The sequence below is a fragment of the Schistocerca nitens genome, chromosome 6, assembly GCF_023898315.1.
Source record: "Schistocerca nitens isolate TAMUIC-IGC-003100 chromosome 6, iqSchNite1.1, whole genome shotgun sequence".
Taxonomy (NCBI): Eukaryota; Metazoa; Arthropoda; class Insecta; order Orthoptera; family Acrididae; genus Schistocerca; species Schistocerca nitens.
In genome coordinates this window covers 340,180,001-340,324,179 of record NC_064619.1, presented here as the reverse complement: position 1 = coordinate 340,324,179, position 144,179 = coordinate 340,180,001, and the positions used below count along the sequence as shown (strand labels likewise).

The 144,179-nt window shown below is 39.7% G+C and overlaps 1 protein-coding gene across 2 annotated transcripts; it reads left to right on the top strand.

Moving 5' to 3' along the window:
- The first annotated feature begins 29,794 nt into the window (after positions 1 to 29,794).
- On the top strand, positions 29,795 to 125,676 carry LOC126262394 (heparin sulfate O-sulfotransferase). Of its 2 annotated transcripts, XM_049959004.1 has the most exons (8): positions 29,795 to 30,206; positions 30,285 to 30,514; positions 41,142 to 41,227; positions 62,471 to 62,609; positions 91,211 to 91,308; positions 91,512 to 91,669; positions 109,411 to 109,633; positions 120,691 to 125,676. In XM_049959004.1, exons 1-7 carry the CDS (start codon positions 30,077 to 30,079, stop codon positions 109,629 to 109,631), a joined length of 1,062 nt encoding a protein of 353 aa, XP_049814961.1. In that variant the 5' UTR covers positions 29,795 to 30,076; the 3' UTR covers positions 109,632 to 109,633; positions 120,691 to 125,676. The 2 variants fall into 2 exon arrangements, with proteins under 2 accessions (XP_049814961.1, XP_049814962.1); XM_049959005.1 differs by lacking the exons at positions 109,411 to 109,633; positions 120,691 to 125,676 and adding an exon at positions 92,770 to 92,897.
- The last annotated feature ends 18,503 nt before the right edge of the window (positions 125,677 to 144,179 follow it).

Below are 144,179 nucleotides of genomic sequence, written 5' to 3'. Positions count from 1 at the left end.
GGCCGGGTGGACGTACCGCCGAATTGCTCAACACGTGGGGCGTGAGGTCTCCACAGTACATCGATGTTGTCGCCAGTGGTCGGCGGAAGGTGCACGTGCCCGTCGACCTGGGACCGGACCGCAGCGACGCACGGATGCACGCCAAGACCGTAGGATCCTACGCAGTGCCGTAGGGGACCGCACCGCCACTTCCCAGCAAATTAGGGACACTGTTGCTCCTGGGGTATCGGCGAGGACCATTCGCAACCGTCTCCATGAAGCTGGGCTACGGTCCCGCACACCGTTAGGCCGTCTTCCGCTCACGCCCCAACATCGTGCAGCCCGCCTCCAGTGGTGTCGCGACAGGCGTGAATGGAGGGGCGAATGGAGACGTGTCGTCTTCAGCGATGAGAGTCGCTTCTGCCTTGGTGCCAATGATGGTCGTATGCGTGTTTGGCGCCGTGCAGGTGAGCGCCACAATCAGGACTGCATATGACCGAGGCACACAGGGCCAACACCCGGCATCATGGTGTGGGGAGCGATCTCCTACACTGGCCGTACACCACTGGTGATCGTCGAGGGGACACTGAATAGTGCACGGTACATCCAAACCGTCATCGAACCCATCGTTCTACCATTCCTAGACCGGCAAGGGAACTTGCTGTTCCAACAGGACAATGCACGTCCGCATGTATCCCGTGCCACCCAACGTGCTCGAGAAGGTGTAAGTCAACTACCCTGGCCAGCAAGATCTCCGGATCTGTCCCCCATTGAGCATGTTTGGGACTGGATGAAGCGTCGTCTCACGCGGTCTGCACGTCCAGCACGAACGCTGGTCCAACTGAGGCGCCAGGTGGAAATGGCATGGCAAGCCGTTCCACAGGACTACATCCAGCATCTCTACGATCGTCTCCATGGGAGAATAGCAGCCTGCATTGATGCGAAAGGTGGATATACACTGCACTAGTGCCGACATTGTGCATGCTCTGTTGCCTGTGTCTATGTGCCTGTGGTTCTGTCAGTGTGATCATGTGATGTATCTGACCCCAGGAATGTGTCAATAAAGTTTCCCCTTCCTGGGACAATGAATTCACGGTGTTCTTATTTCAATTCCCAGGAGTGTAGGAGAATAGGAGTGCAGGTAAGCTACTACAAAAGAACATAGTGAACGCAATATTGTGGCCAAGATAGATACGAAGTCCACGCCTACGACAGTAGTACAAGTTTATATGCCAACTAGCTCTGCAGATGATGAAGAAATTGATGAAATGTATGTTGAGATAAAACAAATTATTCAGGTAGTGAAAGGAGACGAAAATTTAATAGTCATGGGTGACTGGAATTCGACAGTAGGAAAAGAAAGAGAAGGAAACATAGTAGGTGAATATGGATTGGGGCTAAGAAATGAAACAGGAAGCCGCCTAGTAGAATTTTGCATAGGGCATAACTAAATCGTAGCTAACACTTGGTTCAAGAATCATGAAAGAAGGTTGTATATATGGAAGAACCCTGGAGATACTAGAAGGTTTCAGATAGATTATATAATGGTAAAACAGATATTTAGGAACCAGGTTTTAAATTGTAAGACATTTCCAGGGGCAGATGTGGACTCTGACCACAATCTATTGGTTATGAACTGTAGATTAAAACTGAATAAACTGCAAAAAGGTGGGAATTTAAGGAGATGGGACCTGCATTAACTGAAAGAAACAGAGGATGCACAGAGTTTCAGGGAGAGCATAAGGGAACAATTGACAGGAATGGGGGAAAGAAATACAGTAGAAGAAGAATGGGTAGCTTTGAGGGATGAAATAGTGAAGGCAGCAGATGATCAGGTAGGTAAAAAGACGACACCTAGTAGAAATCCTTCGGTAACAGAAGATATACTGAATTTAATGGATGAAAGGAGATAATACAAAAATGCAGTAAATGAAGCAGGCAAAATGGAATACAAACGTCTCAAAAATGAGATCGACAGTAAGTGCAAAATGGCTAAGCAGGGATGGCTAGAGAACAAATGTAAGGATTTAGAGGCTTATCTCACTAGGGGTAAGATAGATACTGCCTACAGGAAAATTAAGGAGACCTTCGGAGAAAAGAGAACCACTTGCATGAATATCAAGAGCTCAGATGGAAACCCAGTTCTAAGCAAAGAAGGGAAAGCTGAAAGGTGGAAGGAGTATATAATGGGTCTGTACAGGGGCAACGTTCTTGAGGACAATATTATGGAAATGGAAGAAGGTGTAGATGAAGATGAAATGGGAGATACGATACTGCGTGAAGAATTCGACAGAGCTCTGAAACACCTAAGTCGAAACAAGACCCCGGGAGTAGACAACATTCCATTAGAGCTACTGATAGCCTTGGGAGAGTTAGATGTATGAGACAGGCGAAATTCCCTCAGACTTCAAGAAGAATATAATAATTCCAATCCCAAAGAAAGCAAGTGTTGACATATGTGAAAATTACCGAACCATCAGTTTAATAAGTCACAGCTGGAAAATACTAAGGCGAATTCTTTACAGACGAATGGAAAAACTGGTAGAAGCCGACCTCGGGGGAATATCAGTTAGGATTCCGTAGAAATGTTGGAACATGTGAGGCAATACTGACCCTAAGACTTATCTTAGAAGCTAGATTAAGGAAAGGCAAACCTACGTTTCTAGCATTTGTAGATTTAGAGAAATCTTTTGAGAATGTTGACTGGAATACACTCTTTCAAATTCTGAAGGTGGCAGGAGTAAAATACAGGGAGCGAAAGACTATTTACAATTTGTACAGAAACCAGATGGCAGTTATAAGAGTCGAGAGATATCAAAGGGATGCAGTGGTTGGGAAGGGAGTGAGACAGGGTTGTAGCCTCTCCTTGATGCTATTCAATCTGTATATTGAGCAAGCAGTAAAGGAAACAAAAGAAAAGTTCGGAGTAGGTATTAAAATCCATGGAGAAGAAATAAAAACTTTGAGGTTCGCCGATGACATTGTAATTCTGTCAGAGACAGCGTAGGACTTGGAAGATCAGTTGAACGGAATGGATAGTGTCGTGAACATCAACAAAAGCAAAACGAGGATAATGGAATGTAGTCGAATTAAGTCGGGTGATGGTGAGGGAATTAGATTAGGAAATGAGATTCTTAAAGTAGTAAAGGAGTTTTGCTATTTGGGTAGCAAAATAACTGATGATCGTCGAAGTAGAGAGGATATCAAATGTAGACTGGCAATGGCAAGGAAGGCGTTTCTGAAGAAGAGAAATTTGTTAACATCGAGTATTGATTTAAGTGTCAGGAAGTCGTTTCTGAAAGCATTTGTATGGAGTGTCGGCTTGTATGGAAGTGAAACATGGACAATAAAAAGTTTAGACAAGAAGAGAATAGAAGCTTTCGAAATGTGGTGCTACAGAAGAATGCTGAAGATTAGATGGGTAGATCACATAACTAATGAGGAGGTACTGAATAGGATTGGGGAGAAGAGGAGTTTGTGGCACAACTTGACCAGAAGAAGGGATCGGTTGGTAGGACATGTTCTGAGGCATCAAGGGATCACCAATTTAGTATTGGAGGGCAGCGTGTGGGGTAAAAATCGTAGGGGGGAGACCAAGAGATGAATACACTAAGCAGATTCAGAAGGATGTAGGTTGCAGTAGGTACTGGGAGATGAAGAAGCTTGCACAGGATAGAGTAGCATGGAGAGCTGCATCAAACCAGTCTCAGGACTGAAGACCACAACAACAACAACAACAATAACAAATTCTTGCTGGTATGGTTTTTCTAATAATCTCTAAGTGGGGGATGATAGAATAGTGTAAGAAGTTGGGGGGAATTCAGTGCAGGAAAATTTTATTACAGAAGAACACAACTTGACAAAAAGAAGGGACCGGTTAGTAGGACATGTTCTGAGGCATCAAGGGATCACTAATTTAGCATTGGAGGGCAGCGTGGAGGGTAAAAATCGTAGAAAGCGATCAAGAGATGAATACACTAATCAGATTCAGAAGGATGTAGGCTGCAGTAGGTACTGGGAGATGTAGAAGCTTGCACAGGATAGAGTAGCATGGAGAGCTGCATCAAACCAGTCTCAGGACTGAAGACCACAACAAAAACAACAATTCGACACAGGAGTGATTTCAGAGCTAAACTTTGTACCAATGTAACACATACTACAGTCGATTACTGGATCGATTGTTGCAAACAGTCAACCAAGAAACATTGTAAAGTATAGATCTCAATAATTTTTTGAACTTCTTTGACTTTCATCAGTTAAGAGTGATTTCAGTTAAGTTGTCTTATTTAATCTTTTAATCACAATAAATGTTTTACAGATCATTGGGAGGTGTTTTTCCTTTTTAATATTAAAAGAATATTTATTGAACATTTTATAAAAATGACAAAAAATGAATCATTCTATTACATCTGTTTGCCAATAAAAAATGTCTTTATTTCACTTCACAAATTCTTCTTGAGATTTTTTCCTATTTAGTAGCCATCACAAGCATGTCACAGAAGCTTTCTAGCAGTACAACGTTCTTTAATGTTGCGATGGTATACATAATGATTAATAAAGTTGTTCATGTAAATATGTGTAACAATGCTTATCTATTATTTGTCCAACTGCTATTTTGCAAATATAGTGTTGGAGGAAAGTAAATCATTGGTCATACCTAAGCTAACCATCCAGTTCTTGTATGTTCAGAATTACTTTTACCTCTAATTTCGATTTCAGAATTGTGCACACATAAGTAAATTACCCTACTATGTGCGCTTGTAAAAGTTTCTTTGTAGCGTTGATGTACCTAAGTGATATTCCGAATTGGAAAGTGTATTCAAGCAGTAAATCCCTATGGGTGCGTTACATGTAGGGACAATAGTTAATTTTGTCCTGAACCTTGCATTTACACGTCGATAAATTCGATAAATTGGTATGTGTCAGGAAATTTGAAATAGTCATGACCATAATGTTCAGCATATCGACAATGGCGTCAGCATGGCAGAATATCAGAAATGGAACAGCTAGTTGGGGAAGACGTAATAGTAAGTAATGATAAAGAACTAGAGTATTTTGATGAAACAGAAAACTATAACAAGCTAAATTAAGAAGCAGGTGCTCTTACAGACGTACTATTGGATCGGGAGGGCAAATATCTAGGTCAAAGTGAATTGAAAACTTAAGTAAGGGATCAAGAGTATGAAATTAATGTAAAAAAAGAATCCAAAATAACTCAAAGCAATGAAATTAGTGAAATAGTGAAAGAAATATTAGCAGTGAACTGTAAGTTATGTGCACAGACGTCTGAAATGCACTCGTTGATCCATTTGTCGAGTGTGAAAATCTAATAATTGAGCAACAACTTATAATCTTTATTAAGCAGTAAGATGGAAGTTTCATGTGTTGAGGTAGGTACACTGAGTAAAAGTATGAAAAATAAAGGTAAATGTTGGGCTCACTAGAGTACAAAGCTAATCTCGAAATAAAAGCTGTAGATGAACAACTTAAAGCATGTAAATTCGAAGTTTGCACAATTCTTGCTCAGTCACTGAATAAACTTTAGCTAGTGGAATGTAATACTATTGAAAATGTTCGGAATTTCGAATGGTGACTAAGAAAGAGATGGACAACAAAGTGTAAGAGGTTAAAGCAGATGTTTGTAGAAGAAAGAGATCATTGGAGGCTTCCAGTGTTGGGTACTTTCTGAACCAAAAGTTTCAGAGGTAGAAAAAGTTGAAAGCCATTATTCCTAAATTATCCAAGAAATTAGAGATTTTAGAAAACTCTCGTCCAGTAACCAAAAATTTTCCATTTAGAAGAGCATGACACAGGAGACATACGAAATTGGGTGAGCACAGTTGTCGTAGGATGTAACACTTCGAAAAATTCTTAGAAAAAGTTTCAGAAAACTATTGGTCACAGAGTCGGGAGTTGGAACTGTACAGCGAATTTTTAGATTCACCTCCATACAGATCTGGCAATAATAGAACGATGAAAATATATTGTTCATATCTGTATTCGAGGGGTTTTCAATAAGTAATGCTACAAAATTTTTCCGTCCCAATTTCGGTTGACGAAATGCGGAGTTTGTTATAGTACATCGTGGAATATTCCTGCTCCAGGCCCTATAGTTTCGTGAAGTTCGGATACATGATGGTGCTATAGGTAGCCTTCAAAATGGCATTTGTAATGGAGGTACATTGCAAGCAGAGAGCTGTCATTTATTTTCTTTTGGAGGAAAACCATGGCATCGCAGATATTCATAGGCACCTGCATAATGTCTACGGAAACTTGGAAGTGAACAAAAGCACGATGAGTCGTTGGGCGAGGTGTCTGTCATCATCGCAACAAAGCAGTGCAAACCTCTCCAACCTCCCTTCTGCCAGCTGACCACACACAGATGTGGCTCCTACAATGTTGAAACGCGCAGACACTGTCATTCGAGGTGACTGACAGACCACAATCAAATATCTCACTGCACATCTCTGTTGAACAGCGAAGCACTCTGACACACTCGTCCACCAGTTGGGATACTCAAATATGTGTGCGTGCTAGTTTCCTCGCCACCTATCAGAAGACCATAAAGGGCAATAAAGGACCATCTGTGAGGAATTTCTTGAGCATTATGAGGCTGATGGTGATAATTTTTTGTCGAACATCATTACAGGCCATGCAACATGGGTTCATCACATCAAACAGGAAACAAACTGACAATCCATGGAGTGGTGCCACACTACCTCTCCTCTCAATAAAACGTTCAGAGTCACACCTTCCGTTGCAAAGTCATGGCGACGGACTTCCAGGACTCTGTAGGGGTTATTCTCTTTCATGTCCTCCCTCATGGTTCAACGATCAACTCGGAAGTGTACTACGCAACCGTCAGGAAATTGAAGAAACGACTTCAGTGTGTTCGTCGGCACAAAAATGCCAACGAATTTCTGCTTCTCCGTGACAAGGCAATGCCTCACAAATTTTTCCTCATCTATCCTATAGCCAGGATATCGCACCTTCCGACTTCCATCTGTTTGGCCCAATGAAGGAAGCACTCTGCAGGAAGCAATTCGTAGATGAAGGGGAGGTCAGTGATGCACCAAGACGTTGACTCCAATGCTGTCCGGTCGAGGGGTACCATGTGGGCATACAAGCACTCCCAGTAATGGAGCATAAGGCCGTCGTACTGAACGGAGATTGTGTCGAAAAATAGGTTTTTGCAGCCACAAGAGTGGGGAATAATATGGTGTATTGGAATCCCGAATAAAACCAATCTACTTTCAGAAAAAATGAGTTGTGTTACTTATTGAACGTCCCTCGTCGAAAATTACAGCATATTAACATCCCAGTCTGTGACTGGTATTCTTAATGGCTATGCATACAAAATTACCATGGGGTGTAATGATGGGGATTATAATTTGGAAATATTTTTGAAGAAAATTGGGGAAGCAGACAGCTGGGATCGAGGTAGAAATTTTCTTGGTAATCTTTGATGACATATTTAAAGGAATCTCGATAAAGAACAGATGGAGGAAGAAGAGATATCATGCCATGTAGGGGACAAATAGACAGTTTCAAGATGCCTGTGATGAGGAAAACACCACCCCACAACAGTCAGAAGACTAACTGGAGTGGATTGTGAACACCATCTGAAATGATTGAGTGCAGTGAAGAAAAAAGAAGTTTTAGTATGAAGATAGTAAATCTCCAAAAAAAGAAAGACAAAAATATAAAAATAAACACATTCTGCTCTGTTGGCAGAGGTTACTAATTTAATGAAAGGGATAATCTACAAAAGAATATTGAAAGGGAGAACAGACTGGTCTATAGCTTAGAAGTGGGTAAAATGTAATGGATTACAATCTAGATGAAATAAATATTGAATATGACGTAAATGTTATTAATATTCCCTTGATGTATTCCCTTGCACATATAAGGAGTGTATGGAAGAGATGGATAGGTTAGAAGATATTCTTAGGGAACATTCAGGAGAAAAAGGACACACACACACATTGTAGTGAGGAAACCGAATCCAGTGAGTTTGGGGGACAACAGGAAAATTATACTGAAGAGAAATGTGAGGAGGACAATCAAGCAGGAAGTTGTGTTCACACTGGTGAAGAAAATTGAAGACGGAATACAGTCAATACAGAAAGCTTCAACCTAAAATGATGAGCAGAAAAATGTGATCAATGTACTCTGGGCTACATAGAGAGCAGATCCATTGCGAGCGAAAAGTTGTCAGTGCAAAGAACCTGTGAAGAAGTAGGAAAGGAGAGATGAATCAAAAAAGGACAAGTTAAAAATAAGTTTTAGAGAAATGTAAATACCACTGAGAAAATTAATATACTGCCAAAAAAATGTACAACATCCCCACGGACTGTGTTCAGTGGCACCATGGTATAATATGTGCATACTGGGGGATTTTAATGTTAATGAATCATTTGTCACGATTATTGGCGATCAGATGGCGCTCATGAGGCCTGGCTCTGCACCCTCTGTTTTGATTCTGTGGCCGATTTAGAGGTGAACAAGTCAGCCATTTGAATGGGGTGGCATTGGATTTCAGGTCTAAAGGAAGCTGGGTAGACATATCGACAGATTGCTGCACCCTCTGTTTTGATTCTGTGGCCGATTTAGAGGTGAACAAGTCAGCCATTTGCATGGGGTGGCATTGGATTTCAGGTCTAAAGGAAGCTGGGTAGACATATCGACAGATTGCTGCACAGTGTTTGGGGCACAGTGTATTGGTGATGGGCCGCTGCTTTCAGCAGTGGTCTGTGGAACTTTCCCACACCTGCGTACCAGCTTCAGGACGTCCACATAGTGCAAACGCATGTCAAGCTCGACACATTATGTGAGCAGCAGTAGCCAACGGAACATCATCCAGAGACAAAATCTCGGCACCAGTTGCACATGCTATGTCATCAGGGACCAATAGGAATCATCTGATAGCAGCAGGATTACGATCATTTGTGCCTCTGGTCAGCCTATGACTGACACCATCACACCACAAAGCAAAGCTGCTCTTTTATCGAGAATGAGTTGAAGAGTGGAATGGTGCTCTATTGGCTTCAGTGATGACAGCCAGTTCTGTCTGCATGTGAGTGATGGACGTACATGTACATGTCATAGATCTGGTGAGCTGCCTATTTCAGAGTGCATTTGCCCATGCTACACAGGTCACATCCCAGACATTCATAGCGTTGGGCGCCATCAGTTACAACTGGTAGTCACATTTGGTGTTTCTGCAGGTGAAAGTAACCAGCCTGCTACATTGAACAAATTTCATCTCCATGATGTTGTCATTCCTTTCTACATGAAGGTGATATGGTTTTTCAGCAGAACAGTGCACGTCCACATCTACAGCTGGTGCAAAACAACACTCTCTTCATCGTGCAGAACTGCTGTGGGCAGCAAGATTACCAGATCTCTCGCCAATTGGACATGTATGGGACATGATAAGGTGGGAACTTACTGATTCTTCTGGACTTGCAATAAATGTTGCTGAACTGAAAAAAAAAGCCACAAGATACTTGAGATAATCTATAGCATGATACTTTCAGCACCTATGTGATTATTTCGTTTGAGAATACATGTCTGCGTTGCCACCAAATGGGGATACACTGTGGTCTGATGCAACTGCATGGGCATCCTTTACTGTGCCGTGTTTCATTTGGCCTCCATTTGTTATCATATATTCCTACAATGCTGAACTACTTGTCCCCTCATTTGACAATAAAATGACTTTGTCCTTGAGGATATTACTTTTTTTCTGGCAGTGTAGTTTAATGAAATCTGGTTAGGTAGCAGAGGTAGCTCATCAGGATTTATTTTCGGAAGAAGAAATATGTCAGAAGGATCGATGTATGATAAAGATAAACACTGATGCCTTAAAGTAAATGGTTTTGTTGGACACAGGAAATGAGCTCACAACACTACCAGAAACACTGTGTGAATATTTAAAGAAAAGTAATAAAAGCATAGAGGTGCCTGTATCTCAAGTAATTATAGTCCATGCCAAAATAAAATCAAGCAAAATGATAAAAAGGCAAGTTCACTTGGCATCTGAGACTGAGATATGAAGCAGAGTATGAACTTCTAATCACACCTGACTTATGTTAAAATATAATTTTAAAGGTGGACTTTATGAATAAATTTAATACAAAAATTTGTTGTCAGAAGGGTATGACCACATTTCTATGGAATGGGGCTGAAGTACCATCAGGGTAATGAGTGAGGATAATGGGATAGGACATATAAGGGTAACTATGATACCATTAGTTTATGTATAAGAAAGTTATGGAAACTGTACAGATCCAAATGTTGAAAAGAAGGAACTGTTAATGAGGAAGTACATGAAATTTAAGGTACAAGTGAAAGTTAAATTGCAGAGTTGTGTAATAGATTACTTTTGACAATGACAAAGTATTTTTTGATGAATAAGGGGAGTGAAAAATTTGACTTATTGACTGAACACAAACCAGTATACTCCAATTTTGTTAGACCATATTCAGTACCTTTGGCTAGAAGGAAGGCTGTGGTCCAAAGTTGGTTCACACAAAAGAGTGAGGTATTGCTAAAAGGAGCAACAGGAAATACAACGACCCCTTAGTAGTTGTGGGTAAGATGGATGGAGGAGAATGGATGGTAATAGACGCTAGGAAGTTGAACACTACAGTGCAGAGGGATGTGGTAAACCAGAAAGCATAGAATATCTGATACCAGAGTTTGATAGTGAAAATTTATGACTACTCTTAGCCTAGGATCAGGTTACTGGAAAATATCATTGCCTTATGAGCCATTAAATTGGGTTGGTTGGTTGATTTGGGGTAAGGGACAAACAGCAAGATCATCACTCCAATCAGATTAGGGAAGTATGGGGCAGGAAGTCGGTCATGCCCTTTCAAAGGAGTCATTTCAGCATTTGCCTGAAGCGTTTTAGGGAAATGATGGTAAACCTAAATCAGGGTAGCCGGATATGAGTTTGAACCGTTGTCCTCGCGAATGCAAATCCAGTGTGCTAACTGCTGTGCCACATTGGTTGGTCATGTAAATTTGTTGCATTTTTGTTTGCAGGAGAAAAGTATCAACATTGTATTCTTCCTTTTAAGACATTTTAATGCCAGTTTTCATTAGAGCATTGGAGTTAGTTCTGGGGAGGAAGAGAACTTAAAACTTAATTTGTATGAACATAACAGTACAGTAGCAGCCAAAAATTGGGAGAGGCATTTGAAAACTCTTGTAAGAACTATTTCATTCACTGTAGAAAGGTGAGACGACTTTTAAACTGAAAATATTAGTATTTATTAGGACAGAACTAAAATTTCTAGGATGCATCATGACAGCTGAAGGAACTAAAAATAGTTTAGAAAAGAACAAACCCATTAAAGAATTTGTTGCTTCCAGAAGTAAAAAACTAACAATATCCTTTGGACTGTGTGACTTTTATAGAAAAATGACTCCAACCAATCACTTAATAAACCTGTACAGAACAAACTGTTAAGTAAGAACAAGACTTGTGTTTGGACTCTAGAATATCAAGAGATTTCTGATAACTTGATAGCGCCCTTAAGTAAGAATAGGATCATAAATTATCCTGTTTTTAGCCAACTTTTATAAATGAACACTGACAGCACTGCATATGGATCAGATGCCACCCCTTACAATTGGTAGAGAATAAGAAGGGGTAAAGGTACAAAATAATATCGTTTGCAAATAGGACATTAAATAAATGTGAAAAAATTTATAGTATTTTAAAAAAAGAGAAATTTGTTACAGTCCATGACTTCAAAAAAATCCATTATTTTCTTTTGGACATAAGTTAATTAGTTTCATGGACCATAAAGGCCCATATAAACGACCAAATAATTTGTCAAACTTAACTATATTCGCCAAACATTTGACCATGTACAGTGTTGTTTGATGTGTTTGTCAAGCTTAGGACACGTCTGAAGTATTTGTGAGAAATTTTGATCGACCCTATATTTGACAAGATGGAGGACATCATATGTGTCAGTTTTTTGCTGCATGTGTTCAGTGGAAATTGTTCTATTACAATTTATCTCACTGTACTGAGAGTTTCCACAACTAAGGAAACTACAGTCAAGGATAAAAACGAAATATCACTGGTGATTGCCAAAATGATAGTGATGTCAAATATTTCCTAGGCATATATTACGAGAAATGGATTAAGAAGAAAATCAGTATCCTACACATAACACATAGGCAGGAGTGCCATGAAAACAAATTGAAATTCTCTTGTTCCCCCATGGAGAATGTGGACTATATGTTTCTACATTGTGGTATTTTAATGAATTGTCATTAGAGGACCACGTAGAAGAGAATAAAGTTTCACATACTTGTGTCTTCTTTTTTGGTATGAGGATGAAGTAACTCTAAACAAGTCATTAAAAGTTTCACTGTCCATCCAAAGAAAGATGATGTAATCATTAGGTTCTGAGTGTAATATTTCCTTTAACAGGTTTTCATGTGCATATTTATTTCTCATTTTAAACTATTCCCTGGATCAGCATCTTATTTAAAAACTGTGCCAAAATCAATGTTAGAACTGCTTTATCTGCATTTGTTGCCATTCCAACTAAAGTCAAAATACACACAGCATATATGAAAATCTTCTTCAAAAAGTAAGATTAAATTGACAAACTTTTTTAGTATGTGTGCAGGCTTGTTTGACGTATCCATGGCTAGATAAGAGCGAATTTGACAAACAAGTTTGCTCTTTTACAAGAGACTGAACAACTTATCAAAGATTTTGATGTCCATTTGAAGAACATTCGTGTAATCATCGGATGCTGAGAGTAATATTTCCTTTGGCAGAGTTTAATGGCTAAATTTTTTATTTTAAGCAATTCCTTGTACCTTTGTCATCTATTTATCCTCTTTTTCTGTAAACACAGTGCCAAAGTTAATCTCATAACTACTTTGTCTGCCTGTGTGGCCATTCTCATTACTGTAAAAATACTCATAAATACAAGCAGCATATGCTTCAAAGTGAGGTTAAACTAGCAAATTTTTGTTTGTGTGTGTACAGGTTTGTTTCAGAAATCTGTGGCTAGACGAGGACGGATTTGACAGACATGTTTGCTTGTTTACAGTGGCCTTAAGGCTTTGTCTTGTTTCACTAAATATAGACTGATTCACAGTAGATTGATGTGTTAGGTACTTTATTTACAGTAATTCAGTTTTGACTTTAAGTATACATTTGGGACACAAAATGTAGTGCCACACTCATTGTCTAGACTACCTGTGGGAATGTTTTGTAGAAAAGAAATGTCTGAAGAGAAGGAAATAAAGAATATACGTAAAAAACTGAGCAAAGAACAAAATAATGATGAATGCTTAAAACCAGTGAAGAGCAACTGTGAAAAACAAGGGTAATGAATTACTTAAGTATGACTGGTTTCTTTTCTTTTTTTGAAGGAATACTGTTTATGCTAAGACAGGAAGATTGAGATGAGTAGTATGTTTGCCAGCCAGAAAAACGTATAGAAGTGCTCATGCATGAGAAAACTAATGTAAGTTGATACTTTCAATAATATTGGTAGAAAGGTTATGTAAGTAGTAAATCTCAATGGTCACATTACACTCCTAGCTTACAGGTTGCAACATTACACATTTGAAGTGCATTGTGAGTAAACAATTCTTATGTTGTAACTCTTCAGGCTTTCACGGCAGGATCTTGACATGTGGAGTAACCAGGTCTACTGCCGGATGTTTGTGTCGCTCTGGCACAATATTTCGGCCACATAACTCGTTGCCTTCTTCAGTCGGGCGCGGACGTCCGAGGGAGCACCGGGGATAGAAACAACACCTTACAAGCAGCGCCAAGCGGGCGCGGACTACGAACGGAACGCCACATGCGGGTCCGGCCCCAGACAACTGCCACGACCACAGATGGTGGACGAGCCGGGCGCGGACGTCCGAGGGAGCACCAGGGAGGGGTAAAAACCTCAGGAGCAGCACCTGGCGGGCGCGGACCGCGAACGGAACACCCGACTCAGGACAGGCCTCAGAGAGCTGCCACAGATGGCGCCCAAGTCGGGCGTGGACGTCCGAGGGAACACCAGGGAAGAGACAACACATTACAAGCAGTGCCAGGCGGGCGCGGACGACAAAGAGAGCACCCAGCGCCCTCTGGGCATAAATACTGGACAAGATCATCCAACATGGCAGCCTCAGGTAGCACCTAAAGAAGGCAACGAGTTACGTGGCCGAAATATTGTGCCAGAGCGACACAAACATCTGGCAGTAGACCCGATTACTCCACATGTCAAGATCTCGCCGGGAAAGCCTGAAGAGTTACGGGGAGGAGATGTACCTTAATATCAAGAAGCTGGATAAGCTTCGACAGAGGAAGGGAAGGATGCTGAGTTCTCTCAGTTTCCTTCTGAGATACCGAGAGGGGGATGTAGCTCCTGTCTTCACCAGGTTCAAGCATCATGTTAACACCAGAATGGCGAACAGAATCAAACACCAAGCCAGCCTCGCGCTGGTAAGAGAAAGAGTGCGTGACATGCGCCACCGCCTAGATGTCACGTCCAGGGATTTGCTGTATCTCCACCTTTCCATAGCAGCCACCCTGACCCGTGAAGACTGGGACCAGATTGATGGTGCCTCCTGGTCCTTGGCGGAATGCACCATGAGGAAATCAACAGCATGTCAACAGGCCAAGTTTGAGCGCCTTAACAAGAAGGTACAACAGGATGGGGACACACAGACAGTTGTCAACCTGAGCAACAAGCAGCTCGATGAGGCCACCTCAAAAGCACTCAGCAAGGGCCTCAACTTTGCAGTGACTCCCAGAAGCGTACCTGTTGCAGCCTTCATCAGTTCGGTTGAGCAAGTGGTCAACACGCTACCTTCCAACATGTCTGAAGAGATCCGCAGGGAGACCTGCAGGGCACTCACCAGGACGAAGCCCCCCAAATCCAACATCTCAAGCCAGGAGTGGGTGGCACTCAGGCAGCTATGGGAGGATGACAGCATTGTAGTTCTGCCAGCTGATAAGGGTAACTCCACGGTCATCTTAAACAAGTTGGAGTATGACAGGAAGGTGCAACAACTTCTGGAATACACTCCTTACAAACCACTAGGTGGTGACCCCACTGACAAGGTGGACAAGAATACCCGGAAGTTCTTGAAGCAGACAGGTCTACTTGAACAGGTCACCAAGAAGCTTTATCCCAAAGCACCTGTACCACCAAGACTCTATGGGCTCCCCAAGGTCCATAAAGAGGGGGTCCCTCTTCGATTTACTGTCAGTAACATCGGCGCAGCGACATACCTCACTGCACAATACCTGAAGAAGATATTGGCACCATATGTGGGCAAATGTGCACACCACATTCAGAACTCGGAGGACTTCCTACAACGGCTAAGGCAGCTACACATCGTGGACTCTGATATCATGGTCAGTTTCGATGTGGTGTCGCTCTTCACACAAGTGCCACTCACCGATTCACTCAATATCATTGGAGAGAAGTTCGATGGTGCCCTGCTCGACCTTTTCAAGCAAGTACTGACCTCAACATATGTTCTTTATGGGGGTCAATTTTATGAGCAAACGGGAGGAGTGGCAATGGGCAGCCCTTTATCACCAGTGGTAGCCAACCTTTTCATGGAAAGGTATGAAGAGGAGGCACTTGCATCAGCCACTTACCAACCCAAGTGCTTTCTTAGGTATGTTGATGGCACTTTTGTCATTTGGCCCCATGGTAGGGAGAAGCTTTTTGGAACATCTAAATTCACGCCACCCAAGTATAAAATTTACTATGGAGCTAGAGAAGGATGGACAACTCCCATTCCTGGATGTCCTGGTCAAGAGGAAGGCAGATGGCACTTTTGGGCACAGTGTGTATCGTAAGCCCACCCACACTGACTTATATCTTCAAGCCAGTAGCTGCCACCACCCGGCACAGAAGAATGGAGTCTTGAAAACATTAGTTCACAGGACTCAAGCTCTGTCAGATACGGAAAGTCTGGCCACAGAGATAGAACATCTACAGCTGGTGTTCAGCAGAAATGGATACTCCTCCACAGACATCCAAAGGGCACTTCGTACTACCAGTCAACCACAGGGTACACAAGAGGAGCCAGAGGAGGCGAAGAAGGTGGCCTACCAGCCATATGCTGGACCTATTTCTGCAAAGATCAGCAGAATTCTTTCAAAATATGATATAAAGAGTATCTTCTGTCCACCCTCCAAAATTGGGGCCATGCTAGGGAGTGTGAAGGACGACCTGGGGCTACGTAAACAGGGCATTTACAACATCCTGTGCCAGTGTGGAAAGTCATACATTGGCCAGACAACCAGGACGGTGGACGTCAGGTGCAAAGAACACCAGAGGCACACCAGACTCGGACAGGCAACAAAATCTGTCATAGCGGAGCACTGTCTGGAGCTCAGTCACTCAATGGACTATAACAACACCAAAATTGTGACACAGACGCCAAGATTTTGGGACAGTGTCTTAAAGGAGGCCATCGAGATCAAGGTCACAGACAACATAATAAACCGAGACAGCGGTTACCAGCTCAGCTCGGCGTTAAGTCCGGCTCTGGAGCTTATCAGGGCTCAACGAAATGAACCAACAAACTCCTCAAGAAGTAGTAAAACTGCAGGAGGAACGCCAGGCGGGTGCGGACCGCGAACGCAACTCCCGACGCAGGACGGGCCCCTGACAGCCGCCACAACCGTAGATGATGGACGAGCCGAGCGCAGACGACTGTCGGAGCACCAAGGAAGTGCCAACACCGCAGGATCAGCGCCAGGCGGGCGCGGACCGCGAATGGAGCACCCAACAAAGGACAGGCCTCAGAGAGCTGCCACAGATGGAGACCAAGTCGGGCGCGGACGTCCGAGGGAGCACCGGGGATAGAAACAACACCTTACAAGCAGCGCCAGGCGGGCGCGGACCGCGAACAGAGGCCCCGACGCGAGATTGGCCTCAGACATCTACCACAACTGCAGATGGTGGACTAGGCGGGCGCGGTTTTCCGTCGGAGCACCAGGGAAGTGCCAACACCTCGGGAGCAGCGCCAAGCGGGCGCGGACCATGAACGGAACGCCACATGCGGGTCTGGCCCCAGACAACTGCCACGACCACAGATGGTGGACGAGCCGGGCGCGGACGTCCGTGGGAGCACCAGGGAGGGGTAAAAACCTCAGGAGCAGCACCTGGCGGGCGCGGACCGCGAACGGAACACCCGACACAGGACAGGCCTCAGGGAGTTGCCACAGATGGCGCCCAAGTCGGGCGCGGACGTCCGAGGGAACACCGGGGAAGAGACAACACATTACAAGCAGCGCCAGGTGGGCGCGGACGACAAAGAGAGCAGCCAGCGCCCTCTGGGCATAAATACTGGACAAGATCCTCCAACACGGCAGTCTCAGGTAGCACCTGAAGAAGGCAACGAGTTATGTGGCCGAAATATTGTGCCAGAGCGACACAAACATCCAGCAGTAGACCTGATTACTCCACATGTCAATTCTTATGTTGTCAAAGCCCTAACAGATACTATAGCCATGAAGATGAATCTAAGTTGTAGTAATTCGACATTTTTTAAAGGGAACTCACATACAAAACTGTTGTTTCTAACGCCATAATTACATCGTAGTATGCAATATTTAGACACAAATGTTTAATGAACTCTATCCCAATATAAAAATTCGAGAATGATCTAAACAAATTTAAAAGCCAAATGTTAATCTAGAATGTTCCAGAATAAAAGCACAAGAGAAATCTATTAGCAGTATACAGTTATCCAGTTTTCTCATTTAGAGGGTATGTTGTCTAAGGCTACTTGTCAGTAATATATGTTGCAGACTTTTAGCTGGGACAACAATCGAGAGCCTCAACAATAGTCATAAAATAATATTGCCATGGATTCTTGTATTCTTGAGGAAAGTAATATTGCTTTCAACTATTATATAATAATGGAGACTTTTTTTCCAATTCAGCCATAATGTTGTTGCTTCAAAGAATTATATTGGCAAACCCTTAACACTTCCATTTGCAAATGAATACAGGTATTCGAAAGATACGCAAAAAGTTAAAACAAAAAACAACTAAGTGGAAACATGTCAGTTGAGGAATGACCAATCACTGTGAATAACCTCAATGTTTCCCTACAAGTTGGAACTGTGTTACTTGAGAACGAAATGATTATGGAATGTGGCAAAGATGCATGTGCTTCAAAGACTATAAAAACTAGTGCATTAGCTCGTTTACATCATCGGCATCATCTGACTAGAGTACAGTAACATTTGGTATCCCACAAGGTTTTGTCCTATGTCCCTTACATTTCCTTATGTTTTTGTTATTGATCTAACTGTCTAGAAACCCCAAAAAGGCACAGTTCACTTTATTTGCTGATGTCTCATCATGCTGACTGACAAACTTCTTCCACACCCCAACAATACTGTAAACAGCAACATCCAGCACTACTTTTGAAAATGTTCTAGACTGGTTTCAATCAAATGGTCTGTCTTTCTCAATGTCAAGACACAATTGATACATATTTGCACAGAATTCAAAATAAAAGATTATCTGATGTTAAAATGTAAAAGTAAAGACATATTAAGAGTAGATTATGCCTAAATCATGGAACTTAACATTGATAGAAATCTCATCTGGATGATATGCATAAGGGCACAATGGCCAGGGTGGGTGTAGTGGCGATTTGAATTTGCGAGTCCATACAGTACTGCAGTTGTGCAATAACTGCATAAAGGTGTCACCTGACACCCCCCGAGTCACATATGGTCATCTAAAGGGGTCAGGATATCGCATTGTCTTGCAATCATGTTTTTAGAATTCTTGTGATCTAAGGTAAATTCTGACTTCACATAATTATTACAAATTTACACTACAAGATAGTTTTTTGTGACATAACTATGTTGAAAGAGGAGTTGCTTAGCAAAAAAATTCTCATATCAACAATTGCTTCATAGGAGGCCATTGCCAACTATGAACAAGTTCTGTGGAATGGTATCTCAGCTGGCACTCTGGCCAGCTAGTGGTCAATATACCTGTCATTAATTAAAAGTTTTTCCTTCCATTTTTACTGTTATTTATGGGATCAAATATTGACTGTGACTATGATAAACAACAAATAATCATGAATATTGATAATTTTACTAATTAAAAATAAATATAATAATTACTGAATAACAATAAATAGTGATCGTTATAAAATAACAAAAATAATTTATTTTTATGTACAATGATGATGTACATAAATAATCACAAAGGAGACAGTCACTTGTAGAATCTGTATGACATGGAGAGAGCAGTATACACAGTGTCAGATGGTAAAGATTTCAAATTTGCTGCAACCACCCTCACCCATCAGTTTCAAAGAATACAGTGAAGGGAAGATCTGCGAAGAAAAATCTATGTACTGCTGACAGAAAGAAGGTATATGGATTTTTTCAGAAGTTTTTACCTCAAAACACGAAAAAAATTACTGTTACCTCTTATTGTTGGAGAGAAGATTTTTACCATGGCAGTTAATAAGGATCTATCTTGTGTAGCATTTGAACTGACTGATAAGGGTATTCTTCCTCATGACTCTGATAAGGAGACCTGACTGGTTGGAAGGTCATTGACTGCTGGTTTCCAGGAAAGCTTTCCATCATGGGGGGTGAGATCAAGTAACCAGGATATGCAATGTAGGCCAATGAACAGTGCACAGCTATTTGTGCAAAAACGGTGCCTAAAATTTTGTAAAGCACTTCACCTTTTCTCTGCAGTGGTAATGAATTTTCCTTTAAAAACGGTAATAATATGATGTAATTTTTTACTCTCTGCATTTACTTTGTGCTGTAAATAATTTTCTTTGTCTCAATACATTTTTGAAGGTTAAAACTGATTTTCTCAATTTAATTAGACCTGTTTTTGTGTATATCAGAAGCAATATTGAATACAAAATCAATCCTTGTGATACACTTCGTCTGACTACTTCAAATACTGAGCGCCTATCGTTATGTAATTCACATGTAACTGAAACACGTTATTGTACTGTCTATTCCGCGTAAGTGTAGCGTATTTTGGAGTAAGAATTTTATTCTTTGCTGATTTAATACTGTTTCTTCTGTTGGTGATCGAAAAAATAAATATTTTTAAATACACGTGGGTTTCATTTATTGTCTACAGAATTCGTGATCCCAAGAAAAAATAACAATTTAAGTCGCAATAACGATTTTTCGCGTCACATTCGTTAAACATGGAAGGAGCAAACTGCTTTAGACAAACCATTGGTGACGATATCTAGTATCTGCAAATCTTCAACAAGAGACTGAAGTTTTAGAGCTTTGGACGATGAGAAATGATAGCAAGATAGACAAGACGAGTTGACGAGTTCCAACAGCTACAGCTGTGCCTCGAGCATACACGCGCGCCAGAGATAGCGAGATTTTTCGCTTGCTTGTTCGTTCACATCAAACACACTGCGACTACAATTACACGCGCCATCGTTAACGCCCACACAACTGGACATATGGTTTGCGATCTTGGAGTACATTTTCGCACAACAAGGATCACAGAAGAATGTGAACAATTAATGCTGGCGATTATTGATGATGATATTTTCCAATGTAATTTTACACCCATCTCACCAACAAGCATACCTCACCTGCTACTGATGGGAAAAGCTTTCGCAATTTTAAAGTTGTGTTTGATCACTTAAGCACCTAACTTGAAAAAAAATCTTCATTTTCTTTGTGTGCTTTGCCTGTTTAATTTTTTTGTTGTTCCAGATAGTATTCAATTTGTTACTAGAGAAGATTATCTTCTTGAAAGTATATACATTTTAATGCTCTGGTGACTTAGCTTAGAGTTTTATAGCACAGTTTATAATAAGATTTAATCCTGTCTTCGTTTTTGTTCCTCGATGTCAAGTAGAGTAGTAGGTCAGAAATCAAACCCACAGATATTTTGAGACATTTTTTTGTTAGCTTACAGTCGGAAGTAACAACTCTACATAAAAACAAAGAATAAACATCCAACTCACAAAATCAGTTACTCTTCCAAGGAATAAATAATGCACTTCACTGGTCAATCTCTTGTTCCCACACAGCTCCACCCTTGAAGTGCAGATTGCCTGGGATGTAAGAGTACTTGAATTTTTGTCGTCCAGCTCTAGTACAGACGACCGGTTGTTGTGTCGGTGCGAGCACAGGTGTGATTGGTTGTTCTGTAGTCCTCTGGCATCTTGGTGTTATCTCTTCAGTTTGACTAGGTGTATACCTCACTTGACCCTCAGTCATCCTGAACTGGAGGAATGTTTTTGTGCATTGGCGTTGGTAATATCCACGCTGGTTTCATTCTTTCAATAGAAACCCTGACAGTTTTTCCATTTTGCGAGATGTCTATATTATGGGCATCATGTCACAGTACTTGGTAGGACCCAGCGTAAGGAGGTTGTAGAGGAGCTTGCATGGCGTCTGTGCACAAAATAACATACGAGCAATCTGCCAATCTCTGCAGACGAAGACCAGATGTTCACCATGGCAAGATGCTAGTAGCCCTCTCATCCTTGCCCTGTGGTTACGAATGCGCTGTACCAGCAGTGGTAGCTCCATTTGTGGTGGTAGGGTGCCGTTTTGAGATAATCTGTCAGAATTCTCAATGGTTCTCCGTAAACCAACTCTGCCACTGATGTGCCTACATCCACCTTATACGCAGTCCATAAACCTAGACGTACTAGTGGCAGCGGTTCTGTCCAACTCTCTCACTGACACTTGAGGGCCTTCTTCAGTGTTCTATGCCACTTTTCCACCACTCCGTTGCTCGCCGGGTGATAACGGGTTGTGTGGTGACCCTGGAATCCACACAGTCTAGCCAGTTCTTTAAACAGATTAGATTCGAATTGTCGACCCTGATCTGTCGTAATATGTAGAGGGCATACGAAACATGCTACCCAATATGTAACAAATGCCTTTGCCATTGTCTTGGCTGCTACATCTCTCACTGGTACAGCCTCTGCCCAACTAGTGCAGCTATCCACTGCCATGAGCAAGTATTAGCAACCCTCTGAGGGTGAAAGTGGATCCATTAAGTTGAGGTGAACGTGACTAAACCTCGCTGGCGAACCTGCAAAATTTCCGACCTTTGCATCAAAATGTCGTCCTACTTTACAACATTGACACTGAAGGCACGAGTGACTCCAATTGGGCGTGCTAAGCTGTGGACACTGTCAAAAGGCACTTTGCGGAATCACTGCATAATGCAGGACCGTGGCCTCTGTTGTGATACGTCGCACCATATTTTGATCTTGCTTCTTGGTAATTCTATTTGTTGTATTCGCAATCCTGTGTGCCGATCTCTTAGTAAGTCTTACAACTCTTGATCCCTCTCTTGTGCTGTGGCGTGGTCGTCGTAATTCAAGACCTTACTAAGCTGCATACTCTCGAAAAATAACCGGCGACTTTGCTCCCTGCACCTCTAATATGTCGTACAGCCATAGTGAACTGGCTGGTGAACTCTAAGTGTCGGAACTGTCGTGGCGAACATTTGTCGTTGATTGTGCGAAGGCTGACACAACAGGTTTGTGGTCCATGAAAATTGTCATTGGTCGGGCTTCAATGTAAGGACGAAAATTTCTCACACTTTCATATAACGCCGATAACTCCCTATCATAAGCACGCCATTTTGTCTGTCTGTGCTGTAGCTTCTTTGACAAAGAAAAGAAGAAAACACAAAGACATCCAATGTCCATTCTCTTCTTGGTATCATGATGCTCCAATCGCTACCATGCTGGCACCTGGGACAGGGTGGCAACCAACACTGCCGGTTCCAGGCAGGCTTGTAACTGGCTGAAAGCGTTACTCATTTCTACTGTCCAATTAGTGCACTTTACAGCATGGGTGTCGAAAGGTCCGCAGTACCAGCAGATATTATCGGCAGTAGTTTGGCCTGGGGTGGTGTCTGACAGCTGTGGGTTGGATGAACGACGCGACCGTGTTTTCGTATCGGAGTCCGTCCATAACTCCAAGTTCTGCAACTTTTTCCATTGTGTTTCATAACTCTTGGAGTTCCCCATCGATGTCCGATGATTATCTATAAGATGCAGCGGCACAATTCGTAATCGGCTCCTCCAAACACCACGATGTGTGTGTGTGTCACCTTTTGTTATGATGCAACTATTTGTCCCTGCTACGCATGTCACAGTAGTTGACTATAATGTGGCATATGCTCTATCAGCTACTTGCAGTAATTTAACCAGCGTTAGTCCTTCATACGCTACTAATGTCAATTGTACTTGAAACGGAACCTGTTGTCGCCAGATATGTAGCAGCAACTCATTACATAGTACGCTACAGTCCGCTATCGCTCGCAAATGTCTCCAGACTTTCGACGGGTTTCTGTCTCCATATTTCTCCTGGTAAAGCACTTGTGAAAGCCTCTGCTCAGGTAACTTCGTGCAGCGAGTGATTAGTGCAGTCTTCAGCACGAGGTACGCTTGTTGATGAGGTGGGTGTAGAATCACATCGGAAACTACTATCGTCGCTCTCTGCTTCAAATTGCTAACTGCCAGCATAAATTGTTCACAGTATTCTGTGATCCGCTGTTGTACGAGAATGTTTTCCAAGATCGCAAACCATATGTCCGGTTGTGAGGGCTTAAATGGATGTTGTCGCAATTGTAGGAGGGGCGCACTTGATACTAGCGAACAGGCACCCAGAAAATATCTGGCGCGGTTCTGCAATCGTGGCGCAGCCGTTATCACTGGTGTTTGTGATCTCATCTTGCCCATCTTGCTCCCATTTCTCAGCATCGGCAATTGTAAAACTTCAATCTCTTGTTGAAGCTGCCGGCTGTCGTCACCAGTAGTTTGTAAAAAATTATTTGTGCCTTCCATGCTTAACAGATATAATCCGAAAAATGTTATTGCGACTTAAGCCATTATTGTTTTCATGGTAATCAGTTATACAGGTCAGAAAACAAACCCACATGTACTTCGAGTCATTTTTTTCTTTGTTAGCTTACTGCATAAGTAACAGCTCTGCATGAAAATGAAGAATAAACACCCAACTCTCAAAATCAGTTGCTCTTCCAAGGAATAAACAATGCACTTCACTGGTCAGTCTCTTATTCCCTAAGAGTCTTCTCTTAGTGTTGTACAATATTTTGTTGCACTACATTGTATTTTATTCGTCTCATAACATATATTTTATAGATCATCTCATCATGTTGCACAGGAGTTATGTTAATTTTTATTTTGTGATATACATAGTTATTTAAGTCTCTGACAGTATTTTTACAAGCGCAGTTTTATGTTGAACAAAATATTATCATTACATTGTTTTTCTTATGATATACCAATACATAGAGTCTAAATTCTTCAGACATTAATTTATAAATACAGTGTTATATACAGCACTATGAAATTAAATCGTCAGACCGTTCAACTGATCATTTCATCACTCATAAATTCCTCCACTGAGTAATTGCATTTTTCGACTATAGTGTGTAGTTTTCTCTTCAGTGAACCTATTTTCAAGCTCATTACATCTCTACTCTTGAGTTTGTTGAAGATTTTCATTCCCTTGTACTAGGGTGTCTGATACTGGTGTATTAAATGGTGTTTTGAAAACATGAAGTTTTCCTTGCATCTAGCGTTGTACATATGTTTGAAATGGTTTTCTTCAGTAAGCTCAGGATTAATGTGTAAAAAGATGATACTCTCAAATATGTACAATACAGGGACAGGTCACATTTTTAGGTTCTTGAATAATGAGTGTCAGGATATACTTGGAGGGCAGCATACATTTTCTTATGATTATTTTTTGAAGTAGCAGAATTTGTGACCTTCGACTTGAATTTTCCCCAAAAATTAAACCATACCTAACAACTGTGGTACACCATTCCCCTACGAGTTATGTCTGTTTTCCCAGAGAGTATGTCCATCGCTAAATCAAGGCTGTTTAATTTAGTTGCAAAATAATCTATGTGTGCTTGGCAACTTAGATTTTTGTCCAAGTATAGTCTCAGGAATTTAATGGACTGAGCTTCTTCCATAACTTGATTTTTATGTATGGTACCAACGTTACTAGTTTTTATTTTTTGTTTTTAAATTCTGTAAACAGAATTTTTGAAATGTTATGTTTAGAACAATTTTGTTGAAACTATGCATCTGGGTTGTTCAGTGTGTTTATGACACTATAAAGAATTTTTCGTTTTTCAATAAGTGCTGAACTATCATCAGAAAACATGATTGGTTGGGCATTGATATTGAGAGGTAAATAATTTGCGTAAAAGAGAAACAACATTGGCTCTAATATTGATCCATGGGAAACTCCTTGTGAAACTGTATTCCACAAAGATGCATAATTTATGGTGCTAAATGTTATCAGTACCCCTTGCTTCATGCTTGTCAGATAAAATACCAGTCACTGCAGGACAGTTTGCCCAGTGCCATATCTGTTTATTTTATGAAGCAGCTGGAGTGATTCACAGAATCGAATGCTTTTGTAAGGTTTCAGAAGATATCTGCCACTTCATAGATTTTGGCCAGTCATGAGCTGCTTTTTTATCAACAATTCATTAATAAGTTCATAGTACTTTTTCCTTTTCAGAATCAATATTGTTTTTGGGGACAACCTCATGTTTTGTGGTAACATGTGTTACATTGACTGAAGCTATATTTTCAGATATTTTGGATAAGGTGAGACACTATAGATGCAATGCTAATTTCCCATATTCTCTGTTGATCTCTTTTGTGTGTACTGAAGTATGTCAGGGAAGTTGGCTTGTTTAAATGATTGATTGATAATTAAAGATGGAGGGTGTGCTATTTTATCACAGGCAAATTTAATTATTTTGGTGATATTTGATCCTACCTTACAGCATTTTTTTCGAAAACAAGTTATAATTTTTCACAGCCTCGGTTGAACCTTTACTATCTGTAAGAAGCGTAGGGAGTCCCTATTCTGATCCAGGTCAAAAAAGTGTATACTGTTTTCATAAGTGATCGCCACAACATTATAGTTTACTACATTTATGAGAAACTCATTGAAGCATTAAGATATTCAAAAGGGGTTCACAATAGTGTTGTTGTATTGTTTATTTTTAAATATCCTGGCAGTTAACTGTTGTACATATATACATACATACATACATACATTAATACTTGTTCTATAGATGGTGAATACAACATTTGGAATGTGTTGCTTTAATGTAAGTTCTCTTTACACGCCGGCCGGAGTGGCCGAGCGGTTCTGGGCGCTACAGTCTGGAACCGCGCGACCACTACGGTCGCAGGCTTGAATCCTGCCTCAGGCATGGATGTGTGTGATGTCCTTAGGTTAGTTAGGTTTAAGTAGTTCTAAGTTCTAGGGAACTGATGACCTCAGAAGTTAAGTCCCGTAGTGCTCAGCCATTTGAACCATCTCTTTACACTTTAGCTAATTTGGATTTAATAATGGGTCACAGTGCCTCAGACTTATTCATATGTCCTAAAATGAACTTATCATTTGACTTTATTGGCAGTTTTAACAATACTTTTAAATATAACTTCGTAATGTCTCACATATTTAATAAGGTCGGGGTTTTATTGTGTTTCAGCTCTTTATGTAGCTCTCTTTTTCTCTCACTAAATATTTTGTAGCATGGAGGAATTCAGTTCCGTTTACTTTTGAGATTATGGTGCCAGTTTTGGCTGGGAATGAGTCACTGAATACAGCTAGAAAACTCCTTAAAAACTATCATAGTTCTTAGTTCTTGGCACACTATTATCTAGGTCTCATCTTACGGCAGCTATCTTTTCAAGGAACAGGTTAAAGTTATTTTTGCAAGAGTTTCTTTTCATGTAATCTTCCTTAAAATTATTTATTATTATTTATTATTATTATTTATTCCTGGCAGCTGAATAAACAATGCAGAATAATCAGAAATTCATAAGCCTAAACAGACATTGTTTTCTCTGTCAAGCATGCAGTTTGTTGACATATTGTGTATCAGGCAGCTGTATCACCATTTTCTCTAGTGATTTAACAAAAATTTAGTTTAAAAGCAGAGTTCTCAACTAAGCCAATAAAACTTCCTGGCAGATTAAAACTGTGTGCCCGACCGAGACTCGAACTCGAGACCTTTGCCTTTCGCGGGCAAGTGCTCTACCAACTGAGCTACCGAAGCACGACTCACGCCTGGTACTCACAGCTTTCCTTCTGCCAGTACCTCGTCTCCTACCTTCCAAACTTTGCAAAACTTGCAGAACTAGAACTCCTGAAAGAAAGGATATTGCGGAGACATGGCTTAGCCACAGCCTGGGGGATGTTTCCAGAATGAGATTTTCACTCTGCAGCGGAGTGTGCGCTGATATGAAACTTCCTGGCAGATTAAAACTGTGTGCCCGACCGAGACTCGAACTCGGGACCTTTGCCTTTCGCGGGCAAGTGCTCTACCAACTGAGCTACCGAAGCACGACTCACGCCCGGTACTCACAGCTTTACTTCTGCCAGTACCTCGTCTCCTACCTGCCAAACTTTACAGAAGCTCTCCTGCGAACCTTGCAGAACTAGCACTCCTGAAAGAAAGGATATCGCAGAGACATGGCTTAGCCACAGCCTGGGGGATGTTTCCAGAATGAGATTTTCACTCTGCAGCGGAGTGTGCGCTGATATGAAACTTCCTGGCAGATTAAAACTGTATGCAAGGTTCGCAGGAGAGCTTCTGTAAAGTTTGGTGTTTAGTGTTTAACGTCCCGTCGACAACGAGGTCATTAGAGACAGAGCCTAAGCTCGGGTTAAGGAAAGATTGGGAAGGAAATCGGCCGTGCCCTTTCAAAGGAACCATCCCGGCATTTGCCTGAAACGATTTAGGGAAATCACGGTAAACCTAAATCAGGATGGCTGGAGACGGGATTGAACCGTCGTCCTCCCGAATGCGAGTCCAGTGTGCTAACCACTGCGCCACCTCGCTCGGTAGTAAAGTTTGGAAGGTAGGAGCCGGGGTACTGGCAGAAGTAAAGCTGTGAGTACCGGGCGTGAGCCGTGCTTCGGTAGCTCGGTTGGTAGAGCACTTGCCCGCGAAAGGCAAAGGTCTCGAGTTCGAGTCTCGGTCAGGCACACAGTTTTAATCTGCCAGGAAGTTTCATATCAGCGCACACTCCGCTGCAGAGTGAAAATCTCATTCTGGAAACATCCCCCAGGCTGTGGCTAAGCCATGTCTCCGCTATATCCTTTCTTTCAGGAGTGCTAGTTCTGCAAGTTTCGCAGGAGAGCTTCTGTAAAGTTTGGCAGGTAGGAGACGAGGTACTGGCAGAAGTAAAGCTGTGAGTACCGGGCGTGAGTCGTGCTTCGGTAGCTCAGTTGGTAGAGCACTTGCCCGTGAAAGGCAAAGGTCCCAAGTTCGAGTCTCGGTCGGGCACACAGTTTTAATCTGCCAGGAAGTGTCATATCAGCGCACACTCCGCTGCAGAGTGAAAATCTCATTCTAAGTCAATAAACTTTTTTGAGCTATGGTCATGACTTATCACATTTTCATTGAAATCATCTGCTGTTATTATATTTTTCTTCCTTTCTTTGTTAACATTATCTAGAAGACACTGGAGTTTGAATTAGAAATTTATATTTATTGCAGCTACTTCGAGGGATTCTTAAAATGATATGACTATTTTGTTCATCTCTTTTACTGCAACACAGCAGATTTCAAAAGAGTATTGCTCATTTAAGTACCAGTAATCAAAATCCATTTTTATTCAATATGTTAAGCAGGTATCCACAAGTATGCATCAGCCTCTGTGAGATCTCTCTCCGCTACAAAAGCTTCTTGCTACACTGAAACAATCTAATATATTTAAAACTTTTACAGAGTCACTGATCAGTGTTCAATTAGGCAGACAGCTTTGACAGTTTTGCTTTCATTGAGGATAAATTGCAATTTTGTTACTAGCTGCCTTCAAACAATTATATTCCAAAGCACTAAGTAATTTTTAAATTTTGTTTATCCTTCTTACCACAACTTTTCATAGGTTTCTCGCCTCTGTCTTTACTTCATACCAACTTCTACTAAAAAATCCTTCAGATGCCATGGTGATTAAATTCCTTTCATGTTAAGGAGGTAAATGGCTCCTATTGCTTCTTCTTTTGCTGCTTTTGTCGTTGCTGTTTCTTCGTCTGCTATTGCCGTTACTTCTTCCCTTGTTGCTTGTGTTTCTGATGATAAGGGCTCTGTTTCTGGGAATGGTGATGCCTGATGCTGCTGCCACTGGCGATTGTGGCCCTGCTGTTTTCACTGATAGTGTTGGTTCTGCTGTTGGTTGGGATGATGATGTTGCTTCTTCTGTTGTTGCTGCTGCTTCTCATGATAATGGTTTTGCTTCAGTCGATGCTCGTTTTGCTGCCACTGATGATGGCTCTGCTATACCAGCTGATGGCGATGGTTCTGTTCCTGATAATAATAGTGCTTCAGCTGTTTTTACTTGTCCTTTTGCTGTGTTCTGATGCCCTCAGTAATGAAGGTGCGTTTAATCTGCTTCCGTCGGTCAATTTCTTAAGAAAACAGTTTTCAAAGTAGCTTATGACTATACACTGTGTTTTTCATTTCCACCAGAGGTGCTGTGCGTTTCTTTCCAGTCTGTACTTCACAAGTCCCGTAACTGTGTGGAAACACAATATAACATTTCTGGGCTTCAGTAAATCAATAATTTTCACGCAGACAATAAGATTTTGGGTGAGCAACATTCCTTCTTGTGTGAACACATTTTACGGTGACGTCGCCTTTCGTTCCGTTGATTCAGTGTGAATCGACGTTGAAAGCAACTTGTCCGTGTAGGTCCAAAGATCTTAGTTTTTTTCAGTGCCTGGCATAGCAACTTCTGTGATTGTTTGTTTCTGGTCAGCTGTTTACTATTGTGTTGATATGATACAGACGTGGTGGTGTTTGTACTGCATACATGTTTTGGATCGAGAAGTGTCTGTGAAATATTATACGTGACAGCATCTTATGTGGAAAGCAAGAGCTTCAGTAAAGAAATGCGTAGACAGCTGTTTGAATGTAACTATCTCGTTCACCGACAGTGAAAATGTTGTGACACGTAATGAACGCGAACGAACATTATCGCGGCATTTACATGAAATACGTTTCGTTTGCGTTCAATGCAAAGGATGATACAGAGAGTTACTGTCGGAAGAGTGCTGTTATTTGGCGCTTTGCTGAGTTTTGTCATTTTTGTACTTCTTTTTGAGTCTCAGATTCTACAAGTAAGAGAGAGTACTAAGGATTTAGGTAAGAACAGTGGAATTATGGGCTTCGTACGGTAATTCTTTATGATGTAATAACTACATGTTACCTTAATCTTTACAGAATATCTTGTAGCAAGTCTTCACCAAAGAAATGTTGAGAATCATCGAATTTTCGACAATAGACCAGAAGAGTCAATGTTTACGGACATGGTCATTATTTATAACCGTGTGCCGAAAACAGCATCAACCAGTTTTGTTGGCGTAGCATACGAGCTTTGTAAACAAAATGGATTTCATGTTCTTCATATTAACATTACAGCTAATATGCATGTACTGACGTTGGCAAATCAGGTAAACATTATTTCCCATCTTTATGAATGTTGATAATACCAGTTCACTGAATTGATGAGCTGCAAGCAGTAGTGTGTGTGATGGATGTTGTACGGTATCCACTTAGCTGATATGTTTGGAATTTGTCTGCACAACTAATAGAGTTAGGTAGAATAATAAAATGTTCCTCATCTTTGTAACTTTCAATCTTTTGGGTGCCATTCTGACCACTCTGCCGTGATATATCTCATGTGTCACCCATGTACCGATAGTTTAATATTAACATAATGCAGCATTATTCCGGATGATCAGCCATCCAAAGATGTGGATGTAATTTACATTGAATTCTAGGGAAGTGGATTGGCCGATCACTGTTTGTCATGTATATTAAAGATTTAGTGGACAACATTAATTGCCGTCTCAGATTTGTCACAAAAATTGTAGTTATCTATGGCTAGAATGTGGTACTAGAGTCTCCTTGAAATCTTGGTTATGGTGACAGACTGATCTGTAGCATAGCCTCAGGTCTGGCCTATGTTGGAATCTGATACTTTGTTTAAGAGTGAATTCCAACTATAGATTATGGTAACAGAGTAATCTGTAGCAAAGCCTAATTTTTACGTGCATGCCATATTTAATGCATTTTTTGCCAATGAGTAATGCAAGTTTCATCATGAAAAAGATCAGAAAAATTGTATTACCTAATGGACAAGACTCCACCAAGCATTTTGATGCATATTGTCTATACATATTGTGTGCCAGTATCTGGGAGTAACAATGTATAGACATATTAATTTCAAGGGTTGTTTGGGTTCAGTTGTAGATAAAGCATTAACAAGGTTATATTTATGAGTAAAATACTGGGGAACTGTAGGTCATGAAAAAAAAAGAGATCGCCTCCGAAATACTTACACAATCCGCAGTGATGGCAGACAGCAAAGGACGGTGATGTGAATACTTACAGTCTTGTTTGGCTTGTGGGAAAGAGTAAAGGATATGCTGAAAATTCTCAACTGACAAAAGAAAGTGTCATATATCTTGTTAAAAAATCGCTTGTAAAAATTCAAGGTTTTCAGGGTTGAATCTATTGATTTTTCAGTTTCCCATGTATCACTCACATAGAAACAGTAAATTCGTCAAAATAAACCTTTGTTTGCATCTCTATTCACAGTTTGTTTGCATCGCTATTCACAGAAACTAGTGTTAACAAGTGAAGTAGTAGCTTTCTCATTTATCCAGAGAGAGAGAGAGGGGGGGGGGGGGGAGTTGAAGACACAATACTGACACAAAATGCAGTCTCAGACTTGAACCTTACAAACATTCCATTTTAATGACTCAGTGGATGCAACATTTGCTTTTGGCATATTGGCCAGTTTTCTCACTGTAACCCATTCCAGGTGTTGATGTTCGTCTATTGGTAATTGTTAGCTCTTCACTCACAGCCTGTTGTTGAGATCCCCATTATTTTGGAATGTGATTACCAGCTTGGGAATCATGTCTTGAATTTTAGTCCTCTCAGGACCATGTTTCGCATTGAATGCCCGTGCTATATGCCTGTGCTGTCTGCTTCCACCAGGAAGATTTTGTATGTGTTCTCAGCAAACTGCATGAGTAAATGTGCTGCAGATACTGTTCTGTGGTGTAACAAGTCTTTAGTATTACCAAAATAATGACCAGTATTTAACAGTCCAACTAGTGTGCATGGTGAGTGGAAGGCTGCGTGTGGTTGTGACCATTTACGTTCGGTGAACCATTAACCATTGGATAACCTTATTTGCAAGAGAGATCTTTCAAACAGAACATTGACAATTTAGATAAGCAGAAGTTTAAAACTTATTTCGCACTTAATAAATCCAACTTGAATAATCTTGAAATAAGTGGTTCTCAGTAATGTCTGTTAAATTTTAAGATTAATGAGGGGTGAAAATAAAATTAACTGGCACCAGAAAGGATCAAACCACAAACCCATATTTTAAAAAGTCAAAGGCAATTATAGCAGCACTGTGTGAATGACTGCTGGTATCAGTCACTTTATACTGCCACTCTAGTAATTCATAAGCAACGGGCTAGGCACATTTCCTGGGCTAGGCACTGTCCATATTCAGACCCACAGTATGCCACAGTCATCTTCTGCATCATTGCTGAGCAATGATTGCTATCCATTGTTGCCAGAAAAACACCCCACTTCTCAACAGTACACCGCAATCCACTTCCCGAGTTCTCACCAGTTCTCAAGCGCGATCTAACTGGAGGAGTAGCATAACAGACAGTTTAAAATCTGAGGTTGTGATGGAGAATGTGTGTGCCAAATAATGATATATTTTGGACAATGAGAATTGTGTGTTAATTTGTATTTGAACCTATGGAACAAGTGTAGCATTGAGTGTAAATATTTAGGAGTAAAGGAGACCACTCACCGAGTAGCAGATGTGCTGAGTAATCAAGAGGTCCACACAGAGGAGCATGAAAAATTATCAGGATTGCAGTTTTGTGTGTATACCGGGGGCAAGGAATGTTTCAGGTGGGATGGGTGAAGAGAAAAAGAGGTGGAAATCAGGAGGAGGAGTTGGGGATTGGTAGCTGGTGGCTTGGAGGGAGGCAGCAGGTGCAGAGGGTGGAATACAGGAGGTAAGTGTGGCAGCTGCACAGGCTAGGCATGTGACACACAGGTAGAGAGGCCAGTGAGGTATAGCACACAATGAAATTGATGTGGAGGTGTGGATGAGGAGGAGGTGACAGGACAGAGGGAGGGGAAGCTGTCAGGTAGACAGTGTAGGGACAGTGGGTTATTGGAGATAGATGCCAGGAGGATTATGGTAGTGAAGGACGCGTTGCAAGGCTAATTCCTATAATTCCCATCTTCATAGTTCAGGAAAGCTGATGTTGGAGGGAAGGATCCAGATGGCATGAATTGTGGATCAGCCATTGAACTGGTGACCTTGCCTGTGATAGAATAGGATAAACATGTGTCAGGACTGGTTTAGGATGTGCTGGGTGGGTGAATCAAGCTGGTCATGCAATTTAGTGAATCTGTGGGATGGTAGGTTTTATTACACGTTTTCTTAAAGATGTGTTTGTTTATTCACATGGCAAGGGCGTGTTAATTGCTGAAATGAGCAATCAGAAATAGCTCTAAGTGTATCATTCGCAGTTTGCAGTTCACTTGTCCATATCTCAGCTCACTGTAGCCGGAAAACAAATTTCTACTCACTACTTTGGGGCAGTGAGGAAAAGATGGCAAAAAAAATTAAAAGTTCACTGTTTATAGTATTTGTAGGAAAAATCTTTAATTTCACATGCATAACTTTCTCATAGATCAGATAAATATTAATAATGTCCTAGCAGCTGGCACAGTTCAGGATCTAAATCTCCTCAATACTCCATTAACAATAAAATCACTTTCTGTGACTTATTGTTTGAATAATTCAAAAGACATTTAAGTTCATGTAGAAGTGGAAGGTAATAATACTCCACTCACCAATCAGATTTAGAATATGGGTGGCATACATGAACTGCCAGGCTGACACAGATGAGGCATTTAACTACTTGCAGTTCACACAAAAGTTCAAATTCTACCAGTTCTGATAACATGTGATCTTAATGTTTCTGACGATCCTTCAAAAGATGTCTGTACATAGTCATTTGAGGCTCACTTTCACAGTTGCAGTTAGCAGCACAACACAATCCATCGCGAAACTTGGCACTGACTTATTCACTGATGGTGACACACACAGCTGACAAAAACCAATGAGTAAATGAATCCCTGAGGCAGCACTGGGATTGCTTATGTAACCTCACATAGCAGAACGAACCGTTCTAAACTGTCAGTGCATCTGACTCAGTGCTCTAAGAAAAAGCCCTCTCAGAACACTAAATTAGTAATAACTTCCTGAATTGGGATTATATTGACACTCTGATTTTTTCCTAGTGTAGGTTCCACGATTGACGAACATTTTATTTTTATATCTTGATAAATATTGTTGCAGTATTTTTTTAAACAGAACTTTAAAGAGAACTTTACCCTCTGAACTGTCCATTTGGTCTTCGCTGTTCCCCTTTTCAATTGTATCAATCTTCTTGAAACATGGTACATCATTGATTTGAAAAAGATTTCTGTTACATGTTAAGAACATCATCAGTGAATATATACACTACTGTAAATATCCTGAATGTGTTGAAAAAGTTCCTGTAGGGGGTGTGATTATTATGTCTGCATATCAGTGTCTGAACTCTCTGCAATATAAGAATAATGCATAGGCCCACTGTGCAAACCACCATACTGTGCCTGCTGTAAGGACCTTGTACCACTACTAGCCATTCCCTTTCCTGTTCCACTTGTAGATGGAGCGAGAGAAAACTGACTGACTGGATGCCTCCATATGAACCCAAATTTCTCTTGCCTTGTCTTTTCGATCCTGTCAACAAATGTGGAAAGGTCGTAAGATCATTGTGCAGTCAGCCACAAATTCTCTCAATTTTCTCAACAGTATTTTGTGAGAAGAATATTGTCTTCTTTCCAGTGACTCCCATTTGAGTTCATGGCACATTTCTATAATAACTCTTGTTGCTCTGATCTACTGGTAACAAATCTAGCAGTGTGTGTCTGAATTGCTTTGACATCTTCATTTAATCTGCCCTCCACAAACAGTTGAGCAGTACTCAAGAACAGGTCTCACTATGCTCCCTATATGCTGTCTCCTTTTTAGATGAGCTGCACCTTCCTAGAATTCTCGTAATAAACCAAAGTTTGCCAGTTGCCTCCCCTTCACCATCTTGCATCATTTTTGTCTAAATATTTAATCAACTTGATTGTGTGGAGCAGCACCCTGCTAATACTGTATTTGAACTTTACATTATTGTTTTTCGTATTTGTCTGCATTAACTTACATTTTTCTACATTTGAAACAAACTGCCACACCAAATATAAATTCTGCCTAAATCTGCCTGTAGATACTCAGTGACAACACTTCCCATAAACTACGATCTCATCAGCAAACAGTCACACATTGATGCCCACCTATCCGGCAGGTCGTTTACATATATAGAGGACAAGAGCACTCCCATCATGCTTCTTTGTCTTTCATGAATACTCACCATCCATGACATGTTTTCCAGTAATTTCTTTGGAATATTATTCCAGATGCAGCAAAAAATGTCAAAGCTAGTTACATACTCAATCTGTGAGCAATGCAGGAATGCCGTGTTGCTGCCCCAGGCTAGATCTCAGCAGAGATGGGACATGTCTTTGCCTTCATCTGACCTAATATTTGATATCACATGTGTATCTGCACCTTGTGGGCGATTCTGTCTGTATAGTGTAGTTTGTATTTATGTTGTTATTGATGAGTGTGAAATGAAAAGGAGAGAAAGGCTGAAACACATTACTGAGCAGCAAATAGTGTACTTCTCTCTAATAGCTCCAACGGTGCTACCAAGCTTGACATCCCTGTCTGATAATCAGGTCGTCAAAAGTAGTGTATACTCCCTCAGTCTATGAGTCACTACAGAGAAGAATGTAACTCAGATGATTAGCAAATGCATACTAAAAAGGGGAAGTAATTTATTCTCTATGTCACATAGTTATAGACTTCATCACTCAAAATATGGAAAGAGTCAGAAAGCTGTCATTCATATGGAGTACCATATAACTCAGCTTTTGATAACAAATATCTCTCTCAAAAGAAGTGTCACATAGTATTTAAAATCAAATTTGCAGAATAATAATTAAAAATAAACATCAGTTACTAGTGGTATCAAGGGCAATATTACACAGACAGATAGTTTTCAGTGAATGATGTTATGAGAGAATGAACACTTCATAAATTTAACTTCTTATGAAAAATGATAAGTCTTTGTTAGCGAAAAGTCCATGATCATCCAAATTGAACTAATCCAATTTGGGAAGCAAATTAGTGAAATTTGAGATGCAAAATGTTATACAACAAATATAAGTTACCCCTATCAGGGGAAAATGTGGAAAATTGCACGCAGGTGGGTGAGACACCTAATAATATCATGAGAAAGTGTGTGTGAATAAGAAATTTTAGTTCAACATTGTAATTAACCTTAAACTTCGACCTGACTTGAGTTACTTTTTATACTTAAATTATATAATTCGCATCTAAAGATAATTTTGCATATATTTGATTACCAAACCACTATTTTTCTGATAATATGGTTTTATTTTTTTATGACAATCCATTTAGCAACATCGATCTTGAAAAATGAAAATTAGTAACTACAGTTGTTAATGTAAATGAGTCAAAAACCACTTTACAGTGAAATTAATATTATGATGCTTTAGTTTTCATGTAAACAAAAATTTCTGTTTTCATTTTTAATTTTTCTTATTTTATCATTGATAACACTGTTTGACATGGGCTCTATTTCTGATATTAAAGTTTGTGCTTCTAGACCATTTTACCATGGGAAATTCAAATATGTAAACAAAATATCGTTGTCAGGGATACTTTTTATGTAATATGTATATATATGTATATTCACAATTTAAGGCATACACAGAGACTTTGTAGAGAAATACGGGTATGTTGCCGTATCCAATAGTGATAGAACGTGATAATTTCTTGTGCAACAGCAGGTGGGAAGAATCAGACATCATTAGGTTATCCCCCGCCATACCTATGTCATTAAGACCACCTGAAACATCTCATTAACTCGAATGGCAACAGCCGGTCGCTGGCTCGGCAGTTAAGCTTCACTCCTCCTAGGGGCAGGTGCATCGAGTTTACAACAGTGGTGTTAGCCGCAATTTGTGTCAGTCTTAACGAGTGGGTGTTTTGGCTGACAAGTAACTGTGTGTCATATTTCCAAGCACTGTTGAATCTTTTAGTTCCTGTGTATAAACTGATTGAGCCTGGTGCTGAAGGTAAAACGACTGCTTGTTTTTACACATCAGCGTTCCTCTAGTTCCCTACTATTAATTTAATACAGGTGTATTACCAGAGTGGTATTTTTAAATTTGCACAAATGCCACATCGTCGTGGATGTTCATATAAGCCGGACTACTTCTGCTACATCTGTGGGAAGTTCACTTTTGCCAGAAATAGGAAGAAAATTTCTTCAGTCATAAAGAAAGCATACAAACATTACTTTGGAGTAGAGGTGGGAGATCAAGATAAAGTATGGGCACCACATTTCTGTTGTGCTACATGTTACTGCAAACTAATTCAGTGGTGGAAAGGTTAAGAGAATGTGGCGTTGTTTGCTGTTCCCAAGGTGTGGAGGGAGCCTAAGGACCATGTTACTGATTGTTATTTCTGTCTAACAAAAATTCAGGGTTTTACGAACAAAAAGTCGAAGAGGCACATTGTTTATCCAGATCTGCCTTCAGCGAGAATGCCAGTGCAGCGTTCCGACAACCTTCCAGTACCTTCAAGAGCCCGAGGTCAAATTCCGAGTGACAGTCAAATAAGTAGTACTGAAGAAATCACAGATGATGATTCTTTATATCACTGCACAAGTGAGTCATCGCCACATTTGTTAACACAGGCAGATTTAAATGATTTAGTACGTGATCTAGGACTAAGTAAACAAAAGGCGCAGCTGCTTGGTTCAAGATAACAAGAGTATAATCTACTGCACCAAAGTACCAAAATCAGTGTGTTCAGGCACAGAGAACATGCCTTTATTTCTTATTTTTCAACTGATGAAGCACTGACATTTTGCAAAGACGTTGCTGGCCTGATGAAAGTGCTGAACTTCACTTATATTTCACAGGAGTGGAGACTTTTCATAGATGCACCGAAAACAAGTCTGAAGGGTGTTTTGCTCCACAACAGAAATAAAATACCCTCTGTTCCAGTAGCTTACGCTAGTTTGACAAAAGAGAATTACGAATTCGTACAAAGGAGCTAAATTCATTAAAATACAATGAACACAAATGGAAAATATGTGCAGATTTCAAGGTAATTGCTATGGTACTGGGAATGCAACAAGGCTACACAAAGTATGCCTGTTTTCTTTGCGAGTGAGATAGTCGAGACCGAAATTCTGACTACGTGAAAACAAAATGGCCTAGGCGAAGATGGAAAGTTGGCGAAAAGAATGTACAACGTGAAAGTCTGGTAGCTCCTGAATATATACTACTTCCACCACTTCACATCAAACTTCGCCTGATGAAACAATTCGTGAAGGCCATGGATCCAACAGGCTGTCGGTTTGCATATCTAGCTACCAAATTCCCCCATCTTTCAGCTGCAAAAATAAAGGAAGATGTATGTGTGGGCCCACAAATCAGGGAGCTGCAGAAAGATGCAAATTTTGAAGCATGTTTAACTGATAAAGAAAACACCGTATGGGACTGTTTCAAGATGGTGTCAGAAAACTTCCTTGGAAGAAGAAGAGCTACTAACTACAAAGCAATGGTGAGGATATGATCAAAGCATATCAGGATTTGGGGTGCAATATGTCTTTGAAGGTACATATGATGGACTCTCATCTGGACTACTTCACAGAGAGTTGTAGTGACGTATCGGATGAACATGGGGAAAGATTCCATAAAGACATTTCTACCATAGAAAGGCGCTATGAAGGGAAGTGGGTACCTTCTATGTTAGCAGATTATTGCTGGAATATCATTCGAGAGAAGAAAGATTCACAAACAAGAGAAAAAAGTGATGTGCATTACAATGCAGTGGCTCATTGTTTGTCAATTTTCTGTAATTTCTCATGTCAAATAAATGCTTTAATGTGTATACACAAAGGTTACTGTGTTATATGTTAGATCCCACCCTCCATTAATGTGATGAACTTATAACATCATAAAGATGTGCATTTGTTTGTCGAATTTCACCTCACGTTTGCTGCACTATATCAGGAACTGAAAAGAGAAATAAAATTGCGATTACTCCAGAAAAAAACCAAAAACAGTTTTCAATTCAGCACTCAAAATACAACTAGGATCACAATATTTTTTATCAGAAATAGAAAAAAAGTTTTTTTTGTAGAACAGTGTAATTCAATCGACAGTTATACAAGGACAGGATGCTGATAATTTTTATATTGTCAAAATTTGCAACTTTCATGATTAATTATTAGGTGCATAAATCTTTATATAAATAATTATTTCCAGAAAACATTATGTAAATTATACATGAAAAGTATGTACATTGTAACTTAAATAGTGGCAACACTGCTGTGGAGATACTACGCAATGGAATCTACTACCTACCTTACCTCCAAGCAAATGGACTCACCCATCCCACGTCACTGGCATGTGCACAATCGAGGGAAGCACAGTCTCTTGTGAGCGAGTAGTCAAATGTAACAGTGTCACTATGTTTTTGAAACAGGAACAATGGAGATGGATCAAGATTGAATGTACCAGAGGTCGTACAGCATGACAGTGTCATCAAGGTCTTCAAGAGGCATGCGGGGAACTGGCATTGCCATGCAGAACAGTGGCACATTCGGTAAGAGCCTTCAACGAAGGTCAGCAAACTATGGCAGACATGCATCGGGCAGGCCATCCTAGCATCTCCGAAGAAGAAGTGCATGCTGTTGCCGCGTTAGTGGACAGTGATAGACGCCATACGATTCATGAGCTTGCCCATGAAACTGGATTAGTGCATACGACTGTGCTTCGCATCCTGTAGGAACGCCTGGGCATGCGAAAAATTGCATCACGGTGGGTTCCGCATGACTTCAGAACTGCTCCAGAGATTTGACAGGCAGTAGATCGCTCCATTCGCACCATCAACAAAACAGGATCTCCTAATGGTATACTACACCTTCCACATCGCTGGCAATGGGTTCTACACAACACTGGTTATTACCTTGAAGGACAGTAACAGGTGCAAACATGTAACTCTTTTTGTTTTGATTGTGAATAAATAGTTGCCACTAGTGAAGTTCCAACCCTCGTGATTTCAGTTAAGATAGTCGTAGTAAAATTCATACTGTTCTAATAGGATCTGGAAGCTACGTACACAAAAATTTTATCTAACTTATGACTATTATCTCTTATACCTAGTCTTCTGTGATTTAAATCTCAGCCTCATATACTGGATGATTCAGGAGAAATGTCACATGATATGTGAGGTGATTCAACATCTGAAAATAAACTGAAAAAGTCCTATGAACATGTGTCCGACTTTCTGTTTTCACAGGACTGGAGCAGGTTGAAGACTACACACATCCATAAATGAATATAAAGACAATTGTGAATATTACTTACTAAAATGCAGCTCAATTCTTAAGTAAAAAGCCAAATATCTTATCTTGTGTGAATGGTACATCAATCTGTGACTATTTATGCATATAGACTATCATGAAATGTCTGTGTGTTTTATTAGTTGTAGCAGAAATAATTTTGGAATATTATTAAGACATTTGTAATGTACCGAACATTTGGAGCTACCAGTTTCCATAAATACATTGGAACAAATCCTAAGAGAACTTCATTTGAAAAAACTTTTGTACATTTTCCATCATAATAACTACAATACAAAGAAATTGAATATGTTTACTTTTTGTGAGAAAATAAGTTATTTATTTAGGGAAAAGAGAGAGAGAGAACTAAATAAATAGACTGTAGAATGTAATTATATCTGTTTCTATCCTACAGCTTGTATGCCACTTTGTGGACAATTCCTGTTTATATTTACACGTTTTTCTTCTTCCTTTACAGTTGCAGTTTGTGCAAAATATTTCATACTGGAATAGTATAAAGCCAGCATTTTATCATGGTCACATGGCCTTTTTAGATTTTGGAAGGTAATTAGTTTTATGTGCTATTGTCTTACATAATTATTACATATTGCTATGTGTACTGAAAAATCTTTGTTGTTTCTCACATCAGGTACTTTTTATTTTATGTTTATAGTTGAATGCATAGTATCTTCAGTTTTTTGGGGGTGTACATATTTGTTGGTATCAGATTTGCATTCTGTAGAAATTCTCACTTTGTTTCTGTATATCTAATCTCTGTTTTGCACTGTTAATTACTTGTCTGGCTTCTGTGATCAAATACTGTGTACAGTTTGTGAATGCCCTATCATTGTATATAGCAGAAGAGAAACTGCATACAGTATCAGTAATTACACAGTGAAAATTCCCTAACAAGTGAGATGGCATACTGGCTGTTATACTTGACTATCATTGAATAGGAGTTGGTTTCATATTCCTCCCAGGCTTGTCTATTTCTTTCGTAAGTTACTTCAGATGGCTGTCAGAACCCATACTCACTTCCTTCCACCCTCCTTCTCCAAATGAATCAAGAGCTGATTTCTAATGCCCCTGTTGGAAGTTTAACCTTCCTTCCTAAAATGTTTTGTGTGATATACCTTCAAGTTATTTGGTCCCATAAATTTTTCCTCCAGAAACTATCTATACCAATTAGTTTAAACTTGTCCACTTTTTGTGGATAGTTCTCTGTACACAAAAACACATCTTCACAATGTTGACAACAAGATTTCATAACACCTGCAAATACCTCTTTTGATCTGTTTTTCCCATTGAAAATCCACTGATGTTATTGTGTGTTCCAACTAGAAAACTGGATACTATGGAGAAAAAAAATTTATCATTGGAAAAAAAAAACAGAGATCATGGGAGCTGACTCACTATTCTAAAGTGATTTATATGAAGAAATGTCTGTCAGGAGTGCCCGTCAGTTGCTCTGCACTAGCAGTAACTTAAAATTTCTTTGGTGAGTCACCGGGTTTTTACATTGTGTCTACTACCTCTTGTCTCAGAGTTCAAAAGCAATATGCATGTCTCATCCTTTGTGACAGTTGATAAGCAGAAAGGGTAGTCCATGCCATCACATGTCAACATCGCCTGATTAATTACCAACTGTTCTGACTTGTGTTTGTTTATCAGAGCCCCATTTTGAAGATACTTCATGCATCTTCCATTTTCAGTTTTTCTTGTAGGATGGTGTGCACAGTTCCCATTGAAATTCCTGCTGTGGCGGCAACATCTCTTGCACCTAACTGTCAGTCCCCCATACCCATTTGCTCCTGTCATGAAATTATGTAGTCAGTTAAGCTGCTGCACTAATTTGTAGTGCCATGGCATTCGGCCTTCTTTGAACTGTCCCAGCTGTGCACAAATAAATACTATTAAGCTAAATCGATCAAGTGGCCGGAGTTGAAGGTTTCTATCTACAGCTTCAAGGAGCAACAAAAATTTTATTTTCAGTATTTCATATAATTATTGACCAAATTTAAAATTCTGTTGTGATTTCTTCATTAAGAAGTATAACTTTATGTTAAAGGTTTAACCCAGTAAGACAAGATTAAAGTTAAAAACTGTTTATATGTGTTGATACAGTCTAACTTGCTGCGTGCAGATTACCCGGACTATATTCTTCCAGTGTTTGAGAATACGAGTATGTAACAACTTCCAACAAACCTTAATTTCAAACCTTTTAGAAACTTTTTCTTGCTGACAATTTCCACAAAATAATGAAAGGGAGAAAGTTTATCACTTACTAAATTTTTGTTATTCTTCTATTTAGACATTAGCATTAGGCAAAACATTTTAATTTATTACTTATGTACTGCTACTTGTATCCCCAAAAGAACAGTCAGCGCACCCTTAACAATTTAGAGACATCATGGGAAACCTAAATCTGGCTAGCCTGAACAGGATTTGAACCATCTTCCTCCTGAATTTGAGTCCAGCATTTTAACACTCCTCCCACCACTTCCCACCCCATCCCCCTCTACCACACACACCAGTGTCTATAAGCTATGTAGATGGGAATCGTCCTTACAGCTAATCCTTTAATCCCTCAAATCTTCCTGTCTTGTCTCCACTACCCTCCATCCGTGCCTCCATCCCACCACCCCTCCAACAGTCCCCATGACCCCCACAACACTCATTTTACATTCACACTCTCCCCTCTGCAGTCTCTCTTGTTCTGGTCTATTTACCTCTCCCATTTCATTTGTGGATGTCATTCTGCTCTACATGTAACTCCCCCTGCCTGCACCAAATCAAGCTCATTGGCACCACATTCCTATCGCATGCACTTGCTGCCTCTCTCTCCCAGTCTTCAGCAACCTTCAACCCTTCCTCCCACTGCCAGCTTCCCTTCTCCCCTTTCCCAGTCAATATGATACAGCCCCCTCCCCATTCTCATCAAGCTGAAATGACTACACAGTGTAGTCAGCCAGGACACTTTATTGCTCTGCAGGTGCGTGTGTGCATGTGAGTTCTTAGCAGCATTTTCACCTTTTTTGTGTAAGCATCAGTGGCTTAACCATCCAGCAACTTGTTACATTTACTACTTTCATTATGTGTATTCCACCAAGGGTTCCTGTTACCACATTTAGAAACCATACCTTGCTTAAGTGAAGATAGCAATTAATCCGATTCTTTATTAGGTGTTCCATTTCGGTTTTGTTTACCATTTGCCATTAAAATATGCCCTACAGGCACAAATTCTTGGTGAGTCATGCTCTAGCAGCTGAAGAGCATAATAAACATTGTTTTGACCTTTCATTTAGCAGCTCTTGCCCATGTTTTGTTGCTAATGTTGATGAATATTAGGAAACTAGAAATGGCCTGCACTATTTCAATAAAATTTGCGTTAGCATCAATTTGCGGCTTCTTCTGCTCTTAGGTGAGAAACTTTGCTACAAATATTGCACTCACTGTTGCTTCCCCAGATCATCCAGCTTGATTTGTGTGAACAACAGTTTTCTTAATATGTGACTACTCTGCTGTCATTCAACTTGTCAAACATAGTTTATCCTGGAGAAAATCCTGCACATATTGCACAAGCTTCCTCATGAAAAGATCTTCAGTCCTTGGGACATCATCCAGTAACTCCGAGCCCTTGCCAATTTTTGTGGACTGCTCAGACACAGTCATCCCAGTACACACTCTTCATGATTTCACATATTTCTAATGTGAGTTTCCCACATAATTGCTACACATTTCTTCATTGTTTAATAGTGAAGTGTGCAATGCACAGTGGCAACAAGAACCATCCTATAGTTTGTATAGCAGATTCCACATTTACAGAGAAAATTGTCAAGCCAGCCAGGACATAGTACTTTCAATTACTTGGAGATTGTACTGGTATACACTGGAAAAATCATTCTGAGAACCTTCTAGATGAGCAGTGTAACCTCACAGGTGGCAGAAGGTTGAGTGCAACAAATTTTCTGCAATTTTGATAATTACAACAAATGATAATAATAATTATTGTAATAATAAAGCAGAAACATACTCCTTGTGATAATTTGACACTATTATGGTTTAGTAAAATTAATGATTATAAGAAAACAGCATTAAAAAAATTCAGGTTTTCATATTCAGCTTTGACTGAATTTTGTAAAAAAATTAAGGTAAAGCTGTCATCAACCTGAAGGCTTGTTTGGGAAGCACAGTGCTTTATAGGCATGGTCCTATTGAAGGTGGTATGTTGTTGCCTTATCCAGTCAGTTATTGATGGACCTACAGTTGAACATGGTCCCTGCATCATGTTGCAACTCAGCAGTTTTCATATTAAAAACATTGCCATGGTAAAATAATGATAAGTGACAGATTAAAATCCAAGGGCTGACTGGGGAGGAAACCCAAGACGTCTAGATCAGTAGTCTGACACTTCACCATTGGGCCATCAAGCCATATAATTCAAGTTGAAGTAAAATATGCAAAATCACTGAATATGGTCAAATTTAATCCACATGAGTTAGTGTTAATTCACCATGCGTCCAGTTAATTTACATGGGCTCTTGAGACATGAGCATTCTATCACTGACTTTAGATACATACTTCAGTCCCGCCCCCACTGCTCCCCCCCCTCCCCCATGAACCATTGAGCTTGATGTAGCAGAGTGACTTGCATTCCTCGACAGTGCAAATAGCTAGGCCAATATATTATTCCTGGAGAATGGCAGCAGCCTTTCCAGCAGTTGGATGAGCACGGTCTAGATGATTAACTGATCTAACATTGTAACATTAATCAGCTTGACGTCACTGTGTTGGTAAGCAAACTTGAAAACAAGGGGAAACTACAACCATCACATTTCCCAAGGACATGCAGCTCTACTGTGTGGCTTATTTATAATGACAGCTTTTTTAGTAAAATATTCATGAGGTAAATTAGCCACCATTAAGGTGTCCGTGTGGGGACTCCTCGCAGGAGGATGTTTCCATCATGAAAAACAAAACTGGTGTCCCATGGGTGTGTGTGGAATGTTGGATCCCTTAGTCGGGAAGACTGGCTAGTCAATTTTAAAAGAGAAGGGGATAAGTTGAAGTTAGATATAGTGGAAGTTATGGAAGTGTGGCAACAGGAAGAACAGAATTATGATCAGGTGAGTACAGGGTCACTAACACAAAATCAAATTAGCATAATGCAGCAGTAGGTCTAATAATAAATAACAAAGTAGGAATATGAAAGAAGTAGAAATGTGGGAAGGCTACTATGAACAATATAGGCCCGCATCTCGTGGTCGTGCGGTAGCGTTCTCGCTTCCCACGCCCAGGTTCCCGGGTTCGATTCCCGGCGGGGTCAGGGATTTTCTCTGCCTCGTGATGGCTGGGTGTTGTGTGCTGTCCTTAAGTTAGTTTGGTTTAAGTAGTTCTAAGTTCTAGGGGACTGATGACCATAGATGTTAAGTCCCATAGTGCTCAGAACCATTTGAACAACATAGTAAGTGCATTATTGCATCCAAGATAGATGCAAAACCAACACCCATGACAGTATACAAATTTATATGTCTACTAGTTTCAAAGCTAATGAAGAGATTGAAAGAATACATGCTGTGATAAAAGAAATTCAATCAATCAAAAATACAGAATGGAATAAATATAACAACACTTGCAACATATAGGATGCATGGAGTTGCAAATAGGCACATTGAAAAGTAGATTGTTGGATATTAATCAGCTCTTCCACACAGTAAGTAGCAATCTATCACAAAAGAAATTATTCAGGTAATTAAGGGAGATAATAATTTAACTGTATTGGAGGACTGGAATTTGAAAGTACAAAAAGGAATGGATTGGAAAAACAGTAGGATAACATGAACTGGGGGAAAGAAATGAAAGGGAAAGTACCCTGGTAGAATATTGGATGGAGCACAATTTAATCATTGGATTAAGAATCATGAAAAAAGATTGTATACAAGGAAGAAACTTGGAGAGAATGGAGGGTTTCGTATATATTATACAGCAGAAAGACAAAGATATCAAAAGTAAGACAGATTTCAAAACCAGTTTTTAGACTGCAAAACATTTCCAGTTCCAGATGTTGACTGTGACCATAAGTTATTGATTATGAACTGCTAATTAAGACTGAAGATATTACAGAAAGGTTGGATATTAGGGAGATGGGATTCAGCTAGGTTGAAAGAACCAGAGGTGGTTGGACATTTGTAAGGGAACATTGGGCTATGAGTGATTAAAACTGGGGAAAGGAATAAAGCAGAATAAGAATGGCTAGTTTGAGAGATGGAATAGCGAAGGTAACACAGGATCAAACAGGCAAAAAACAAGGCCCAGCAGATATTGTTGTACGATACACAAGACTGAATCCAACTGATGAAAGGAAATATAAAAATGCAGCAAATGAAGCAGGTAAAAGGGAAAATTTGTAAAAACGTGATTGATAGGAAGTGCAGAATGGCAAAGCAGGAATGGCCAGACAAGGAACTGAAGACTGTATATGCACACAACTATGGGAAAGGTAGGTGGCGAAGGTCCAGGAAAATTTAAAAATAACTTTCAAGAAAGGAGATGCGCCTATGAACATTCAGACCTCAGGTGACAAGCCAGTACTAAGCAAAGAAGAGTAGGTGGGATGATGGATGGAATATACAGGGTGAAGTGAAATTCGTGCACTCAGGCTTTGCAGCACAACTCCCCACATGCAGGCGATAAAAAAAATCTCTCACAAAACCCCCTGTGAGTCCGGGGGTTAGAATAGGCCCAAGGTATTCTTGCCTGTCGTAAGAGCCAACTAAAAGGAGCCTCACACTTTTCGGCCCTAAGAGTTCAGGTCCCATTCTATGATTTGACCTGCCACTTTCAAAATTCTTCAGAAGTGCATGCCATATGGGGAAGGACGCCTTACGTTGTGCAAAAGTTATCCATGGTGCCCTTAGATTCGATCTCCTGAATCTCTTGTCATTGCTTTACATCTCCACCTGGAATTCAACTATTACGGCGAGGACACTTTCCGGGATATGTCATCGTCTTCCATTGTCTCCTACCCTCTTTCGCCCCAATGACAATATTGGATTTCTCTGCACCCAATATCCAGCATGGTAGCCAGTCCGTTGTGATGGTGCCATCATGTACCCATTTGGTGGTCGCCCCCTGACAACACAGAGATCACACTGCTGATGCCTGAGCTGTAAACTCCCCATGTATGCCAAGGAGTAGATGCCTGTCGTCCTGGGGCATCAGGACTCCCAGCAATGGCCATCATGCCAGTTGGCCTTTGCTGTGGCTGGGTGGCGCCCGTGGGGAGAGCCCCTGATCGAGTGGGTGGCATCAGGGCAGATGACCCACAATGAAGCGGACTAAGTCGTCTCATGCTGGTGACCGTATGGCACCAGCAGTATCTAAGAAGGGCAAGATTGAATACAATGCCAACAGGTATGACCCTAAATCATTTCCCTCCCTCGCTACATCATGGGAGGAACGTAGGGCTACAGAATGAGAGTGCCATGTTCACCTCGATTTTTAGTCTGTAGCAGAACTGATGGGGACTCCTTTCTACCTATGAAGTCTCAGTTTTTCATTGAACACCTTGAAGATAAGTTTGTAGAAGTGACAATGCTGTCCAAGAGCAAAACAGTGCAGTCTTGATTCAGACTGCATCCCCAGCCCAGTCCCGAGTGTTACTCGCCTGTGACAAGCTGGGTGATATTCCTGTTTCTGTCACCCCCCATAAAAGCCTCAACATGGTCCAGGGGATCATTTTCCATCATGATCTCCTCTTGCAATCTGACCAGGAGCTCCGCGTCAATTTAGAATGGCGGGGTGTTCATTTCATCCAGTGCGTTTACAGGGGACCCAAAGACAATAGGGTTGCTACCAGTGCTTTCATCTTGGCCTTTGAGGGTGATTCTTTGCCTGAAAAGGGCAAGGTGATGGTTTACCACTGTGACATTAAACCATACGTCCCTCCCTCTACGCGGTGCTTTATGTGCCAGAAATTCGGGCACATGTCTTCCTGCTGCACTTCCAGTGCTACATGTCAAGTCTGCCGACTTCCCAGCCTCACGATAGCGTCATCCTCCAGTGGAGTTGCAGTGGTTTTTTTCACCACCTGGCTGATTACAGCAACTCTTAAGCTTTACACCTGCTTTCTGCATTGCCCTTCCGCAGCTATAGCGGATATTACAAGAACCATAGTGACTGTAATAAAGTGTCAGGTGGAGTTTGTGTGTGTGTGTCCTGAACTCAGTATGCAGTGAAGCTGTACCCCTTCAAACCCCTCTTGAAGCTGTATCTGTCGGGATAACGACGGCGCAGGAAATAACTGTCTGCAATGTATATCTTCCTCCAGATGGTGCAGTACCCCTGAACACATTGGCTGCACTGATTTATCAACTCCCTAAACCTTTCCTACTTTTGGGAGATTTTAATGCTCATAACCCATTGTGGGGTGGCCCCGTGCTTACTGGCCGAGGCAGAGATGTCGAAAATTTACTGTCACAACTCGACCTCTGCCTCTTAAATACAGGTGACCCCACACATTTCAGTGTGGCACATGGCACATATTCGGCCATTGATCTCTTGGTTTGCAGTCCTGGCCTTCTCCCATCTATCCACTGGAGAGAACATGACAACCTGTGCCGGTAGTGACCACTTCCCCATCTTCCTGTCACTGCCCTCGGCATCAGGCCCACGGGCACCTGCCCAGATGGGCTTTAAACAAGGCAGACTGGGACACTTTCACTTCTGCTGTCACCTTGGATTTCCCCCACATGATAACATCAATGTGGTGATTGAGCAGGTAACTACGATGATAGTTTCTGTGGTGGTAAACACAATCCTTCGTTCTTTAGGGTGCCCCTGGCAAAAGACAGTTCCTTGGTGGTTGTCGAAAGTCGCTGAGGCAATTACAGAGCGCCGGTGAGCTCTGCAGTGGCATAAGCCGCACCCTTCCCTGGAGCACCTCATAGCCTGTAAACGGCTCCGTGCCCGCGTTCGCCAGCTTATCAAAAGACAGAAACAGGAGTGTTGGGAGAGATAAGTCTCGACCATGGGGTGCCATCCATATGTCACGTTCCCAAGTCTGGGCAAAGATCAAATGAGTTTTTGGGTACCAGACCCCAACAGGGGTTCCCGGTGTTAACATAAATGGTGTGTTACCTACCAATGCAAACGCGATTGCTGAGCACTATGCTCGCGCATCTGCAGCAGAGAATTACTCCCCAGCCTTTCACACTCTCAAATAGTGGAGAGAAGGGAAAGTCCTCTCGTTCACTACACGCCACAGTGAACGCTATAACGCCCCATTCACAGAGTGGGAGCTCCTGCCCTTGCACATTGCCCCGACACAGCTCCTGGGCCAGATCAGATCCACAGTCATATGATTAAACATCTCTGGTCTAACTACAAGGGACATCTCGTGATCTTCAGCCAGATCTGGTGCAATGGCATCTTTCCATCACACTGGCGGGAGAGCACCATCATACCAGTGCTCAAACTGGCAAAAACCTACTTCATGTAGATAGCAATTAGCCCATCAGCCTCACCAACGTTCTCTGTAAGCTGCTGGAACATATGGTGTGTCGGTGGTTGTGTTGGGTCCTGGACTCATGTGGCTTACTAGCTCCGTGCCAGGGCAGTTCCCGCCAGGTTCGCTCTACCACTGATAATCTGGTGTCCCTCGAGTCTGCCATCCAAACAGCCTTTCCCAGACACCAACACCTTGTTGCCATCTTTTTTGATTTACAAAAAGTGTATGACACCACCTGGCGACATCATATCCTTGCCAAATTATATTTGAGTGGGGTCCCTGAGGCCGCTCCCGATGTTTATCCATAATTTCCTGTCACTTTGTACTTTCCATATCCAAGCTGGTGCCTCCCATATTTCCTCCCATATCCAGGAGAATGGGGTCCCGCAGAGCTCTGTATTGAGTGTCTCTCTATTTTTAGTGGCCTTTAATGGTCTAGCAGGAGCTGTAGGGCCGTCCGTCTCACCTTCTCTGTATGCAGACGACTTCTGCATTTCGTACTGCTCCACCAGTACTGGTGTTGCTAAGCGGCACGTACAGGGAGCCATCTACAAGGTGCAGTCGTGGCTTCCAGTTTTCAGCCGAAAAGTCATGTGTTACGCACTTCTGTCGGTACCGTACCGTTCATCTGGAACCAGAACTTTACCTTTCTGTCGATCCCCTCAAAGTAGTGGAGACATATTGATTTTTAGGACTGGTTTTTGACACCTTAAGCGGACATGCTGGCAGCACCTCAATGCCCTCCGCTGCCTGAGCAACACCAATTGAGGTACAAATTGCTCGATGCTGCTGCAGCTCTACAGAGCCCTTGTTCAATCCCACCTTGACTATGGGAGTCTGGTTTATGGTTCAGTGGCACCCTCAGCGTTGTGTTTACTCAACCCAGAGCACCACTGTGGCATTCAACTAGCGATGGGAACTTTTAGGACGAGTCCGGTGACCAGTTTCCTGGCAGAGGCTGGAGTCCCTCCATTGCAGGTCAGGTGTGCACAACTGCTTGCCAGTTATTTTGTACTTGTTTGCAGTTCTCCTGCGCATCCAAATTACCGTCTTGTTTTCCCACCCAAGGCAGTTCATCTCCTACATCGGCGACCCAGGTCAGGGCTTACAATTGCAGTTCGTATCCAATCTACGGCTGAAAGCAAGGGGAAACTACGGCCGTAATTTTTCCCGAGGGCATGCAGCTTTACTGTATGATTAAATAATGATGGCGTCGTCTTGGGTAAAATATTCCGGAGGTAAAATAGTCCCCCATTCGGATCTCCGGACAGAGACTACTCAAGAGGATGTCGTTATCAGGAGAAAGAAAATTGGCGTTCTACGGATCGGAGCGTGGAATGTCAGGTCCCTTAATGGGGCAGGTAGGTTAGAAAATTTGAAAAGGGAAATGGATAGTTTAAAGTTAGATATAGTGGGAATTAGTGAAGTTCGGTGGCAGGAGGAACAAGACTTCTGGTCAGGTGACTACAGGATTATAAACACAAAGTCAAATAGGGGTAATGCAGGAGTAGGTTTAATAATGAATAGGAAAATAGGAACACGGGTAAGCTACTACAAACAGCTTAGTGAACGCATTATTGTGGCCAAGATAGATACGAAGCCCACACCTACTACAGTAGTACAAGTTTATATGCCAACTAGCTCTGCAGATGACGAAGAAATTGAAGAAATGTATGATGAAATAAAAGAAATTATTCAGATAGTGAAGGGAGATGAAAATAATAGTCATGGGTGACTGGAATTCGAGTGTAGGAAAAGGGAGAGAAGGAAACGTAGTAGGTGAAAATGGATTGGGGCTAAGAAATGAAAGAGGAAGCCGCCTGGTAGAATTTTGCACAGAGCACAACTTAATCACAGCTAACACTTGGTTTAAGAATCATGATAGAAGGTTGTATACATGGAAGAACCCTGGAGATACTAAAAGGTATCAGATAGATTATATAATGGTAAGACAGAGATTTAGGAACCAGGTTTTAAATTGTAAGACATTTCCAGGGGCAGATGTGGACTCTGACCACAATCTATTGGTTATGACCTGTAGATTAAAACTGAAGAAACTGCAAAAAGGTGGGAATTTAAGGAGATGGGACCTGGATAAACTGAAAGAACCAGAGGTTGTACAGAGTTTCAGGGAGAGCATAAGGGAACAATTGACAGGAATGGGGGAAAGAAATACAGTAGAAGAAGAATGGGTAGCTTTGAGGGATGAAGTAGTGAAGGCAGCAGAGGATCAAGTAGGTAAAAAGACGAGGGCTAGTAGAAATCCTTGGGTAACAGAAGAAATATTGAATTTAATTGATGAAAGGAGAAAATATAAAAATGCAGTAAATGAAGCAGGCAAAAAGGAATACAAATGTCTCAAAAATGAGATCGACAGGAAGTGCAAAATGGCTAAGCAGGGATGGCTAGAGGGCAAATGTAAGGATGTAGAGGCTTATCTCACTAGGGGTAAGATAGATACTGCCTACAGGAAAATTAAAGAGACCTTTGGAGATAAGAGAACCACTTGTATGAACATCAAGAGCTCAGATGGAAACCCAGTTCTAAGCAAAGAAGGGAAAGCAGAAAGGTGGAAGGAGTATATAGAGGGTTTATACAAGGGCGATGTACTTGAGGACAATATTATGGAAATGGAAGAGGATGTAGATGAAGATGAAATGGGAGATACGATACTGCGTGAAGAGTTTGACAGAGCACTTAAAGACCTGAGTCAAAACAAGGCCCCCGGAGTAGACAACATTCCATTGGAACTACTGACTGCCTTGGGAGAGCCAGTCCTGACAAAACTCTACCATCTGGTGAGCAAGATGTATGAAACAGGTGAAATACCCTCAGACTTCAAGAAGACAGATGTGAGAATTACCGAACAATCAGTTTAATAAGCCACAGCTGCAAAATACTACCACGAATTCTTTACAGACAAATGGAAAAACTAGTAGAAGCCGACCTCGGGGAAGATCAGTTTGGATTCCGTAGAAATACTGGAACACGTGAGGCAATACTGACCTTACGACTTATCTTAGAAGAAAGATTAAGGAAAGGCAAACCTACGTTTCTAGCATTTGTAGACTTAGAGAAAGCTTTTGACAATGTTGACTGGAATACTCTCTTTCAAATTCTAAAGGTGGCAGGGGTAAAATACAGGGAGCAAAAGGCTATTTACAATTTGTACAGAAACCAGATGGCAGTTATAAGAGTCGAGGGACATGAAAGGGAAGCAGTGGTTGGGAAGAGAGTAAGACAGGGTTGTAGCCTCTTCCCGATGTTATTCAATCTGTATATTGAGCAAGCAATAAAGGAAACAAAAGAAAAATTCGGAGTAGGTATTAAAATCCGTATAGAAGAAATAAAAACTTTGAGGTTCGCTGATGACATTTTAATTCTGTGAGAGACAGCAAAGGACTTGGAAGAGCAGTTGAACGGAATGGACAGTGTCTTGAAAGGAGGGTATAAGATGAACATCAACAAAAGCAAAACGGGTTAATGTAATGTAGTCGAATTAAGTTGGGTGATGCTGAGGGAATTAGATTAGGAAATGAGGTACTTAAAGTAGTAAAGGAGTTTTGCTATTTGGGGAGCAAAATAACTGATGATGGTCGAAGTAGAGAGGATATAAAATATAGACTGGCAATGGCAAGGAAAGCGTTTCTGAAGAAGAGAAATTTGTTAACATTGAGTATGGATTTAAGTGTCAGGAAGTCGTTTCTGAAAGTATTTGTATGGAGTGTAGCCATGTATGGAAGTGAAACATGGACGATTAATAGTTTGGACACGAAGAGAATAGAAGCTTTCGAAATGTGGTGCTACAGAAGAATGCTGAAGATTAGATGGGTAGATCACATAACTAATGAGGAGGTACTGAATAGGATTGGGGAGAAGAGGAGTTTATGGCACAACTTGACCAGAAGAAGGGATCGGTTGGTAGGACATGTTCTGAGGCATCAAGGGATCACCAATTTAGTATTGGAGGGCAGCGTGGAGGGTAAAAATCGTAGGGGGAGACCAAGAGATGAATACATGAAGCAGATTCAGAAGGATGTAGGTTGCAGTAGGTACTGGGAGATGAAGAAGCTTGCACAGGATAGAGTAGCATAGAGAGCTGCATCAGACCAGTCTCAGGACTGAAGACCACAACAACAACAACATCCAATCTCTTCTGTCTGAAGTGGAGTTTTTGCCTTTACCACTCATACTCAAGGTCTGTTTGCTTACACCTCCTTGGTGTACATCTAGGCTGTGGCTTTGCCAGGTTCTTTCCCAAGGCCCAAAGGACTTAATTCACCCTGCAGTTCTCCGCTGTCACTTTCTCTTGATTTTCGCCATTTACCGAGGCCATGAAGTGGTTTACACCGACGGCTCAATGGCTGATGGTCATGTTGACTTCGCATATGCCCATGGAGGACATATTAAACAGCTTTCCTTGCCCAATGGCTGTAGTGTTTTCACTACAGAGCTGATTGCTATATCTCGTGCTCTTGAGCCCATCCATTCATGCCCTGGGCAGCCATTTCTTCTGTGTACTGACTCCTTGAGCAGCCTACAAGTTATCGACCAGTGCTACCCTCATTATCCTTTGGTAGTGATCATCCAGGAGTCCATCTATGCCCTGGAATGGTCCAGTCTTTCAACGGTGTTTGTGTGGACTCCAGGACACGTCGGAATCCCAGGCAACGAACTTGCTGACAGGCTGGCCAAATAGGCTACACAGAAACGGCTTATGGAGATTGGCATTCCAATAACTCACCTGCATCGGTTTTTATGCTGCCAGGTTCTTCTGCTTTGGGAGACAGAACGGCATAATCTCAGTATGAACAACAAACTGCGTGCCATTAAGGAGACTACGAATTTGTGGCAGTCCTCCATGTGGGCCTCTCGCAGGGACTCTGTGGTTCTCTGCCGGCTCTGCATTGGCCATGCTTAGGTGACCCACAGCTACCTCCTGCGTCGTGAAGACCCGCCTCAGTGTCGATGCGGCGCCTGGTTGACAGTGGCCCATATTCTGGTGCGCTGTCGCACTTTGACTGGCGTGCGATGAAATCTTTGGTTACCGGACTCGTTGCCGCCAATTTTATCTGACAACGCTTCATTGGCCGATTTAGTTTTACATTTTATGCATGAGGGTGTGTTTTATCATTTGATCTCAGTTTTAGCGCATGTCCTTTGTCCCTCTGTGTCCTCCACCCTAGTGCTTTTAGGGTGGATGTTTTAATGTGTTGGCCGGCTGGTGTGGCCGAGCGGTTCTAGGCGCTATAGTCTGGAACCGCGCGACCACTACGGTTGCAGGTTTGAATCCTGCCTCAGGCATGGATGTGTGTGATGTCCTTAGGTTAGTTAGGTGTAAGTAGTTCTAAGTTCTAGGGGACTGATGACCTCAGAAGTTAAGTCCCATAGTGCTCAGAGCCATTTTTCTTTAATGTGTTGCAGAGTGGCTGGCTTCTCATTTTTATTCTCATGATCAGCTAGCCATGATAATCTGTTTTGTCGTTTTAATCTCTGCTACCTGTTTCTTGCATTTGTGTGGTTTTCTTCTCCCCTTTTGTCCATTTAAGTGTTTGTTGCCCTTCCATCGTTCTTGTGGTTTTTCATTTCTCTCCGTTTTGTGCTGTCAGTCTCACTTGTTTTATTCTCACCCTTGTGGCATTGTTTCATTCAGAACAACGGACCATTGACATAGCAGTTTGGTCCCTTTGCCCCTCTTTTAAACCAACCAACCAGCCAACCATATCTCACAAAATTTTGTCTAGCGAGTACATCCGGCAGAAAAGGGGCATTAAAGAGTGGCAATCTGGCACCACTGTAACCACATGTATGCTAAGTACATCTGCCAGCACATATTAGTTGTGCTATACAGTTGGTGCAGTGGATAGAGTTTTGGGTTAGCATGCAGAAGGTCGAGGGTTCAATCCTGGGTTGGGGCGCATTTTTTATTTTTTATTTATTTATTTTTTTTTTTATTTGCTAATTTCGTTCTGATGTTTCATACTGTAATATATACCATTTCTTAGGTCACATGTATCCTAAATTTACAACATTTTGTAATGGTGAACGTAACAAATACGTGGTTAGTCAAATTAGAAATAGACAGTTGAAACAAATTACCTGTCTTAGGACAGTAACCACAAAAACAATATCAATTTCAAGATGCTAAAGATGAAAGTACAGTACAATAATACAACATCTACTTGTCATTTATACTACATGTAATATGAGCACTCAGATGTTGCACATTAGCAGCCAGTGATGATAATAATGTTCATATTAATGACCGCATGACATTCATGACAGAATTCATAGTCCTCAGAACAACAGATGCTAAAAGCGACCTTCCTGCACATCCAGACATTGTGCAATCCACTGGATCATACAGCTCTGGATCCTTTGCAGCAAAGCTGTGTCCACAGTAACGAGAGCAGCATGAACATGCCCCACCAATTCTTCCACATTCATCGGTGGAGTAGATTATACATGCTCCCTCAGATGTCCCAACAGGAAGAAATCCAGGGGATTTAGGTCAGATGAATGCAGTGGCGATGGAACTGGACCTACACGTTCAAGCCATTTACCTGGAAATTTTCTGTCCAAATACTGTCATACATTAATTCCAGAGTGTGGCGGTGCACCATCATGTTGGAACCATATGCTCTGCCGAACGTGTTGTTGAACATCTTCCAGCACATCAGGTGGAAAGTTTGAGAGGATTGCATGATACCTTCGTGCAGTCAACTGGTCAGGCAACATGTAGGGGCTCAAACACCTGTCACCCAATATTCCGGCCCAGATGTTGATACCAAAGCAAACTTGATGTCCACGTTGCAGGTGACATGCGGGTTAACCTCACACCATTGGTGGGCATTGAAGATACTCTCAGGAGTGAATGCTGCTTCATCTGACCACGTTACAGTGTTTACAAAGTCATCATTGGCTTCCTGTTGTTTTTGGAACCATTCACAGAATGCTTCTGCTGATGGCAATCTGCAGGATGCAGGTGTTGCAAGGAAGCATAATGATAGGGGTGCAGCCCATGCTCGTGCAGCACATGAACAACTGTGCATTGCGACACACGCAATTGCCTTGCTATGGTGCATGTACTTTGCTCAGGTTCTTGGTGTATGAGTTCCAGTAACTGGAGTACAGTGAGTCAGTGGATGACTCCTGTCACACGATGGTGGAAGGAGGGAACCTGATCCTGAAGGTGCAGCTCCAGACAACGAACTACATTTTTATCTGGATGGTGTCGATGAGAATACCTAGCAGCATTTTCAAAAGCAGAAACGCCAGCCCGGTTATCAGATGCACCAAGGACCAGAAGCATATCCACATATTCATTGTTTGTGTATGCCTCTGCCACACTGTCTTAGAGGTTTACCATGCGAAAGCTCTATACGTGTATGCATGTACATTGGAGTCTGTCATGGGCGCATTACTCCACTTGCAACTAGTCCCTGTCTGGTGAACAGCGCATACAGTATAAACACACTGTCTGTCCTGCACGCTGTTCCACCTAATGCACATTATCCCTCTGACAGATATTGTTCTGCATGATTCATCCCCGCACCGCTAATTGTGAAATGTTCGCTTTCAAATTACTCTATGTCCCTAACGGTAATAAACGTGATGTTTCCACAGTCCCATTGGTAGAATAATAATAATAATGCATTGAGGTACACACTAAACAGCATGCGGTTACCAGACTCAATGTTGAAAGGCATAATTAGTGGGATCATGGTGATAACACATACAAATAGTAACTGTGTTCGGATATTATTTGCAAGCCACGTTGCTAGTCCTACTGGCAATGTAAGGCCCTAACGAAATTTAATGGACCTGAATGAGGCAAGAATAATAGTTGGTACTAATCTATGGGACCATTGGAGGAGGGTACAAAGAAAATGGGTCTCACAGGTAGTATATGAAGTGGTGCGAATAAATTCATGGCCACAATGTGGAAAGGGCTTCTTTCAAAGCTGACCAAACTTCCATATTTACAATTGTAGTATGTAAGTGCAAATGTTTTCTAGAGGACCCGCTGCAATTGCTGTTGATGATTAAGATGCCAGATACCGTACCACCTGGATTAAATTTACCAAATAAAATACATATGCATCAACCCAGGATTGAACCATCGACCTCCTACACGCTAACCCAAAACTCTATCCACTGAACCAGCTGACAGAGGTAGTTTCCATACATGTGGTTACAGTGTTGCCAGATTGCCACTCTTTAATGTCCTTTTTCTTCGGTATGTACCTGCCAGACGAAATTTTGTGATAGACATTTTTTTATCACTGGCATGTGAGGAGTCGCTCTGCAAAGCCCAAGTGTGCGAATTTCACTTCACCCTGTATAAAACAGAAAAATGAACTCAAAGACAATGAGTCGATGTTATAAACAAGGAAAAGAAAGTAGAGGCAGATCATGATGAGATTGGGGGATGCAATATTGCAAGAATAATTTGACAAAGCATTGTTTGATCAAAATCTAAAATAACTTCCCTCAAAATGAAAAAACTGTTGCATGTGATATGCGAGTATATGAAACATGTGAAGAAACCTCAGATTTGGAAGAATATAACAATTTCTGTTCAAATGTTGGTAAATTCTCACAGGTGTGAATGTTACCGAACCATCAATGTAATAAGTCATGGTTGAAAAATACTGACTTGAATTATTTGCAGAAGAATCTGAAAACTGAGGAGAGAGACTGACCTCAGGGGAGTTCAGATTGAGCTCTGGGGAAATGTGGGAGCACGCAAGGCAATACTGACCCAAAGACTTCTCTTAGAAGATATGTTAAAGAAAGGCAAGTCTAGATTTGTAAATTTGGAGAAAGTTTTTGTCAATGGTGTCTGGAATATTCTCTTTCAAATTCTGAAGATAACAGGGATAAAATACACAAAATGAAGGGTTATCAACAACTTGTACAGAAACCAAATGATCAAAGGATATGAAAAGGAAGTGGTACTGATAAGGAAGTGAGACAGGTTGTAGTATATCCCCAGTGTTATTAAGTGTGTGCACTGAACAAGCCATTAACGGAACCAAGGAGAAATTTGGAAAGGGAATTAAAGTTCAGTGAGAAGAAATAAAAACATTGAGGTTTGCTAATGATATTGTAATTGTAATGCTGAGGGAATTATATTAGGAAATGAGACACTTTGGGGAGCAAAATAACTGATGATAGTCGAAGTAGAGAAGATATAAAATGTAAACTGGCAATTTGTAGCATTTGTAGACTTAGAGAAAGCTTTTGACAATGTTGACTGGAATACTCTCTTCCAAATTCTAAAGGTGGCAGGGGTAAAATACAGGGAGCGAAAGGCTATTTACAATTTATACAGAAACCAGATGGCAGCTATAAGAGTCGAGGGGCATGAAAGGGAAGCAGCGGTTGGGAAGGGAGTGAGACAGGGTTGTAGCCTCTCCCCAATGTTATTCAATCTGTATATTGAGCAAGAAGTAAAGGAAACAAAAGAAAAAATTGGAGTAGGTATTAAAATCCGTGGAGAAGAAATAAAAACTTTGAGGTTCGCCGATGACATTGTAATTCTGTCAGAGACAGCAAAGGACTTGGAAGAGCAGTTGAATGGAATGAACAGTGTCTTGAAAGGAGGATATAAGATGAACATCAACAAAAGCAAAACGAGGATAATGGAATGTAGTCGAATTAAGTCGGGTGATGTTGTGGGTATTAGATTAGGAAATGAGACACTTAAAGTAGTAAAGGAGTTTTGCTATTTGGGGAGCAAAATAACTGATGATGGTCGAAGTAGAGAGGATATAAAATGTAGACTGGCAATGGCAAGGAAATCGTTTCTGAAGAAGAGAAATTTGTTAACGTCGAGTACATATTTAAGTGTCAGGAAGTCGTTTCTGAAAGTATTTTTATGGAGTGTAGCCATGTATGGAAGTGAAACATGGACGATAAATAGTTTGGACAGGAAGAGAATAGAAGCTTTCGAAATGTGGTGCTACAGAAGAATGCTGAAGATTAGATGGGTAGATCACATAACTAATGAGGAGGTATTGAATAGAATTGGGGAGAAGAGGGGTTTGTGGCACAACTTGACCAGAAGAAGGGACCGGTTTGTAGGACATGTTCTGAGGCATCAAGGGATCACAAATTTAGCATTGGAGGGGAGCGTGGAGGGTAAAGATCGTAGAGGGAGACCAAGAGATGAATACATGAAGCAGATTCATAAGGATGTAGGTTGCAGTAGGTACTGGGAGATGAAGAAACTTGCACAGGATAAGGTAGCATGGAGAGCTGCTTCAAACCAGTCTCAGGACTGAAGACAACAACAACATTGTAATTCTGTCAGAGATGGTACAGGACTTTGAAGATCAGTTGAAAAGAATGGATAGTAGAGTTTTTCATAGTTGACCGTCTACAGCTGTTAGATAATTTGAAAAAAGCAAATTTGTGCTACCATCTGGACTATTATATATTTATTTTCTACCAATTTTGTTTAGTCACTGTTTATCTACTGTGGGGGTGACTAATAATTGAAACTGGTAAAATAAACATACAATTGTACAGCTGATGGCAAAAATATGATTGCTTTTTTTCAAAGAATGGATAGTGTCTTCAAAAGGGGATGTAAGTTAAATATCAAGTAAAATAAATCAGTGGTAATGAAGTTTTGTCAAATTAAATCAGGCAATGCTGATGTGTTTAGATTAGGGACGAGACACAAAAATAGATGAGTTTTGCTATTTGGGCAGCAAAATAATTGAGGCTGGTTGAAGTAGAGAGCATATAAAATGAAGACTCGCAATAGCAAGAAAAATATTGCTGGAAAAGTGAATCTTGCTTATACTGACTATAAATATAAATGTCTTTTCTGAAAGTATATGTCTGTAGTGTAGCCTTGCACAGAAGTGAAATGTGTATCATAAAAAACTTGGACAAGAAAAGACTAGATTTTGAAATGCAGTGCTACAGAAGAGCTCTGAAGATGAGATGGGCAGATCAGATAACTAATGAAAAAGTATGACAATGAAGTGAGGAAAAAATCATTTTAAACTTAATATTTTCTTTATTTGGAGACACGTAAAAGTTTTATACTGTTAACCAATATAGTTCACCATTTTTCATTATCAGGACAATTGAAGCAACATCAGAATGATCATTAAGTAACACTTTATCAGACTGGATAGTATAGTAAACTTTTATGCGATTGCATCAAAGAAATTATAAAATGTAAAATAAAAAAAAACACTCTCTCCCAACAAAATGGTGTTTTTTCCCAATAAAAGAAATGTATTGCATAACTTAAATAAAAGAAAGTTTATATTGAAGAAAAATCTTGTGGAGGATGAATGCTAGAGTGGAGAGTTGTGTCAAATTTTTCTTCAAACTGAAAATTGCAACAGCAATAACATGGATTGGTAAATTGGGAAAAAGTGTATGTTGTTATTTAGTTTATGAGACAAATGGAGAATATGTTCTTTCAGACCAAAAACTTGTCCTAGAGGTATTAATGAAATGATGTCAGATGCTGTCTCTTGATATGATAACAACATACTTAAAATAAATGATGTGTTATTTACAGTCAGAATGTAGCCACATTTTTGCTGAGAAAAGTCTATTATATTTGTAATTATTAAAGCTCATACAAATGACATTTTGAATTGAGACAAACTTCAGGCATTTGGAATTTAATAAAGATAGGAGATTGAACTGTGACTTCAGTTCTGCTGGTATGTGATATCTGGTGACTTTCTTGTTCATGGGAAAAGGTTAAAAGTATGTCTGAATAACAGAGTGAAATGTAGTTAAGAGGAACCAAGTTAAGAATCGTACTGCCTTTCTTGAAGTGTGTGTTCTTAAATTTCTATGTTCAAGTTAATGCCTTCAAATAAAGTAAAGACATTTCCTTCCCATGATGCTAAGTAAAGAAAGTAAGCTTTCCATATGCAATGACATTAGGTTGAGAAATGATCAGTACTACTTTTTTACTTCTTTGATGTAGTGTATCTTGGGATTCACTATAAACTGAAGAGTTGCATTTTTGATTCCAACAGAATTATATGATCTGTGAAACATTTTATGATTATCTAGTGTGAGTGTGTATGTACTGGTTGAGAATTCAAGATTAATAACTGTGCTCTTGAATATTTAGTACACTTCATGATGATTTTGCTCATTTTATTAGGAGTCACTAAATGATGAGTCACTTGTTAGAAAAGCGTTTATACTGTATTTTTTTTCTGCAGTACTTATTAAAATGCACAGTGTATTGAAAAATAAACACAGCTCTTTGTGGAAAATCCTATATAAATGTAAACATCTTTTTTCAGGTTTGGAGTTTCACAGCGTCCGCTATATATTAATCTGATCCGGAAGCCACTGGATAGGCTAGTTTCATATTATTACTTCCTTCGCTATGGAGATGACTTTCGACCACACCTAGTGCGCAGAAAACATGGTGACAAAAAGGTACAAGTAGTGATCTATTTGAAAAAGGATAAATATGAGTTATTATGTTTTTACTTGGTGTTCTATGATGAAGGTCTTCCTCTTCAGGAAATTATAGCAAGTATTAGTAATATGCAATTTTTGCTTATATTATAATGTAATGGATAAAGGTCCCCAGGTACGAGCGATTCATTGCAGTGGTCCATCACATTGGCGTGCAGTCACTTAACAGATCATATGTGTTGGCCAAATTGCAGGGATCTGACACTGATCATAGACTGCAGGGAAATACCGGTTAGTCTGATGGCCTGCACATGATTCGTGATAAAAAAGTCAGTATAAATTTGAAAACTGAATAAATCAAGGAATAATGTAGATAGAGAGGTACAAATTGACACACATGCTGGGAATGACATGGGGTTTTATTAGAACAAAAAAAAAAAAAAAAAAAAAAAAAAAATACAGAAGTTCAAAAAATGTCTGACAGAAGGCGCTTCATCTGATCAGAATAGCAATAATTAGCATAACAAAGTAAGACAAAGATCCTCAACAATAGCTGTAGTCGAGGAATAATGTTGTGAACAGCACTGTAAAGCATGTCCGAAGTTGTGGTGAGGCATTGGCGTCGGATGTTGTCTTTCAGCATCCCTTGAGATGTCTGTCGGATCACGATACACTTGCAACTTCAGGTAACCCCAAAGCCAATAATCGCACAGACTGAGGTCTGGGGACCTGGGAAGCCAAGCATGATGAAAGTGGCGACTGAGCACACAATCATCACCAAACAACGCGTGCAAGAGATGTTTCACAGGCGAACTTTCGGACTTTCCCCCCCCCCCCCCCCCCTAATAAAACCCCATGACATTCCAAGCATGTGTGTCAATTTTTACCTCTCTATCTACATTATTCCGTGGTTGATTAAGTTTTCAAATTTATACTGACTTTTTGATCACCCTGTACTACAGCTGCCTGGCTGGTTAGCAGCAATGTGTGGCTATATAACTGTTTGCCTGCAACTGCTTTGTCTAGTTATTGAACATATTTGTGTAGTTTTTTTTTTGTTTTGCTCACATTGAGTAGGAACTTTGTCAGAATTTGCAGTTAGGAAGTGATGTTGAGGCCGGAGTTCCCATTTGCATTAAAGAGGTGATACAAAATAGTCTCGGTTTTTGCAGTGTTTGGTATTCTGAAGTTTACTATGTAGAAGAAAAATTGATGGGTAGTTCATTGTAATTGATGAACAATTGTACACATTAATTAAAGTCTTGATTTCTAAACAGAGTGATGTACCATAATATTAAGTGGATATTTTAATTTAAATGCTCAGGGCAAATCTATTATACAACTATACTAAAGTCCCTTGTCATTTTATATATTGTGACTCTACCTCATACAAGTTAGAACAAGGGTTGTGGCAATCATCAGTGTTGCTATTGACAACATTCCTATGCATATATTGAGATTACAAAACAAATTGTGTATACTTGCAGTTAACTTATAAAACTGATGAGTGAAAAAGGAATTGAGGACTAATATAAAAAAAGTAATTGTTTTGTGTAATAAAATGGAACACATACAGCCATACTTAGTGTTATTTATTATAAGGCTACTAGTTTTGGTGCTTCAGTACACAATCATCAGTCCTTAAGCGACTGAATTGTATTAGCACACTGACAAGATGTACACAACCCACTTAGTGTCAGTTAAAAATTTAATATATTCTGTAAAATTATCTGCAGTTCCCAAGAAAAGAGTTTGAAAACAAGTTTAATAAATTATGATTTCCAGTTTTTAATTTATTTTTTGCAAGTGTTCATGGGGATATGAAGATCAACTGCAAGTGGTCCTAAACACTGTTCATTTTCAACAGCAGAGCTTCTTGGCATAGTGGTGCTCATAATACTGGTTTAAATTGCTTGGTAGATCATTTGTGTGCAGTGGTTCATGTGGAGTGACTGATTGCAGCGTTGTTGCATTTGACGGATCACTTTATCTGCCACTTGTGTGTGGGCCCCGTAACGGAGAAAAGAAAACATGACATAAAATGGGAGCAGAAAGTTTTAAGTAAATAAATTAGTAAAAAATCTAAAATTAAGACAAAGAAGAAAAGACAGTCAGGCAGATAGAAATCACATGATAGAAAGGAAGGGATGCAAATACACTATGATCAAAAAATTAAACCAAGCAATATGGCACAGTACATTTGGGAGGAGGGTGGTTCAAAACCCTGCCTGGTCACACTGATTTATGTTTTCCATGGTTTCTCTGAATTGCTTAAGGCAAATCCTGGGGTGGTTCTTTTGAAAATGACACAACCGATTTACTTCCCAGTCTGAACTCGTGCTCCACTCATAATGACCTCACTATTGACCCCCTGATCCTGATCTTCCTTTCTTACAAAAATTAATTATTATCAAGAAATAATAGCATATTTTCTGAAAAGGGGATTGAAAACATTGCAGGAAAAAATAAAGCTTAGGAGCTAGACATTTGGCCTGGAACAGTTTTTAAAATATGTAATTAGAATGTGTGTGAAGCTAAAGGTGAACATTTAAAAACAGAATAAAAAAGCCAGAAAAATCTTCTACAGCAGCAAAGCAGTTTTTAACAAGATAATAAGTTGTCATCTCTTCGTCTAAGAATAGATGATGAATGCAGCTAGCCGCTAACTTTGTGTAATGTCTTGTCTGTATAGACGTGTATCTGTTGCCTTTAAGATCCCTTCACCTCCACACATAAATCTATACAGTAAAGTAAGGGCCTCCCATTTGTTGGCTGATCCGTGCTAAGACAGGCGAAAAGTTAGACTAATGGAGGATTATTAGTATTATCTCTCTTTTCATTCGCTCTCTCTCTTTCTCTCCTTTTATCTATGTACAGCTTTTAATATAATATTTCATTACGTGAAATCAGCCAAATAGGATCTTTGGTGGAGTCCTTCGTCTTGGTAATCAGCGGCTGGCTTGCTGTAAGAGATCTTTACATTCATTATTACTGTTAAACACTGTATTCAGTCGGGAGAATCAATCGTGTGGACAATTTGTTCCTTTTACGAAAGATTGCGAATTCCAGATGTGTACGAAGCCTTTTTGGACGATTTAACACAAACTCAGGGATTGCAGGCTCTCTTCGACACAGCTGAAACTTCCCCACTAATTACAGGGCCAACGTGATCATCAAATGATTCAGAAAAAACTCATTCATTCATTCACTCCAGAACAAAAAGTCACAAACCTTATTTATGAAGTAAATTGTGTGTTAAATCCATCTCCATTACATGTCCAAATCTCCGGTGATTCCACGTCTTAATTATTTTCCTTTTACAGTCTCTTTCTCTTCAAACAAACCGCTAGCGGCACAAATGTTCATTCGCTCGCTTTAGCGAGAAGGAAAGCAGAATATATATCTCTCAGAAACTCGTCAATCCCTCAACAGATACTCCAGAAGCTGTCCTAGTTACCACTCTAACAACCATGGAGAATGCATATATCCATCTCTGTTATTTCAAAGAATAAACGTACTAGAAAATACTTTGGCGTCGACGAGTTGTCGCCGCATATATTACGAGAAAATCAGATCAGATACTTTTCCAAAGTGAATGAATGTGGATGGTTTGATTGACAATGATTAATTGGTGCGTGGTAGAGGGTATTTTCTGTGGGGATATTACAATGCCCCTCGCAGCGAGCGAAGTTTGTGAGCCTAATTTTGATTTACCGAACACACTTCGCGAGCTATCTATTAGTGTGGGTAACCCGGAACTGATGAGTGTCAGTCCTCCAACTGTAAAAGATTAATTATGTTTAAGACAGACGAAGAAAATAAACATTGAAAACAGAAGAAATGAGGAGACAGGTACCGCGGCTGTATTGCTTTTACGTGCATCGAGGTGTTATGTTTGCTGTGCACAACCGAGGAAGATGATCTTTCATGAAACTGTTATCGGGGTCTACCCATTCGGGAACTCTCTTAAGCAGGGAAACCTTGGAAAACCTCTTAAGCCTAGACCCCCAGCATACGGTACATAGAAGATAGGACAGCCTACAGAAGAGAAAAAATAATTTTGAAATTGATCTCTAAAGGAAAGATAGGGATCGATTTATATAACGATTTGGAGAAGAGTGATTTGTGCCTCTAGCAAAAAAATTTTACAATAAATAACTCGAGTGTGTGTGTGTTTTTTTTTTTTTTTTTTTTTTTTACAATCTTGTTCCCAGGACAATATCTTGCGGTGCTGAAACTCCCCCGGATCTTGCATGTCCCCGACGTCCACATTTGTAGTCGGTCTTCTACGCGGCCACAATGGGAAGAGTAGAAGGGACAGGGATACCAGATTTCACATGCAACATTCATTCCAAAAGAATTAGCAATGACCGAAAGGGAAACTCGTCCTGTAAAAGAACTGGTTAGGTTCCACTGTCCAAGATTCTCCTTTTTGAAAACAAAATCCCTATGGCTTCATGCATCCTTTTTCTTACGATGTACTGCAAGGAATTTAGCCATTGACTTAAAGTTTCCAATTTTTCCATTGACTAATGCTGTTGCCGAGAACATTATAATATTTACAGTAGTTTGAATTTTCTTTTGGACTTCGCATCACCATTTGTGCTTGTAAGTCCAAAAATTCTGACACATTTTCTGTCAATGATTTGTTCTTCGTAATTTAAAGGATTCATAGAACTTGCAGTAGATTTTGGATTCAAATCATCGAATAATGGAAAGTGTGGTTCATTTTATACAAAGACATAATCCATAATTTCCTTGAAAAGTCATATCATTTATCTATACTCATAAAAATTTTATCCTAAATACATATATTTCTCCGCTTGATTGCTGTAATGTAAAAGTTATTAGTAGTGAGGAATGTGGATTCACTTCTCTCATTTATTATCTGATTCATCCGGCATTCATACATGTATATATATGGAAATGGATTTTCAAACAAAATTCCAAAGTGAACAAGACCCATTAAATAACTACTAATTCTATGAATCTTAGTTTCTTTTGACATTCAACAATAAATCAAGAACTCTTAACGTCTAATTATGACACTTTTTTTTTGAAGTTCAACAGCAATCAATTTCCCCTCGCGTTTGATGCGAGTCTCTTACAAAGCATATCTGTGTCGTCTATATCGATTCTAACTCTCACGCCGACGTCAATTGTTTTGCGTGGGAAATTATCTTTGCGGCGTTAACCGTCACTCATGATTCACTGCCTAAACGCATCACTTCAGACGTTTACACATCTAAGCGTGCACTTGAAATTATATATGAACATTCACTGGGAACCTCCTTTGATTATGCAATGTCATTTTCGGGAAATATTTCTTTCTTCTTGAACGTCATTCAGATCCTTTATAATTCTTGATGACATTAGCAATGCTAAAGTTCCATGTTTACCCAAACACAGGTGAAGCCTATCTCCACTGTCTTCTTTGCAGCACTCGATAGTAATAGTTAGTCACTATTTCTACAATCTGTGTCACTGATTAGTTATTTAAGTTTAAAGTTTTCTAACACTAAACACACACAGTTTATTGTTATGTTTATACGAGCGTTCATCTCTGTCACTTGCAATGGGGAGCAGTATGGGCTTGCAGAGGGTTCGATCAAACCCCATTTCAACATGCGATCTATTTCCTTTTGAACTTGAGCCTTTAACCTCCAGGGAACAGGATAGAAAGTTCTACAATACGTTTCGTGCGGCTTAACGTAGAGATGGCATATGTATCCCTTAATAACTCCTGGCCTTTCATCAAAAACGTTTTCACATGTGAATAATAATTCAATGAGCTGCTTCTTCTGATCTTCGATAATGCAGTCGGATTCATTTAACTTTTCAAACACTAATTGACCGAAATCTTCTTTGACTTGGAACTCATCAATTACGTGCTCTTTAGAATTTTGGGCCGTCCTGATTACTTGCACACTGATCCCACAATTATATTTTCCCGTAAGGCTTTTTTTTCTCAACAACTCCAACTCAATTTCTTGTTTATTAACATTCAACCAAATTTTTCCTGTTTTAAAATCTATTCTGCATCCATATTGACGTAGGCTGTCGACTCCGATAATGCAATCTACCACCAAATTTTTCACAACCAGGAATGTGCTTAATATTGCTACATTTCCGAATTCCACACCAAGTAGTGACTGCACCTTTACATTAGCCGATCGAGCCCCAACGGCGCCTATTATTCTGCAATTTTGAACTGGAAAAATTGGTACTCGTCTTATATTTCTGATCCTGTTGAATAGTGCCTCCGAAATAACATTTGTGGTTGCAGCTGTGTCTAAAACCACCACTATAGGTACGGTCTCCATAATGACTTGCACTTCGGCTACTGCCATCTGTTCCTTATCCTCATCTTGTGGTTCAAAGTCCTCGGTCAGTTCATCTGCCAGTAATCATCCATCATTATACGTTAGCATGGGTACACATATCCTGTTGCCCCTCAACCAATTGTTGACCGCTCCTCCGAGGCACGAGTGTGTCCTTACAAGTTTGTTGGATTTTGATTTGGCTGCTGGTTGACATCATCCGTCACTTCGGTAATTACCGGTTGATTCGTAGATGTCCGTCCCCACTGATGTTGGCTATTTGAATTCATTCCTCCCGGTTGATTCCACTTTCTATTATTGTTATTATTCCAGGCTTGGGGTCTGAAATTTCTTTCGTTCCCCCACACAGGATTGTATCTTTTACTGTTCCTGTTGTTCCTTGAATAGCCCCTCGCAAGACCATTGCCGGGATTACTATTGAGATTTTGAGGGGTTTCTCCGTTATTTAACGATCTCTGTTCATTCCTTCTAAGTGTCAATTGATCACCATTGGTATAACCCATACTTCCACCTTGCCTACCGTTTGGCAGAGGTTCTATCTCCCTATACTGGACTCTGTTATTACGGGCTTTCTGGTTGTTCTCTTCGATAATATTTATATGGTCTAACGATGTGAGGAACGACTCCAAGTCTTTGTCGTTGCCGTAAATCAATTGATTCCGGATGCTAGTTGGTAGTCTTGCCTTAAGTATGTTTATTATGTCTGGCAAGGGCATAGGTCTGTCCCAGTATCTCGTTTTATTTATATATTTTTCGAAATACTTTCTAAGGCTTCCTTTCGAAAAGGAGAAAGGCTCTGGGTAGAGCACCTCCTGCCTTAGGCGTTCCTGTACCCCTTCTGACCAGAACTTTGCTAAGAACGCCTTCTCAAAATCGTCATATGTCGAACAAACAGAAGTCATGTCCGAGGCCCAGATCGCCCCCGAACCTTGTACATATCCTGTAACAAAACTGATCTTCTGCCATTCCGACCAATTTCTGGGTAGCTCTCCTCTGAAACTTCGAATAAAAACAATTGGATGGACCCCCCTTTTGTCAGGGTTAAAAATCTGGAATTGCCGATGCTTTATCATTTTTTCTTCGGCGTGGCAAAGGCTTTCGTAATCTCCGTTAAATAAGAATTCACGCGAACAGCCCGATAGTGGCAATTTAAAGTTTTAATTACTTACACAAGTTGGTATTGTGTGCGAATGGGCAGTAACTGGCTCTATAGTCACTGCCAACTTCTGCTGCTGCCCTGTATTCATTTGTTCTGAGCTTTGTTGTGAAGCGCGCATCGACTCTTCTATCGTTTGTTTCCAATGCTCCAAATCAGCACCTAACTGGTGTCGCACCTCCTCAAGTCCTTTCGCAATCAAATTCTCTTCCTGAATGAGATTTTCACTCTGCAGCGGAGTGTGCGCTGATATGAAACTTCCTGGCAGATTAAAACTGTGTGCCCGAGTTCGAGTCTCGGTCGGGCACACAGTTTTAATCTGCCAGGAAGTTTCAAATTCTCTTCCTGTTTGCCAGATAAACTCTGGAATGCTGCCTTAACATTTTGCTCAACGTTTTCACACATTAGCCTTTTGTTTTCTAATGTGATTTCGGATAATTTACCCGTTAATACGTTAATTTGGTGGTCTATAATGTCTTGACGCTCTGTCAGATGTTCAACGCTTTCCTTTAGGTTAGTCTGTGTACGTGCCAATTCAGGAAGTTGCACATGACATGGCGTCTTGCTTTTGTATTAATTGCGGAACCATTTCCACTTGTTCCCGTACAGTATCTATCTTAATAGCCACATACTCCTTCATTTCGACACGTACGCGGTGAGTAGATTCCTCACATTGTGCTTTCACCAATTCTATTTGTGCATTTAATTTTCGTTCCGTCTCTTCGGCCTGATCTTTGAGTTCCTTGGTCTTCGCCTCTATCCGCTGCTCTAATTTGGAAAAACTGTCTTGTAACTGCTGCTTAATCTCAGTCTGGACTAATTTCATTTCTTCTTGAGTTTGAGTGACTGTCACTAATTGTGCTTTAATATCGGTTTTCAGATTTTCCTGCCCTTCAGTAACTAAGGCTAATTTCGCGTTAATGTCGGTTTTCAGATTTTCCTGCCCTTCAGTAACTGAGGCTAATTTCGCGTTAATGTCGGTTTTCAGATTTTCCTGCCCTTCAGTAACTGAGGCTAATTTCGTATTCAAATCCTTTTGCCCTTCAGTAACTGAGGCTAATTTCGCGTTAATGTTGGTTTTCAGATTTTCCTGCCCTTCAGTAACGGAGGCTAATTTCGTATTCAAATCATTTTGCCCTTCAGTAACTGAGGCTAATTTCGCGTTAATGTCGGTTTTCAGATTTTCCTGCCCTTCAGTAACGGAGGCTAATTTCGTATTCAAATCATTTTGCCCTTCAGTAACTGAGGCTAATTTCGCGTTAATATCAGTTTTCAAAGTATTCATGCTCTCGGTTATCATCTGCATCTGTCTCATGATAATTACCAATGGATCTAATCCCTGCTGTGTGCTTGCTGTGTCTACAGGTGTCCAGCTGTGTCTACAGGGCGTTCTATTGCGCTATCTGTAGGCATCGGTCCTACAACACTTCTTACTGCATCATTATTATCAGTGCTAACAGCTGAAGGCTGTTGCGTGCTGCTTTGCTCTGCTTGACTCATCCTAAACATTGCCCTAGTTAAAACCATATAAATGTTCTACTGTCACTGTATATATCACTCCCTTCTACTGTCACTATATGTAACTCCGTTCACACAAGAGTACTTCTGTGTCTACCTTCTTAATGTACATATACAGGTAAATGCAACTGGGACAGGTCAATGAAAATACATCTAACATGAACACAGTTAATCAAAGTTCAAAAATCAAATAACACTAAACAAAAAAGCGTATACTTCAACTATAGTAGCAAGCTTTAATAATAAAAATATAGATCTGGCCTTTTCTCTGCGCCCAGCATGCTGTCTTTGGGCTTTATTTGTAGATCCAATTATATCACCTGCGAGTCTTTCCTCTCTTTTCCAAGCGTCGGTTAGGTTAGCTCATCGTAGTTGACATGAAACAGAGAACAAAATTATTTTAGCAACGTCCAAAAACGTGTCCTGTCACGGTCGCCATTTTAACAAGATAATAAGTTGTCGTCTCTTCGTCTAAGAATAGATGATGAATGCAGCTAGCCGCTAACTTTGTGTAATGTCTTGTCTGTATAGACATGTATCTGTTGCCTTTAAGATCCCTTCACCTCCACACATAAATCTATACAGTAAAGTAAGGGCCTCCCATTTGTTGGCTGATCCGTGCCAAGACAGGCGAAAAGTTAGACTAATGGAGGATTATTAGTATTATCTCTCTTTTCATTCGCTCTCTCTCTTTCTCTCCTTTATCTATGTACAGTTTTTAATATAATATTTCATTATGTGAAATCAGCCAAATAGGATCTTTGGTGGAGTTCTTCGTCTTGGTAATCAGCGGCTGGCTTGCTGTAAGAGATCTTTACATTTATTATTACTGTTAAACACTGTATTCAGTCGGGAGAATCAATTGTGTGGACAATTTGTTCCTTTTACGAAAGATTGCGAATTCCATATGTGTACGAAGCCTTTTTGGACGATTTAACACAAACTCAGGGATTGCAGGCTCTCTTCGACACAGCTGAAACTTCCCCACTAATTACAGGGCCAACGTGATCATCAAATGATTCAGAAAAAACTCATTCGTTCATTCACTCCAGAACAAAAAGTCACAAACCTTATTTATGAAGGAAATTGTGTATTAAATCCATCTCCATTACATGTCCAGATCTCCGGTGATTCCACGTCTTAATTATTTTCCTTTTACAGTCTCTTTCTCTTCAAACAAACCGCTAGTGGCACAAATGTTCATTCGCTCGCTTTAGCGAGAAGGAAAGCAGAATATGTATCTCTCAGAAACTCGTCAATCCCTCAACAGACACTCCAGAAGCTGTCCTAGTTATCACTCTCACAACCATAGAGAATACATATATCCATCTCTGTTATTTCAAAGAATAAACATACTAGAAAATACTTTGGTGTCGACGAGTTGTCGCCGCATATATTACGAGAAAATCAGATCAGATACTTTTCCAAAGTGAATGAATGTGGATGGTTTGATTGACAATGATTAATTGGTGCGTGGTAGAGGGTATTTTCTGTGGGGACATTACAAGTTGATAGAGTATGTGGTTATCTCTAGCTGCTTGGCAGTGCTACAACATGTTCAGTTTCAGAGCTCTGTTGGAACTTAGTACCATTTCTGAGAAAGATTTGTGAAGTGCCCTGTAGGTGAGTACCTGGAGTGACAGAACAGTGGGGCCCAGTGACATACAGGACGTCAAGAGAGGTATTTTATTAGACTTCAAATACACATCACGTCATTAGCAATGAGAGGCAGACACGGTCCTCTCTGGTGACTCAGGTTGGCCACAGCTAGCAGGTGGCTGGCTTCCAACCATGGGAAAGGGGTGCATGCACAGTCATTTTGCAGACATCAGGTTGAGCAACAACCAGTGGTCTGACTGTGGATTGAGGCTCTGACGTCAGTGGTGCTCTCATTCTTCTACCGCTACTCCATTCCACTGCGGAACAGCCACACCCAGTGACTTGGGTTCATTTGTGTTCACTGCAGAGGCGAGTGAAGACCTCCACATGTGGGGGACAATCCACTACCCCCTGGCAGGAGTCTGGCTACAGCAGGCATGGAAGGCAATTCAGCAGCGCTGTGGCACCAATTCCCTCAAGGAGATGCAGTGCAGGGGGCAGCTGGCCCAACCAGACCTCGAACCCATGCACCTCGTGGTGACAAGTCATTCTGTTGTCTAGTAAGGCCATGACATTGTTGTCATGCGGCTGGTCTCTTAAAGGATCTGCCTCAAAATTCGCAGCTGTATACATGGTTCTGATATGCATTTAGCACTGTTACCCAGCCCCCAGTCACATAGCTCACAACATGGGTTGCTGCACTGGGTGGTGACATCTTCCTATATGTTCCGGCTGTTACTGCTGTGTGGTGCAGACTTCATCAAGCACAGCTAGCCTGTCTAACAATCCTTTTGTGCATGTGTTATGATCCATATGTCACCACAAGGGCCTTAGCAACTGGCATTATGTAATTTGACACTTTACAGCCACATTATTACAGATCCCTACAAGTTTCACTTAAAACTGGATGTCAACAGTACATTTGTTTGAAGAATTGGCAGAGTCCCCGACATCAGTTGTTGGCTTCAATTTTTTTCCCCCATTGCATAACGGATATGCTGTATAGGATTCAACTCCAGATATCTACTAGTCAGTTCATGTGATGAACACCTTTAAAAAAACATTGTCTGATGCGATAACTCAACGTGGAAGCTTGTTACTGTCTATGAAGAAGAAACCTGCACCAACTGTTTTTCTTAGTGACATTATGAATTTGCACAAACTCCAGTGGCAGGTGCTATAAGAGGGATGTTGTGCATCACATGGAGATTTATTGTTAAAATGTTTTGTGTGTCTTACAAAATGACAGTAATGGGAAAATGAGATAAATGAATTGGGGCTCATATGTGGCTTATTGGCAGTCATTCTTCCCACGTAGCATTTTTGAACAAAACGGGGATGAGTACCAGAAATAGCTTCCTATATTCACCATAAGGTGGCTTGTGGAGCCTAGATACAGTAGTAGTCTACTGGATGTCCTTGACCTATCATACCAGCCCTTTTTCTCAAAAAATGTATCCAAAAGTTTTATCAGGTAGAAACCCATTCGAGGAATCTCTGATAGGGGTGTCAGATTGCCCATACTTCATAGCTATACTGCATTGAACCACAACTTAACATTACCTCAGACAATAACTGAATGCTTTTTGTATGTTACTGCAGCAGTGAACCATGGTCCAACATCCTTTCACCATCAGATTCATGTGGAAAGGGACAGTTATAATGTCAACACCACCAATATGAGTTGCATAGCTGCTCCTCTGATGTGCTAAAATAGGAACCTGCACTTACAGATGTGTGAGACTGGCATTCTGGGGTGACAGAATACACTGTAGTATGTTGTGTTATTTACATTTGCCTGACAGGGAAGTTCACTGAATTTTAAAACCTGTAAAACAATGGACGTGCCACAAAAGTCCCCATGGTGCTCCATTAATAAGGTATTCAGGAAGAGTTCTCACACCTACAGTCAACCAACATACTTGGTCCATTCAAATTACTGGGACCATCGCCTGTGTTCGATGCCAATGTGCAATAATCACTCATGGGCGGCAGGTAGCAGCACTATCAGGGAGGGTATATAAAGTATGCCAGGGGACACGGAAAATAGTGCAGTCTTTGTTGTAATGCAGAAACAGAATAATTTATCTGACATCCAAAAGGACATGACCGTTGGCCTTCAAGCCAAGGGTGTAAGCTTTTCCAAAATGGCTAAGTTTCTAAAGTGTTTAAATGCCACTGTGGTTAAAATATACCATGCATGACAAAATGGAACTATCCAAAAATGGCACCAAGGCAGCTGTGGTGCACCAGACCATAGATTACAGGGGTAAACAGCAGCTGTGGATATGTGTATGGGCAAATAGATGTGTAACTGTTGAGCAGTTGACTGCCCAGATGAATCAACGAGCTACCAACAGTGTCTCCTCAGTGACCATTCAGGAGAAGTTGCTGAATGTGTGCCTCGGTAGCAGGTGCCTGCTTCAAGCACCTGTGCTGACTGCTGGTCACTGGTGACAATGGCTAGAATTGAGTCACAAGAAGTGGCCTCTTTAGATGAATCATGTTTTATGCTCTTATCGTACAGATGGCAGTTGGCTTGTACAGTGTGAAACATCTGAAAGCAAACATCCTGCAGCAATTGTCGGAAGGGCCCAGGCTGAAGGAGGGAGCATTATGGTCTGAGGAATGCTTTTGTGGCATTCCCTGGGTGACCTCATCATTCTAGAAGGCAGATTGGGTAACACAAGTATATGTCTATCCTTGGAAACCATGCCCATCACTGCATCGAGCTTGTTTTTCCCTGGCATGACGGCATCTAGCAGCACAAACAAGTATGTATCTATCCTTGGAAACAGTGCCTGCCACTACATACAGTTTGTTTTTCCTTGACACGATGCCTCTACCAACAGGACAATGCAATGTATCTCATAGTTCACAGTGTACGTGCATGGTTCAAAGAGCACCAGTATGAATTTATTGCATGCCCCTGGCCACCATACCTCCTGGATATGAACCCAGTCAAGAATCCACTTCGATTGGGCTGCTTGCGCCATGGATATTCAGCCGATAAACCTAGCGCAGCTGGCCGCAGCACCAGAGTTAGCGTGGTTCCACTCCCTGTTGATACCTTCCGGGATCTCATTGACACTCTTCCTGCACGTCTGGGAGCCGATCGTACTGCAAAAGGTGGTTATTCAGGCTTTTGGAAGGGTGATTGCATTAATGTCACTGGATAGTGTATTTTCTAGGTTTAGAAATTCAGACAAATTGTTACTTCCCTTCAGTGTGGGTTATGAACATAACATTCTGTCTTCACTAACCTAAATTTGCTGGAAGTAGTCTAATGTTTTAGATGACAAGAAGCAATGTGGAGCTAGTTTGCAAACTTCCCACCTCTCTCCCATAGATTGACGTACTTGGTATGCACAGCCGATCTTCTTCTCTGGATAGCCCGCCATGTCGATCTCCAAAAACTTCTTCTTCGAAGAATAATGCTGGTTAAGGGAATTTATCAGACTCTCTCTCTCTATTCTTGAAATAATTTTGTACTCGAAGAATACTTTTAGTTCAGTCATGGTATATTTCAACTTCCACAAAAAACAAATTCACCACTTCTCATATAAATATTCAAACTTGTGCGAGTCAACCAGGTCATCAAACATTAGACTCTATTAGGATACATTTACAACAGGGTTGGTTTAGTAACCACCAGAAAATATGAACATGTCTTGCTTTTAGCAAGTCCAACACCAGCAAAGAATAGCACAGGCTCTTCTCTACACATACACTGAAACTCTATGGATCGTACAGCAGGTATTTGTCAGCCGCCGTTCGGCCACCGTGTCCACATTTTGCTCATGGCTGTTTTTAGACCTGCACACACAAACATGCAATGTGCAGTAGGTTGAATTTGTCTCTCTCACACTTCTATTTAAAATATTGTGGGTTCAAGACGGGGGAAGGCCAAGTGGTTCTAGAATTTACACAGAAATTCTCAAAGCACTACACCCCCCCCCCCCCCCCCCAGATCGAACACGCAATATTTTATATACCATCATTATGTACATTTATATCACATAGAATAACAATTCATCTTTCAACAGTATACCATGTTCTTTTAATAACCATGAATACCCTTTTTCTTATTATTTAGCTATTCCTTTTCCTTTTTTTTTTTCATTTTACTTTAATTATAAAATGTGAATATTTCAATCAATGTTGTAGTTAGTTCTTTCAATATCTAAAAAATCATTAATACCCATTTTTTTTCTTTTTTCTGCTCTTTATCCAATTGTAAATTCCAGGTGTTCATGACACTTGAGTACTTTATTCTAATTTCTTGTACTATTTTTTCCTTAGTACGTACTAGTATCATTATTTGTAGTAGTTTGTAGTCTGGAGGAACTCTGGGCAAATGAAAGTGTTCTTTTCGACCCTTGTAAACTCACATATAACATAATAAAGCTAGTGGTATATAGAATTCAAATTTATCAGAATAATTCTATTAAATGTGTGACTTCTGTCATGATACTGTCCTTTTCCCCTAGGATCAGTGCCTATACCTTACATGTGGGTTGACCCTATGAGTGCACTTCCTCCTACCGTTCTGGTAGGTATACCCCTTTATAAAACATCCCTATTCATCAAGCCACAGGTCGTCCTATATCTATGTAGGTACGCCTGCCCTATATCCTTAGCAAATGCCAGGTATGTCCCCCTTATCCTTTATAAGTAGGCCTCATGGTTCATTGCCCTATTATACATCTTTATGTACACTATAATTAAATATTTCATAGTAAAATTAAACTCTATTTTACACTTCACTCTCACTTCTTAGTACCTCCTCTAATACCAAGAGTCCTCTTCCACTTCTCAACTTCTATAATCTTAGTAAATACTATGTCTATAAATATTATTCAACTCATGCTAGTTACTATGTCTACACATAATGATCAAGTCCCACTAGTCTATGACTCATCTCTTCATCAGAGTGTTTGCTACCCTGACTTTTCTTAAATGATTATCGCGATTGTTACAACCTTGCTTATCACTGTTTTATAATTATTCCACAAGCTCTCCTGATCCTGTGTCTCTTAGCACGAGTTGATTGCTACCATTCTTTCTTTATATATATACACCTCTATATACATGTATGTATATACAAGATAAGACAAAAAAAGGAACAATGTATAACTGTCACTTAAAAAACAATGTGTGTATCTTTCCAGATGTACACACATCTTTATCCCCTACAACCCTTGGCAGTTCTTACATCCTTTTAATCTGTAACTTCATTGTTTGTGTATTCGTATTTCTTTGTGTGTATGCGAAAGTGTTTTTGTGAAGTCGGATTCTTCGGCCTTCTTATCTGAAGACAAGTTGTAGGTTATTGGAAACCATGCAAACTAGGAAGGACTTCTGCAATAGAAGTAGATGAATATGGAAAGAGGGAAAAATAGATAGGTCCTCAAACGAGAAGTGAGAAAGGAGAAAAAGGTAGATGTGGTTGCTAAGTTCGAAGAAGAGAAAGAAGACAGCCCCAAAGACAGGAAACCCTTCCCACCCCCCTTCCCCAGGATCCCTACCTCGTCGGTACTTGAGTGAGAAGCCGGAGGAGGCATGATGTTAAATTGTCTCCTACAGAACAGACATTCCTACCTTCACCCTTGAGGTCCGTGAAGAAAATCTTAGCTACCCTATGAAAACAGCAAATGGTGAAGAATCAGGCACACTTGTTTGCAGGGGTCGTTTGAAAGGTGAGATGTGTGTTTTTTGTTAGTCATGATTTATCTGTTAGTGTAAATCATGCTTTTACCTTCACTACCCACCCCCTTTCGACATCGATACAAACCCTCCCGTCTATGTCACATCTCGTAAAAGGTATAAAATATTCTGTACCAAGTATAAAATTATATATTCCATTATCACAGTCATTTAATTAGTCACTCAATATTATGTTTTCCACAAATATAATATTCCATTCAGTTTACTAAGAAAAATATGCTCAATGACTTTAACTCGATTATCTTACATTCAGTGTGAGAATGGTATTTTCATGGATTCAGAAAGTATTTTGAAAGTTATGTGCCAGGTATGGTTTTCTCTACTTACTTAGAACTATGTGAAAAAAAGAATTACCAGGCAGCTTTCAAGAAAACCATTTTTGGAATCATTGTAGTTATTATTCATATTAATAGAATATACAAATATAATGACATTGATTTCACTGACTTCTGCCCACAGATTTGCACAGAAAACTGGTGAAGAAATTACTTACAAGAAGTAATACAGGCAAAAACAGAACCTAATTATACGTGGAGACTGCGACATTACAATCAAAACCGTGGGAGAGAATGGCTGGCTAGGCAGATTTAATCTATCTTATTTCAGGGATAATATGCGTACCAATTCCCACCTCATGTCACCGCCTAGTAAAGTCAGGATAAGTTGGGGCTAGCCAGGACAAGTTATGAAGACAGGTAGGGGCACCCCTGGAATAACCGAGGAAGATGCAATCAAAATTGCTAGTGGGCACAACCCTGTATCAACCAAGGATGATGCAGTCACATACCAGAAGCAATTTTGGGTGATGTAATAACAAATTCCCCCCCCCCCCCCCCCCCCCCCACAATGAACCATGGACCTTGACGTTGGTGGGGAGGCTTGCGGGCCTCAGCGATACAGATAGCCGTACCGTAGGTACAACCACAACGGAGGGGTACCTGTTGAGAGGCCAGACAAACGTGTGGTTCCTGAAGAGGGGCAGCAGCCTTTTCCGTAGTTGCAAGGGCAACAGTCTGGATGATTGACTGATCTGGCCTTGTAACAATAACCAAAACGGCCTTGCTGTGCTGGTACTGCGAACGGCTGAAAGCAAGGGGAAACTACGGCCGTAATTTTTCCCGAGGGCATGCAGCTTTACTGTATGATTAAATGATGATGGCGTCCTCTTGGGTAAAATATTCCGGAGGTAAAATAGTCCCCCATTCGGATCTCCGGGCGGGGACTACTCAAGAGGATGTCGTTATCAGGAGAAAGAAAACTGGCATTCTACGGATCGGAGCGTGGAATGTCAGCTCACTTAATCGGGCAGGTAGGTTAGAAAATTTGAAAAGGGAAATGGATAGGTTAAAGTTAGATATAGTGGGAATTAGTGAAGTTCGGTGGCAGGAAGTCAGGTGACTACAGGGTTATAAACACAAAGTCAAATAGGGGTAATGCAGGAGTAGGTTTAATAATGAATAGGAAAATAGGAATGCGGGTAAGCTACTACAAACAGCATAGTGAACGCATTATTGTGGCCAAGATAGATACGAAGCCCACACCTACTACAGTAGTACAAGTTTATGTGCCAACTAGCTCTGCAGATGACGAAGAAATTGAAGAAATGTATGAGGAAATAAAAGAAATTATTCAGATAGTGAAGGGAGACGAAAATTTAATAGTCATGGGTGACTGGAATTCGAGTGTAGGAAAAGGGAGAGAAGGAAACGTAGTAGGTGAATATGGATTGGGGCTAAGAAATGAAAGAGGAAGCCGCCTGGTAGAATTTTGCACAGAGCACAACTTAATCATAGCTAACACTTGGTTTAAGAATCATGATAGAAGGTTGTATACATAGAAGAACCCTGGAGATACTAAAAGGTATCAGATAGATTATATAATGGTAAGACAGAGATTTAGGAACCAGGTTTTAAATTGTAAGACATTTCCAGGGGCAGATGTGGACTCTGACCACAATGTATTGGTTATGACCTGTAGATTAAAACTGAAGAAACTGCAAAAAGGTGGGAATTTAAGGAGATGGGACCTGGATAAACTGAAAGAACCAGAGGTTGTACAGAGTTTCAGGGAGAGCATAAGGGAACAATTGACAGGAATGGGGGAAAGAAATACAGTAGAAGAAGAATGGGTAGCTTTGAGGGATGAAGTAGTGAAGGCAGCAGAGGATCAAGTAGGTAAAAAGACGAGGGCTAGTAGAAATCCTTGGGTAACAGAAGAAATATTGAATTTAATTGATGAAAGGAGAAAATATAAAAATGCAGTAAATGAAGCAGGCAAAAAGGAATACAAACGTCTCAAAAATGAGATCGACAGGAAGTGCAAAATGGCTAAGCAGGGATGGCTAGAGGACAAATGTAAGGATGTAGAGGCTTATCTCACTAGATAGATACTGCCTACAGGAAAATTAAAGAGACCTTTGGAGATAAGAGAACCACTTGTATGAACATCAAGAGTTCAGATGGAAACCCAGTTCTAAGCAAAGAAGGGAAAGCAGAAAGGTGGAAGGAGTATATAGAGGGTCTATACAAGGGCGATGTACTTGAGGACAATATTATGGAAATGGAAGAGGATGTAGATGAAGATGAAATGGGAGATACGATACTGCGTGAAGAGTTTGACAGAGCACTGAAAGACCTGAGTCGAAACAAGGCCCCCGGAGTAGACCACATTCCATTGGAACTACTGACTGCCTTGGGAGAGCCAGTCCTGACAAAACTCTACCATCTGGTGAGCAAGATGTATGAAACAGGTGAAATACCCTCAGACTTCAAGAAGAATATAATAATTCCAATCCCAAAGAAAGCAGGTGTTGACAGATGTGAGAATTACTGAACAATCAGTTTAATAAGCCACAGCTGCAAAATACTAACACAAATTCTTTACAGACGAATGGAAAAACTAGTAGAAGCTGACCTCGGGGAAGATCAGTTTGGATTCCGTAGAAATACTGGAACACGTGAGGCAATACTGACCTTACGACTTATCTTAGAAGAAAGATTAAGGAAAGGCAAACCTACGTTTCTAGCATTTGTGGACTTAGAGAAAGCTTTTGACAATGTTGACTGGAATACTCTCTTTCAAATTCTAAAGGTGGCAGGGGTAAAATACAGGGAGCAAAAGGCTATTTACAATTTGTACAGAAACCAGATGGCAGTTATGAGTCGAGGGACATGAAAGGGAAGCAGTGGTTGGGAAGGGAGTAAGACAGGGTTGTAGCCTCTCCCCGATGTTATTCAATCTGTGTATTGAGCAAGCAGTAAAGGAAACAAAAGAAAAATTCGGAGTAGGTATTAAAATCCATGGAGAAGAAATAAAAACTTTGAGGTTCGCCGATGACATTGTAATTCTGTCAGAGACAGTAAAGGACTTGGAAGAGCAGTTGAACGGAATGGATGGTGTCTTGAAGGGAGGATATAAGATGAACATCAACAAAAGCAAAACGAGGATAATGGAATGTAGTCGAATTAAGTCGGGTGATGTTGTGGGTATTAGATTAGGAAATGGGACACTTAAATTAGTAAAGGAGTTCTGCTATTTGGGGAGCAAAATAACTGATGATGGTCGAAGTAGAGAGGATATAAAATGTAGACTGGCAATGGCAAGGAAAGCGTTTCTGAAGAAGAGAAATTTGTTAACATCGAGTATAGATTTAAGTGTCAGGAAGTCATTTCTGAAAGTATTTGTATGGAGTGTAGCCATGTATGGAAGTGAAACATGGACGGTAAGTAGTTTGGACAAGAAGAGAATAGAAGCTTTCGAAATGTGGTGCTACAGAAGAATGCTGAAGATTAGATGGGTAGATCACATAACTAATGAGGAGGTACTGAATAGGATTGGGGAGAAGAGGAGTTTGTGGCACAACTTGACCAGAAGAAGGGATCGGTTGGTAGGACATGTTCTGAGGCATCAAGGGATCACCAATTTAGTATTGGAGGGCAGCGTGTGGGGTAAAAATCGTAGGGGGGAGACCAAGAGATGAATACACTAAGCAGATTCAGAAGGATGTAGGTTGCAGTAGGTACTGGGAGATGAAGAAGCTTGCACAGGATAGAGTAGCATGGAGAGCTGCATCAAACCAGTCTCAGGACTGAAGACCACAACAACAACAACAACAATAACAAATTCTTGCTGGTATGGTTTTTCTAATAATCTCTAAGTGGGGGATGATAGAATAGTGTAAGAAGTTGGGGGGAATTCAGTGCAGGAAAATTTTATTACAGAAGAAACACCAAAAACAACTCGGGATTCGACGATCATCATTCTGTCCATTAACACAGAACGTTAACATCCCTGGGAGAATAAACAATATGTCCTTTACATTGTACTTTACTTTTTCTGACCCAGTTGTAGAATCCACTAAAAATAATGTTTTGGGATGTATTACCATTTGAATATCTTCCCAAGCTAGAAATTCTCTAAATTCGTTACTAACAAGTTGTGGTCCATTATCTGTGAGAAATCATTTTGATTTTCCCACCCCCAGAAAGTACTGTTGCAAACAGCATATAACCGTCTGTGTATTTGCTCTTTTGATAGGATATAACTTAACATATTTTGACCAACACTCTATGATGACCAAAATGAATGACACTCCTCCCTTTCCTTTAGGAACCGGCCCTAAAAAATCTGCCTCTCTAAGATTGTGTAATGATTTAGGAATATTTGGATACATTTTGTATTTAACTTGAGTGTTACTCTCTTTCACCTTCTGACAGATTTCACAGGTCCTATTAAGGATGCTACTTTATGCCCTAGCTTCTTAAAATAATAGAATGTGGTGTCACCGCCAGACACCACACTTGCTAGGTGGTAGCCTTTAAATCGGCCGCGGTCCGCTAGTATACGTCGGACCCGCGTGTCGCCACTATCAGTGATTGCAGACCGAGCGCCGCCACACGGCAGGTCTAGAGAGACTTCCTAGCACTCGCCCCAGTTGTACAGCCGACTTTGCTAGCGATGGTTCACTGACAAATTACGCTCTCATTAGCCGAGACGATAGTTAGCATAGCCTTCAGCTACGTCATTTGCTACGACCTAGCAAGGCGCCATTATCATTTGCTATTTATCTTGTGATGCATGTACCGTCAGATCGATGTTCACCAATTATGGATTAAAGTTAAGTATTCCAGAAGCTACGTACTTTATTTGCTAGTCTTCATTACATGTCCTGTTCCAGACCTCACGCCATCCTGCGTGAGCTTAAACGCGTGCCTTTCGGCTTCCTCTCATTGTGGGTTGGCGCTCTGGCCAATCCACAACATAGAACTTATTCATATGAGCTATACACTTTTTTATTCCAAAGTGTCCATATCCTGTATGAATATACCACACAGTTTTGTCTTCCATTAACTTCGGATTGCAAATGTGCCAACATTGTGATGTTATACTGTCTCTCCAAAACAAATTATGCCCTATAATTTTCCTCTTTCCTGCTTGATTAGGAGCTATGGAATTCCTTATACACATAGCAAACATTTCTGTAAAATAGCGATCATGATGGATGTTTTCTGTTATTCTTTAGCCCACCTCTTGTACCCTGGTGTACGGATATTCTATTGTCATAAAATTAATTGCAAAAATTATTCTGGGTCCCTACGTACATTTTAACTCTCCCGTTCCTACTGGTAACCTAGACAAAGCGTCCAGTACAATATTCTCAGAACCTTTTACATACTGTATCCTAATGTCATATTCCTGTAGGAACAACATCCATCGCAATAATCTACTATGTAACAACCGACTACTCATTAAAAGAGATAGATCTTGATGATCTGTATAGACATGGATTTCTGACCCCCATACAAGTGTTTGGAATTTTTGGATACTCCATACTATTGCCAATAGTTCTTTTTCAGTAGCTGTGTAGTTTAATTCATGTTTGTGAATATAATAGAGGGAAACATTCCACGTGGGAAAAAATATATAAAAAAACAAAGATGCTGTAACTTACCAAACGAGAAAGCGCTGGTTTATAGACACAATAAAAAACACACAAACACACACACAAATTTCAAGCTTTCGCAACCGAAGGTTGTTTCATCAGGAAAGAGGGAAAGACAAAAAGGATGTGGGTTTTAAGGGAGAGGGTAAGGAGTCATCTCCTTACCCTCCCTCTTAAAACCCACATCCTTTCATCTTTCCCTCTCCTTCCCTCTTTCCTGAGGAAGCAACCTTGGGTTGTGAAAGCTTGAAATTTGTGTGTGTGTTTCTGTGTTTTTTATTGTGTCTATCAACAAGCGCTTTCTCGTTTGGTAAGTTACAGCGTCTTTGTTTTTTATATATATTAATTCATGTTTATTAAGACTACAACTAGCAAAAGCTATGGAGCTATGATTTACATTATCTAGACCCAACTCTCCTTGAAAAAGTTCTGCTGCAGTACCCTAATCATATGCATCAGTTTAAATTATAAACGGCTCACCCATACTCGGATGATGTAATATGGGTGATTCTACCAGTGCTCTTTTTACATTTTCAAATGCATCATTTGCCTCCTGATCCCAAACCCACAGTATTCCCTTTCTTAATAAACATAAAATTCTTGGATCATTCAGTTCTTGATCCCGTATATACTGTCTATAGTATCCGGCCATTCCTATAGATCCCTTCAACTGTCTTACGTTTCTAGTGGGTGGACAATCTTTAATAGCTTTTATGCGCTCAGGATTGGGTCTAATCCCCTGCACCCCTACCGTATGCCCTAGAAACTTAAGCTCTTGTCACGCAAAGTGTGATTTAGACAATTTCACTGTAATACCTTTTTCTTTAAATTTTTTAAGGGTCTTACTCAAGGTTAGACAATGTTCTTTCCAGTTAGCAGAGATTATGAGGATATCATCTACATATATTATTAAATCCTTCAATAAATCTCTTCCTAATGCCTCATACAGAGCATGTATAAATACGGATACTGAGATATTTAGTCCGAACGGTAACACATTGAAATGAGACGATTTACAATCAAACAGAAACGCTGTATACTTCTTTGATTCAGGTTGTAGCCTAATTTGCCAATATCCCACCATCAGGTCCATTGTGCTAAAAAACCTTGCTTTTTCAAATTTGGATAACAATTCATCAATGTTAATTGGTCTGTCTTGTTCTGTCTCTATATGCTTATTCAATATAAGCGCATCTAGCACTAATCGCGCACCTCCTGTATCCTCTTTTAGCACTACTAAAGGGTTATTCATGACGCTAGAACTACATTCTATTATATTGTTGTCAATCATTTTGTCAATTTCCTCCTTAACTGCTTCTTTCAAAGTTACCGGTATTGGATATGGCTTACAGAAAGATGAAGTGTCATCTTTGATTTTAAACTTACATATGTAATCGCTGATATTACCGGGATGATCATAAAATACTACTTCATATTCCATTAGAATTTTATATAAATCTAGTTTTTGTTCTCTGGTTAATATTAGAGATTCATTTACTTTGTTTTGTATGTCAGCTCGATGTGATACATGATTTACATTATCGATATCTGGTGACAATCGTGCTGTAGCAGTTAATCGTAAACATTGACATTCAGTTATTTGTCTTGCAATGTAATTATCGGTTACAAACAGTATCCAACATTTACTGTCATCTTTACCAAAGCAAGAAGATCTTCCTCAAAATTCAATATGACGTTAAATTCTAATAACCAGTCGAGGCCAAAAAAAACGTCACTATTAATATTTTCTACTATTACAAGGGGTTTGACGAAATCTGATATTTCCGATGTGGCAGTTCACTTGGGTTTCATGTTTCACAACTTTACTTTTCGTTCTGGTTATACCAACTATGTAAAACTCCAGTTACTGGTAACAGCGGTAAGTAATGTTTTATCTGTAATGTGTTAAAGAATGCACTAGAAATGAGTGACATCTCACTCCCTGAGTCTATAAATATGTTAACTTCAGAAGTCTCCATGGTTCCTGCTACTATTGGTTGCGGATAGCTGATAGTCAAGCTTGGTTCTTCCAGTAACAACCATTCTTTTGTAGGTATTTTGTGCATGAAATTAACATAGTTATTACGAACCACGCCTCCTAGTGTATCTCTACTACCTGGGCCCTGCCCTTGGATCCAGATCGCACTGCGTTTTCCTCATTATTAATAATCACTGGTTGGTTACCAAATTGGGTACTACATTACTACTTTGTGCTCTATTATTACTTGGCACAAATTCCTGTGAAGTTACTGGACCTAAATTCGAAGGTGGATGCTTCTTCTGATAATTATCATTGCCATTATTTCTGTTGCACTGGTGTACTCTAGCTAAGTTGGCCTCATGTATTTTAAAATTATTTCTACTATTCCTTTTGTAATTCTGATTTTCACTGTGGTGTACGCTCTCATTGCTGTCCTTATTTAAGGCATCAAGTGCATCCATAAAGGACAACAATTCTTCTACTGTTTTCCAGCCGCTACACAAGATGTCTTTTCTTGGATAGATAGGTAAGCATCTGATTAAAATTCAAACTAACCCGTCTTCTTCCATTGGTGTATCTAAGTACTTCACCCGCCTTAAATGCCAATTGAAATACTTTCTCATTGTTCCCCACAAATTATTGTAATACTTCGGTTCCCACAAATCTGATATGAGTTTTTCCTGCACACTAGCAGACCAGTATTTTTCCTTAAATTTCTTCTGGAAGTCTCCCCAAGAAGAAAAGTTCTCAATATTTTGTACCCCAATCTCCGGCTTCCCCTAAAAGGTACCCATCAGCAAATTCAATCTTTTTTGAATCTTCCCAGTTCTTCGGCAAGGCTTGATTAAATCTTTTCATAAAATCAGTGGGATGTACGTCCCCATCCGGCTTAAACTTAGGGAATTGCCTAGGTAACACTGAATTGGCTCCCCATTGTAAATCCGTCATTACCTCAGTAGTCAATACCATGTTAGGAGAAGTCATCCTCTTATCTACCTTGTCCTGAATAAGTTTAAATTCTTTCCATAATTCATCCATACCTTTCTTGATATCACTGAGTTCAGAAGATAAGACAGGAGATACGATCTCCAAGATTACTCTCGCGGCAACTTTTCAGTCAATTATTTCCTCTACCTGTTCCTCTGGACTACTTATATTTATTAAGCCTGAGGTTGCTAGTTTCTAAGAAAGTTTCTTTCCACGTTATCTACTCGGGAGTTAATGCCTGCAATTTGCGATTGGACTATTGGTATTAACTTATCCTGCTTTTCAACACACTCTCTCAAATTGTGCAATCTTTGCTTTACAGCATCAAATGTAACATTACATACATTTTGAAATGATTCTAACTTCTCACTAAGTTCAGATTCTACATCATTACATTTATCTTCAATATCAGATTCTAACTTCTTTGTCAAATCCTGAAATTGCTCATTCTGTCTTTGATTAAAGTCAGTCAACAGTTGATTTACGTGACTACTTAAAGAACTAGTTAGTTCACCTTTCAAATCTATTTTAAAATTTTCTACTTTAGTAGTTAAAGTCAAATTCAGTTTTCAAATTTCTCATGCTTTCACATAAATTGCTGGTTTGCAAACTTCCCACTTCTCTCCCATAGGCTGACTTACTCGGTATGCACAGCTGATCTTCTTCTCCGGATAGCCGGCCACGTCGATCTCCAAAAGCTTATTCTCTGAAGAACAATGCTGGTTAAGGGAATTTATCAGACTCTCTCTCTCTATTCTTGAAATAATTTGGTACTCGAAGAATACTTTTAGTTCAGTCATGGTATATTTCAACTACCACAAAAAACAAATTCACCGCTTCTCATATAAATATTCGAACTTGTGCGAGTCAACCAAGTCGTCAAACATTAGACTCTATTAGCATACATTAACAGCAGGGCTGGTTTAATAACCACCAGAAAAGATGAACATGTCTTTCTTCTAGCAAGTCCAGCACATGAAGTACTTAAAAGTGTAATCTCATTTCTTCATTTGTTCTTAACAATCATCACAGTCCCTAAACCAGCAAAGAATACCACAGGCTCTTCTCTACACATACACTGAAACTCTACAGTTCATAGAGCAGGTACTTGTCAGCCGCCGTTCAGCTGCCACATCCATATTTTGCTCGTGACTGTTTTTGGACCTGCGCACACAAACATGCAATGCGCAGTAGGTCAGATTTGTCTCACACTTCCATTTAAAATATCATCGGTTTGAGATGGAGGAAGGACAAGTGGTTCTAGAATTTTCGTGGAAATTCTTGAAGCACTGCAGTAGATATACAGCAGACATTACTATGCAGACTGCACGCAGTTCCATTTTTACGTTTTATTTTGAAAAAAAACATTCAACCTGACACCAGCTGATAGTGTGTTAATGTTACATCATGAAACATGTATAGTGTGTGCAATGATGGAGTGAAAAGTGAATGAACAATGTAGTACTAGCCTTAAATAACTGGTGTGTAATACAGTATTGTACTCTGGGATTAATCAAATGAGGTAGCACTGTTTTAAACAGACTGGCCTTTTATTTGGGAGGTTATAGGCTCCAGTCTTCATCCAGCCCTTATGATTTAGGTTTTCCGTTGTTTCTCTGAATTACTTTGGGCAAATACCTGTATGGTTCCTTCTATAAGACCACAGCCAACCACCTCTCCTGTTCTTCTCAAACTAGACCTGTAAGTATATAAATGCCTGTACATATGAATTATGTTGTTCTTGTCATTCTTACATTGTAATGCCAGACATGTCTAAAGTGATCTATGAATGAATCAAAAAACAACAGCAACTACTACCACTACTACAAAAACACTATGTGGAACTATGATGTTATCAATCAGCTTCAAAGTGAAGTTTCACAGACACTTGTTTATCCTGCCTCTCATTGTCTTAGAAAACTTTTTGAATAAATTCTATCAAACCATTCTGAACAAGTCACTAACACCTTCGTGACTGTATTTTAAGTATGATTGTTTTTGTAGTTTCACTAGAGTAAAAATCCACAAGAAAGAACTCAGTGCAGAAGTTATTGTTCATGCAAAGCTGAAAAATAGAAGACTAGAGGAGTGGACAGCAAACACTTGTATTTGATTCATTTCAGAGGAGACATGGCATTTTTCTAATCTTTGTTGGAATATACACTGCAATGGACATTTGTGATGAATTAGATCTGGGTGCCACTCTGAGACACAAGCTCAAATTGCTGCCTATTGTGGACAGTGCTCTATAATACTTCCAGGATCAAACACACCACTAGGCTCTGTTCTAAGTCTAGCAGGCCACCTCCACTTGCCGACCAGAAACAAGTCCTCTGGGTGCATATAGCATTTGGTTTCTGTTACAGTCACAAATGTATCACATTGCTACTCTCCTGCTGGCATAATGAAATTTTATAAATGATTGCAAGTAATGAACCCATTTTGAATTTGTGTACTGCAGAATCATGGTAACAGTTAATAAAGTGGATCCAGTGAGTCTCCCTGTCCACTGATGGAGCTGTTTTACACTTAGGATACATTGAAGACCTAGAGTGATTTTGGGCTTACTGTACTGCGAAATGACCATACTGCAAGTGTTTCTTAAGGTACATGGTTTCTCCTGATTTATATGAGTAACTATGTCTTCCAACACTTCTGTGCCTATATTGAGAGGCTGCTCTTTTATCATTTTTAAATGTGTCCTCAACATATGCTTTCACCATCTACTTTGTGAAACAATATCAGATCTTGAGGATACTGGGGCAGACAATATATGATTATTTGATGAAGTTCCTTATATACTCCAGCTCCATTAAACTGTTCCAGCTTCCAAAGTGTTGTTCAAGTTATTTGAGGTTTGTATCCACCATAGAAACAACATCAAATTACACAGGCCGTTATTTTCCAGCTACAGAGGCAGCGAAAGGAAGCAACATTCCACTGAGTATCAATTTACATGAAAAGTCAAGGATGTGATCTAGGAGACAGACAGCTAAAGTGGTTTGTGTGCCACTCGGAGACTCAAAGTCATATCGCTGCCTATTGTGGTCAGTGGAATGTTTCTCTACATTCAGTTCATTTAAATATACACAAAACAGATGCAAGGCAACAGCACAGCTTTTAATAGTAATTCCATTACACACTCTATTAAAATGTGGTGTCTGTCTGTTTGTTTCTGAAGGAATTCTTCAAGAATCTCACTCTTATATGGGTAAAGAGTCAATTGTAAAATAATTAAAAACAGAAAAGCTAAAGCTGTGATATTCTTTGTACTACACTGAGCAATATTCTCATAAGTGAAAACTGCATTGCGTTACCTTGTGATAAAAAGGTTATCATTGTTTTAATATTCATTAAATTTCATTTCAGACATTTGATGAATGTGTGCAGTTAAACCAGCCGGATTGTGATCCTGATAATATGTGGCTCCAGATTCCATTCTTCTGTGGGCATGCAGCACCGTGTTGGTCAGTTTTCAACAATCACTAACAGTTCTGTTCTATATTATAGTCAATAACTCCAATTTTTTTATTTTATTTTATTTTTTTGAGATAGGGCACTATTGATGTTCCAACCAATTCCAGTAATCCCTCTTTCTGGATCCCTTTTCAAATTACTTAAGCCTCAACTTATCAAATATTGTATTTTTTGAGGGAAATTGTATTTGTAGGATTCCAGGAAATGAGTGGGCCCTTGAAGAAGCAAAAAGAAATCTTATCAATCACTATTTCTTAGTTGGAGTCACTGAAGAACTGGCAGATTTTGTGAAGATATTGGAGGCGGCACTTCCGAACTTTTTCCGTGGTGCAGGTTCTCATTTTGAAACCAGTAAGCTATTTTTATTTGTCTTTTAAACTTACATTATGTAATTCAACTGTTTTATCTTTCTTGCTTGGTGTAAAATTAATTACAGTTAACTTTATCCAGAATAATTGTAATGGATAAATGTATGAGGAAATGGAAAAAGATAGTAACTGTAAGCAGATACATATACAGGGTGTAAACAATAATTGTTACAATGTACCACAGTGGTGTAGAGGAATTCAGAATGAACAATTTTATAGTGGGCTATTAAGCTGGAAAACCACCTCAAACTGATGCATGAAAACATCCTAAGCTACAGCGCATATGCATCACCTGAGGTTTTTAATATTCTCTCGCTATTTTCACACAGATTGTTTGTCTTAGAGAAACACACGACTATTATCATTTTTAGGAAACTTAATGTAGTTCAGTTTTGTACTGGGATGTGTTTTCAGTAGAGGCTGCAGTTTTACTTATAAAAGTCCCTTCAAATGCACCTCCACCCTCACATTCAACTTCCACCTGGTCAGAATTTTTAGTACATTTTTCATGACACCCCTTCCTACCACTGCACAAAAATTTAAGACTGCAGGAACTATCTCTGATTATGACCTTTTTTGATATTTTCTGACTGGGCTATTATTATGCACACATATTAGTCTTACACTTACGAATTGCAAAACTGATGTTTGTTTGAATTTTACCTCCCAGTTTCATGAATTGTGAAAGCATAAAATTAAAAATTAAATATTTGTTTTGTAAATAAGAACCTCCTTTTCTTGCTGTGCTGTGTTCGATTTCTTCCAAATGACTTCCACCTTTTTGCTTTAAGGCATCTTCAGTGGGATCTAGAATGATACAGTTTTGTTTTGATATGTGTTATTTGTTGATTATAAAACAGTTCACATCTCATTTTTTATGTGAGTAAGTGGTTACTGAGAGTCCTTTGCATTTTTTACTAGCATCTGCGTTTCCTCTCATCTGGATGCATGCTGGAGTGCACACTACGACTCCAGCATGTGACCAGATGCCAACCAAAAATGTGAAGAACTGTAAATAATCACTTATTTACATAAAAATGTGACATCAACTGTTTTGTAATCTACAAATTTGTATCATTCTAGATCCCACTGAGGATGCCTTAAAGGGAAAAAGGCGAAACACATGTGGGAGAAATGAAACATAGTGCAGGAAGAAAAGGTGGTTTCAATTTACAAAGCAAATGTTTCTGAGCTTGCTGCAGAGGATGCCCATGCAAACAAATTTGTTAAAAGTTAAATCATTTTGTTTGTACTACAAAACTATTGTGCTTTTAAAGGTTAAGGTTTTGATCAAATTGTAAACATAATTAGTATTTGCATAACATTTACAAAGGTAATTTTACTTTTATTACTCTCCAGGAAAAGTTTAAATTAATAATATTACTGAAATAGTCAACTAAGCCAGTGATATGATAGCATAGACAGCAGAGACCAAAAAAGGCCGAATGTGGGAAATAATTCATGTAATCACAAATTTTTGTGCAGTGATAGAAGGGAGTGCCATGAATAAAGTGATAAAAATATTGACTGGGGTGGGTAAAAGTGAGTGTAGAATTAATATACATAAAATTTCCTGCTAAAAAGGTCTTATTTGTATTTTCTCTAGGACAAACAGTCTACGTGAAGAGAGCAAGAGAATATTGCAAATGTCGCACACTGCATGTGTTGTAGCTTAGGCAGTTTTTGTTTCCTCACTCGACACACCACATGTGTGCTATATCAAAATGATCGTCTTTACTTGCTCCACACCTCTGTGGTTAATTATAAACAGCTACTGTTTGCACCCTGTATAGTATGTCATGTGTTAACAGATGTTATTGGACATATGAAGTTGAAATTGTTAATTTGGATCTTTTAACTGTGCGAAAAGAAAAAACATTAGTTGTAAAGTTTCATATTCTGATGGTCAGTCACTACACATTGTTTTCTTAGTCATTGTTTGCTACACTTCCATGGTCATGCAGCCAGTACCATTGTTTTCCCCCTGGAGATCATTCCATTTTTAAATAGAAAACATTTTGAGGACATTCCAGAATAGTTCATAATGAGAGGGACCCGCTGTTAGTGTCAGTAGCATTGAGGAACAGCTAAAATTAAACAAGGCTACAAGGCCAATGGAATCCCTATCAGATTATGTATAAAATCTGCAGCTGAGTTTGCTCCCATTTTTACCAAATTTACCGTAAATCCCTTGAAACAACAAACTGTGCCCAGTACTTGGAAGAAAGCAGAGATCATATCCATCTACAAGAAGGCTAGCATGTACATCTACATATATCGTCGTCAACTGTGAAGTTCATGGCAGAGGAAAAGTTACTTCCCATGGTACCACTTATTAGGTCTTCTTTCCATATCATTTGCTTATGGAGGATGGGTAGAATGATTACTTAAATGACTCTTCTGTGCAGTTTTTAATTGATTCAACTGTGGGTTCTTGGTGAAACATTGTATATTAGAACAGCTAAACATATAAAACTTTGCCTGTGAGTTCAAGTACTAAATACTGTTCATTTTAACATTCAGCTGTCTATAATTTAAATGTTAAGTGGCCTACTTATATTTACGACTACCGGATGGCACTCTTGGTGTCATGTTCACCTTCTCGCACTTGTTAACACGGGCACCTCAGTTCATTACTACCTGTGGCTTTACAGATATGAGCAGCCCATAGTGGCTCACCTTCATGCATTCTGTTTTTAAAAAATTTGTCTTTAAAGCCCTTTTGACCTGTTATTTATTTTATATGTGGCATGTAAGTACTGTCTCTGTCTTGTATTGTTAGTCAGTACTTACATTTTTACATAAAAATTTTCTTTTCCCATAAATTTGTAATTATGTTACAGCCCACTTTAAACATTTAAATTCTGATGAAGGCACTCTTAGAAGTGTTGAAACCTGGTTAATAAGACAAAAAATTGTGACCAAGGGCTCATTTGTTTCAACTCTAAACAAAATACTTTTTTCTTGTGAAAGTTAATTATTTTTGTATGACCTAGGTTTTGGGTTGTTAGCCCATTTTCCAGTACTCAAGTGATTATTGGAAGCCGAGCACAGATAAACACCTATCAACTTCTTAATCTATCAGTTCTTGATTTAAATCATAAAAGTTAGCTCTGTTGACTATTTCGATACAGTTCCATTTGTGTTGTACCACATTACAACATTCATTAGGGTAGCATTTACTCTGATTGTAAATGAACATACACTGGAGCAGAGATATGTGCACAAGAATGGGTATTTGTGTGATTACCTATTTATGAATGAAGGCACAATGTTCCCAAAAATATTATTAGTTACACTTCTATGTAGAAGCTATAACTTTATATAAAAGGTGTGAATCATTGAATTGAGTCTGCTGATTCAGTTCTAAATGTAGGGATATGCAAATCTGTTCTTTAATTTCAAATATTTCTAATTGAATGAGCTTGCCACCCTTTGCCTCTATATGCAAGACTTCTACATCTTTACTTATTTGTGGGTCTCGGTTAAGCAATGTTTAGCAAACGATGAATAAGGTGTGTTAAGTCTCCAGCTTATTTGGTGTCCTCTGAACTTGACTGCCCAGTCTCCTATATAGCAGGACTGACACTCTTGGTTGGTGAACTTATAATCCCTGCTCTTCGTGATGACAGGTTGTTTATCCTGTGAATTGAAGAAACATCTGCTTAATGTTTGTGGGAAATGAAAAATACAAAGAACCCTTTGCTTTTAAAATTTAGCCTATCCTATTAGCAATTTTAACTCCAAAAGATAAATTGCATCATTTCCTTTTTGGTCTACCTATGTTGTTCACAAGGTACAGAGGGAACCTGCCTTGCTTCTTCAGTTTTTTATTGAGAATATTATCAATAATGTTGGAATTAAATAAGCAATTGGTTTTATTGTATTAAGTTCCTGGTCATAATCTTCTTGGGACATAGAGATAGCAAGGAGATGGTGGATCGTGTCACGGAATGTTGCATGTTTGTAAGCTGTTCAGTGTAGAGAGGAAGTTAGGATGAACGCAACTGACACAGATATGGCCACTGTCTCTACATGCTGGGGCCCAGCTGATATTTATTGTTACTATTTTGTATCTTTAAGTTGGTGTTTAGAAAATTAAGGGTGAAACCATTTAACTCCATATTGACCTTTTTGTTTATGTGCCACTCAATCATACTTTGCAAGAACTTCTGGATTTGACTAATGGAATTTTTCCACATACAAAAAATATCATCACATATCTTCACCAGTATACTCTCTAATCAGTCTCTCATTTGTCATTAACATTTCTACTAACAAGCGGGTTAAGGATGAACCCATTGCTAGACCATCTGCTTGCTTGTAATAGCTTACTTGAAGTCAGAAATAGTTTGGATATAAATGGCATTCTACTTTCCAACAGAAAATGCTACATATACTTTCACTGATCAAATATTAAATGCATTGAATAACCAAACATCACCCATTGGGATATTTTGTGATCACTCAAAGGCTTTTGATTGTGTGATCATGAAATTCTTGTAGATAAGCTTAAGTATTGTGGTATGAGTGGGACAGTGCACAACTGATTTAATTCATACTTAACTGGAAGAATGCAGAAGGTTGAAATTAACAGTACAGATAGTCTGCAAAAATCAGCAGAGTCCTCTAACTGGGGAGGTATCAAGAATGGTGTCCCACAGGCTTCAGTCTTGGGTCCCTTGTTGTTCTTAATATATATTAATGACTTGCCACAATATATTCATGAAGGTGCAAAGCTAGTTCTTTTTGCTGATTATACAAGTATAGTAATCACACTCAACAAGCCAGAATCATGTGAAGAAATTGTAAATAATGTTTTTCAGAAAATTATTAAGTGGTTCTCTGCAAATGGACTCTCACTAAATTTTGAGAAAACACAGTTTATACAATTCTGTACAGTAAATGGCATAACACCATTGATAAATATAGACTATGAATAGAAGTCTGTTGCTAAGGCAGAATACTTTTAAATTTCTGGATATGTGCATTGATGAGAAATTGAATTGGAAGAAACACATTGATGATCAGCTGAAACGGTTAGGTTCAACTACTTACGTTATTAGGGTTATTGCAAATTTTGGTGATAAACATATCAGTAAATTAGCCTACTATGCCCAATTTCATTCACTGCTTTCATATGGTATCTTTTATTGGGGCAATTCGTCAGTAAAAGAGAAAGTATTCATTGCACAGAAGCGTGTAATGAGAATAATTGCTGGAGCTCACCCAAGATTACTATGCAGACATTTATTTAAGGAACTCAGGATATTCACAGTACCTTCACAATACATATATTCACTTATGATATTTGTCATTAATAACCCATCCCAATTCAAAAATAACAGTGAAGTGCATAGCTACAACACTAGAAGAAAGGATGATCTTCACTATTCTAGATTAAATCTCACTTTTGCACAGAAAGGGGTGAACTATGCTGCCACAAAAATCTTTGGTCATTTGCTAAATAGTATGAAAAGTCTGACAGATAGCCAACCAACATTTAAAAGCTAGTTAAAAGAATTTTCTGATTGACAGCTCCTTCTACTCAATAGATGAATTCTTAGATATGAAGTAGTAATTGCAAAAACAAGAATAACAAAAAAAAAGGAAAAGAAAAAGAAAAAATTAATTATTTTGTGTAAAGAAAACTTATGTTAAAAATGACATGTTCCACATCATTATGAAATGTTGTATTCATGATCTATGGAACAAGGATGTAAGTATGTATTGGTTATGCTCAGCTGTTTTTCTGAATTCATGTCATTTAAACACAATATGTGGGATTCAGTATCTGTGCAGTCTTTCATAAGAATACTTGAGAACGGGCTGTGAATATCAAGAGAGACTAATTTTGCAATGTACACTGCATATGCTGTAATTTATCTAAACTTGTCGTCGCGGTCGTTTGTGAGAGTGGTACATAGAGGTTGCAGTATGTTCCTTGATTCCTCACTTAATGCTGGCTCTTGAAACTTTTTAAATAGGCTTTCATAGGATAATTGGTGTCTTTCAGTTACATTACATTCGTTCCAATTTACCAGAAAATGACCAGATAAAAGCTGCTTCGTACAGATGACTGCCGTGAGATGTTTTATCAAGTGGCACGGTTAGAGGGAGGAAGAGTCAGGAAGCAGGAGGAGCGGTTGGTGAAGAATAGCTGATGGCTTGGAGGAAGGCAGCAGACATACAGGATAGGAAAGCGAAGCATGAACACTGAAGCCAGTGACTTTCTGCTGCAGGCGTGATCCCCAAAACTACAGTCCAATTTCATTTATGTCTACCTGTTGCAGGTTCTGAGTTCGAACATAATGATCTCCTTATGCCATAAATAGTGCTCATGAAAGCCAAGGATCAAAGTGAGCAGATGGATGTAGTATTTCTAGACTTCAGGAAAGCATTTGAGTCAGTACAACACTAAAATTTGTTAATAAAATAACTATAATATGGCAAACCAAAAAACTTTTGACTGGATTAAGGATGTCTTGGAGGGGAGAACACAGCATGCTAATGTGAATGTAGAGTCATTGACAGGAGGAATCGTGCCTATCCCAGGCAAGTGTATTGAGAACTTTGCTGCACAACCTGACAGACATTATGTGTAGTAACCTACAATGTTTGCAGATTATGAAGTTACCTATAATAAAGTACTGTCTGAAAACACTGCACAACCATCCTGGCATGTCATGATAAAATTCCAAACTTGTGAAAAGATTGGCAACTTACTTTGAATGTACTTAAATGTAAAGCAGTGCACTTCACAAACCATAGAAACATGCTACACTTTTACTACATATCAGTGAGTCTCAGTTGGAATCAGAACAACTCAGACAAGTACATGGATGTAACAATTTTTATGAACAGGAAATGGATTGCAACGTTGGCTCAGTTTCAAATAGTGCAGTTCATGACATAAATCCATTGTAGAAAATAAACTAATGCTAAATCACAGTAAGACTCAGTTATTACAGTTTCTAACACACAATTCAACAAAACCTTATGGTTTAATTTCACAGAATGGGCATATGATTAGTGAAACTGAACAGTTCAAATTTCTAGGTGTTCAGATAGATAGTAAGCTGCGTGGAAAGCCCATGTTCAGGATCTTGTTCAAAGCCTTAATGTTACCGTTTTTACTATTCAAACGGTATCTGAAGTGAGTGATCATTCGACACGAAAATTAGTCTACATTGCTTATTTTCATTTGCTTATGTCATATGGTATTATATTTTGGGGTAACTCTTCCAATTCTGAAAGGATATTTTTGGCTCAGAAATGGGCGGTTCGGGCAATAAGTGGTGTAAGTTCACGAACCTCTTGTCAGCCTCTGTTCTCGAGTCTGGGTATTTTGACATTGGCCGCTCTCTCTCTCTCTCTCTCTCTCTCTCTCTCTCTCTCTCTCTCAGGGAAACATTCCACGTGGGAAAAATATATCTAAAAACAAAGATGATGTGACTTACCAAACGAAAGCGCTGGCAGGTCGACAGACACAAACAAACACAAACATACACACAGAATTCAAGCTTTCGCAACAAACTGTTGCCTCATCAGGAAAGAGGGAAGGAGAGGGAAAGACGAAAGGATGTGGGTTTTAAGGGAGAGGGTAAGGAGTCATTCCCATCCCGGGAGCGGATGATGTGACTTACCAAATGAAAGTGCTGGCAGGTCGACAGACACACAAACAAACACAAACATACACACAAAATTCAAGCTTTCGCAACAAACTGTTGCCTCATCAGGAAAGAGGGAAGGAGAGGGAAAGACGAAAGGATGTGGGTTTTAAGGGAGAGGGTAAGGAGTCATTCCAATCCTGGGAGCGGAAAGACTTACCTTAGGGGAAAAAAAGGACAGGTATACACTCGCACACACACACACACATCCATCCGCACATATATATATATATATATATATAACAGAGGGAAACATTCCACGTGGAAACAATATATCTAAAAAGAAAGATGATGAGACTTACCAAACAAAAGCGCTGGCAGGTCGATAGACACACAAACAAACACAAATATACACACAAAATTCAAGCTTTCGCAACAAACTGTTGCCTCATCAGGAAAGAGGGAAGGAGAGGGAAAGACGAAAGGATGTGGGTTTTAAGGGAGAGGGTAAGGAGTCATTCCAATCCCGGGAGCGGAAAGACTTACCTTAGGGGGAAAAAAGGACAGGTATACACTCGCACACACACACACATATCCATCCACACATACAGACACAAGCAGACATATTTAAAGACAAAGAGTTTGGGCAGAGATGTCAGTCGAGGTGGAAGAGTAGAGGCAAAGAAGTTGTTGAAAGACAGGTGAGGTATGAGTGGCGGCAACTTGAAATTAGCGGAGATTGAGGCCTGGCGGATAACGAGAAGAGAGGATATACTGAAGGGCAAGTTCCCATCTCCGGAGTTCGGATAGGTTGGTGTTGGTGGGAAGTATCCAGATAACCCGGACGGTGTAACACTGTGCCAAGATGTGCTGGCTGTGCACCAAGGCATGTTTAGCCACTGGGTGATCCTCATTACCAACAAACACTGTCTGCCTGTGTCCATTCATGCGAATGGACAGTTTGTTGCTGGTCATTCCCACATAGAATGCGTCACAGTGTAGGCAGGTCAGTTGGTAAATCACGTGGGTGCTTTCACACGTGGCTCTGCCTTTGATCGTGTACACCTTCCGGGTTACAGGACTGGAGTAGGTGGTGGTGGGAGGGTGCATGGGACAGGTTTTGCACCGGGGGCGGTTACAAGGATAGGAGCCAGAGGGTAGGGAAGGTGGTTTGGGGATTTCATAGGGATGAACTAACAGGTTACGAAGGTTAGGTGGACGGCGGAAAGACACTCTTGGCGGAGTGGGGAGGATTTCATGAAGGATGGATCTCATTTCAGGGCAGGATTTGAGGAAGTCGTATCCCTGCTGGAGAGCCACATTCAGAGTCTGGTCCAGTCCCGGAAAGTATCCCGTCACAAGTGGGGCACTTTTGTGGTTCTTCTGTGGGGGATTCTGGGTTTGAGGGGATGAGGAAGTGGCTCTGGTTATTTGCTTCTGTACCAGGCCGGGAGGGTAGTTGCGGGATGCGAAAGCTGTTGTTAGGTTGTTGGTGTAATGTTTCAGGGATTCCGGACTGGAGCAGATTCGTTTGCCACGAAGACCTAGGCTGTAGGGAAGGGACCGTTTGATGTGGAATGGGTGGCAGCTGTCATAATGGAGGTACTGTTGCTTGTTGGTGGGTTTGATGTGGACGGATGTGTGAAGGTGGCCATTGGACAGGTGGAGGTCAACGTCAAGGAAAGTGGCATGGGATTTGGAGTAGGACCAGGTGAATTTGATGGAACCAAAGGAGTTGAGGTTGGAGAGGAAATTCTGGAGTTCTTCTTCACTGTGAGTCCAGATCATGAAGATGTCATCAATAAATCTGTACCAAACTTTGGGTTGGCAGACCTTGACCTGCCTACACTGTGACGCATTCTATGTGGGAATGACCAGCAACAAACTGTCCATTCGCATGAATGGACACAGGCAGACAGTGTTTGTTGGTAATGAGGATCACCCAGTGGCTAAACATGCCTTGGTGCACAGCCAGCACATCTTGGCACAGTGTTACACCGTCCGGGTTATCTGGATACTTCCCACCAACACCAACCTATCCGAACTCCGGAGATGGGAACTTGCCCTTCAGTATATCCTCTCTTCTCGTTATCCGCCAGGCCTCAATCTCCGCTAATTTCAAGTTGCCGCCACTCATACCTCACCTGTCTTTCAACAACTTCTTTGCCTCTACTCTTCCACCTCGACTGACATCTCTGCCCAAACTCTTTGTCTTTAAATATGTCTGCTTGTGTCTGTATGTGTGGATGGATATGTGTGTGTGTGCGAGTGTATACCTGTCCTTTTTTCCCCCTAAGGTAAGTCTTTCCGCTCCCGGGATTGGAATGACTCCTTACCCTCTCCCTTAAAACCCACATCCTTTCGTCTTTCCCTCTCCTTCCCTCTTTCCTGATGAGGCAACAGTTTGTTGCGAAAGCTTGAATTTTGTGTGTATATTTGTGTTTGTTTGTGTGTCTATCGACCTGCCAGCGCTTTTGTTTGGTATATATATATATATATATTCCGTACTGTCATTTCTTGTTAACAATATTAGCTTATTCCCAAGAATAAGCAGCTTTCCCTCAGTTGATACTCAGCAGAAATGAAACCTGCATTTGGATCGCACTTCCTTAACTCTTGTGCAGAAAGGTGTGTATTATACTGCTGCACCCATTTTCAATAAGCCACCACTAGAATTCAAAAATCTTAACAGTAATCCAAGGACTTTCAAATCAAAATTGAAGAGTTTCTTCATGAGTCACTCCTTCTGTTCTGTCAAGGAGTTCCTTGGAAAATTAAGCTGATTCTTGTTGTATTGTTGACTACATTTACTTTAACTTATGACCTGTCTTTTTTGGGTTCATAAACATTTTATTTTTATCTGTTATTACTTTTATGTTGTAATTTCATGTACTGACATGTTCCATGACCTTGGAGATTTCTCCTCAATTTGGTCCTATGGAATTTGATGTGTAAATAAATAAAATAAAACATACAGGCAGGCACAGGCAACGCAGGTGCCAGATTTCAGTTCATTTGAAGGATCCTAGGAAAATTCAAACTGTCTGCAAATGAGACTGCTTTCAAAACATCTGTATGATTCATCCTAGAAAATTTCTCATACATGTGGACCCATACCAGATAGGATGAACAGAGGATATTGAACATACACAGATAAGGGCAGCATGAATGGTCACAGATGTGTTTGAAATCTGGGAGTGTTCCTGGAAGTACTAAATATCCTGAAACAGGAGACACTTGTTGACAGACATCAATTATTCTGCGAAAATGTACCTACTAAATGTCCAGAATCAGTATTATATGATGGATATACATATATACTTGAGTCCCATATGTATCAGTCCTATATGGACCATGAAGACAAGATTAATTAGACTGATTATAATTTGTTCAGAGGTATTAAGCACACACCCTTTGAACCCTCCATAGGCAAGTGAAATGGGAAGAGAACCTATTGTTTGGTACATGCTAAGTACCCTGTGCTGTGGGTTGCAGAGTGTGTATATAGATGTATTCCAGAAATTGAGTTCCAAAATCCCCATGAAAGTAGCAAAGGCGCTAGCATAGTTGTAGAACTTACTAAGGGTAATAACGTTGAATGTAACCATTGCATTCTGCATCTACACGTACATATATACTCCACAAGCTACCATACAGTGCGTAGTGGAGGGTATGTCATGTCACTACTAATCATTTCCTTTTCTGTTCCACTCACAGAGTGAGGGAAAAATTACTTTCTAAGTGCCTTGGTACAAACTGTAATTTCTCAGATTTTATTTTTGTGGTCCTCAATGTGAAATGTATGGTGATGGCAGTGGAATAGTTCTGCATTCTGCCTCAAATGCTGGTTCTCTACATTTCCACAACAGTGCTTCATGAAAGTGTGTCATCATCCCTCCAGAGATTCCCATTTGAGTACACGAAGCATCTCTGTAATATTGACATACTCATCGAATATATTGGTAACAAATCTAGCAACCTGCCTCTGAATTGCTTCAATGTCTTCCTTGAATCTGAGCAGTTGAGGATCCCAAACACTCAAACAGTACTCAAGAATGGGTCTCACTTGCATTCTGTATGCCATATTCTATATAGATAAGGTACACGTTTTGAAAATTCCTCCATTGAAAGCATTCACCTTCCCTACTACCAACGTGGCATTCTCGTTCCATTTAATACCGCTTTGCAGCATTACACCTGGATATTTAATGAATGTGACTGTGACGAGCAGTGCCCTGCTAATGCTGTATTCAAATATTACAGGATTGTTTTTCCTACTCATCCACATTAACTTACATTTTTCTACATTTAGAGCAAGCTGTAGTTCATCACACCAACTAGAGATACTGCCTAAGTCATTTTGTATACTCCTGCAGTCACACAACAGTGACACCTTCCTATACATCATGTCATCATTAGCAAAGAGCTGTAAATTGCTGTTCACCCTGTCTGTCAGATCATTTACGCATTTATGTATATAGAAAATTAGAGAAGCTTATCACAATTCTCTGGGGCACTGTTGACAATATCCTTGTCTCTGATCAACATTCGCCGTCGAGAACAACATACTGGGTTCTATTACTTACAAAGTCGCATATCTGGGAAACCAAACCAGATGCTCAGACCTTTGTCAACAGTCTACAGTGGGCTACCATGTCAAACGCCTTCTGGAAATCTAATATTATGGAATCTACCTGCTGCCGTCAATCCATGATTTGCAGGATATCACATGATAAAAGGACAAGCTGAACTTTGCACAAGCAATGCTTTCTTAATCTGTGCTGATTTGTAGACAGAATCTCTTCTGTATCAATCAAATTTGTTATAATGAAACTCAGAATGTGTTCAAGAATTTTGCAGCAAACTGATGTCAAAGATATTGGTCCTTAATTGTGCAGATCTGTTCTTTTACCTTTCTTATACACAGTAATCATCTGCGCTTTTTTCCAGTCACTTGGGATTCCATCTGGACCTGGCAACTTTTTTGTTTTTTTGTTTTCAATTCTTTCAGTTGCTTCTGTATGTCACAGATACCTATTTCTATGTCCTCCTTGCAGGAATCTGTGTGACAGCCAAATATTGGTACATTTGTACTTGCGTGAATGATTTCTTAAACGTGAAATTTAAAATTTCAGCTTTTCTTCTGCTATCTTCTGTTGCCACCCCAGACTGATCGACAAGTGACTGGATAGATGCCTTCAACTCACTTGGTGATTTTAAATATGACCTGAATTTTCTGTGGTTGTTGGCAAGATATTTTGCTAAGGTATGACTGTGGAAGTTTTATGCTTCACACATTGATTGTATTACATACGCAAGAATTTCTCCTACTTTTTTTCTGGCAACATTTGCACGTTCTTGTGTGAACCAAGAGTGCAACAATCTCTGTTTCCTCAGCGTTTTCCAAATTTGATTATTAAACTGCGGAGAATCCTTTCCATCCTCAGTCCACTTACTTTGCACATATTTCTCCTGAGCACAGTTTACATTCAGTTTTAGCTTTGCCCATGATTCCTCTAGGTCCATTATATTGGAACTAAATGATGCTCATTCAGCATCTTAATGGGATGCTAACGGCTGCTTATCTAGGATAAATACTGTCCTAGCCTTATAGATGGATTTATTATCTTTAATAACTGTCATCACCATGATGGCATCATGATCAGTATGTCTGTCTCTATACTGGCACTGTTGATAAGATCAGATCTGTTTGTAACTGAAGGGTCTAAAATATATCCATTAGATGTGGGTTGTCTAACTAGTTGTTCAAGGCAGTTTTTGGAAAATGTGTTAAAAATTACTTCACAAGTCTACCTGGCCTTACCATCTCTAGTGAATCCTTAGATGTCCCAGTCTGTACTCAGTAGATTAAAACCACCTCCAACTAATACTGCATGAAACAATTTTTGATGTTACTGAGCAACAGTCATAAAATAATTTTTAAATGAACACACCACTGTTTGACTGTATTGTTGTTTATTTAATTACGGCCTAGATTTCATCATTTTGATGGCCTGCAATATATGTTAATGACATAAACTCAATTAATTGAAAATGGCATAAAAGGCTTGAACCTGGGTCTTAATTAAATAAACAATAATACAGTCAAATGGTGGTCTGTTCATTTAATATTGCATGGTGTGGGTATTTTCATGCTACTGAGCATAGACTTCCTGTGGATTACTCTAAAACTGTTATGACAGAACCAGTTGCCCAGTAAAAAAATTCAATAATTAACTTGAGTTCACTTAGGCCTGCAACCAGTGTCCAGATAACTTCACAGGCAGACTCAATTTTGACTTCGATAGACACAAAATTTTTGTCAACAACACTGAACACACTTTCTCTTGTGGCATCTAAATCTGTCTCTTTGATAAATGTTCCATGCCTTGCTAAATATTTCTGAGATTCCTACTTCAAATTTCAGCCAGCTTTCAGTTCTGAGGGTAATTTGAGTGCGACAGCTCTCCTGGAGGGCAGTAAGTACAGGAACTTTGTTATGAATACCTCAACAGTTTACTGTTAAAATTGTGACAGTCGAAGTGTGTGTACTTTGTACAGAAACTGATTTCGTTCTCTGCGTATCGACTGGCAAGCATTCATCACAAGACCTCACTCTACCACCTAGCTTAAAAAAAAACCACGTGCTGTCCACAAGTACTCTGCAACCCAAGCAGCTGCTGCATTTGTATAGTACAGGGTTATTACAAATGATTGAAGCGATTTCACAGCTCTACAATAACTTTATTATTTGAGATATTTTCACAATGCTTGGCACACACATACAAAAACTCAAAAAGTTTTTTTTAGGCATTCACAAATGTTCGATATGTGCCCCTTTAGTGATTCGGCAGACATCAAGCCGATAATCAAGTTCCTCCCACACTCGGCGCTCACTGCAGGCCGACCCATTGATTTCCCCTTACAGAGGCATCCAGAAGCTTTAAACTGCGCATACCATCGCCGAATGGAGTTAGCAGTTGGTGGATCTTTGTTGAACTTTGTCCTGAAGTGTCGTTGCACTGTTATGACTGACTGATGTGAGTGCATTTCAAGCACGACATACGCTTTCTCGGCTCCTGTCGCCATTTTGTCTCACTGCGCTCTCGAGCGCTCTGGCGGCAGAAACCTCAAGTGCGGCTTCAGACGAACAAAACTTTATGAGTTTTTCTACGTATCTGTAGTGTGTCGTGACCATATGTCAATGAATGGAGCTACAGTGAATTTATGAAATCGCTTCAATCATTTGTAATAGCCCTGTACGTCCCTGACCTATCAAGGAGAGTCCTGCAACTCCACACCCCATAACACAAGTCCATAAATCTGCAGCCATCACTGTCACAGAATCATGGGAACCTCTGCTTCATTCTCCATTCAGCTCCAAACCAAAGGACCCTGCTCGACTCCGGGTATGATGCTGCAAATTGTGAACTCTACTTGCAGTCCATGAGTGAGGCCAACTATCTTCCCCATGCTCGCCAGCCAGATGTAGGAACTGAGGATGGCCTCAGAAGCCAAGCTACAAGTGTCATTGATGTCAACATGAGCAACAGCTTGTTGTCTACTGCACACAGCATGCTCTATGTCTTGGATGAGGGCCCACCTCCTCTGGCAGACATATCAAGTGCACATTGGAATGCTTTCTGACCATCAGTGCTATTTCCCTAAGGGGCTTCATAATGTACCTTACATTGGAGCTTCTGATAACTTATAAACCCTTCCCCCCCCCCTCCCCCTCTTGTACTTGTGTGCTCACTCAGACCCAACTGAAGGAGCAGCCACCTGTCCACTCCTAGAAATAGGGGGCGAGGTGAGACAGCTAGCCTCCACATTGACTCTCCGACTCAAGAGACATGAGCGCGTAGCAAACCGCCACTCAGTCTGCAGTGAGCACAGATCCCTTGCGCCGGTACGCTGGAAGGTGCACTGACTGCAGAGCCCACAGGAATAGCAAGCGACACCTGACGTATTCCATGTGATGTGCCATATTCTCTGCTGCTGCCACACCATGGGGCAGCAGCCTGCAGACGGCTGACAGTGGCCATAAGCATCTTCAGCTGTTTAAGAACTGTGGCCAGCTCGTGTGCAATGTGTGATATAGGTGTACATGTTCTGCTTTCATCTCTTTATAATCCCACACCTACTCACTCCCCTAGAACTTTTTCAGGCCCTGAATACATCTATACCTTATATGTGATATGGATTCATATCTTAGAGCTCTCTTGTAATCAGTAGTTTGTGCCCATAGAATTCATAACAACTGAGGTGACGCAGTGTATTCAACAGAAGCAATGTACAAATTCTTCACCAGTAATGTTTATTAACATGGTTTGCAATGGTACTTACAAAAGGACACAACTGGTTTCGTTCTCCATCCTTTTCTAATCATAACTTATCATGCATCCTCTAATGACCTCAACAATGTGACACTAAATCCTAATCTTCCATTCCTTTCTTTGTAGAATTCACTTATTTTTAATATATTTAATTATACATATTACTTGGTATCTTAAAGTTAATTTTTAATGGGGTTAGAAAGACGGCTCACCATTCAACTTAAATTTAAAGAAGTGAGTAATGGACACTCATGCAGAAAGGAGTATAGATTTTTCCTTAGTTTCTAAACTTACATTGTTGTTCGGAGCTGTCTGATATCATTGTCTGACCCCAGTCTTTCTGATTACATAGATAGCGAGCCTCTGTATTCTAAGACTCCCAAGATTGTCTCCATGAGACTTGGATAGCAGATTATTTGTCCAGGTCTGTGTAGGTTTAAGAGCAACTGCAAATAGACTGAAAAAGGTAAGGAAACAGTAATTAAATTGATGATGAAAAACTGTGAAGCACTACACATTGGCGTCTACATCTACATCCATAACGCTGCAAACCGCAGTGAAATGGGGCACTTTCCATTGTACCAGAAGTTCAGTTTATTTAACAAATATTTATTAATAATGATACAAATCATTGTACATAGTAATAATACTAAAAACAATTGACATTTAGAATTTAACACAGTAAAAAAAGCTTGGCCCTTACGAACATCAGTCTCAACAGACCATTGTTGCAATTCCTTTTTTCTTTTTTCCCTTCCTCCTCCTCCGCTTCCTCATCCTTCTTAATTATGGTGGTGTAATACCTCTGTTCAGCCAACTGTCAAGTAATTCTGCATGTTCTTATTGAGTCTTGTTGTTTGGTGTGCTAATTCTATGCAAGAGTAATAATTGTTAAAAACTACCAGTCAGTTTTGAATTAAATAAGTAGTTGTACGTCCGATCATCCAAATTATTGCGTTGTTTTTGGATCAAGGGTATTGTGGCTTTTGCAACCTTATCATTTTCGTTAGGGCTTTCCCCATCCCATTCCTTTACAGAGTGGGGGAAGAATTGTTGAAGCAGTAATTAGTCTAATTCGGTTTTGATGATCCCGATGGGCCCAACACATTGGAGTATATTATTATATTTCTAGATTCACCACTTAAAGTTGATTCTTAAAACTTACTAAAGAGGCTTTCAAAGTATAGTTTGCACCTATCTTCAAGCATGTGACAGTTCAGTTCTATCAGCATCTCCATGATGCTCTCTAATGGGTCAAACAAACATAATTATGTCAATTCATGTTGCACTTCATTTTAAAAGTTCAATAATCCCTGTTAGCTGCTTGTGGTACAGATCTCTCAGACCTGACCAGTACTGTAAGTGGGTTGCACAAGTGTTTTATAAGCAATCTCCTTTGTAGATTGATCATATTTCTGTAGTGTCCTACCAATGAACCAAAATCAGCCACTTGCTGTAGCTATGACTGATTCTGCAAGATCATTCTGTTTCATATTTCTACAAACTGTTACACCCAGGTATTTGTATAAGTTGTTATGAATTAGGAGTTGCAGACACATTTGTAAATTTTCAAACAGTTTTAGGTGTTATGAAGTAACAGTGCACACTATCGCAACTGTAATTGACAGATATATGAGTGAAATATAAGAAACAGATGTTCTTGCTTGTTTCATACCTTATTACTGGTCACTTATTCATTGTGAAATGTTGGGTGTGCTTTCTTATGCTACACTCGAAATACATTATACATTTTTTCATTAATAATTGCTTTGTTTTAGGTAAGAAATCCCATTTAAGAAAAACTGCACAGAAAATAGAACCGTCTGAAGAAACAGTATCAATTATAAAACAGTCAAAAATATGGAAGATGGAAAATGAACTTTATGAGTTTGCTTTGGAGCAGTTCCACTATATAAAAAAGAAAATACTGGCAATTAAGGATAGTTCAAACTCTGAGAAAGTGCAGCAGTTTACTTATGAAAAAATACGTCCAAAATGAAGGTAGTTAATCTGTCTACTATTTTCATGTTTAATGACTTTTATATGTTCACTGCCATAAATTGCACATATTTTTGTGTTTCCCTTTATTTGTAATTTTCAGTAAGCCACACCTATTAGTGTCCATGTAAGATGAGCTCATATATATCTCCTGGAAAGAATGAAACTTGCTAAATACTATAAACCTGCTGAATTAAAATCCCAGAAATAGCCACAAATGTGACAAAGTCTCCTTATCAACTGGTATTTGTAAAGATTGGCAAGAAACGCTTGAGATAGGAGCGGAAGCTCGGAAATCATCATAGTTGGAAGCTCTGAGAAAAAACACTTTTTTCTCTAATTTCACCCACAAGACATCTTGTGCATTTATGAATCAGCACTTTAACAGAAAATTATTTTTAATGTCACTACACATCAGTACATAATGACTGTTAAATCACTTTTTTTGTATAATTTATGTTTCTAAAACATGTCCTTTTTCTACAGTTTGATTTTCCTTTATGCAGCCATGTCAAATATTTTTGTATCAAATAGGTTCTACATTATTACATAAAGTGAAGTGAAATTGTGCTTTGAGCAATATCATCATCTGACCTGCACTTGTTTAGTAAGTGTCGTACATAATGTGTGCACCTCAAAATTACTTTTGAATTAATAGCTACAAATAAAGTAATGGGGTGAGTGCAGTAATCTGCACATCACTGCACCTCTGCCACCACTACCACAACACGTATCGAAACACTCACTCATTTGAGCAATGAGCCATTCAGCTGCTCCGGGCCTCCACCAGTAGGCACTCACATTGGTCCAGTGTCTCTATTGCTTGCAGTCAATAGCAAGGAGACCCTAGTGGGCAAATGGTTCTTATATAGGCATCTGCCGGCAATCTTGCATGTGTTCTCTATTGCACTAAAGCTGTCATGCCATGGCTTAATACGAGTAAATAGTTATTTTCTTAAAACTGTCTTTTATTGCATTCGGAATTAAAACAGTGAGCCTCACAGAGAAGCACATCATGCTTTCAGGCAATCTCATGGATTTCCTAGCCACAGTGACCACACACTGTAGTCAAACATTACACCTCAGTCACCTCCCTGCACCCTGCTCTTCCTACTACAATATTTTTGGCTTGAGCAGATTCAGGCAGTTGTTCTATGTGATTAGTCATTGCACATTATATTTTTTTTTTTTCTGGAGCTTATTTGTTTAGTGTATGTTGTATGATGCTGAACAGTATCAAAAGAAAATTTATGAGATGACCTGTTGAAAAGTTTAATATCATTTTTCTGGGGTGGGAATTACTATATGATATTAGTTGAGAGAAATGGTGCATTCGTTACTCGCCTACTTCAAAACACGTTAATGGTGACCCACTTCTTTGTTGAAGTGAACAAAAGGATTGCTACAATTTTAAATATAAACTGGCACACAGTTATAAAAATTGGCGAGAAAATATTTGAGACAGGATTGGGTGCTTGAGAATCATCAAAGCTGGAAACTCTGAAGAAAAAAATATTGTATAGATTAGCAGAGTATTAACATAGATTCATTTGCTATACATGTTATATGCCAGCATGTTTAAGATAATTATTCAACTACCCCGAAGGAAGCAGGTGTTTTGAAAGGTAGTTACGTATCATTATTTGCAACTTGTCGCAAACTGGACTTCCACTGTAGACATTTGTGTGGCTGAAGCTGCTGATGGAGACAGAGACATGGTGATGCACATTTTCAAGGCAGATCTGCGACATGAATTCAGTGACATGGTGTAGCTTGATTAAGCTGAAGTCAATTTTGACATATTTTCAAGCAGTACTGGCCAAATAACATAGCACTAGAAACAATGGCAGTGCATTCAGCTAGGGAAACAGACTTATGTTTGTGCATGCAGGCATCTATATTATACTGTCCTAAACTACCTCCTGGTTTTGAAAAGAAAGATAGGATATTGTGATAATAAATGAATCCTGATATGTCTGCAAAGTGGTTTGCAGACTCAGTAATATTAAATATGAAAAACTGTCAACAGTTGTAATCGATAATACTTCATACTATTCTGTTGTTGTCATTAAGGTGCATACTGTGGGAAAGTGATAGGAGAGTATAATTGATTGACTTCAGCATTACATCCCAGTAAATCAGAATCTTAAAGAAGTGGGACTTCTGGAAATAAAATCCCCTAACAAACCATTATTCCAGAGATATGAAATTTTACTGACAAACTTTTGGGGATATAGTAAAGAGCATGCCACATTTTCACTGCCATTTAGCCCAATGGATTTGATCTAGGGCCAAATTAAAGGTTTGCTGTCTGAAATAATACAATGTTCACACTGTCGGCTGTTGAACCACTCACTGATAAAGCTGTTTGGACAGTCAGTTCTAAACATAGGAAGAAATCAGTCAGTTGCATGCAGTGCATCATGGAATGGGGGTGGCAGAGGATTGGAGGGAAGGGGGGGGGGGGAACATAGCAGAATGAAGCTATTGTAAAAGTTAGTGCTGGAGATGATCATTTCATTAAATAGTGTTTGCAACAATTCAAGCATTTGCTGTGGCATTAAGAGTGATTTCGGTGTAGTATTTCCATTGTTGTCACAGAAATGATACACAAAACAGATTCAGCTGTATACCTGTAGTGCACTGCTTACAATGGTAAGTGTCTCCATAGCAAAATTATAACTTAGTAAGTTTTGAAACTTTAATAAGAATGCAGTTATTAAAAATAGAGATCAGGTGAAGTTAAACACACCAGTTCAAGCTTTACCACTTTTTTTTATTAGTATACAGGGTGATTCATGAAATATGCAAATATTTTAATACGTTATTCAAGAAGTAAAACTAAAGGAAAAAAGTTTGTATTAACATAGGTCCAGAAATGTTTAGTTACGTAGTTATGGCTAATCAAAGATTTTGCCTGAAATTTAGCAACGTTGCTAATATGAGGCCATTGCAAAATTTTATGAGGTTAAAGTAAAGCATGATTTCCATTTATTTTGTTGTTACTGATCTGGTGAGTCTAATAAAACATGCCCCAGGTGTATCTGCAGTAGTTTTCCAGAACATCCAGAGTAGCAAAGATTATTATAGAAGTAAATTTGTTTATTTTCCATTAGGAATGTAGAAATGTTTATTTCATTTTTGGCAATCGTTAGTGAGTTGTTTCAGTCATTTCTTAACATTGAAACGAGTTAGTTTTCTGTATTGTTAGGTGAAAGATCATAATAACAACAGAATATTTTAGTTAGTACACATTTAAATGAATATTTTCCCCAGAAATGGATTGGTCAATTTGCTACACATCTGTGGCCACCCAGATCACCCAATGTCACACCAATGGATTTTTTTGTATGAGGGTGGATGAAAGACATATTTTATTGGGACAAAGTCAATACAGCTCGCATTATGAATGCAATAGACGAAATTAATAAAAATCCTGTGAAACTGAAACGAGCAACAAAATCTGTTCGTACACATGAAGCTAAATGCATTGAACCCGGTGGAGACATTTTTGAACATATATTGTGAATGTATTATGAAATTGTATGTATGCTGCACAACTTCCTTAACAGGGAGCTTTTCTTTTTCCGGCTTAACATGAATTAATAAAAGCAGTTTATCTGACACATTCATACAGTTTCAGTTAACATTATTACCATCATTTTTCCAATTAAATTCTCTACAACTTGTGTTGAAAACTTTATGCAATTGTCTGGAGTTTAAGAAAGAAATTGGGCCACGTAGTTTATGAAATTACACCTTTGCCTCTCTGGATGTTGTGGAAAACTGCTGCAGATACATGTCTGGGACATGTTTCATTAGATTCACCAGATCAATAACAACGAAATAAATGGAAATCATGCTTTACTTTAACCTCCTACAGTTTTGTGATGGCTTCATATTAGTGAATTTGGTAAATTTCAGGCAAAATCTTTTATTAGCCATAACTCCATAACCAAACATTTGCGTACCTATGTTTATATGAACTTTTTTCTGTAGTTTTACTTGTAGAATAACATATTAAAATATTTACAAAGAGATAGAGGGGCTGGCCAGTACTTACCTCAGCTCGGTACAGCCGATAGATACACAAAAAATTTACGTTCCTAGCTTTCGGAACAAATGTTCCTTCATCAGGGAGGAGAGAGGGGAAAGAAAGGGAAGAAGGGAAAGTGGATTCAGTTACTCACAACCCAGGTTATGAAGCAACAGGGAAAGGAAAACAGGGAGGGTAGCAAGGATGGAGGCATGGTTGTCAGAGGGAAGCCAAAGATATTCTACTGTGAGTACTGTGCCGGCTTCAAACCAAAGAGGATGCATACAGAAGTAAAGAGGTATATAGTATAAAGATAAACACAACTATGTAGACAAACTGCCTATTGGCTTCTGTCTCGGGTTCTTCGGCCGACGTTCATCTAATGATTTTTCTGACGTTTTGCCAGCACGAGTGGCTGGCATTGTCAAAGCTTCACCCTCCATTGCCGGTGGTGAACTGGAGCCGAGCTCGCGGGCGCAGACTATATGTACCTGGCGCGCCAACGTCCGAGGGCTTCTCCGCGGTCATTTCCAGTGTGGTTCTCCTCTTGCTACCTGCGACGGTCGTTCGCTGCAGTACGGGAAGCCAGGATCCGTTTACCTTAAGGCTTTCCTCTTTCTTGTTCAAACTGTTCGCGTGTTTTTGTATTTCTACCGCTTCTCTGAACAAGCGCGTGTGATAGTGGTTCTCTACAGCCAGAACTTCCGTGTCGACGAATTTTATTACGTGGTCGGTCTCATTCAGTGCGTGTTCTCCAGGTGGAGAAATCGGCCGTGGCAGAACACGCACTGAATGAGACCGACCACGTAATAAAATTCGCCGACATGGAAGTTCTGGCTGTAGAGAACCACTATCACACGCGCTTGTTCAGAGAAGCGGTAGAAATACAAAAACACGCGAACAGTTTGAACAAGAAAGAGGAAAGCCTTAAGGTAAACGGATCCTGGCTTCCCGTACTGCAGCGAACGACCGTCGCAGGTAGCAAGAGGAGAACCGCACCGGAAATGACCGCGGAGAAGCCCTCGGACGTTGGCGCGCCAGGTACATACAGTCTGCGCCCGCGAGCTCGGCTCCAGTTCACCACCGGCAATGGAGGGTGAAGCTTTGACAATGCCAGCCACTCGTGCTGGCGAAACGTCAGAAAAATCATTAGATGAACGTCGGCCGAAGAACCCGAGACAGAAGTCAATAGGCAGTTTGTCAACAAGTGGCCACGAAAGCCTCAACAATTTTGTACAACTATGTAGGATGAAAAGATGTGTGAATGGCTAAAGAGGAAAGGGAAGTCTCGTAAATGTAATAGTATGGGTTTAGAAATAAGAGATGGAGTGTACCTACATCATTTATTGTTTGCTGATGATCAAGTAGTCGTAGCACAAGATGGGGAGGATGCTAACTATATGTGCAATCAACTAGCAGTAGCATACAAAACTTGGGGTTTGAAGATTAATTACCAGAAAACAGCATTCTTGACCAATGATGCAGATGAGCTATACAGTGAAGGAAAGAAAATCAAAAAGCTAAACACTTTCTGTTATTTGGGATCCTTTTAGAAATTGAGGGAAAATCAGAGCCAGAAATCAATAAAACAATTAGTAGTGGACGGAAGGTCATTGGAATGCTTGACTCAGTCTTACGGAGCAGGAATGTAGTGAGCAGAACTAAAAAATTAATATACAAATCCACATTAGAGAGTGTGGTTCTGTATGGAACGGAGACCTGGACAATTAACGTGAAGCACATTAAAAAATTACAAGCTCTAGAGATAGACTTCTGGAGAAGATTGGCAAGAATCTCCAGGAAAGAAAAGATAAGGAACACCGAAATAATAAGGAGAATGGAAATAAAAGAAAGAATATATATGGAATGGGAATGAAGAAATTACAGTGGTATGGGCATAAACTACGAATGGAGAAAGCCAGAATACCATAATTGATGCTGGACCGGGAACCGGAGGGGAGAAGAAGAAGACGACGACCTATGATCACCTGGCTCCAAAATGCACAGCACACAGTAAGGAGAATGGGCGCAGAGGGAGAGGACACACAAGATCGAAACACCTGGAGGAATATTTTGAAAACATAGTTTAAGAACGTTTATTCTTTGTATTGTAGTTTCCAAGCAAATTATTATGTTGGAGATAAGCCTCTGTAATGAGGAAAAGTTCAAAATAATAATAATAATAATAAATAAATAAATAAATAAAAAACTTCATGAGAAGTTAATTGTTAACCTAGCTATTTGCTTCTCATGATAAAACCAAGTGATCATTTGCCAAGATCTTTCATTCATTAGTGGAGTATTATGTGTTTCATTCAGATCATATTATTATGTGCTAGAGACATCTAATAGAGTTGTGGCTTCTAACTGATGGAAATATTGTTTGTTCTTGAGATTTTGTTTGCATAATGCATTCATCTAAACTGAAGGGATGTACCCAGTTTGGCAAAAGCTTGATAACATAGTCAGTGATACAAAGAATGAAAGACTAGTAGATTACGACCTATGGGAGTACCATTAAAGGTTCCAGAGAAATGTGGGGATGTGTGAGACAATACTGACACTACAACTTATCTTCAGAGAGAGGCTGGAGAAAGATATATGTACTTTTGCAGCTGTTGTGGATTGGAGGCATCTACTTTGATCAAAATCTCGCTGCCACTGAAAAACACTAATAGAGATTTTCTGGCAGGACATACGCGTGGGTTCGGTTCTAGAGTAGCGCACACACAATGACAGTAACACAGAATAGTAAACTACACTCCTGGAAATGGAAAAAAGAACACATTGACACCGGTGTGTCAGACCCACCATACTTGCTCCGGACACTGCGAGAGGGCTGTACAAGCAATGATCACACGCACGGCACAGCGGACACACCAGGAACCGCGGTGTTGGCCGTCGAATGGCGCTAGCTGCGCAGCATTTGTGCACCGCCGCCGTCAGTGTCAGCCAGTTTGCCGTGGCATACGGAGCTCCATCGCAGTCTTTAACACTGGTAGCATGCCGCGACAGCGTGGACGTGAACCGTATGTGCAGTTGACAGACTTTGAGCGAGGGCGTATAGTGGGCATGCGGGAGGCCGGGTGGACGTACCGCCGAATTGCTCAACACGTGGGGCGTGAGGTCTCCACAGTACATCGATGTTGTCACCAGTGGTTGGCGGAAGGTGCTCGTGCCCGTCGACCTGGGACCGGACCGCAGCGACGCACGGATGCACGCCAAGACCGTAGGATCCTACGCAGTGCCGTAGGGGACCACACTGCCACTTCCCAGCAAATTAGGGACACTGTTGCTCCTGGGGTATCGGCGAGGACCATTCGCAACCGTCTCCATGAAGCTGGGCTACGGTCCCGCACACCGTTAGGCCGTCTTCCGCTCACGCCCCAACATCGTGCAGCCCGCCTCCAGTGGTGTCGCGACAGGCGTGAATGGAGGGACGAATGGAGACGTGTCGTCTTCAGCAATGAGAGTCGCTTCTGCCTTGGTGCCAATGATGGTCGTATGCGTGTTTGGCGCCGTGCAGGTGAGCGCCACAATCAGGACTGCATACGACTGAGGCACACAGGGCCAACACCCGGCATCATGGTGTGGGGAGCGATCTCCTACACTGGCCGTACACCACTGGTGATCGTCGAGGGGACACTGAATAGTGCACGGTACATCCAAACCGTCATCGAACCCATCGTTCTACCATTCCTAGACCGGCAAGGGAACTTGCTGTTCCAACAGGACAATGCACGTCCGCATGTATCCCGTGCCACCCAATGTGCTCTAGAAGGTGTAAGTCAACTACCCTGGCCAGCAAGATCTCCGGATCTGTCCCCCATTGAGCATGTTTGGGACTGGATGAAGCGTCGTCTCACGCGGTCTGCACGTCCAGCACGAACGCTGGTCCAACTGAGGCGCCAGGTGGAAATGGCATGGCAAGCCGTTCCACAGGACTACATCCAGCATCTCTACGTTCGTCTCCATGGGAGAATAGCAGCCTGCATTGCTGCGAAAGGTGGATATACACTGTACTAGTGCCGACATTGTGCATGCTCTGTTGCCTGTGTCTATGTGCCTGTGGTTCTGTCAGTGTGATCATGTGATGTATCTGACCCCAGGAATGTGTCAATAAAGTTTCCCCTTCCTGGGACAATGAATTCACGGTGTTCTTATTTCAATTTCCAGGAGTGTATATTATCCAACATTGGTAATGTGTGTTACAGCAATTGTAGAATGCAGGTTTAGCCTACATGTCCTGCAGTGACTATAGTTCCGTGAATACTGACTAATAATGTTCTCAGGATTAAAGTCAGAAGAGAACTAATCTTCTTTCTTGATGTACTATTCAAAGAAGAACAGTTCCAAACTAACAGTATTCAGTCAAATCTCTAGGCAGGTGACCTGGTCCATATACGACAATTCTATACACTGTTCTGTTTCTACTAAGTACTAACCACTGTCTAACTATCAGGCACTGTTTCTTTCTCACATGAAAACTTGAAGACATGCCAAACATTCACAGGAACTCAGTAGCAAGTCTCGGATGACTTACAACTTACAACTTGGAACTCATGTTTGTGCATGGTTACTTAAGTGTGGATGTCTTTTCTTGGTGGTGCTGTCACTCCATGGGGCATGATTCTTATGGACAGCATGAATAATTTGTGTGCAGCAATGTTTCTGCTGAGGGCAGACGTCCCTGACTATGGTACTTCTATTTGTTGCAAATTCTTCTTGTGTGGTATCTCTGTACACTACTGCAGCATTTGTAGATAGCTTTTGATGGTGTTGACAGGAATATACCCTTTGAAATTCTAAACATAGCAGGAATAAAATAAAGGGAGTGAATGTGTACTAATTGTACAGAAATGAGACTGCAGTTATAGTGGTCAAAGGACATAACAGGAAGCAATAGTTGAAAAGATGGGGAGACAGAGTTGCAGTGTATCTCCAATGTTATTCAATCTGTATTTTGAACAAGTAGTAAAGGAAACCGAAGAGAAATTTGGAAAAAAAAATCAACCAGACAAAATAAAAACTTTGAGATTTCCGATGACACTATAATTCTGTCAAAGATGGGTAAGCAGTTAGAAGACCAGTGGAGTGGAATCAGTAGTGTCTTCAACAGAGGTAAGAAGATGAACAGTAATAAAAGTAAAACAAGGGTAATGGACTGTAGTCAGATTAAATCAGGCAATTCTGAGGGAATTATATTAGGAAATGAGACAGAGATGACATAAAAATGCAGACTGACAATAACAAGAAAAGTGTTTCTGAAAAAGAGATATTTGGAAACACTGAATATAAATTCAAATGGTAGAAAGCATTTTCTGAAGATATTTGTGAGAAGTGTAGCCTATGATTAAACCTTGACCCTCCAGCAGCTGGAGAGGTATTCTAAACACACCTCAAAGAACCATGTCACCCACATCGACTCCAGAGACCCCTCACCTAAAGCCTGGTCAGTTTATATTGCCCATGTTTATATCTATGGAGCACAATCCACACTGTTTTCTCAGCAGTCTCTCTCTCTCTCTCTCTCTCTCTCTGTCTCTGTCTGTCCTGCTTCAATAACAACCACCACTACCTCCCTACTCTGTAACTCCATCAGGAATGTAAAGCAGTGTGAGCTTTCTACATCTTCATCTATATACTCCACAAGTCATTGCACATTGCATAATGATGATCAGATCTTACCAGTATCAACTGTTTTCTTTTCTATCTCTTTTGTGTATAAATGACATTTCTTAATTTCTGCTATCTTATTCTTGCTATCCCTAAGCAAGATAGACGATGGTGGCAGCGTAATGGCCATATAGCCTTCTTCAAGTAGAAGTTTTCTAAATTTACCCAACAAGATTTTGCAGGAACTATGTTGTCTTCCTCCCTTGGATTCCAGTTTTAATTCCCTGAGCATTTCTGTTACACTGGAACAGTTCTCAAGAATTAGTTGCACAAATATGTTGAGCACTCCTCCTTCTCCTCCTCTGTGTCTACCTCTGCATCCCTGTATCTGTCCACCTCATCCTCCCACCTCTATATGTCTATCTTTTCCTCCCACTCTCTTTGCCCATTTCCTCCACTCTCTGACCGTATCTTCTTCCCCCTTCCCTCTGACCATATCCACATACCCCTCTTTCTATCTACACCTCCCTCTCTTCTTCACCTGCCCACTATCCCTCTACACCTTCCACCTGCCTCATGTATCTCCCCCTCCTCCCCCTCCCTTTCCATTTCCTCCTCCCCTTCACTTTGTCCATCCTCTCCTCTGTCCATCTCAACTCGTCTCCAGCCATGCTGACCAGCCCTTGCAATACTGTTCAATAAATCAGGCCAATACTGCTCCCATAACATGCCTGTCATGGATGACAGCCTACGTGTTGGAGCCTGGAAAACTATTTCTTGCCGCCTTACATATAGACTGCCCTGCAAAGCAGGTTGATTTGGCAGGGTGCTACTGTTCCCACACAACATGACTGTAATGCAGGGCAGCCTAGATGACAGGGGCTGAAAAAATCATGTTTTGTCCATATCTTTCCCCCTATTGGAGCTAGGAGAAAATAAACAGTGATTGCAACAATAGGCCATCGCCATTATGATGAAATGCAGACTGGTAGAGAGGCATATGAAGATTAAAATGATGGTTTACTACACGGTTGAAGTGTCACTCTTTTTTTAAAGACAGTATATACAGCTGATGTTGAGATGTCTTCAATTTCATATTTTTGAAACAAAGAACACTTTTTAACATAATTTACATTTACACTCTAAATAGGAGAGAATTATCTAACTTGCCAGGTATGCATTATTCACCCATGGACATGAACATGGACCGTAAAAAGATGTTTCACGATTCACTCATATCATTAATTACAGTTATGTAGTGGTTTATAGTTAATATGGAACATTGGTTTCATGTGATCTATTTTGTAGGGAAATCAATGTAGTCAATATCTTAACAATTGCTGTTTATGTTGTTCTAGCATATATACATAACATACTGTTCACCTCAATTTTTTATTTTTATTTTCAGTTCATATGACTACATTGCTGACTTTGGAAGTGCAACAAATTGGTACATCCGTCTTGATTCCCAAGAAAGTGTTCAATGGTTGTTTATCGAACCAAAGTATAAACAAAATGCCAACTTCTAAGAGGCAACAGTATTAACCTATATCTACAGAACTTTGCCTTTCTTACATCTGTTAATGTTATAATTATGATTTATTGCTACAGTTTCGTTACGCCTGTTAAGGGAAAATCGAACATTAATAATGGATTGTGTATGTACATTACATGTGTTTCTAGTCCATCACAATAAATATTTGAGGTTAAATCTTGCCAGCAACATGGTCTGGTTGAACAGACATGGCAGTTGTAGAAATGGAGTAATGGTCCCACACTTTACAACTGTCTGTAGCATACCTTCTGCAGTTATAAACACAGAATTAAAGAGATTATTTTTGTTGTACAGAATTAGCCAAAAGAACCTTGTACACAGTTTTTCAAAGCTTCTTTTTTTCCTTTTGTGTGTGTGTGTGTGTGTGTGTGTGTGTGTGTGTGTGTGTGTGTGTGTGTGAGAGAGAGAGAGAGAGAGAGAGAGAGGGGGGGGGGGGCAAGGATGTCAAATTGATAAGTTACAATTGTAAAATGTGTTTCCATAATTGCTCCATGGGGAAAGCCATCACATTTTTTTTTCAATGTTTGACACTCAAAGACTGAAATATTTAACTGATTGAATGTAACATCATTTGCTGTTAAAGTAGCAGTAAAGAATTAACTTGATATATATATATTTTAAATTAATATTTTGACAGATATGTGTAAGATGATGAAAAATGTTGATGGATTTTTATTGGAAGATTTTCTCTCCTCATTTGCTAGTCATTTTCAGCTGCATTTGAATGATATTGTTCCTTAGCTATGGTGTAAGGAAAAGGCAAACACTACCCTGTACTTATCTTGTCTTCCACTGAAGGGTAATAGCTTTGTTACGGCAGTGATTATATGAATTTCACAATGTATCACCGATTTTTATGATAGAAGGAATCATAACTGTTTGTTACAAATTTTGATATTTGTAAGAAAATGTATACAGTAAATGGACTTTTGTGAGAGTGATTTTACTTTTTGATAGCCATTTGTTTTCTTCTCGTGGATTTTATGCAGATCTCTACTTCCTAGAAGTTTTAAAGCAGGCCTGTAAAAAACTTTGTTTGGTTGTGCTCCTCGGGATCTCCATAGTGTACATTCTTAGTTACTGGTTACAGAACATTTCTGGCAGTGATAAAATTTTAGAAATTCAAGCATTAAAATAATGAAGTTTGATGCATCTGTTATTTGTGGAACAATATGTAATACATCATGTTTCTAAATGAAATGAAACTGTTCAGTGTATAAAATAATTAGGAACAAAAGCACTGAGCACAGGAGAGGTCCAGGACAAGTTTAAGTACCTCCCAACGTGTTTCTGAAACAGACATTTTACCAAGAATATTCAGTTGCAGTAAACTGGCTGCAATTATATGTTAAGGAAAGAATGCAATTTTCTGTCAGGAGGTACCAAGTATAGGCATCATCCTGTCATGATATAATCCCAGGAATGTAATGTATAAAAAAAATCTTTGGACATTCATTGATGAAAATTTCCTTAATAGGATGGTGGACAGTACATAATGGAACTGGAAACATAAATAGTCCTCTGGTATAGTGTGACATTGATACTTAAATCTCCTTACCATTGTTTGCAATGATTTCAAACCATCTGCAACCAGTGTGATTTGGTAAATTAATATCATTCATTAAGATAACCTGTCAGCATTCCACGTTCCAGGTCATTGTTCAGATATACATTGTATTCAGATATATTGTTGACATTTGTCTTCACTTGATACCATATTGTAGATGACAGATATTTGAGGCATGTGGTACTAAAACATTGCAGAAACTGACCTTTTTATGTTGGTCTATTGGACCCTTGCTGGTGGGTTTCCTGAACCTTGTTAACACAGATATTCATATCTGTAACAAGTATTCATCTCAGTAACAAGTGAATCTCTGCATGGAGACTTTGTTCTTCCATACTAAAATTTTATCTTTTGTACCCTTAAGATGAGATGGGCATGTCAGTATGTTGAGGAGATCATGTCCCAGTGTAGGAACCACCTGAAATGCGATCAGATTGAAATTTGAATCAAAATGGTAATGAGAATTTGCACAGTACTCTGTTTATGAGCAAGTCAACTACTTCATTATTTACCATTTTATTTCTGCAAGCTGCTACTGTTCCCTTGTCCCCCCTGAACTATTTTTGTTGCTTTTGCCCAGCCCATGGCCAACAAATTCACCAAGGAAGGAAAGAAAATTTTGGTTCAAAATCTTGTCAGCTGTGAAGACCTTAGAAATATGTACAAGCTCAAATTGAACATGGATTGATGGGAAATCACCCATGTGCATTTCAAAGCAACTAGCCTAGCATTTGTCTGAAGTGATCTGGAGAAACACTAAAAAATTAACTCTGTTCGAACAGGCCTCGGAAGGTCCAACAGTACCGACCAGCTGCCAGAAAATCAAAATCGAGATGTTTGGACAGCAGATTTGAACCAAATTCATTAAATATACGTGTTGCTGCACATTTAAATGTATTCTACCCTTCAGTATACTAAACTAGATTGAGCTTCAGCATATCCATTTCACCAAGCACTAGAATCCAAAATCGTATATCCAAACCCTATCCATCCTTGATACAATGTATCTGAAGTCTTCCTGTTATTCCTCAGTCTTTTCTACTCACACTTTTCTTTGTATGATGCTAAGAAGTGTATGCATTAACTGATTAATTTACTTACTTATCTTTGTTCAAAATCTTGGAATGTCATCCTTTTCAATCATTTTGTATTTTCTTTTTTGCTATGAAAGTATTCCCATTTGCATGAGTTTTCAATTATCATTTCTTTTAACATACTTCTTTCTTCACTCCGTTTTTTCATGTCTTCATTCTCTTATTTTTCATTGTTGTGTCATCAAACCCACTTTTTTTTCATTTTGTGATTATATTTTGCTATCCTAGAGTGTGACACAGCTGCAAGTTTGGTTGGTTCTATACAAATCACATTAACTTTGTGTTAATGACTTTGTGGAATATATTACTGGTGCACTGGAAAACCTAGTGGTCTGAAGTGAAGATTGCCTTCGCATATTTGAGTGCCACAGAGCTGGTAATGTGGTAGCTACTTCTATCACGCTTATAATTCATTTCAGTGTTCATTTCAACTACTCAGTAATATATTCATTATCATTCTGTTATTTTCATTGTTTGTGACTCCCGTATGCTGACATCAATTATTCATATCTAATAATATTGCATGAGAATTATCAGTTATAAAAGTTTTATTTGTATCCTCTGAATATTTTGGATTTACACTTTCTCTTATGTCATTGGTTATGTTCCCTCTGCATATGACATCAGCAGCGTTCATGTACACTGGATTAAATATTTGTGGGGAAAAAATATGTTTCATAGCTTCCTAGATGAAACACAAGCATTTCGAGAACAATAATTAGTTTACAAACAATGACCTGCTATAATGGTTATGTTTATGTGTGACATTAATTAAACTAATAATCACATGTTACTGAACTGATCATGCTGTATATTTTGTAGTTCATTTTCCTCGCATGACCCATGGTAAATTATACAAGAGTTATGTTGTGATCATATGAAGTAAATAGTAGGTTTATTGTTTAAGTGTAGGTTTATTGTTGTGATCTGTAAATGACTGATATGTGAATGGCAACTGACCATACAGGTTTTATCAACAGAGGGTAAACCAGTTGTTAATAACCACAGAAAATAATCCAGTGGAAATACTGTTCAATTCATCTAAACACTGCCTAGTGAGCCACACATGTTTAAATTTGATACAAGCGACTGGCTGAATACATAGAATACCCTAATGAGGTACTGTACACCAGTTGATAAAAGTTTTCTCCCTTGTATCATCAAGAAATGCTATTAACACATACTAAGAGAAGACAGATACTTGCCTCCTACAGCTATAGCCTTGCAAAATCACAAAAATCACAAGTGAGCAGAAAACAAATCCCCACTTCCATCTCTGCACCTACTCTTACAAGCAACTGTTACAGCTGCATGATATCGAAGAGTTGTACACGTGTGATATTCTGATGCCATGGAGATTAGTTGGAAGAGAGAAAGGAAATGCTCAGAGGTCAGTTATTGCAGAGTTAAGTTCCACTAACTTCATTATCGCACATTGAAGAATTAGACTAACATACTATGCCAAAAATGTTCTATAAAAATGAATGTAGACACTGCTGTTTCATGACATACGCTTAGTCATCAGCTGTATGTTGTTAATTGAAATGATTATTATTATGACTTAAATAATTATGCATGGAATGAGAAATAATTCTGCCAATAATCTATCTGTTTGCTACCCTTTATGTTAAACTTAAAAACTTGGCAATAGCTTGTATTACTTATTTTTAAAAAGCTAATACATGAACACTATGGTGTTAATTTTCCATTGCTATGTATTTTTTGTGAGTGATCATGCACTTAGACTCTGTTTTATGTGATGTTACAGATTTTTATTTGTCTTTTAATTTTGTACCACTTGGAAGGAATATTTTTTACAGCATGTGATAAGTGATACCTGCTTCAGATTGAGATTACATTTTATTTCTTGAGACAATTGTTTTGGAAGGAGTTATAATTGCTTTATTTATTGAAGCAAGTATAGTTGATATTAAGTATTTTCTTCTGGACAACTTGAGATATTTTTCAAAAATTATTGTGTATTTTTATATGTTTCTTTTGTTATTAAATACTCTTTGTTCTGCATTCCTTATGCACGTGATATCTACCAGTTCTAGCATTTTTCTTTGCTTTATGCTATTACATCACACATGCTTTCAGAACAGACTTTGCTGACATATTTTTAATGTATGTGAAACATTTTGTTGCCATGGACACTGTTCTGTTAATTTTGTTATTCTTGGGTAATAAAGATCTTGTTGATGTACTGTTTTCGTAATCAGTTATGAAAACCAGTTCTGAACTGCAAGGATATTCCTTTGAACAGATCCTGAGTTCCCATGAATATTTCCCATGAGATTGCAAGTATTGAAGGGGAAAAAATCTCAAATATGAGTACTGTATTCATATTATTCAAGTATCCCTGTGATGAAGAAATGGCAACAGAGATGCATGTGGTGTTGATACAAATGTACGGTAACTCCTTGACTGATTCAAATTCTTTCAGAACGAGAAGTCAATGAAGCAACATCAGCACTGCAAAAAGTTAACCCTAGCAATATAAAGATATTTTCAATAATATATGCAACCTATGGGGAAAAAGGGGGGTAATAATTTATCGCTAAAAAAAAAAAAAGGTTTGACTTTTATTAAAAACATATTTCTTAAAGAGATACTGATGTGTATGTGTGGTATAGAACCTGAAAATATTTACTATGACATTTTTGTGAAAAGTCGCACTTCCTACAAATGGGGGACGGGGCACTTTGACTACCTCAATTATAAATTTTTTGATTAAATTTAACTGAAAACAATTATAAAATCAGGTACAAGGATTCATAGAAAAAAACAAAAAATTTTTTTCAAAGTTTTCAAATATAGTTCATGAGTAGATTACAGTATAGATACTGAGGAAAAATATTTACTTATAGACAGAACTACAATGTTTTTATTTTCAGTAGAACTACCTGATTTCATAAGGGATACATCTTTTGCACACATATACATATGACCTTCAGGTAATTTACAGTTGTGTTTAGGCTCAAAGTTTTCATTTACCTTTCACAGATGTGCAGTGTGCCCTATATCAGACGTACACCAGCTACAAACATCCAGACGATAGCCAAACTCTCCCCATATAATTGTGAGCACAACAAGAGTTACTGCATTTGCTGCTGTTGCTATGCCACATTGCAGTTCATTCAAAGTTGTTGGAAGGGGATGCACATGGATGGAGTCTTCACATCATCTCCCTCCCCCCCCCCCCCCCCCCAGGTCAAAAAAAAAAGGACCATGACATTAGGTGATCTTTGAGGCCAATGACGCAATGGGAGGTCCATACATCCCTTACAGGCTATCCTTCTGCCCCTTATGGCCATTCCATTGTTGAGGTAGCTTATTGTTAATAAATGCTTTTATTTGCAGAAGCCAGTATGGCAGTACTCTGCCCCCATTAAAAATTAAATTTTCAGCATGTTCTTACTAGTTTGGAAACTCAATCATCAATATATCCTATCACATGATTACTGTAACCCTCTTTTCCACAAAACAAATATGGGCCATAACTTCTTGGGGAACTTCAAAACACATGAAGCTTTGGGGAATCCATCTCATGCCTGACTGACTGTGAGACTCCTGTGTTCCCTGTGCTTTTACATTGTGGCTGTTCACTTTTAGATTGAAGGGAACTTAGCCACATTACTGAACAACAGACATAAAATGAAATTGTTATTTTCCATACCCACACCCATAATAGTTTGAAAACATCCCACACATTGTTGTTTACATTGAAGGGCTTGTAGCAGTCAAATCCTGCATGGTCTGAAACACAGACATCAGACGAGACAGACACATGAGGAGTGTCTAACTCTAGGCTGGCATGAGTACTCCTCTGTGAGCTACATGCAAAACTCTATTTAATGTGATTTATATCTTATATAAGACACAGGGTGACTTTTGAACTGTTGGAGGTGCAGTTCCATACTCGCAATGAGAATTAAACCACAAACTTATAACTGGATTGCAACTATTGGAACAGAGAATGCAAAATGCCTTCTATTGATATGGTATTGCCATCGCAGTTTGACACACATTGGGTAATTAACAAATGAATGAGCTAGCTGCACCTTTATCTTATAAAGTATATAGATATCCCTAATAGCAATGACATGAATCAGTAACTTACATCTGGGGTCAAGGTAAACTTTTAGTTTTTATGCGTAAGTTACAATGTATGCCAGATTTCTATCTGTAATGTATAATACATAGTCTTGCATAATCAGATTAATCTTTTGAAATGCCTTGTACATTTGGGTCAGCTCTCAATTACAAGCATAATGTCAGACGACATCTACTAAGTGTAACACAAAATTGCTGATTGCGTCTAGGAGTGATACAGGAGGACAAGACATTAGCATGTCAGTGTCAACTGGAACAGTCATATAGATATGGATAGACAAAAACGACAATTGTAATACAAACTGTCAGAAGGAGCTGGATATTTCATTTGAACATGATGTAACTGAGATCCATATTTTCAGTAAATCGCTATCACAATCAATTAGAGGTGATCAGTTTGATATAGATTAGAGTGGACAACAATCATAACCAGAGTTACCAAAGTGTATGATGGCTGGTAGAGATTTTTTCGATAGTGAGTGGAGGTATTTTGTTTGCACCTTTGATTTTATTTATATTATAAAACAAGTCACCAAACTATCTAGACCTGCCTTTCTACATTTTCGCAAGTTAGACTGAAAAACAATATTAATTTATAGTGTTAGTTCCTGAATTGTAATATGATGGCATTAGTCTAAAACTGTTGTTGTTGTGATCTTCAGTCCAGAGATTGGTGTGATGCAGCTCTCCATGTGCAAGCTTTTTCGTCTCCCAGTACCTACTGCAATCTACATCCTTCTGAATCTGCTTACTCTAAAGCTGTCATAGTTTGAACAATAAAAGGCAACTATTGCATTTTGTAGAACAATTTAGAAAGTTCTAGGAGTTCGGTAACAATCTTAATGTTGTTTTTAACAGTTTCTCTAATGCAATAATGCAGCTACTGATTTCACACGTTTATCTCTAATTTAAAAATTATGGCACCCTATATTTGTGCTATATCCAATTGGGGAAATCTGGAATATTTCCCACAACATGCTCTGCATCTTTGGCTGTACTACAGGGTCACTTTGCTTGTTTGTGGCAAAAGTTTATCAAACAGTGTTTACATGAGCATAGAGTTGGAAAAACTGTATATTTTCATTGAACGTTATGCCACAACTACAAAAAGCACCTGAAATACACAAGCAATCAGTACTGCCAATTCACTGACCATCACCTACATTAATTATATGAATGTTTATCAAGCATTTGGGTTAATCACATTTAAATAGAAACCCATTATTTTGCAATTCTCTAATATTGATTTTCTTTCTGATAATACTGATGAAGGGCAACCAAAGTTGTGACTCTGTGGCTTGGACTATTTCTCACAGTAATGCTTCCAACAAGGATTGAATATCATAGTGCAAAAGTCACCAACGACTTGTACTTGAATCCAAATATGTTTAGGGATTTAAATATAAAGACGATACTACAACAGTTTATTTGATAATGATGGTCAAATGTTGGTAACAAAACAGTTTCAGCTCATAAAAGAAAAACAGAGAATAAGAGAAAAATTAACCAATGACTCAGTCAAGACAAAACATGCAAGAAGCACATGAAGAAGGTGTTTATGAATTTAAGTCTTTCTCAAACATTTTCCTTTACTAGTTTGAGTTTTGTTTTGTTGAAACAAGTGATTAAAGTTTCTTGTACAAGGGAGAGAGTGAACTTAATTACCAAAGACAGAATAAAATTGTCCGATCTATCAAAAAAGTAAATACATTTTCTACGCACGAGACATTAAATACTAAGGGCATTCAAAAAGTTTTGCACAGTTGTCTCTATTTTTTTTTATTTTTTGCAGGAGGAGAATGAAGCTTTTTGTGAACATTCTTGGAACATTTAGTTATACATTGAGCCTGCTCAATGTAGCCTCCATCAGCTGTGATGCATCTGGCACAACCTTCTTTCCATGATGTAAATTAAGTTGGTAAAATTCTGGGGATTGACTGTTACACCATCGCTTGACACAGGAAATAATGTCTTTCTCACTATCAAATGTTTTACTGCGCAGGTGGGCCTTCAGATGACCAAAGAGGTAAAAATCAGACGGAGCCAAGTCCGAACTGTAGGGAGGATGAGGAACAATTTTCCAACCCATTTTCCTGATTTGTTCCTGCATCATAAGGGCTGTGTGGGGTTTGTCATTATGGGGTTTGGCATAGTCATGGTGTAGTGACTGTACCAGTGATACCACACTACACAGTGACAAACAAGTCATTTCAGCAAGCTGTCGTATCATCACACATCTGTCATTTTGGATGATTTGATCAATGGTCTCCTTATTCACATCACTGGCTGCCATCTACATCTACATACATACTCCGCAATCCACCATACGGTGCGTGGCGGAGAGTACCTTTTACCATAACTAGCATCTTCTCTCCCTGTTCCACTCCCAAACAGAACGAGGGAAAAATGACTGCCTATATGCCTCTGTACGAGCCCAAATCTCTCTTCTCTTATTTTTGTGGTCTTTCCGCGAAATGTAAGTTGGCGGCAGTAAAATTGTACTGCAGTCAGTCTCAAATGCTGGTTCTCTGAATTTCCTCAGTAGCGATTCACGAAAAGAACGCCTCCTTTCCTCCAGAGACTCCCACCCAAGTTCCTGAAGCATTTCCGTAACACTCATGTGATGATCAAATATACCAGTAACAAATCTAGCAGCCTGCCTCTGAATTGCTTCTATGTCCTCCCTCAATCCGACCTGATAGGGATCCCAAACGCTCAAGCAGTACTCAAGAATAGGTCGTATTAGTGTTTTATATGTGGTCTCCTTTACAGATGAACCACATCTTCCCAAAATTCTACCAATGAACCAAAGACCTGCCTTCCCCACAACTGCCATTACATGTTTGTCCCACTTCATATCGCTCTGCAATGATACGCCCAAATATTTAATCAACGTAACTGTGTCAAGCGCTACACTACTAATGGAGTATTCAAACATTACAGTATTCTTTTTCCTATTCATCTGCATTAATTTACATTTATCTATATGTAGAGTTTGCTGCCATTCTTTACACCAATCACAAATCCTGTCCAAGTCATCTTGTATCCTCCTTCAGTCACTCAATGATGACACCTTCCTGTACACCACAGCATCATCAGCAAACAGCCGCACATTGCTATCCACCCTATCCAAAAGATCATTTATGTAGATAGGAAACAACAGCGGACCTACCACACTTCCCTGGGGCAGTCCAGATGATACCCTCACCTCTGATGAACACTCACCATCGAGGACAATGTACTTAAGAAGTCTTCGAGCCACTCACACACTTGGAAACCAATCCCATATGCTCGTATCTTAGTTAAGAGTCTGCAGTGGAGCACCGAGTCAAATGCTTTCCGGAAGTCAAGGAATATGGCATCCGTCTGATACCTTTCATCCATGGTTCGCAAGATATCATGTGAAAAAAGGGCGAGTTGCGTTTCGCAGGAGTGATGCTTTCTAAAGTCGTGCTGATGCATGGATAGCAACTTCTCTGTCTCAAGGAAATTCATTATATTCGAACTGAGAATATGTTTGAGAATCCTGCAACAAACCGATGTTAAGGATATTGGTCTGTAATTTTGAGGATCCGTCCTTCTACCCTTCTTATATACAGGCATCACCTGCGCTTTTTTCCAGTTGCTCGGGATTTTATGTTGGGCAAGAGATTCGCAATAAATGCAAGCTAAGTAAGGAGCCAATGCAGTAGAGTACTCTCTGTAAAACTGAATTGGAATCCTATCAGGACCTGGTGATTTATTTATTTTCAACCCATTCAGCTGCTTCACAACCCCTGGGATGTCTATCACAATTTACTCTATACAGGAATATGTATAAGACTCAAATGGCGGTATGTTTGTATGATGCTCCTGCGTGAAAGATTTCTCAAATGCTAAATTTAAAATTTCAGCTTTCATTTTGCTGTCTTCCGTTGCCAGGCCAGACTGATCAGTGAGTGACTGGATGGAAGCCTTCGACCCCCTTACCGATTTTATGTAATACCAGAATTTCCTTGGGTTTTCAGCAAGATCTTTTGCTAAGGTATGATGGTGGTAGTGGTTGAATGCTTCACACATCGCTCTTTTTACAGCACCACGAATCTCTACTAACTTTTGCTTGTCCTCATTCTCCCGATCTTTCTTGTACCATGTGTGCAACTGCCTTTGCTTCCTGAGCATTCTCCGAATTGCGCTGTTAAACCTCGGTGGGTCTTTTCCATCCGTAACCCACTTTTTCGGCACATACTTGTCCAATGTGTGATTTACAATATGTTTAAAATTTGCCCATAATTCTTCCACGTCCATCGTACCGGAAGTAAATGAAGTCGGTTCATTTACTAAGTGGTCTGCTGCATCGTGGATTGTCCAGTAGAGAGAAATCACCTTCTTTGAACCTCTGCAACCACCACTGGGTACTGCTGTGATCCACTGTGTCCTCCCCATGAACAGGGAGCAACTACCTGTAAATCGATGTGGCAGAGCCATCGTCAATCTTGAACAGGAACTCCATTACCAGCCATTGTCGCAACCTGACATCTACTTCACAGTCCATTATGGCTCACCTGTAAATAAAAGAAAACTTATAGCTAAATGTTCCAAGTATGTCCACAAAAAATTTCATTCTCCTCCTGCAAAATATAAAAAATTAGAGACGACTGTGCGAAACTTTTTGAATGCCCTTTCTAGTCCAAGAAGAAGACCAAACTTGTCAAGAGTATTATTAAGCAACTGACAAAACAAAAAAATGAAATTTAATTCCCACAAGCTGTGACAGAAATGGTGACAAAGTACTGCACCTGTTAACTAAACAACCAAATATAGATGAATTAGATTCGCTCCTGCAGGCAGTATTTACATCACTGACAGAAAATAGTTTCCATAATACAATCACTAAACAGATTACAAAAGTAATTATATAATTTAGGAGTAAAAGGAGACAACACACAGACCAGTAGAAGCACTGAGTCGTTGACAGTCATTCCCCTCTAAAGAGAAGTAGTTGTGTGTGACGTTGTAATTGGTTTGATGCGTAAGAAATGAGATTGGGTTTGGGGATGAAGGGATACTGGGAAAGGTAGTGTTTGATAGCAGCAAGGCCATGTGAATGCAGGATGTTGGTGTATATGGAGGTGACAACAACTGTGATCAGGAGGGATCTAGGTGTGGATTGGGGAGGATTGAGAATCCATGGTTTATACCTTTCATATGAGAGGCTAGGCTACAGTCAATTGGTCTGAGGTATCAGTCAACGGAAGAGGAGATTCTTTAAGTGAGAGCACAGTAATCAGCTACAGTAGAGTGTCTGGGGTTGTTGGGTTTATGGATTGTGGGAAGCATGTGGAAGACTGGTGTTTGGGAAGTCAGGGTGAGGAGGGAAATCTCTTCAGGCGAAAGATTCTGAGATGGGCCTAATAAGTTCAATAGGGGTTGGAGATTATACAGGACTTCTGTGACTGGATCATTATGGCAGAGCTTGTAGGTGGAAGAGTCAGACAGCTGACCAAAGCCTTCTGTGAAGTAGTCACTGTGATTCATCATGACAATGGTGGAGCCTTTGCCTGCAAGGAAGGTGATTAAATCAGGGCCTGTCTTGCAGTCGTCGATGAATATTCTTTCTTCAGTTGAGAGATTTGTGTTCTTTGAAAGGGATATGAGGTAGGATGGTGAGGCTAAGTTGGATGTAAGGAATAACTTGAAGATTACTGGAGAGTGGTTTGGTGGAAGAGGTGGAAGTGACCATTGATGGTGGTATGAACTAGGAGCAGCAAGGTTCAAGGTGGGAATTGGGTTGAGTTTGCTTGGCGGGACTGGTAGTAAATAAATGTTTCCAGTGTAGGGATCAGGAGAAGGAGATTAGGTCTTTGACAAGACCAGCATAGTTAAACCTGAGTGTTGGAGGAAGATGAGGTCTTTGATTAGGACTGAAAATTCTGAAGGATTGTGATGGTTGGTGGACAGGTAGACAACAGCGTTACAGCTTTGCTTAGATTCTGAGTTTCATGGAATATTGGGAGGAAGTTTTGGAGGCTGTAACAGATGGAAAAGTTGAGCAAAGTGAGGTATATGTGCTGTGAGGGGTGGACAAGGGGCTTCACTGGTGGTGGGATAGGTGTTAATGGGTAGATGTACTCTGAGGCGGGAGTAGGATGTCAGTAAATTTGATAATTTTTGGAGGTGGTATATAGAGTGCTCTTCCAGATGTTGATCAAGGGTTTCAGTCTGGTAGGTATGGGGTAAACAGTTGAGACTGCACAGTAACAGTATCTTGTTGAGGGAGCACAGGTGGTTCAGGGATGCCTGCACCATGGGAATTTGTTTCTGTAGTACCAGTTTAGTCAGAGATACAGACTAGCGGAACCTGAAAATTTGAAGATCATTGTGAAATATGGGGTGGGATCCAGAGAAGGAATTTTTATGTTAGCCTATGGGGGGAGGTGTGTGGATTCCATGACTTAGACAGCATTTAAAGAACAGGATGTGGAAATGGGCTTAAGCTAGGAATCCCTATTCATCACTGTTGATGACCTCCCTATACACCAACATCTCCAGTACCCATGGCCTTGTTCTTTGTCTTGTTTGGAGTCGTTACATAAGATACAATTAGTGTACTAAGGTAATGTACAAAATAGTTCCATTACATTCTTATAACAGCATTGGAATCTGGGTGGAGGCTAGCTATCAAATAAATAAGAGTTGTGTTGATGATTTGTTCAATTTGCTCTCCATTCATGTCTGTTATGTTTCATGTATTGTGGGAAATAAACTTGCCACAGAATGGGGGAATATCCCTTTTTTAAGTCCCACAGGGATTGGATCTGGTCTCACTCCTGTTCTTAATGTCATGAACAACCCTGATGATATACAAGCATGTTAATAAATGCTCCAAACTCAGCCTTACCAACTACCACTAAAATAAGAGCTGAATATGCTGATAAATGTCTCATAGCAAAGTTTTAAGTCTTGATTTATCAGGTTTATAGTATGTGTTTTTAAACAAACCAAACTGATTTACTAGCACATTGTTGTTATCACTATTACCAGAAGCAGACATGAGGGATCATACACTGAATTAAACATTCCATGTAAAATTCCTGGAGGTTCAGTTGGACATCAAGTTAAAATGGAGTCGACACATAGACAAACTATCAAGAAACTCATTTTGGCATGTTCTGTCTTTAGAAGCAGCCCTCATTGTGTTGAGCTAAGAACAAGAGTGATGGTTTATTTTGTATATTTTTACTTCTTGTTGTATCATGAAATTATCTCCTGGTGCAATATGCCTAAAATGAATAAAGTGTTGATTTATCAGAATCACACATTAAGAACAATGTTAAGGTTTATGCTTACTAACACTTTTTATTCCATATTCGCTGGAGAGAGAAACAGTGAACAAGAAGTTCAAAATCACACAGTCTAAGTCCAATGTGGTGGTTGTCATTACTAGGTGGCTGACAATTTGCAGATCATACAGAGCACCAACAAGAACTGCCATTCCTGGCAGAACACCCACTTATTTCAGGCAGGTCAGTCACAGTATCCCACTAGATGATGCAGTGATCGTCTCAAAAGCCTGGATTCCTTCCAGCATTTGTCTTGTGCCAGCCGGTGGAAGCTCACACCACCGTTGGTGGTGCAGGCTTTAAGTATGGATCGATTCTGGAGAGTTGTGATGACTCCATCTCACTATCTGAGTCAGTTATATCAAACAATGTGTACAGTAGATAACTACACAGCTTGCAAATTTCTTAAACTTACTTTGCTATATACTAACTCCTTATGTTATTCGTTGCTGAATATCAAAATCAATATTGCCTCCTTGCCTAGAGTTCAGAGTGGAGGAAGATACTCTGGTGCAAAGTTCTGGTGCCAGTTAACATGGAACATTAAGCAAGGAACTATTTCTCCCATCATCCCTGTGACTCCATACCCCCTACCTCTTTCCTTATACTGTACATCTAACCAATTACGTCTTCACACATGGCTACTTCCCCTTTGAGGAGAAGATACACACCAAATCCGGGTACGGCCAAAGGCACCCACTTAGCACCCTCCTATGCCAATGTGTTTGTGAGCCAACTAGAGGCAACCTTCCAAGCTTCCCAAAGCCCTAATTATCTCGTCTGTTTCAGGTTCCTTAATATCCTCATGAACTCAACCCTGGATGAAGGCACTGTATCCTCATTCCTAAACAGTCTCAACACTTTGTCTCCTATTCACTTCATCTGGTCCTCCACAGCCCAAGTGCCACCTTCCTCAACACTGACTTCCACCTCCCTGATAGTTCCATTTCCGTACATATCAGGCCCATTAACTATCAATAGTACCTGAATTTTGACAGCTGTCATCCCTTCTGCATCAAAATATTGCTCCCATATAACCTGGCCACCTTTGAATGGCATATCTGCTGTGAAGAATTCCCTTGCACAGAGTGCTGAAGGTCTCAAAAAGGCTTTCATAGACACACACTATATCCAAAAACTAGTTCGCAAACAGATTTCCCATGTCATATACTCACACAACCCTAACCTTCCTGCCACCTCCCAAGAACGAACTGCAAAGGAGCACCCCGCTCATCACCCACTATCATCATCATCATCCCAGATTGGAGTAACTTAATCATATCCTTCACCAGTGCTTCAACTATCGTACATCATGCCCAGAAACAAGAGTTATCCATCCATGATCCTTCCCACAATCTTTCCCACTTCTCATAAAGTGGTATCTGCCACCCACCCAACCTACACAACATCCCAGTCCATCCATATGCCACTCTTATTCCCAACCCTTCGCCAGATGTGTCTCATTCCAGTGGAAGACTCAGGTGCTAGACCTCTCTGATTCACCTACCTAGTACATCCTATTCTAGTCCTGTCACAGGCTTATCCTATCCTTTAAGAGGCAAGGCAGCCACACCATGTACCAGTTCTGTTGCAATTTCTGCGCAACGCTTTATGTGGGAATTAACACCATCCAGCTGCCTCCCAGAATGAATGTCCACAACTAAATTGTAGCCAATAGCAGAACTGACTAACCAGTGGCAGAATATACTGCTGAGCACCACATACTCAAGTCTAATGGCTGTTACATAACCCATGCCATTTGGATCCTTCAACCCAGCACCAGCTTTTCTGAACTATGTAAACAGGAGTTATCGTTGCAACACATCCATCATTCTTGTAATCCTTCTGGCCTCAAACTCTATAAATGCACTGCACCCACACCCTGTTCCAAATGGTCTCCCCTTCCTCTGACCCATCACCCCTTCCCAATCTGCTCCTCCATGCATCATCATCATGTTCTGGGCAAACTCAATGGCTGCAGTGCCCATGTGTCCCATTCCTATCCCATGCATCTGATGCCACTCCCTCCCTCATTCTTATTGCACACCCTTGCTGCCTCCCTCTGAGCTGTCAGCCAGCCTTCCCCAACCTTTCCTTCTGCCTACATTCTCACTCTAGCCATCCCACCCATCATAACATCCTACCCCAATGTTGAGAGAGCGCATACATGTGTGTGTGTGTGTGTGTGTGTGTGTGTGTGTGTGTGTGTGTTCCTTATTTACAACAAATATTTGTCATTAAAAATGGTAATTCTTCTGCCTATTTTGGCATTTCCAGCAGAGTATCAAATTCAGTATGCTAATTTGATAGCTCCAGCCTTGAGCTATCATAGAATTAATGAACAATTGAAGGGATGTTTCCTGTCAGAGTTGTATGTCAGAGTTATATATTCAACAATACATATGACTGTAAGCATGTAGATAAGTAAGTCATGTTTAACTGCATACACATTTCAGTCAGTTTAGGAAAAAGTGGAATACAACAGATTTTTGCTTATTTATAACAGTGCAATATGCCCACGGCGTCTAAGTTTCTCCATAGAGTGTTGCATATGATCTCAGAAAGAAGTCCTAGGAGATAAAAAAAATGTCAGTACAGACAACCTAGCTAAGGCCTTTCATTGTGTAGACTGTCCATTTCTAGCTCAGTGAACATTCATTGATTCACTGTTTTCTGTGGATCCCATTTGTTCAGGGAAGTGGAACAAGCTGTGGTCTCCTAAGTCAAGCTGAACATCTGCTGTTTATCTGCTATTGGTAGCTAATTATTTACTGGAAAACAACTATAGTTTCAAAGAAAACAGTTACCTGTATCTGTAAATACTGAGTCCTGTTTGCAGCACATTTCTACTTGCCATGCAGCCTTACAATGAACATCGCTGCTTGTCATACAGCTACCAGAATTTTTCAATCCTTGAGGCCAAATATTCAGATAATTTATAAAAGAGAAACTATTGAGGCATGTATTACCAATTTCTTGCTTAATGTTACATTGTACTTTGCACCAGAGTAGATTACTCCACTCGGAACCCTAGACAAGGACGCAATATTGATTTTTATACTTGTATTTTCAGTAAAAAAAAAAAAAATAACTGACTTGGACAGCAAGATGGAGTTACCACAACTCTCCAAAATCAATCCATACTTGATGCCTGCACCACCAATGGTGCTGTGAGCTTCGAGGGGTCACTACAAGACAAATTCTGGAAGGAAGCCATGTCCTTGAGACAGTCACAGCATCATCTAGTGGGATCCTGTGGCTCACCTGCCTGATATGTAAGTGGGCACTCCGCCAGGAATGGCAATTCTTGTTGGTGCTCTGTATGATCTGCATATTACACCAGCCAATTAGTGATGACAGCCACCACCTTGGACCTAGACTATTCTTTAAGTATGTGATTCTGAACATCTTGTTCACTGTTTGTCTCTCCAGCAAATGTGGAATAAAAAGTATCAGTAAGTATAAACCTTAACATAGTTCTTAATGTGTGCTTCTGATGATTAAACTTTTCATTTATTTTAGGTGCATTGCACCAGGAGATAATTCCATGAAACAACAAGGAGTAAAAATATACAAAATAAACCAACACTCTTGTCCTTAGCTCAACACAATGAGAGCTGCTTTTAAAGACAAAACATGCGAAAACAAATTTCTTCAAAGTTTGTCTCTGTGTTAACTCCAATTTAACTTGATATCTAACTGAACCTCCAGGAATTTTACATGGAATGTTTAATTCAGTGTATGACGCCTCATGTCTTCTTCTGGTGCCAGTAATAACAACAATGTGCTAGTAAATCAGATTGACTTGTTTGAAATCACATACTATAAACCTGATAAATCAAGACTTCAACTTTTGCTATGAGACATTTGTCAGTGTATTCAGCTCTTATTTTAGTGGTAGTTGGTAAGGCTGAGTTTGGAGCATTTATTAATACGCTTGCATCATCAGCAAATGTTGCAGTGTTTTAATTGCTCTTTGAAGTCTGTAGAAGATTGTTTCTGATGTTAAGAACAGGAGTGTGACCAGATCCAATCCCTGTGGGACTTAAAAAAGGGATATTCCCCCATTCTGATGCAAGTTTCTTTCCTGCAACACATTAAAATAATGGACCTGAATGGAAAGCAAATTGAACAAATCATTATCACAGCTCTTACTTCATTGAGAGCCAGCCACATCTGTTTTGTATATCATGTTAGTACACTAATTGTATCTTATATAACCACTCCAAATTAGACAAAGAACAAGATAATCATGTCAGAAATGCAAAAAAGCAGTGATCTTCACCTACTGGATAATGTAAATGTAAATGATTATGAAGTAATAACATATCAAACCCATAAAACATAGTTAATTCATAGGAACATCTGAAATTGTATTCTGTTTTAATCAACATCTAATGAAAATGTGTTACACCCAGTTGCTCCTTTTTTTATCATCCAATATACACAAAGCATTGTTTAGAATAATAAAAGACTATTGTTATCCATATTCATAAGCACAAAGTTTACTGACATTTAATGTAATTGTGTGAGTTTAATGAAGTAACAAAATCTAACACACGTCAACAAATCGTCAAAAGATACTTTCTGTGTAAAATACAAAATTACTGTAAATGTTAACTGGAAGCTCTGTAAAAATGTCTATTGAAAACATGGTAGGAACACTGTACTTAATTTTTTTATTGTGTAATTAATGAAATTGTCAGTCATTGTTTAAACTGCAAATCTGATGCAAATTCAAATTTATCATCGTTTCGTGGCTAATTTGTATTTGTGAATGCCAACAATGGTGCAATTGCTTGAAAATGTATATAAGGATGTGAGTTGGGGAATTCTAGGTTCACTGTTGAGCTGTTATTTATGATGGACCAACTCTTTGCACTGAGTAATAAAATGTCTTAAAAAAACATATAAAAGTGTACCTGTTATTTCAAGTTGTGTTGCACGCTGAGGGTAATTCCACCAATCCTAAACTTGTCAAGATCACCAGGACATGAATAAGAAGAAGTTAAGTATATTTTTACACCACTGATCTGATCTGAATAATTTTGATGAGACTTATTTGCAGCAAGTTCATATCAACTTACTCCTAATAAGTTTTTAAGAAGAATTTTCACCATGAGTATTGTCCACCTCCGTAGCGTAGTGGTAGCGTTTCCACCTATCACGCAGGGGGCCTGGGTTCGATTGCCGGCAGGGGACTGGGTGTTGTGTGTCCTTCTTCATCATTTTCATTATCATTGACCCGCAAGCCCCCGAAGTGGCGTCAACTAAAAAGGACTTGCAATATGGCGGCCGAACTCACCCACATGGGGCCTCCCAGCCAACAATGCCATATGCTCATTTCCATTTCCATCGTGAGTATTTATAAATTCAAACCACGACTGTCTAGCAAAATGCTGGAGCGAAACTAAGAGATTAAAAATTGAATTTTGGAGCCAAAATTATACATGTGTTTATCAATATCGTGGACTCCAACAACCAAGATAAGTTCTCTATAAATTTATATCATTTTCTTTGCTTTGCCCAGTGTTTTTAGGTCATGAGAAGAACTTTTTGTTTATTTTTGTTCGTTTGTAATTTATTAAAAATCAGTGACCTAGGTGAAGTTGTTTAAGAGAAACAGGAAATAGATGAGAATGTAGACTCAGAGCAAGACAGTAATGACATGCAGTCTTTAGTGAACAGTTGATGGAAGTCATGAAGAGGGAGCCGTAGGCAGAGACTTAAGTAGTGATTGCTCTCCTTTTAGTGGGTTTTGACAACTGGAAACTATTAGGCAGAAACAGCAATTTATTTAAACAGCACACATAATTCTTAGGAGAGAAGTTTGGGCAAGCAGGACAAGCACATAATAGAAAATTTTGAAAAACAGAGCAACATTCTTGAAGTGCTAAGGAAGGTCCGAGGGGATAAGGTATACTATATAAGCAGACATGTAAAAGAAGTGAAAGACCACCTGACCAACACAAACATGCAGGTCAACAACTTTAAAGACTAATCAGTTTCAAAATGTATGTCAGTATCGAACACCAAGTAACTGACACACGTATTAGCACAGTTGAGAATGATTTGATAGATGGACTGGAAAGAAATGATAAAAGTTTTGAGTTAATGCATAGGATTATTAAAAATAAAAGGAAAATATTTGAAGAAGAATTAATTAAATGAAAAGAGTCTGTCGATGGGAAGCTGGTAGATGTAGTCAGTAAAATAGGAGGGGAAATGAACAAAATTCACCACAAAGTCACCAATGCAAGCAGTAATGTTGATGCGTGTCAAAGTAGCATACCAGATGTAGTAATAAACTGTTTGAATTACAAGAGAGCTTAGTTACTAAGAGTATTGTTAGTACTTGTGGCAATGTACAGGAAAATGTAAATATGAAAATTTTCCAGGAGGCAATAAATTAAATTCTGTTGGTTTTATTTACCAGTATAAAGAATGTATCTGAAGCCTTTAAAATCAAATTTGTGAATAGTTTTTGGATGAAGAAGCATTATCTTTATTAATATTAGCATAGATATGACTTTCAATGAGTTTGAAAAATGTTTTTTAAAAGAGTTTGGGTCAGAGACTAAGCAACCTAGAATAAAAAGTTAATTCCTAAATGGGTGTAATTTGAGAGAAGGTAGTGGCTGGATGAGAGATTTCTGCGAACAATAGTTAAAAACATTCAAACATTTGGATAATCAACTTGAAGAATGGATTCAGATTAATGGTTTAAACAGCAGGTTAATGAACGAAGTCCTGTGGGGATTAATATGTGGATCAGACGTTTCTATTGAACAGTTTCTAAGTTATGTAGACAAATTAGACAAGGCATGGGAGAGAAATGAAAGACAAAGAGACAGACAAAGGGAATATGGTCACTGCTAGGATAGGGGATGGTCTCAAAATTATCATGGGCAAAGATATAGGACAAGAGAGCCAGGAAACCATAGAAATGATTATCAGTGGACTTATAATGGGAGTGAAAACTTTTGGAATGACAGGAATAGAAATGAAATAAGGAAGATAAATAGAGAGGTAGAACATGGAAAGAAAATAACAGGACAGAAGATAGAAGGAATGATCAGGGAAACTGAGGGGCATACCATTGGGAGCCTGTCAGTTTATGACAAGAAAAATGCACAGAAATTAAGCTAATAGTTGCAGAAGAGGAGGAGGAAATGATTTGTAAACAAGATTCCACCAAGGAAGAAATGGGAGAATATGTCAGACTAACAGAATTAATTTTGACAAGAAACTCTGGGAAGCCATACAAAGTGAAATGAAAGACGAAAAAGGCAAAAATCAGAGTATTGAAATAGAACTGGATGAGAATGTTTTGACAAACCTTTTTGATGAATCTAGTAGGCAATCTGTGTCAGCAGAAGAGAGTGTAATAATAATTACAATTAATATCCTGAGCTTGAATGTGTTGAAACTGAGGATCATGTACTGAATGGGGAAGAAAGCAAATAGTTGGGTAGTTGTGAGGAGCATATTGAGATTATTAGTATTGTTTCTACTGAGTATAATGAAGAGATGTAGACAGACAGTTGCGTTGTAGATGGCAGTGTCAATAGTGACATTTCTGATTCTGACGAATAGGAAGGTGCTTTCCTTTGTGAAGAAGTTAAGAAGGAATAAACAGTAAAAAATGCTACTGGAGACACAACCATATGAGGTAGGGAAAAACAAGAGAATGCTATGGAAGTTCACCGTAATCAGGACACACCTGTAGACACCAGTCCACTGGTAATGATGTAAAAAGCAAAGTGAACTTATTGAAGATAAGATATTGAAGGTAACATGGGAGCATTTTAATTATATGGGAAGTGGTAGTCAGATACATGGTATACTGAAAGAGCTTCATCAGGTTTTGCATCTAGAGTGGGTGTTGGATGGATTTTAAAACAAATAACAAATTAACAGGCTGTAATGTCCTTTTGGTGCTTTGCAACTGTTCATAGAAGAAGAGTTAAAGAAGAACGGAAAGATATGGAATTTAAGGAAGCAGGAAATGATTTGTTACATGAAGCTGAGAATAAATGTCAAAGTGATGTGCAACGGAATCCATACAGTTGTGTATAAAATGAAATGCCTGGTTGACTCTGAAAGTCCTATAATTTGAATCTCAGGAAAGTTAAGGGATAAGAGTGTGGAAAATTTTGTTGAGTTTCCAGTAACTGGGATTAAATACAAAGGTGTATTGTACTGTATTTATATTCATCTCAAAATAGAGATAGAGATCTTTTGGATAGGGTGGATAGCAATCTGCGGCTGTTTGCTGATGATGCTGTGGTGTACGGGAAGGTGTCGTCGTTGAGTGACTGTAGGAGGATACAAGATGACTTGGACAGGATTTGTAATTGGTGTAAAGAATGGCAGCTAACTCTAAATATAGATAAATGTAAATTAATGCAGATGAATAGGAAAAAGAATCCCATAATGTTTGAATACTCCATTAGTAGTGTATCGTTTGACACAGTCACGTCGATTAAATATTTGGGCGTAACATTGCAGACCGATATGAAGTGGGACAAACATGTAATGGCAGTTGTGGGGAAGGCAGGTCTTCGGTTCATTGGTAGAATTTTTGGAAGATGCAGTTCATCTGTAAAGGAGACTGCATATAAAACACTAATATGATCTATTCTTGAGTACTGCTCGAGTGTTTGGGATCCCTATCAGGTCGGATTGAGGGAGGAAACAGAAGCAATTCAAAGGCGGGCTGCTAGATTTGTTACTGGTAGGTTTGATCATCACATGAGTGTTACGGAAATGCTTCAGGAACTTGGGTGGGAGTCTCTGGAGGAAAGGAGGCATTCTTTTCGTGAATCGCTACTGAGGAAATTTAGAGAACCAGCATTTGAGGCTGACTGCAGTACAATTTTACTGCCGCAAACTTATATTTCATGGAAAGACCACAAAGATAAGATAAGAGAGATTAAGGCTCGTACAGAGTCATATAGGCAGTCATTTTTCCCTCGTTCTGTTTGGGAGTGGAACAGGGAGAGAAGATGCTAGTTGCGGTACGAGGTACCCTCCACCATGCACCATATGGTGGATTGCAGAGTATGTATGTAGATGTAGATGAGACATGTCAGTTTTTGGCTTATGATATACATAGTTACATAATGTCTTACTAATTTTATGTTGAACACATTATTAAACGCTTTTTCTCATGCTATACATTTCTTAGTGTCTAAATTTTCAGATATTATTTTATTTGGGGAGATACAGTAAGTTGGTGAA

Bases quoted from the DNA above. Each gene is read 5' to 3' on its own strand.
- LOC126262394 (XM_049959004.1), top strand. From the start codon at position 30,077: ATGCAAAGGATGATACAGAGAGTTACTGTCGGAAGAGTGCTGTTATTT. The intron at 41,228-62,470 runs GTAATTAGTTTT...ATCTTTTTTCAG, and splicing joins GCCTTTTTAGATTTTGGAAG to GTTTGGAGTTTCACAGCGTC. The intron at 91,309-91,511 runs GTCAGTTTTCAA...TTGTATTTGTAG, and splicing joins GGGCATGCAGCACCGTGTTG to GATTCCAGGAAATGAGTGGG.